General features: G+C 38.2%; 1 protein-coding gene across 2 annotated transcripts; it reads left to right on the top strand.

The window, feature by feature from the left end:
* The first annotated feature begins 36,474 nt into the window (after positions 1-36,474).
* On the top strand, positions 36,475-111,301 carry Abca5 (ATP binding cassette subfamily A member 5). 2 transcript variants are annotated; one of them, XR_009057390.1, is made up of 40 exons: positions 36,475-36,610; positions 43,404-43,519; positions 44,511-44,715; positions 45,962-46,123; positions 49,736-49,824; positions 51,451-51,680; positions 53,350-53,491; positions 54,547-54,735; positions 57,286-57,433; positions 58,294-58,462; positions 59,133-59,191; positions 63,056-63,166; positions 64,338-64,513; positions 65,083-65,202; positions 66,242-66,380; positions 67,561-67,651; positions 67,826-67,965; positions 69,634-69,753; positions 71,187-71,388; positions 74,053-74,222; positions 77,718-77,845; positions 78,249-78,386; positions 79,831-79,944; positions 85,317-85,487; positions 87,235-87,348; positions 87,659-87,793; positions 88,511-88,585; positions 89,961-90,052; positions 97,945-98,071; positions 98,286-98,403; positions 98,496-98,587; positions 99,384-99,559; positions 100,114-100,189; positions 100,305-100,399; positions 101,209-101,328; positions 102,368-102,517; positions 102,842-102,921; positions 104,122-104,177; positions 104,884-110,019; positions 110,928-111,301. XR_009057390.1 is itself a non-coding variant. In XM_057774266.1 (39 exons), exons 2-39 carry the CDS (start codon positions 43,418-43,420, stop codon positions 104,989-104,991), a joined length of 4,929 nt encoding a protein of 1,642 aa, XP_057630249.1. In that variant the 5' UTR covers positions 36,475-36,610; positions 43,404-43,417; the 3' UTR covers positions 104,992-110,522. The 2 variants fall into 2 exon arrangements, 1 of the variants encoding a protein (XP_057630249.1); XM_057774266.1 differs by lacking the exon at positions 110,928-111,301 and having other exon boundaries at positions 104,884-110,522.
* The last annotated feature ends 12,816 nt before the right edge of the window (positions 111,302-124,117 follow it).

The following is a 124,117-nucleotide window of genomic DNA, read 5'->3' as shown; positions in this document are numbered from 1 at the left end:
CTAACAGACAGTTGTCGACCAGCTGATAAGCATCCTGGGAACAGAACTTGGAGCCTCCACAGGAGCAGTCTATGCTCTTAGGCACTGAGCCGTCTCTCCAGCTCTTACATATTCACTTTGTTCTAGACAAGGTAGACAGAACAAAAGTGGATGCAAAATGGTATTTACCTTTAGGGAGCTTGTAATATCATCAAGACACACAAAAAATAAATGATGTAGAGCATGGAGGAAGAAAATGAAGAGATTTGTGTGTATGAGGGATGGCACTGGGCTGAAGGAGAAGTAGAGGTAGGGAAGGATGCTACTTGAGGTCCCTTCTTCTGACTCTTCATCTCCAACTGCTGTCTGCATAGCTTCTGCCATGCTAATGTTGACTAAGGGGTGACGTCAAGCCCTGCTTCAGAGCTTTTCATCCTCTCTGCCTCAAATCCTAACTTCCTGCCCAGACTCGCCCACTGCCATTCTCCTGCAAGGAGCCTTTCCTTCTGAATAGAATGATAGTAATATGGGGGTAAATGTGTCCATCGGGTATTTTTTTAATCTTAGATTTGTTAATATGCATGTGAATGTTTTGCCTACATATTTGTATATTCACCTCACACATGCCTAGTAACCTGGGAAGTCAGATGAGAGCTTTGAATGCTCAGGAACTGGAGCTACAGAGGGTTGTGAACCACTGTAGCACTAAGCTACATGGGAACCATGTGAGCACTAAGAACTAAACCCGAGGGCTGGAGAGATGGCTCGGAGGTTAAGAGCACTGTCTGCTCTTACAGAGGTCCTGAGTTCAATTCCCAGCAACCACATGATGGCTCACAACCATCTGTAATGAGGTCTGGTGCCCTCTTCTGGCCTGCAGGCAGACATGCAGGCAGAACACTATATACATAATAATTAAGTAAAATCGTAAAGAAAAGGTTAAAAAAAGGAACTAAACCTGAATCTTACAAGTGCTTTCTACCCATAAATAAGCCCCATTCAAGAGTTTTTAAAGGTGTCTAATAAAATCAAGTAGACAAAAATGATGTTATTACCAAAATTCAAGTAACCAGAATGGATGATACAGATTTGTAGCTCTCTATATGACTGTTTTTTATAATTCAAGAAATTAATGGTAACCAATATTAGGTAAACTATTCAAATTAGTATTCAACTGAATAATTCAGTAATTGCAACTCTAAGAGTCAAACATTGTCCTAGTCTTATGATCTGTTCATGAATTCTATAAAGTAAGTTCTGTTTTCTCCATTAAAGAAAGATGAGGGCTGGAGAGATGGCTCAGCGGTTAAGAGCATTGCCTGCTCTTCCAAAGGTCCTGAGTTCAATTCCCAGCAACCACATGGTGGCTCACAACCATCTGTAATGAGATCTGGTGCCCTCTTCTGGCCTTCAGGCATACATACAGAAAGAATATTGCATCCATAATAAATAAATAAATATTAAAAAAAAAAAAAGAAAGAAAGATGAGCTTGGCATGGTGGGGCATGCCTTTAATCCCAGTACCTGAGGCTGGCGGATCTCTGTGAGTTCTAAGTCAGAGTGGCCTACATAGTGAGTTCTGGGGCAGCCAGGGCTCCGTAGAGAGACTGTGTCTCAAACAAACGAAAAAGAAAGAAAGTAAAGGAAAGGAAAAAAATAAAAAACTAAAGCTGGAGTTTAGGACAGATTGCTTCACAAGGCAGAGTCGAGGGCTAAGTTTAGTTCTCTCCGAAGCCAAAGATACTTTTAAGTACATTATGGTAGTTTGGATATAACTGGTCCCCATAAGCTCACAGAGAGTGGCACTATTAGGACCTGTGACTTTATTCTACTGGGTGAGGCCTTGTTAGAGGAAGTGTGTCACCTTGGTGGTGGGCTTTGGGGTTTCCTATGCTCAGGATACTGCCCAGTCTTTCCATTGACTTCTTGTTTCCAGAAAGACGTAGAACTCTCAGCTCTTTCTCCAGTACCATGTCTGACTGCATGCTGCCATGCTTCCTACCATGATGATTGTGGGTTGAATCCCTGAAACTATAAGCTGTCAACTCAATTAAATGTTTTCCTATATAAGAGTTGCCATGGTCAGGCTGGAGAGATGGCTCAGTGGTTAAGAACACTGACTGCTCCTCCAGAGGACCTGGGTTCAATTTCCCAGCACCCACATGACAGCCAAAAACTCTGTTACTCCAAGATCTGGCACTCCCACACGGACTACACTCAGGCAAACATCAATGCACATAAAATAAAATAAAAAATAAATCATTAAAAAAAAAAAAGAGTTATCCTGGTCATGGTTGTTAGTACTCAGGCATCTTGTACTGGCTTGCTCTTGGAATCCTGACAGAATATATCTTCAGCGGCAGCCACTAGGAGTACTTCCTGTGCACATTCACTATGTTCCCCTTTAAAAGGTGGGCCTTGCCCACCTCCCATCTCTTTTTCTCTCTTCCTCCCTTCTCTCTCTCTCTCTCTCTCTCTCTCTCTCTCTCTCTCTCTTTTGTTTCTCTTCTGCCACTCTTGTACCAGGAACTGGTCTCTGCTCCCTCCTCTGTCCCCCTTTCTGCCCTTTCTCTCTCTTCTTCCAGTAAACCTCCCATGCGAGCCCTGTTGCACCTCATGACTTCTCTTCGTGGCATTTTTATTTTTTTTTAAATATTTATTTATTTATTATGTATACAATATTCTGTCTATGTGTATGCCTGAAGGCCAGAAAAGGGCACCAGACCCCATTACAGATGGTTGTGAGCCACCATGTGGTTGCTGGGAATTGAACTCAGGACCTTTGGAAGAGCAGACAATGCTCTTAACCACTGAGCTGCCTCTCCATCCCCTCATTCTCAACCCTAAGCGTTTCTGCCTGTGTGATTCTTTGTTTCAGGATTTCATTACAAAGACTCATGTCTCTGAATTGAAGCCACCCTTTTGCACAATATATAGATATTTTGATGGCAACCTACATACCAGGAATTATGGCTTGTCAGAGATACTTGTCTGATCAATCTGTAATTGTATTCTAAACTCATTGAAATTAATAAATCAGCTGCTAACAGTTTGAGTTCAGCACGTTGGCTTGGGCAGGTGCACAGCAGCAGGCATGGTATCTGACTGCGGAATGCGCTTTTGTAAAAACAGAATAGTTGAAAGACTGCTATTAGCAATTCCAGAATTCCAAGAAGCAGCTGACAGTCCTTTGAAAAATCCCCCTGGGTGTGATGGATTTCGTTTTGTAAGAAAATGCAAAGCAATTAAGTTTCTTGTAACTGAATTCCTTAATTTACACGATTTGTATTGCTTATCTTTTAAAGTTAATCTTGGTTTCTTGCAATTCCGTAGAAATATTAGCAAACATGGAAAAAGACTGGAAGATGATAGAGAAAGGAAAATACTTTTGGTCGAAAGGAAAATGCTTGGTCAAAAATTCATCTAAATCATATGAGTTGGCCTCCATTTTTGAAAATGTGTGATTTTTCCATTTTTTTATTTTTTAATTAATCCTTTTGAGAATATAATGGAATATGTTTTGATAATATTCACTACCCCTCCCTTCCTTCCTCCCGGATGCCCCCACAACTTTCTCACCCTTTAAACATTCTGTGCCCCTACCCCATTTTACCCAGAAAGTCCAATTGGTGCTGCCTAAATCCTCTTGGTTGTGGGGCCAGCTTTGGAGCATGGCTGGCCTACCAGGTTCATGCCCTTAAGCAAACTTACTCTCCCTCTTCCAGAAGCTGTCATTGTAGCATTGTCAGTAAGTCCTTAGATAGTGGCTGGGGGACTTCAAGCCTACCTTCTGCTTTCACAGGAATTCTCTCATCTGCTACATTGCTCTTCAATTATGTGCATTCATTTGAAGTAATTAAGACCAGGATAATATATTAAAAAAATAAGAACTATTTAAATGCTTCTGTTTTCAACATGAAACACCAGGGCAAGTACCACTAATGCATATTCAACCTTTTGGCATATGTTCAGATAAAGAATGGGTGCTGGACTGACTGCAAGAAAGATAAAATGCTCCTCCTTTTAATAAATAACTATAAACGCCACACTGGAACTAAAACACTAAGCTTTCTTGAATTCTGTATAAGACAAAAAAAAAAAAGAAAGAAAAAGAAAAAAAGAAAAGAAAAAAGAAAAAAAGGAAATGAAATTGAAGAAATTGGTGAACTTCACACGTTTCTTCGCCACAGAAGAACTCATTTCCTAAAATGTGTCTGTGAGGTTAACTTTGGAAAAGGAAAAAGCACAGATATAAAAGAAAACATTAGAGGTATTCTGCTATTTTGTTTGGCATTTTTGCTTTTCATTAGCTTGTTTGTGATGCTGGGGAGAAATCCATGACTTTATGCTTGTTAGGAAATTCTGTTTCAAAAATACAATGTACTTCAATTTTGGTATCCATGGACTACCTCTTGTGAAAGCCTGAAATGATCTTCCTCCCATTTCCCACTGGAAATTGGGGGATTTTTAGCATTATCTTGTCTGTTGCATTTGCATATTCCTTTCTTTGACTATCATCTTCATGGCTGTGTGGCTCTCTGCTCAGAAAGACTCAAAGTTAAGGCCACACTTTCACTTCTTGTTTCTTTCTTCCTAAATTCGTTTCTTTCTTTCTTTTTTTTTTTTTTTTTTTGAGACATCTGAATTTTGTTGTCTAACATTCAGAAGGGCTCATAATTGCTTCTCTTGAAGTAATTTCAAGTTTGAGTTTATGACCTGACAAACAGAATGCTCTAGCAAATACAATGGAATATTCTTTGGGGCATCTTCCCACTAGTGCTTGTAGATGCTTAGACTTCAGTGTGCACACAGATTACAGGCTGAGCCATCTCCTTTGTCTGTGTCTGCCTGTCTTTTTTTCTTTCTTTCTTTCTTTCTTTCTTTCTTTCTTTCTTTCTTTCTTTCTTTCTTTCGTTCTCCTTCCTTCCTTCCTTCCTTCCTTCCTTCCTTCCTTCCTTCCTTCCTTCCTTCCTTCCTTTCTTTTCTTTCTTTCTCAACTAGCAAGTAAATTGCTGATAACAGGTTTCCTTATGGTGTTTTCATACAAGCTTGGTTTTGATTGACACCTCCTCTTCCCCTCCTGCCCATCCCCCACTTATACTCTTCTCCCTTATTTTCACAGCACATGTCTTCGTCTCTTCCCCACCTTTTCTCTTCAAGCGTCTTTTTATCCCTGCCTCCTCTTGGGCCACTTTCTGATTCCTGACCTCTGTCAACACGGACTCCCACTTAATGACAAATATAACAAAACGCAGGCATTGGAAGAATGAAGGGAAGATCTCCTGAATTGGAACCCTACCAAAAATCCAAAAACTTGAAGAACAGTTGACTATACTAAAAGAAAGGAAGAGAGAGAGAGAGAGAGAGAGAGAGAGAGAGAGAGAGAGAGAGAGAGAGAAAGCAAACAAAGGCGGTTTCATCTGGATTCTTCTTAAACTCTAAGCTCTGTGTTTACCTGCCTCAAGGTCTTCCACAGGGAACTTTCCCCACCTCCCTCTGCCTCAGGGATGACTTCTTTACCTCAGTAACTCTCCCCTCCTCTCCAATCTTACTTTCTCTGACCCTCCTGACTTCCACCCTTTCTCTGCTTGTTGTTTTTGTTTTTCTCTAGAGCACCCATCTTTTCCTAGTTTACCCAATCATTACTGCTTCTTTTCACCTTCCCATCAGCCTCCCCTGCTCTACTCCTCACTCCCTACTGCGGGAAGTAAGCCTCAGGAAGAGAGCCTTTTCCGCCTAACACACAGCACCTGGCATGTGATATTTAACCTATGTGAGCTGAATTTATTTGTTTGCTTTTCTTGCTCTGCATGATGCAGGGGCTAGAAACCCTTTGTGGGCCTTCGTACTGCTTTCTTTGTTCTTCTCTGTCTCCTCAGCAACCCAGGCCATATATTTTGATGGAAACAATCTTGTACCTAAAAAAAACCCGTTCACCCAAACTACATCTCTCACTGTAGCCAGCTCAGAGTGCTTTGTTCAATGAGCAATATCAATATATATGTGAATATATAGTATATTATATAGAGAGAAACATACACTTAATAGATGTAAGAATACATACTATATATTCTTAATTTCTCTACATTATTTTGATGGTGAATTCAGCTAGAGGGAAAAAACTAAGGCAGTTAGGAATTTAAAAGGCTGGGGATATAGCTGGGCAGTAGAGGGCTTGGTTAGAGACCACAAAGGCTTGAGGTTCCTCCTTGGCACAGCATAAACCAAGTGTGGTGGCACACACCTGCAATCCCAGGGCTCTGGAGGCGGAAGCGGATGGAACAGTAATTCAAAGCTATCCTCAGCTGCATAGTGAGTTGAGCCTGCTAACCTCTACACAAAACCCTATTGCAAAAAGTTCAATTATTTTTAACTGATTTTTATTTATTTTTAATAAAATACGTGTTCTGTGCTGGGGATTAAAGCCGGGGCTGTGTGCACGCCATTCTTCGTTCTTTCACTCGCCTTTCTTCCTCCATGATGCAAAAGTTATTAGTACGAATTCATCTTCAGGAAGCAGGTGATTTCTGTAAGTGACAAAGCTACCCCATAAACATCAGGACCTCTCTTAGACAGTTTGATTGAACTTCGGAATCCTAGGCACTTTTGGTAGAATCTATAATAGTGCCAACAATCTCAAGGATCTCAGGACTACTTAGTCTAAAATCAAAACACATCTTACAATTGATAATTATCATAATTGTGTCTTAGACACTTTGCCAAGTTCTTAATACACTCCATGTTACTTTATCCTCAAAGTAGCTTAGTGATTTAGGCAAACTGAAGAACTTAATTTTTCTTGCTGGAGGCTGAATTCAAGGCTTCACACAAGCTAAGCAAGTGTCCTACCACGGAGCTTCACCTCCAGGCCAGAGGTAGGTTTTAAAAGACCGAAATGATGATTCTATGACAAGCTTAAACTAAACATGTGTCCCAGAGTTTACTAATCCATTATTTAATAAGGAAATCCAGAAGTTGTTGCAATTGATTGAGAGGAAAATGTTTTAAATCACCCTTGTGCAGCTGGAAGTGAGTTTACAAATACATGCGCAGAAAGGTAATATTAGCAACAGGGGGCAAACTTTAATACACCTTCAAAGTACTCTTTGGTTTTGTTTTACTGAAAACCTATTTTGGAAAAAATAAGTTGGTGGTGAGCAGAAATAATCCTGCCACATTTCTAACCAAAGGTGATAATCCCAGAAGAATTACAGTTGGCCACTTTAAACTTTTGAACACAAGCTCCACAACCTGGACTAAGTATCCTCAGTTACCTGTCTATTTTCTTTTTCCTTCTTGGCCAATTGAGAAAGAGTTGCTAGGCAGGAAATTCTGTCAGGGCCAATGGCCACCCCAGTCAATGTACTATTAGCGCCTTAATTTATACATCATGCAATAAATATCCTGTCCTCTCATCATAAAGATAAGGAAGTCAGTCCTCCCTAATGCTTACTTGGATTATTTATTTATTTATTTATTATGTATACAATATTCTTTCTACGTGTACACCTGCAGGCCAGAAGAGGACACCAGACCTCATTACAGATGGTTGTGAGCCATGTGGTTGCCGGGAATTGAACTCAGGACCTTTGGAAGAGCAGGCAATGCTCTTACCTGCTGAGCCATCTCTCCAGCCCCCTTACATGGATCTTTAAAGCCTTTGCCCCTGAGAGTCAGCAATTCCCTAAATCTCCCACAAGACGATGAGAGCACAACCTCCCGCTGAGGGCACTTGAGCAGTTATAAGGAGCTGCAGGGAAACTGACCTCACTGTACCATGTACCAACAGTCTAAAGTATGGATATTATAGCTTTAGGACCACAAAGATGATTGAACTGAGGGTTTTGTGAATACTCACAAGTGCCTCCCTGAAAGTGATCTTTAAATAAAGTGAAATAACCATGGAATATTGGCATGTGAATCAATATTTCAGACCAAGCTCACATTTTGTAGATAAGAGTTTGAGGTGAAGCAGTTTGCTCCAAATCAGAAAGCTGGTTATTAGCTGACCTGAGAGATGAACAGAGCAAATTAGGCTTTTCTCCTTAAGTGTTAATAAGTAGGAAGAAACAAAAAAATTAAAATCCATGTATTAAAACTACCTTGATATATTACCCTTAATGAGCTGCCCTTCTTAAATAAAAATAAATGGAAACAAACAGCAGTAAGGAAACCAACATCCCCGAGGTCCTAAATGTAGAGCAAGATCAGAGACTGTGTTGGTATTTGGAAGCCTGTTTTCTTCCGCCACACCCAATATCATGAATTCTCATTATTTAATTATGCAATTATAATCCTTTTAAATTATGAATATGTTCTCCAACTGTAAGTTTGCACTGAACAAATGATTTGATTTAATATATATGCAAGGAGACATTTTCTGGGAAGACACACTCATCAGCTGACATTCTCTTCTTAATTAAGTCAAAATATTCCTCTGCCTAAAGATACATTATCAAGGAAGTTCAATTATAGATGTGAAAGCTGGTTTTTGTATAATGAAGTGTGTGCCTGACGTCTAATCCAACAGAGTGCTGTAAAGCTGCTCTGGAAAGGCCAGGCCCAGTAGTGCCCCTTAAATCCCAGCACTCAGGCAGCAGAGGCAGGCAGATCTCTCACAGCTCAAAGTGAGCCAGCTAGGAAAACAAACAAGCAATTGCCATCATATTCAAATTGGACACTTGTGTAACGAGTTTATATTAGAGTTATGTCATTTTTCTCTCTTAAACTGCTGAACTGAAACACAGCTTATCAGTTCATATATAAATGTTCTAAGAGGGTGAACAGTCCTAGAGAATCTGACGTGCTCATTCAGTTTTATATCATGACTATAGCAAGGAAAATATACAAAGGACCCTGGGCCAGAGAGTTAAAGTTGCTCTGTTGTTCAAACTAATTCTGTCTATGACCTTTGTCCTTTTTGAGAAACATCCAATCTTATTTGGGGGACGGCATTTCTTCTTTGATTATAGTCAGTGATCAGTCAGCTACAGTACTGGAGAAAGGTCACTTAACTCTTCACTTGGTCTTAGCCCAAAGGCCCACAAGTGGTGGCTTTCTTAAATGACCCCAAGGCTGGTGCCCATCTGATGATGAACAGGGAAACCGGTGCTGCAGTCATTTTGGGACAGAGTGTCTGTCTTTGAGATAGTGTGTGCTTGGCTTAAAGAAATCCTTTGTGCTAGCAAAGGCATGGGTTTTATTTTCCAACATTAGGCAATTGTTTTTCCAGGTAGATCTTGCACTTGGAGAAAAAAAAAAAACAAAAAGAAAACACAAACAACAGCAACAACAAAAATGTGGGAGGATCTTTGTGCGTGTTCAATCTTGAACAGCTGCTTTCAAACCATTCTTGATGAGCTCTGGAGACTTCTCCTGAAAGAGAACACAGGCACCTGGTTGGATATGTCCAAGCCCGTCGACAGAGGTTTCTGTCCCACCTGGTCCTGCAGCCATTCAGTCCCAAAAAAACACACAGAGGTCTACATTAATTATAAACTGGTTGGCCTATTAGCTCAGGCTTCTTAATTAACTAATTTTTACATCTTAAATCAGCCCATAATTCTTGTCTGTATTAACCACATGGCTTGGTACCTTTTATCAGTGAAGCATTCTTATCTTGCGTCCTCTGCGTCTGGGTAAGGACTGCAGACTGAACCTTTCTTTTTTCCAGAATTCTCCTGTTCTTGTTACCCACCTCTACTTCCTGCCTGGTCACCCCAACTATACTTCCTGCCTGGTTACTGGCCAATCAGCATTTTATTAAAGCAGTACAACTGACAAACCTTTGCAGGGTATAATACCAATGTCCCAAAGCACAAGCTATTGTCTGTCATCTGTCACTAAAAAGGTGCCTGATAAAACAAGGCAAAGTGGGCTTTGGGCTATATTATAAAGTCTTAATCTGTTCATGCTTTAATATGAAAATTCCATAGGCTGGTTGGCTTACATTAGAAGCATTTACTTCTTTTTTTAAAGGTAGAGATGAAATGTTGGCTTTGAAGATTTTAAGAGCATATGTATGTGCCTGCATGTATGTACACATACCACATGTGTGCATGTGCCGCCAAAGCTAGAAAAAGGTGTTAGATCCCCTGGAACTGGAGTTTCAGGTGGTTGTGAAATACCTAATGTAGGTACTGAAAACTAAATGGGGATCCTCTGCAACAATAGAAAATACTTTTAACTATTGAGCTATCTCTCCAACTCCTACTTCATTTTTTTTAAGATTGATTTTTTAAAATTATTTTTATTATTTGTGTGTCTTTGTGTGTGTGTGTTTGTGTGTGTGTGTGTGTGTGTGTACCTGAGTGCAGTACCCAGAGAGGCCAAAAGGGGGGATTAGACATGATATCTTCTAGAGCTGGAACTACATACAGATGCTTATGAAACTCCAGATGTGGATCTTACAGGTCAAATGCTGGTCCTCTGCAAGAGCAGTATGCACTCTTATTCGCCGGGCCATTTCCAGCCCCTATATTTTTCATGTTATTTATTTCATCTCTCCATCATTATAGTTGCGTCTGTCTGCCTTTCTGCTACCTCCTATGGGGTGGCTTTGTATACAGTAGATACTAAGTAAAAATTTTGTTGAATAAATGAATGAATTAAATTAAAGTGAAGTGAATCAAGATGCCTCTGGGAAATCTTACATTCCTTGTCTTTGGTCCAACAGGGTAGAAATGGTACAGCCCAGTATGAAGCCATGATACTCTAGAGGGATATATTGGCTCAGAAACAGAAGAGGCATATTTACCTGGCCCTGGATTTAATAACTAAGAAGTATGGAATGTAGCTACTTTGGCCTCACTCTGAGAGCTGCTATGAAGGATATATCTTCGTTGCTTTTGTGTGAGACAAGATTTCTCCGTGTAGCCCTAGCTGCTAAAGGTGTATGCTGCCACCACCTGTCTTGAAGGCTAAATCTTTTGAAGACCTTCCTGTTAAAAGTAGGATTTTGTTTTGTATTGTTTTGTTTTTCTCCTGATACTCATAAGCAGTGTTGTTGTTTTCTGGTGCTTCGTTGTTCACAGTCACCTGCTGACAGGGGTTTCTGTCCCACCTAGTCCCACAGTCATTGAGTCCCAAAGAATCACACAGAGGTCTACATTAAATATAAACTTATTGACCTATTAGCTCAGGCTTCTTATTAACTCTTATTAGCCCATAATTCTTGTCTATGTTAGCCACAAGGCTTGGTACCTTTTTTGGAGAGGCAGTCACATCTTGCTTCCTCTGTGTCTGGATGACAACTACAGACTGACTCTTTCCTCTTCCCAGAATTCTCCTGTTTGCATTTCCTGGCCTCTACTTCCTGCCTGGTCGTCCTGCCTATACCCCCTGCCTGGCTACTGGCCAATCAGTATTTTATTAAACAAGTACAGAAAACAAACCTTTACAGGATAAAACCATTGTTCCACAGCACTCCCCTCCCCTTTTCTTAAAACAAGAACTCTGAATGGAATCTCTCTTGTTGAGTTTCTTCCTGACCATCATCCATAAAACTTGTAACTAATACTCTAAATAAAAACAAACATCCATAATCCATATTTTGGGAATGCAGGCATAGTTTTCCAGGTTATTTCCTGCTGATTTGGGGTATTAATAATCTTACAGAGACCTAAAGAAAAATTTTGAATTATGGTTAAGTCCTGAATGGAATATTCTGTGAGGCTTGACCATCTCAGCCAGCAGTTTTGAAACTGTTCTGGATGTAGAACTCAGACATCTGGGCCATCCACTTCTATCAGAGATTTCTCACGGGGTCTTCCTTAATCAAACCTGATTTTAATATCCAGACTCTCTATGTATTTTCCATCTTTTCGTGGCTTTATTTTAAACTCTATTTCTTTTATTTTTATTTTTTGTCTTTTTGAGACAGGGTTTTTCTGTGTATCTTTGGCTGACCTAGAATTCACTCTGTAGACCAAATTGTCCTTGAACTCACAGAGATCTGCCTTCCTCTGTCTCCCAAGTGTTGGGATTAAAGGTGTGTGCCACCACACCCAACTATTCTTTTTCTAATTTTATTTTAAGGACTTTATCTTTTTTCTTTTCTCTCCCAAGACTACATGTATTTTTAAACACAATGCAAACCATTTTGAGGTTTTCTTCCTCTGAATCTATCTTTACTGTATATCTCTTTTTATCTGAACACATGAGTCTTTAATTTGCTAAGTGATATGGCTAGGATTAAAGTCGTGGCTTTGAAGGCTGGGTCCAGCCCATTCCTACGCCTTCTGAGAGTCTAGCCTCAAGGCAGAGGTACTGGCTAGAGCCACGTTTATTGCCACAACTCTGTGGAGTTTCAAAGTCCCTGCCACCACCAAGAAGCATGCTTTCAGAAACAGCATTTAAGTGTTTGCTGGCAGGGCCTCTTAAAAGAACTGCAAGGTTTCACAACTAAAACTGAGTCAGGAAGCCTCTCTCAAATGAAAAGGGCTTGTCTCTAGCAAGCGGAGCCCACCAGAGAAAGTGCTGATATCAATAAACTGTGCTTAACTCAATTCTTTTCTGTCTAGATTACTTCTCAAGCTCTCTCAGGCTTTATGTGGATGCAGTTTTCCACGTGGGCACCATTCTGTTGACAAGGGTTTCAATGTCCTATCCAGTCGAAACCATCAGTGATGTTTCTGAAGAAACTCAGGAATGGCTTTCCCCTGAGCATTGCCTTGTTTCAGGTCCAACTAAGGGTCCCAGCAGAACTTATTTCAAAACAGATCCTAGTAAGCCAATGTGGCTAAATGATGGCTCCCTTTCAACTGCTGATACCGGGCACTCTTTTCACTCTTTTCAGATGAGTTCTCAGTGCTGGGGTTGTGGGGTGGGAGTAACAGCAAACACTTATTTTACAGGGAGAATATCCTTGTACTCCACATGCTCAACACACCCGGAGACTTTTACACATTCTCCAGTTCGGAAGATGGTCATGTGACTTGTCATAGGGCAGTTTAACTGGCAGAGGGTCCATACCTATGACCTGTAGGACTTTCTAGATTTAAACTTGGGCACGTAGCACTGACAGACCCCACGGTTCAGACAGGAATGACGTTGGACCTCATAGGTGTCCTTGTTCCTGAGGCAGACCGCAGATTACTCTAGCATGTCTTACGTTATCTCTTTCCCCTCCAGGGAGAAAACAAGACTTTCCATGCATCTGAGTTGCTCCTGGATCTCACAGACCACGGGACGGGTGATGAGACAGCCTTCATCAGAAAAGATGTGGGGTGCGGATCTCACATCGAAGTCTTCCTTCTGCTGAAAAATGCAGAGCAGTGTCTTCCTACCTGAGCCCTCCATGAAGAGGGCAGAGATAACTCCATGCATGCCCATGTGGCATGTAGCAGTGCAGGTATCTTGATGCAGTGCACCTTGACATGATTTTTGATATTTATCCGCAGATGGCACTGCTATTCTAGCAGTGTCCCGGGATAGTCTTGGTATGGCTAGTGCCGCCTCAATCTTGACTGAATTGTGGTTTCTGTTGTTGTTGCCATAGTGGAGAATGGCATGGCTAAGAATGAAATATCGTTTCTAAAAAACATTGTTCAAAAGGGGGTGGAGAGAGATGACTTAGCAGTTAAGGGCAATTAACAGTGCTCATGTAGAATACCTGGGCTTGGTTTTCAGTACCCACATGGAGGTTCACAACTACCTAAACTGTAACTCCAGTTTCACAGGCTCTGACACCATCTTCTGGCCTTCATGAGCATTTCATATATGTGGTACACATACACAGGCAGGCAAAACATACACATAAAATAAAAACAATAAATTATTTTTATTGTTAAAACAAATTTCTGATTTCATAAACTGTTTTTATATAGACATGATATAAAATTATAATCTACAAAAAGTGACAGAATTGAGTCAGCAGAGAACATTATTTATTTATAGAAGTAATATGGGCATGTGTTTACACAAAACAAATGCTTTTCAAAACAGCTATATAGCTGTCTGGTTATTTATGGAAATGAAAAATGTCAATCTATAGGTTTCTCTAAAGGTTTTACGTTTGTCGTAGGAAATGTATGTATGTTTGTGTAGGGTAAGCAATACCCATTTAATGAAGTTTCATATATACATATATTTTTATATCGTGTATATTAAACTAACATAGATCTAGTGCCTCATAATGTAAAGTATACATATTTATATACATATTTAAAACATAGGCTATTAGTTCTTCTATTATGTTTTGTTTTAATTTTTTCCTTTATTTTTATATTAGATATATATGCCTGCATGTATATTTGTGCACCATATACATGCCTGGTGCCCTCAGAGGCTAAAAGAAGGCATTGCATTCACCTAGGGGTGAAGTTACAGACAGTTGTGAGCGCTATGTGGGTACTGGGAATTGAACCTTGGTTCATTTGGAAGATAGTCAGTACTCTTAACTTCTGACCCATCTTTGCAGCCTGTATTATGCTGTTTTTGTTTGTTTTCTAAGATTTGTGTTTAATTTTCATTGCATATATGCATGTGTGGGGGAGAGTGCACATGTCAATGAAATAGCCATGCACTCCAGAAGAGGGTATAGGATACTCTGAAGCTAGAACTGTGACCTGTCCAACATGAGTGCTGGAAAACTGACTCAGGTCTTCTAGAAGAACAGTCTGTGCTCTTAGCCACTGGGAAATCACCCAGCCCTCTATTTATGGCTTCAGATTATGGTGATGTGACCACAGGGGGATGAAATGATACACTGAAGAGACATTCTGTCATTGGAAGGCAGGCAGTGTCTGGGAGGGTGATACTTTTTGGGTGGAACATAATGAGTTTGAAATGTTAAAACAATTAGAGGGCGTCCGGAGATTCCCAGAGATAGGATGCTTGCCTAGCATATGAAACACTCTGGAGTCAATCTACAGCACCACAAAATAAATAAAGCAACAAACAAACCAGCAGGAAGGGAGCAGGCAGCAAACACACGGGCCATATCATTAGTCTTTGGAAGATATGTCAGGGCCGTAATGGTACAGATGTGTAAATTGTCTTTATTGAGGACATGGTTGAGACACAGAAATAAATGAAAGAATTAAGTTAGCATAAACAGAAATAAATATATTTCAAACACTATATTGTTATTCTAACTACACATGGGTATTACTAATTTGTTCCTGAAAACATGCTGTTTATCAGTGTTTTGAAAGTGCAAAAGCCTAAAGAGGCCATCGCCATAGCATGCCCATGTTGAGATTCAGTACCACAATATAAGAAGGGCTTTGGTAGGGATTGGGAAAATAACTCAGTGGGTAAAATGCTTGCCTTGCAAATTGGAGGACCCGAGTTCAATCTCCTACATAAAAATGCCAGGCGTACTTGCCGGCCCTTGTAATCTCAGCTGTGGGGAAGGAGGTGGATACCAGAGGATCCCAGGGGTTCATAGCCCAGTCAGCTTAGCTCAACTGATGAGCTTTAGGCCAATAAAAACCCTGTCTGAAACAAAGATGATGGTGTTCCTGAGAGTGACACCAGACGTCATCCTCTGGCCTCCATGTAAGTGCTCACATATACATGAGCACGCACGCACCGCACACACAGAGACAAGCATACAAATAATTTTTTTTGTTTGTTTTTGTTTTTTCGAGATAAGGTTTCTCTGTAGCTTTGGTGCCTGTCCTGGAACTAGCTCTTGTAGACCAGGCTGGCCTCAAACTCACAGAGATCCGCCTGCTTCTGCCTCCTGAGTGCTGGGATTAAAGGCATGTGCCACAGCCGCCCAGCTGTCTACAAATAATTTTAACACTAGTTCTGGTGGATCCGTAAGAACAGACTCACAGGATTATGATAATCTCACTTTCCTTTGATGTGTTTCAAACTTTCTCAAGCATTAGACCGTAACTTCCTTGGATGTCTTTAGTTCATTGATCTTTTATTCCTTTAGTGCATTGACCTATTACTTCGCCTGACCTAGATGAATTTTCCTGAAAATGAAAATTCATGATTTACCTCGATGCACCAGATGCATTTTACTTCTGAAAATATGCTGAGTGAGAGTCTGCTTTTGCTTCTAGTGTATAGTTTTATACAGGAGGTATGTGTCCAACTCTCTTGTCTACGTCTGCAGAGTCCCACCACACACAGTGACTCAATATAGTACAACACACATCTAGGCCATCAGTAATTGTTTCATAAAACTTCAGGGAGTCCATACATTTTATAACATGTAAGAGCCGATTACATTCCTATATTTTGGCGTTTAAATATAGTATATAGGATAGAGCCTGACATGTATTAAGCTGTTCAGTGAATAAACGTAACAGGAATGGACAGAGATCTTGTACAAAGATGTTAACAGCCTGATTTATTCCACTGAGGCTATCTCCATCCCTGTAAGTATAAAATACGACCTAGTCCGTGGGCTGAGCATAGGAATAGAAAAAAACAGAGATTCATAGCATGTGAGTTCTAGGACAAGCTACCAAAACACTCAAACAACAGTTTGTGTTGGGGTGTGTAATACTAGGGATTTGTGGGGCCCCAGGACCTCATGTTATACTCTACCGCTGAGCCACACTCCCAGTACAAAGAATATTAGGACAAACCTAAGATTTTAGTTCTCTTCTCAGAGACGGTCTTTTCCAAAAGATAATCACAGCTGGCGTCTCAGGATTTGAAACTAAATAAATAACAAAAAGCAAAGAGACACCATATGAAGATTACTACTTTGTCCTTCAGCCTCATCTTCGTCAAGTTTGCCCTAACCATAAGATAGTTTGCCTGGACTTAAGGGAGTCTTGAAGGGTTCTTTGCCCTGCCCTCTATAATTTGCTACCAAGAAGTTGATAAGTGATCCAGCGCCGAGTCTGGAAACTACTACAGAAAGGATTCACGTGCCACCTCCCAGGTGAAGGCTAAGGAAGAAGTAAATCAATTACAGGAACTTACCCCACCCAGAACCGTGTAATAGTGTCCAAGAGTAATGCTATCGTAGTCTGCGCACCTTTAACTGTCGACTTGGCACAACCTAGATTTATCTAGGAAGAGAATCGCAATTAAGAAATTGCCTAGGTCGGGCTGGAGAGATGGCTCAGAGGTTAAGAGCACTGACTGCTCTTCTAAAGGTCCTGAGTTCAATTCCCAGCAACCACATGGGGACCCCCAACCATTTGTAGTGAGATCTGGGGCCCTCTTCTGGTGCCGCAAGCAGAATACTGTACACATAATAAATAAATATTTAAAAAAATAAAAAATAAAAAAAGAAATTGCCTAGGTCAAACAGGCCTGAGGGCATATGTAGGGGGGCATTGTCTAGACTGTGAATCTATGCAGGAGGGTGGGTGGCACCATTCCCTAAGCTGGTGATCCTGAACTGTATAAGCGAGCTATGTGGCAAGCAGCAACTTTAAGGTTCTTGCTTCTTTAAGTTCCTGACTTCTCTCACTGATGGACCTGGAATTGTAAGTCAAATGAACCCTTTCTCCCTAAAGTTTCTTTTGGTTAAGGTCTTTCATCACAGCCTTAGAAACGAAGCCAGGACAGTCCTCTCTTTAGTAACCATCCGTACTACGCTGACAGGAAAGACCGTCCCTGTACTTACTTGTTGTGTAAATGAACTTCATGGACTTGAAGTGTCAAAGCAATAGACACATCGGGGCTGGCCAGATGTTCAGTGATTAAGAGCTTTCGTTTCTCCTACAGAGGACCCGGATTCAGTTCCCAGAACCACATGGTAGCTCACAACCATTCTAACCTTACTTCCGAGGGATTCCATGCCCACTTCTGATCTCCATCGGCAACAGACATACATATGTACGTATGGGCAAAACCTTTTTTTTTTTAGTTTAGTTTGTTTGTTTGTTTTGTTTTCAAAACAGGGTTTCTCTGTAGCTTTGGAGCCTGTCCTGGAACTAGCTCTTGTAGACCAGGCTGGCTTCAAACTCACAGAGATCCACCTGCTTCTGCCTTCCAAGTGCTGGGATTAAAGTCGTGCACCACCACCGCCCAGCTGGGTAAAACACTCACACACATAAAATAAATAAATCTTTTTAAGAAAATGGTAGACATGACAAGCCAGTTTCAGAGGATAGTGGCAGAGGCATATTGCAAAATCAATGAAAGTGACAAATCTCTCAGTGATGCTGGTGGAAGGCAGAGGTTTAAAACAGGCCGGAAGGGCTGGAGAGATGCCTCAGAGACTGAGAGCACTGGCTGCTCTTCCAAAGGTCCTGATTTCAATTTCCAGTCCCCACATGGTGGCTCGTAACCATCTGTAATGAGATCTGGTGCCCTCTTCTGGCTTGCGGGCATACACGCAGTCTGAATACTGTATATATAATAAATAAATAAACAAATAAATAAATAAATCTGAAGAAAGGAAGGAAGGAGAGAGGGAGGAAGGGAGGGAGGGAAGGAAAGAAGGAAGGAAGAAAGGAAGGAAGAAAGGAAGGAAGGAAGGAAGGAAGGAAGGAAGGAAGGAAGGAAGGAAGAAAACGGACCTGAAATTGAAATCTTCCCAACGGTGACTCTGTGAGCATCCTCCTCTCAACCTTCCATCTCACTATAGCCTGAACTACAGATGTGCCCATCAACCTCTTGGCTACTGGGACAAACACCTGAAACCGGGTAGAGCAGTGTCTCTCAACCTGTGGGTTGTAACCCCTTTGGGGGTCACATATCTGGTATCTTGCGTATCAGATATTTACATTACAATCATGATAGCAGCAGACTTGCAGTTATGAGGTAGCAACGAAATAATGTTATGGTGTGTGTGGGGGGGAGGTCATCACAACATGAGAAACTGTATTAACGTGTCGCAGCATTAGGAAGGGTGAGAACAAGTGGTTTAGAGGAAGATTTATTTCAGCTCATGATCTCAGAAGCTCCACTGCCTGATAGGCTCTTAACTGGTGAGGCAGGGTTCCATGGCAAGAGAGGACGCAGTGGAGCAGATCTGCTACACTCACAGCATCTGAGAAGCAAAAAGAGGTAGGAAGGAAGACATAGTCCCCCAACCTGCTTCTCATGACCTACTTCTTCCAGGTTGGAAAGTTTTGCCTACCTCTCAACAAAGCCATCAAAGCCATGGATAAAGACTATGGTGGATACATCTAAGCTTCCATCTAGAGCTACAATCCAGTACCTTCCTTTAGTCTCCACCACAGCTTATACCACATACAAGGGATAAAGTGGTCAAAGTTGAATTACTAGGTCAGAATTTATGGACATTGCTCCGGACTGAACTGTGTTGCCCTTAAGTCTATATCTGGAGATCTAAGCCCCAACATGACTATAGCTGTTAATAAGGTTACCGATAGATAATGGTACCAGGCTTGGCCCCAACCAAAGAGGACTTTGTTTTTATTTTAAAAGGAATATATTTCTTGCTCTCCTCCTAAATTCTTCCCAGTCAGCTATCCACAAGTAAGAAGAGTCCTCACCAGAGAGTAAGTGACCCAGGAATTTGATGGAGGAATTCTAAGGCACCTAATCCTTCCTATCTCGTTGCAGCAGCAGCAGCAGCAGCAGCAGCAGCAGCAGCAGCAGCCACAACAATAACAACACCAACAGCAGCAGCAGCTGACTAATACTAGGATGTGTGACACATACTAATAAGTCAGGTTTAGAAGGGTATCACCAGTATACGCCATTCTAGGAGCTGGAGAGATGACTCGGAAATTAAGAATACACACCAATATCCCGGAGAACCTGAGACTTTCTGTTTGTTTTCTTCTCTCAAGATCCATGTTAGCTGGACTCAGAGTTGCCTGTAACTCCAGCTCCAAGGGATCTAACATCCTTTTCAGACTTCCCCAGGCCTCTCCCCCCCCCCGACTGTATTTATATAAATAAATGAAGAAACACCATTCCGTCAGCACACAAGGAAGCTCATTACCTTACACCCTCAACACTCATGGGATACAAATTATTAAAACATTTTTTCTTAAATTTCATTCTTCCAAAGGTCTAAACTGTATTTTTCTACCTAGGTTGATACTAACATTGTACTAGACTCTCCACAAGATGTGAATGCTCACAACATAGATTCTTTTGCTATTGAATCGGGACAGAATTTGCTAAACAGGGACCGTTGGCAGTCATCATGAGGACAAATGACAATGGCGTGAGTCAATGTGTGAGTCACTTTTCCCCTTCTGACTCCACTCCTGTCTCACCTGCTCTGTCTAGTGTTTCTCTTCTGTGAACCACACTCTGGTCCCCTAACTTTGCCCTGAGTTGGCACCAAGTCTGCAGAGATGAAAATATCTTTCACGTCAGTCCTCTTGCCTCATTTTAGCATTTCAAGGGCCATTCTTTCCCACTGTCTCCTCTGAAAGCCGTTTGGGTTTCTAGGGAACCCATGCCTGCTGAGTGGATAATAGAGCCAAGAAAATTACATCCACTTGGACCAGCCAAAGCGAACAAAAAGGGTGCACCAATGTCAAACAGAGGGAATTTCAAAAGTCAATTTAAAAAATAGACTTGCTTTTCAAATGTTTTTTTGGGTATTAGTGCTTTGGCTGCACCTATGTCTGTGCACCATCTTCATGCAGTTCTCAAAGAGGCCAGAAGAGGGCACTAGATTCCCCTTGAACTGGAATGAGAGATGATTCAGAGCCACTGTAAGGCAAGCCATTACAAGAGCAGTCAGTGCTCTTATCTGCTGAGCCATCTCTCCTGCCCCTCAGAAGTCATTCTTAAGGGTGTTCTTTTCTCATGGAAAAGCCAAGCAGGAATGTTCTCAGCCCAGAAATTTTTTCCTATGGTCTTTGAGTTGGCATCTTAATGTTATTTTTATACTCTGTATGCTGCTTTTCATCTACTATATAAATAGAAAAAAATCAAAACCAATGAGTAACTAAATTGAAGAATTAGAATAGAAATTTGGGCAGTGAGAAGTGGGGGAGAATACAAAACAGAAATACCATTTTCCCCCTCTTTGGTTCTTAAGAAAGCAATCATAGCCAGGAGTGGTGGTGCACACCTTTAATCCCAGCCCTTGGGAGGCAGAAGCAGAAGGATCTCTGAGTTCTTGGACAGCCTAGTGTACAGATAGAGTTCTAGAATAGCCAGGGCTACCCAGAGAAACCCTGTCTCAGAGGGGTTTTGATTGGGGGGTGTATGAGTGATTTTTGTCTAATGTGTTATTGGCAGAACAGAGATGATGTTATTCAGTATGTGTCATTTACCTGGAATTAAATTAGTTTCAAATTTAATACTTGGCTGTGGTCATTGTAGTGTGGAAAATGACATCTTTCAGTTCTACAGAGACTTATTTGACTTCATATTAGAAACTGATAAGTTGAATGCATCTGGGAAAATAGTTTCGTTTGCATTTTCATTGTAGATTTTAAAAAAAAATACTCAAGCCTAAATCAAAGAACAGGAGCTGGAGCGATGACTCAGTGGTTAAGGGCACTTGCAGTTCTTGCAGAGAACCCAGGTTCCATTCTCAGCATCCATATGGTGGTTCACAAACACCTGTAAATCCTGTTCCAGGAGATCTGTAACTCTTTTCTGGCCTCTGCCAGCATCAAGCACACAAGCTGTACATTTGTATGCAAGTGGGCAAACATTCATACACATAAAGTACATATAGATACATTTTAAATTAGAAAAACACATTGAGTCATATAGAATAGTAATCAGATGGTATTGCTTAAATATTTGGTGACGAAAATGTGTCGCCTTTGATAGATTGCAATTTCATGTCACAATACTTTAACCACAATGTAGGGAATTAAATCTATTGGTGTTTTCCCATCAAAACAAAGCTTCCTTTAAAATACGAAACTCAGATACAAGAATAGTAACTCAGCTTTATCAAAATTATCCAATATGGTAAGTATATTGAAAAATTTTCGACTAATTAGAGGTTAACAAGCTCTGGTATAAAAAACAAAATAGCAATATTATGTGATGAATCTGTGAAAGGGTGGGTGTCACAGCTCCAATCCTAATTGTCCCAGGCAGTTTTATTCTTGATTGTTAGAACCACCCTAAGCCTTCGAACCCCCACCCCCAGCATTTAAGGGGCAAAAAGGGGTAATAAAGACAATTCACCTCAAGTATCTCAAAATATAAAAACTACATATAAAGATATAATGAATGTAGCTTCTCATAGATCACCAGGAAATAGAACATGGCTATTACTGAAGATTTGCTATTTCCTGCCCCTGATTTGGGCTCTCTCTCTCTCTCTCTCTCTCTCTCTCTCTCTCATTATTTGCGTCTTTCTTTCTTTTCTTCTTTCCCTTTTTCCCTCCCTTCTTCTATCCTTTCCTCTTCTTTCCTTCCTCTCTTTCTTTCTTTTTTCTCTCTCTTTCTTCCATTGTCTCTTTGCAAAGTGTCTGCATAGCTAAAAACATTTCCCTAAGACCTAGGTGAAGCCACATAGCTATCGCTCATAAAACATACAGGCAGAAAGGTCTGCACCTTCATTATTCTGGTAGCATCACATGTTCTCACAGAGTCCTTTGGCATGCTAAGACTTTACCTATGTGTGAAGGTCAGTTTATAACGTCAACTTGATTGGAGCAAGAAACTTTAGGTGTGCATTAACGAGACCCATCTTTGGGTATGTATGTGAAGGCATTTCTAGAAAGGAAAGACCCACCCCTAACGTGGATGGCACCATCCCAAGGGATGGAATCTCAAAATGAATAAAAGGAGAAAAAGGAGAAAACCAGATGAACTTTGGCATCACCCCCCTCTCCTGCTTCCTGATCCGCCTGGATGTGAGCCAGCAACCTCACACTTCTGCTGCTTTGACTGACAACATCTCCTGTTACCACGCCTCTTCCACCATGATGAACTGTCTGTTACCATGCCTCTTCCACCATGATGAACTGTCATCCCAGACAACGAGCAAAAATCACTCCCCTTGGTTTTTGTTAATGATTTTGTCAAAGCAAGGAGGAAATTCACTAGATATACTATGTTGATATTCTATTTTCTTTTTCCCTTTGCTTTTTGAGACAGAGTCTCTATGTAGTCCTACCTGTCCTGGAACTTAGTATATAGAACAGCAGGCTGGCCTTGAACTCAAAGACAGCAGCCTGCCTCTGTCTCCTTTAGTGCATACCTGGTGGTATTCTATTTTGTAGGTTTATTTTTTTATAAATTTATGTTCTCAAAATGTATGTGCCTGAGTGTCCCCATAAGTACAGGTGCCCACAGAGGCCAGAAGAGGGCCTCAGATCTTCTGGAACTGGAATTACTGGTGATGAGAGCCACATGATGTGGGTGCTGGGAACGAAAACCAGTGCCTCTCTAAGAGCAGCAAATGCTGTCTCTCTAGCCCCTAGAATTGGTTTTTGAAAGATGAGAATTTTTTAAGTTTAGGAAACTTGACACAAGCCAGAGTCACCAGAGAGGAAGGAGCCTCGGCTGAGGAAATGCCTCCATGAGAGCCAGCTGTGTGGCATTTTATCAATTAGTAATTAATGGGGGGGGGAGGAGTCCAGCTCGTGGTGGGTGGTGCCGTCTCTGGGCTGGTGATCCTGGGTTCTATACAAGAGACAGAATGAGCAAGTCAGGGGGAGCAAGCCAGTAATCAGCACCCCTCCATGGCCTCTGCGTCACCTCCTGCCTCCAGGACCCTGCCCTGTTTGAGTTCCTCTCCTGACGTCCTTCAGTGATAAACAATAACGTGGAAGTGTAAATAAACTCTTGCCTCCCTGCCTTGATTTTTGGTCATGGTGTTTGATCTTAGCAATAGAAACCCTAACTAAGACATCAAATGTTCTTTCTTCTTGTTTCCAGTGTCTTTTGGCAGAGCTTGCTAATAGACAAAGATACTCTTTTTCGCAAAAGTAGTACTTGGCTTTGAAATTCCTATTCATCCAAGGCTCCATGGAATTAGTACTGAATTATGTGGAGAGACACGCCAACGAGGAAGCAATTGTTCATCCTTTCATTTTAAAAACTCATTTCCTAATTTCTTTTAATCATCGCTTGCCTGCCATTTGATGTCCTCCACTTCACCCCCAGCTCATTTTCCCTCCCCTTTTGCTTATTCATAAGTACTGTATCTCTATCTTTTAATTGGAGGTCAGTAAGAAACCATTTTGGTGCAAGGTACTAGCCAAGAGAGGCTCACAGATCAAACAAGATGCTGAAATCACTCTTGACAGAAGCATCTTAAAGGCAGGGAAAGACAGGTTATACTACTAAGAAGGGTAAAATTGGTATAGAAGGATCAAAATTATTAGAATTCTATAAGGTGTTCATATATCTTCTTTTCCATCCTTCTGCATCATTTTTTTTCTTTATACTAGCTTTGTGGCTACAAACACCAGAGTTTAGAGTGAGTTAAGAAGGCTCAGTAGGTAGAAAGTGCCTAGAGCCAGTTCTACCTTTTTAAAAGATGTTTTTATTTATTTTATGTGTACGAGTGCTCTATCTGCATGCACGCCTCCACACCAGAAAAGGGCATCCTATCTCACTACCAAAGGCTGTGAACCCCTCTGTGGTTGCTGGGAATTGAACTCAAGGCCTCTGGAAGAGCAACCAGTGCTCTTAACCTCTGAGACATCATCTTTCCAGTCCCAGAGCCAATTCTTGCTTGTCCTACCAGAAAGACTTAGGGGCTGGTATGCCTGGCCATGCTCAGACCTTGCTAATCAACCACACTGATGATGTAACCACTTTGAATAGAGGACACACGGAGCCCAGTGAGTCCGCATGGATATTTAGTGCACGTGTTTCAGTGCTCACCTGGTTCTGCCATTTCTTTCTGTCTAGACAGTCAGCACTCATGAGGTCTACTTAGTTCACATCTAATGCATTTATGCAACTCTTGTTGCCTTGTTTTATCGTTGTTTTCTTTCATTTCTACCCCAGACCTGATCCCTAACTCCCCAACCCCGTCCTGGCGGCAGGATGGAATTCAGGGCCTTGACCACGGCTCCACCACGGGAATCACAGACTCAGCTCAGAACCACAGATTCTGTTTCTGTTTTCTTTTGTGTGTCAATAGCTGTCGTCTAATTCAGTGGGTAGACCAGAGCGACCTGGAACTCACAGGGATCCCACCTGTGTCTGACCCCCAAGAGCTGGTATTAAAGACCCCTGTCACGTGCCCAGCCTCAGAATTCTTAATTCTCAGAATTAATTCTTTTTTTTTTTTTTTTTTTTTTTTTTTTTTTTTTTTGGTTTTTCGAGACAGGGTTTCTCTGTGGCTTTGGAGCCTGTCCTGGAACTAGCTCTGTAGACCAGGCTGGTCTCGAACTCACAGAGATCCGCCTGCCTCTGCCTCCCAAGTGCTGGGATTAAAGGCGTGCGCCACCACCGCCCGGCCTCAGAATTAATTCTTAATTCTCAGAATTTATTCTTAATTCTCAGAATTAATTCTTAATTCTCAGAATTAATTTTTAATTCTCAGAATTCTTAATTGCTGTTCTTAAGCGATACAGCAATCTACAAGTTAGTAGTCACGCTTGAACTTTTTCAGAAGCATATTGGATCTTGTAATATATGTAAAATTGATAACTATAGACATCAATCAGTAGAAAAATAGAGGAAACAGATTTCTAAACTGACTTTTTCTCATGTTACATTGTGTTAATTGTTTTGGGTTATAATATGGCAGTTACGTGTTGATATTTCTGTAGTTTTTCAAACATTTTAAACTAAATTTCCTTGTTTAATGTTTATTCTTAAATATCAAAATTTCACTAAATATATGTTGATTCTTCTTATAAAATTATAAAGAAAATTTATCTTCTATTTAAAATACCTTGGGAATATTTTTCTCAGATCTAGCCCCTGTTTAACCCATCAGTTGAGTTTTCTTTAATTTGAAATAGAATGCTCAATGATAATAGGGGATTTGTTTGTCTTATTTATTTATTTATTTATTTATTAAAGATTTCTGCCTCCTCCCCGCCACCGCCTCCCATTTCCCTCCCCCTCCCCCAATCAAGTCTCCCTCCCTTATCAGCCCAAAGAGCAGTCAGGGTTCCCTGCCCTGTGGAAAGTCCAAGGACCTCCCGCCTCCTTCCAGGTCTAGTAACTGCCTAGGTTCCCACAAAGCCAGTATGTGCAGTAGGATCAAAACCCAGTGCCATTGTTCTTGACTTCTCAGTTAAAGATTTATTTATTATGTATACAGTGTTCTGCCTGCATGTATGCCTGCAGGCCAGAAGAGGGCACCAGATCTCATTATAGATGGTTCTGAGCCACCATGTGGATACTGGAAATGAACTCAGGCCTCTGGAAGAGCTATCAGTGCTCTTAACCTCTGAGCCATCTCTCCAGCGCCATGATTTTTTTTTCTTTGATCGTCACTTTCGAGCTATTTTATTTGCTTAGTAAAACACAGTCTCATGGAACGCTGATATTTCTGTTTGTTGTGTCCACTCAGGCTGCTTCCTCATATAGCATTTCATTTTTGATTATTTATTCTTGTGTATGGCGAGGGACTCATTTGTGTCCTGGGTTATGCAGTTGTCTTTATCAAGGACTTTTTTATTCGCTTTTGTGGGTGCCAGTAATTTTTGTATGAGCTTGGGATTCTATTTTCACACATTATTATGAATTTTTATGGGAAGCATCACCCTACTGAGATGATTGGGTTTAAATATGGGATTCTCAGCAAGTGCCTTAGGCTTCAGAAAGCTAAAGCTTTCTCAGGCTCCCAGCCAATTTACACAAGAAAGCTAGTTCAAACTCCTCGTGTCTTTAGGGGCACTTCCTCTTGTACAAAATAACATTGAATGTTCAACTCCTGCCCTTTATTATAGTGGTTTTAAATTTCCTTGTTATGAGAGTCTGAAGCCTGTGAGCTTTCTATTTTGATTTCCATTTTATGTGTCAATACACTATGTTCTCTGTATTGATAAATCAGGGATGAAGCAAAAGTCTGTCAATTCTAGGTAGGAAGATAATCTGGTTTTGCTACTTTTACCAACATGTCATTCAAGATCATTTAAGATGCTATTGATTATCTCAATATTTTTTAAAGATTTATTTATTTGTTGTGTACACAGTGTTCAGCCTCCTTGTATGCCTGCAGGCCAGAAGAGGGCACCAGATCTCTTTACAGATGGTTGTGAGCCACCATGTGGTTGCTGGGAATTGAACTCAGGACCTCCGGAAGATCAGCCAGTGCCCTTAACCTCTGAGCCATCTCTCCAGCCCTCTCAATATTTTTTTATTCTTAAATTCTGGATAGTAGGGTTTGAAGAGATGGCTCAGTGGCTAAGTCACACTGTTCTTCCAGAGGACCAGAGTTCAGTTCCCAGCACCCTTGTCAGGTTCACAACAACCTATACCTTCTGTTGGGCTGGAACCTCCAGCTCGGTTCCACGTCTCTCTCTGCAAACCCTGCCCTCTCAGAAAAACCTCCAAAGTCCAGGCTCCTCCCTGAATGCTGCTTGCTGCTCTAGACTGTGCCTACAGGCCACGAGATTTCTCCTGCTCCCTCCCTCACCTCACCTCTGGGGGCTGGAAAGATCACCTGGGAGTGCTTTGCCCAATAATCCTGGTCTTTTAATTTGGCTTGATCTGGCTTACTGCATTGGTGAAGAAAATTAATATGGGAGTATGAACACCTTTCAACTTCAGGTCTGGGGGATCTGACACCCTCTTTTGGACTCTGCAAACACTGTACTCACACGCATGTGCAGGTACACACGAGTACGCATACGCAAGCGCGCGCACACACACATGCAATTAAAACTAAAGCAATTTTAAAAAGAAACTTGGAAGCCGGGAGGCAGAGGCAGGTGAATCTCTGTGAGTTCGAGACCAGCCTGGTCTACAAGAGCTAGTTCCAGGACAGGCTCCAAAGCCACAGAGAAACCCTGTCTCGAAAAACCAAAAAAAAGAAAGAAAGAAAGAAACTTGGATGGCAGCATTACGGATACTATTATTAAAATCAGTTCTATAACTAATAGTTATATTTAATAATTAAAGATATATTGATGGCTAAGATATTATCTACACATAAGAGGCAAGCATTATGCAGTGATTGAGAAAGACTCATAAATAAGCACAACACAGAAAGTCCTTAAGTGCCACAGAGATGCATATAGCTCTTCAGAATAATGCATCTTCCATCTATTATGGAACAAATGACTAAACTCTTTAAAGAGCAGAACAGACTCAGAATTGGAGTTTTCTGACTATTGTCGAGTAGCAGGGGCCACTTGCAGGTTAGCTATGTCAACTGAAATGCTCTTTGAAGAAGGATTGGCGTATCTAAGAGGTTAGGGGAGGGTTTGCGGAGAGGGGGTGCCTCTTCCAAGTAGAAGTGAAAAATATGCACTTAGATAAGGCACTGGGACATGGAGGAGCTCAACTAGGAAGGTCAGACTCCTTTCCCAGGCTCAGAGCTCAGAAGGAGATTAATCCTAGAATGTGCACTTGGAATAAAGCGTGGCTGGGGCCCCGGTGGTATAAGGCAGACAGGGACTCAAAGGTCATTTAACTCTCCATTTTCTTCAAGTTATATTGATCGGAAGAGAAAGGATATTGTTGGGTCAATATTTAAAGGGAAATTTGTGAAGCAGAGTCACTCAAAGTTTGGGGTGGTTAGTTTCTTCCCGACGTTCCAACCCTTTGGTTGGCTACTTTCCTTAGTTTTCTAGAAGGTAAACTGAATCAGCATTTTGTCTCTCAGGCATACAAGTACCACCTAGTGGTAAAAGAAAGGACCCACAAGAACAAGCTTATGAAAAGGAGTGAGAAAAAAAGAAAAAACCACTTAACTTATTTTTTATTTGTTATTTATGTGTTATTAACTTATAACAGAAGGCCATATTCTAATCAGATAGGAAAATAAAACAGTCTAACGCAACTACTTTGCTTGACTTTTGGACTAAGAGAACACAAGATAATGGGCTATAAGTAAAGGATTTGTAAATTCTAAAATATTTGAAAATTTCACCTGGGGAACTTCACAATCACATATTTTAGAAATAAACCTTGAGCCAGGTGATGGTGGCGCATGCCTTTAATCCCAGCACCCAGAGGGAGATCAGGTCGCTCGCCATGAGTTCAAGGCCAGCCTGGTCTACAAAGTGAGTTCCAGAACAGAAACCCTGTCTCAAAAAACACACACACACAAAAAGAAAGAAAGAAAGAAAGAAAGAAAGAAAGAAAGAAAGAAAGAAAGAAAGAAAGAAAGAAAGAAAGAAAGAAAGAGGATCTATATGAATTTGGAGAGAAAATTGAGAAAAAGGAAAGTCATTGTAAATAAAAACAAAGTCGAATAATGAAAACAAAATGTTCTTCAGAATATTCTCTTTCCCTGCTGTCTAACTCTTAGTTGGCCTTCAGATCTTGGGATAGGTGTTCCTCTGGACACAACCTCTCAGGTTTGGATTCAGTCAGTCTCTCAGGACCAATCGTCTTGTGATGCCAGTGACCATTTTCCATCGTTACCTCCTGTCTCAGAGCGCTCCTCACAGCCCACTGCTGAACAGTTGGTACCCAGCCTGTTTCTTTCCAAAGGGTGCTACCCGGCATCAAATATACCCTTCATAAATATTTACTGAAGGAGTGGGCAGCTTAATGGAGAAAGCAACCTTGATAGGAATGTGCAAGGCACAAATATGGGAAGCCACCATCAGCGAGAGGAGAAAGAGAACATATTTCCAGGAAATTATTAGCGGAAAATGTTTGTGTTCCCTGTGTATTGGTTTCCTGCCTGTTGTCCATTTGTGTGTAATCTCGAGTGCTTTTTCAGTTTTCAGGTACTTCTCTACTTCATTGTTGAAAGAAAAAAATACACAGGGATCATTTTGTCACCAGAGATGAAATAAAATGCTACACAGAAATACACAGAACAGAGTGTTGCACAGCTGTGCTGAACAACCGGGTTTTATTCCTTCACACAGCCCACTTCCCGAGATCTCTGAAGGAACCCAGATAGAGGTGGCAGCTGTTTTTAGTAATAATAATAATAGTAATAATAATAATGTGATTGGAGAAGTTAATATGAATGGTAGGTAATAATGAAGGCACATTATTACTAGGTTTCTGAATCCACGATATTTGAGTCGTAGGTTCATTGTTCTTTCTATGGCATCATGTTTCTTAGCTAAGGGAAGAACAACAAAGAAGTAGCATTTGATTCTAAAAGACCACAGTGTTACAGGGCCGAGGATGAAGAAGGCCTGATGATCTTACAGGAGATTTGAGTTGGAGTCCCAGTTGGTCAGCTCACAACTGTCTGTAACTCTAGGTCCAGGGAGGGTCTAACACTCTGCCTTGGCCTCTGTGGACACACACACACTCACATTCACACGCACACACACTTTGCGCACGCCTTTAATCCCAGCACTTGGGAGGCAGAGTTCGAGACCAGCCTGGTCTACAAGAGCTAGTTCCAGGACACGCTCCAAAGCCACAGAGAAACCCTGTCTCGAAAAACCAAAAAAAAAAAAAAAAAAAAAAAAAAAAAAAAAAAAAAAAGAGAGAGAGAAAGAATTATAAAGGATCTATTACTTTCCTACTTATTGCTGCAATTTGCCATAACTGTGTAGTGATTACAAACAGTACCACTCTATTGTTTAGCAACCCTAAATTTTGAAGTCTAACACCCGAGGCTCTCTGGATGAAATCAGATGATCATACGCTCTGCCAAAAGAGTCTGTTCCCTTGCTATTTCAGCTTCTAGGGCCACTTGCATCCCATCCTCCATCTTCACAGGCAATGGTGGTGGATGAAGTTCCCATACTGAACCTCTCTGGCCTCCCCTTCCATAAGGATATGTTTAAGAATCAGGACCACTTGAAGTTTAGGTCGGGTCGGGCAGTTTCCTTTTTTAAGGGTCCTGATCCTCTGTTTCATTAACTTCCCCTCTGTCTACATTTAGGGACCCTTTAATTGTATTGAGTTCACCAGGATAGTTGTGGACAACGCCCCTGTGTTAAGGCCAGCCAATTTACTAACCTTAATTCCATCTATAAGACTAACTCCACTGCCAGGCGGTGGTGGCACACGCCTTTAATCCCAGCACTCGGGAGGCAGAGGCAGGCGGATCTCTGTGAGTTCGAGGCCAGCCTGGTCTACAAGAGCTAGTTCCAGGACAGGCTCCAAAGCTGCAAAGAAACCCTGTCTTGAAAACAAAACCAAACCAAAGACTAAGTTCACACAAAATGACACCTTGCTCAGTTCCCAGGATTAGGGTGCAAACATTTTTGGTGATTTTTATTATGCCTTTTAAGTTTTATTTTTATGAATTTTCAGGAGCTAGTGGCCGAGGAAGAAATGAAGGGGGGGGGGGGATGATAGGAGTGGGAACTTCAGATGGAAGCAGTGCAGGTGTGATTGCTGATACCCCTGGATATTATTGATTAACACTAATCCTGTCAGGAAGCTGTGCCTGGTGGCTCGTGCCTGTCATTGTGACTTCACTTCTCCAGAGCTACCATAGTAAAGGGTTTTGGAGACTGATACCAACGGATGCTCTGAGGGTAAGCTATACAGTGAACTCTATCCTAGCTTAGGCTACAGCAGGAAACGTTGCTTCAAATAACAGCCACAACAACATATATTGGCGTACATTCATACAGTAAGACATCTGGCTGCTGTGAATATGATACACCAACATTCATACTATTTTGTACCTGTGTAGGCTTATTGTTCAACTTGAATATAGGCATTTTCATATATGTCAGTTAAATTTTGTCTTTAAGAGGACTACTGAGAACTCAAGAACAATGGCAATGGGTTTTTGATCCTACTGCACCTACTGGCTTTGTGGGAGCCTAGGCAGTTTGGATGCTCACCTTACTAGACCTGGATGGAGGTGGGTGGTCCTTGGACTTCCCACAGGGCAGGGAACCCAGATTACTCTTAGGGATGATGAGGGAGGGGGACTTGATAGGGGAGGGGAGGGAAATGGGAGGTGGTGGCGGGGAGAAGGCAGAAATATTTAATAAATAAATAAATAAATAAATAAATAAATAAATTGAAAAAAATTTTGTCTTTAAGGTTTTAGCTCAGAGTTCAACATTCAAAACAATTTCATTTTTCCATTTCTGCCTTTAATTATATGGTAGTTTTTGTTTCATTCTTGGATTTGATCAGAAAGAATTCTATGTTTTATTGTCTATGTAATTTATGAAACATAAAAAACAGATCACAAGTATTCAACTAGCTGAATTTGTCTAATTATATTAAACACTTAATTTGGGGTCTTTCCCATAAAAAGATCATGAAAGATAAATAAGTAAATATTTTGCTGAAATTAATCTATGTCATGCTTATAAATTTTCACACTAACTCAAGATCAAGCAAGCAAAGAAGTACAGCATGGCTTATGTTAGTTTCTCTTGTTTCTAGTGGCCACTGAAGTATTTAATCATCGATTCTGAAGTTGCACTTTTCCAATCAAAGTTTTTGGTGACCATCCTTTTTGGTTATGGTCTGTTGTCTTTCATGTTTTAGAGTCTTCCAGAACTTACCAGCCATGGGTCTTCGGTTACCTGTAAACATCTGTGGGATGTAATTTGTGCCTGGAAACATGAGCTTATTTGAAAGAGAGAGGTGTTTCCTTACTCCCTAGGTGAGGAGCTAGCTCACGTTTCAGTCATCTTTCTGCGTTTCAACTGCACCAATCTAAAGTCCATCGCCTTTCCCAATGTAGGAAAGAAAACTCAGATGGAGACAAGCCTGTCTTGACTTTATTCTCTTAAGTAAATTGCTAACCCTGTGCTTATAAATGGCGAGGGAGGCTGCCTCTTCTCTACTTCCTAGTATGTTCTCCTCATTAAACCAGTCTTTCCATCTTTTCTTTTTTGAGTTACCAGATAGTTTTAGCGCTTGATGATTTGTTCTTTATAACTTAAAACTAAAGCAAATATTATCTTTCCTGGCTCGCTGTTTTTTTTTTCTTTTTATTATTGTTTCTGTTGGTTTCTGAGGAGGTTTTTGCTACCTACCATACTAATTTCCCCCTCACAGACTCGAGAGAACTCCTTCCCCAGCTTTCCAAGGTCTGAAACTATATACATTCCTTTTGTTTCATTCTAAAAGGTTGGATTTATTTATTTAGAGGCAAGGTCTCTCTCTATAAACTCAGCTGACGTTGAATTTATGATCCTCTGTGCCTCAGCTTCTGGACTTGTGGGATCAACACACCTGTTTTTCTAATACCAGACATTGCCCAGCCTGGAGGAACAAACCTTTCACACTATCCTAGCCCTAGAAGCAGAAGAACCAGGAATTGAAGTCCAGGTTTGGTTACATAGGGTATATGAGATCAGCGTGAGGTACATGAGACCCTGGTTCAAAAAAAAAAAAAATCAAAACAAATCAACAAACAACCAAAACCCAGATACATGGCAAATATTTGTTGGGTGATCAAGTTTTAAACACTGCTCTGACTTTCCGGTCTTCAAGTAAGTTTCTCCCCCCCCCCCCCCCCGTTTTAGGGAACAAAAATGATGAAATACTTGCTTTTTCCTTGTGAAATAGGAACAATTGTGACAACAGTGACAGTATTCATAGCAAGAAAAAATCAAACTGAAATTACCATCAGAACTCGTTCCTGTGGCTGCCTCCCAACCACCCATAATCATTCATCTCTTCTTGAGCCATCTAACAATCATTTCAGCCACAGTTGCTATGACAGTCAAGAATTCTAGTGTTATAGGTTCATGATTCCCGTTCCACTTTGATAGCATAGTCTGAATTTCTTTGTCATGCTTTATGCTAAACCAAGGTTATCAAATTGAAATTCTATCGAATTATACCTATTTTAGAAACCACACTACTTCTCTTAGCACCTTTCTTAACTTCAGAAGTGGAAAATAATAATAATAATAATAATAATAATAATAATAATAATAATAATAATGATAGTAATAATGTTCAGTATGATTTAAAAATGCTACATATTGTTTCCAATACACTGACAATCAAGTTAAATACTATAAGAACAGTATTGGACAAAAGGTGGCTGCATGGTGACTTAGTTACTGTATATTGCTGTGAGAAGACACCATGAATAAGGCAATTTAAAAAAAGAAAGTATTTAATCAGAGGGTTCGCTTACAGTTTCAGAAGGTGAGTTCGTGATCATTATTGTCGGAAGCATGCATGGCAGCAGGCAGACAGGCATGGCGCTGGAGCAGTAGCTGATGGCTCGCATCTGATCTTCAAGTTGCGGGCAGAGAGAGAGGGAGAGAGAGAGAGAGAGAGAGAGAGAGAGAGAGAGACTGAAGCTACTGTGGACTTTTGAAACCTCAAAAGCCTATCTCAGTGACATACTCTACCTTACCTCCTAATCTTTCCCAATACAGTTCCATCAGCTGAGAACTAAACGTTTAATTATATGATCTTATAGGTGCCATTCTCATTCAAACCACCACAAATGATTCGGTAATCTTGTCATTCATTTTAGAAAAAGCGTCTAGAAAATTCATTTAAATTTGGTGTCTAGCAAGTGAGAAAAGTGCCACACTAGCCATGGTTCATCAGGTTGTAGGTTAGTATTCCAGATAACAAGATTTATTCTCTTTCTCCACATTAAATATTGCTAAGAATTGTGGCCCACTGTTATTTTCCTAGCTGGGTAGCTTCTTAAATAGCAAGCTGGAATCCCTGTGATGTATGAACTCCCATGTGGTTGATTTGTCTCTAAGGTCTATTAATGAGATGTGGGGATTTCAGTTGCCACCATGACAACCAAGGCGTGAGTGCTGCTTGTTTCTATTTCCTAGATACAGAAATGCAGAAAGGAATATCTTTCTCTCCAGTTGCTATTTTAATATTAAAAATCTGGTAGCCGTGGAAATTTAGATGGAGATCATGTGACCAATATCTTCACAAGATACAGTCTGAAAAATAGCTTGCTCAGAGGCAGTAAAATACGTCATAACCCACGTATTAATTTGTAGCAATCTTTTTATTAAAAAATCTTTCTTGTGTTCTGTGTTATTCTCACAAGCTTATAAGTTTGCTTTCCATTTTATAAGGTGTGTGTGTTTGTATATGTGTTTGTGTGTTCATGTGTATATATTTGTGCATGTATGTTTGTGTGTGTACGTATGTATATGAGTTTTTGTGTGTATGTATCTGTTTGTGTATGTGTTTGTGTGTGTATGTTTGTATGTATATGTATGTGTGTATGCTTGTGTATGTGTGTGGCTGGGAATTAAACCCATGACCTTGTGCATGCTAGGCAAGCAGTCTGTCACCAAATTACAGGTTCAGCCATCTAACATAATTTTAATATCTTCTGTTTGCAGGTGAGTGCGAATATTTTGTGGATGTAAAATATTTGCATTCTCCTTCTCGTATGTGTTTTCTCCCATCAGTTGTACTGTTAGCAAAAGTTGCCATGTACTGTATGGATCCACAAGACCTATAAATTTAAATTGGTGTAAAAATAAGCTCTTAATGTCAGACTATTTTTGATGTTTAAGATATTAGCACATAAGCAAGTGAAATGGACAATATGATGCAGCATGTGGTGTTGAGGGGAAAGAGAGATCATTTTCTCAGGATGAGGAGACTTGAAGTGCAAGTCTGTTTTAAGTCAGAGAACGCATACATGCAGGCACAACACCCATGTACAGAAAAAATGTTTGAGAAGTACACACACATACACAAACGAAAGGAGAAATATATATGAATCTACGGAGAGAGAGGTGATGAGGTGGCAGGGGATGGCGGGGGACACATTCACAGAATTAAAAAAGTCATCGAATCACAGCAACAGTGATTGCACGCACAAAGACCCATTCAAGATCAAGTCAGCTAAAGTCCCCTATGGTGTGTCTGTGTGTGTGTGATGAAGTCCCACCCCTAGCTGAGGAGTTATTAGCAGTTGGTGGGCTCTGGAGAAGAAAGGATCGGTTTTCTTCAGGGATGTGTAATTTTGGTATTGTGAACTTTACTTTGAAATGCTTTGACCACTGCTTGGGTCACTTTGGGTAAACAAAACTCCAAACATCAAATTGCCTGTTAAGAAAGAATTAAGCGTGGTATATTATATCTGCCAGAAGCCCAATCTTTGAACTTTTGAGTAATCCAAATTTTGTCACACTTGAAGATTTTAGCGAGGGTATTTGAAGGATCTCAAAGATCCTCAGTTCCAGGATGTGCAAGGTCCCTGGTCTGAGGCTGGGGAAGGGAAGGCAATAGTTACAGAAATGGGGATGCTGCAGCAGGTGGAAGAAGGAGCCACAGTGAGACTTTCATAAACTCTTTAAATGCCAGGAAACAGAGGCAGATGGGAGGGCGGAGGACCAAGGCCGTCCTCTAGGAGGCGCCTCCAACCTCTGCGGCCTCCACAGCGAGTGCAGCAAACCCTGCAGGAGGTTCGAGACCCCTGAACTTCAGTCAGCAGGCCAGGCCTCGCTCCTGGACTTCTGCCCGCAGCGCCGAAGCCTCAGAGCCCCGCCCAACCGTAGCTCCGCCCCCCCAAGCGCGCTCCCATCTTGAGTCCCAGGAGCACGCGCGCACGCGTTATGCTCGCGCGGCCCCGCAGGTGCGTTCCGAGGCGGACAGGGGGCGTGGCCGGGAGGCGGGCGCGAGCCCGCGCTCGCTCCCGCGGCCCCGCCTCTCTCCCCTGTATTTCTGAGCTCCGTCACTCCGGCGGTCTCCGCAGGGACGAGCTCGGCGTGGGCCTGACGGCGCTGCGGCTGCGACGCCGGGGTGAGGGGACGTCGAGGGCCCCTGGCGCTCGAGGCTTGCGGTCCGGCCACTCGCGTCTACGGAGAGAGAGGTGACGAGGTGGCGGGGGACTGCGGGGACGGCCGAGCAGCGGAGGGCCGAAGAGAGGGTGTGGTGGGTCGCCGGGGGCCGAAGGATGCTGGTCCGCCTGGGATGCTGGCGGGTGGCGGGCGCGGAGCGGGACCTCGGGCCATCGGGTCGGCGACATGGAGCGCTCCCACCTTCAGAGACAGAAGGAAAACAAGCTGGCAGGCAGGCAGGCAGGCAGACAAGAAATCCCCAAACCAAACCGGGGTTGTTTTCCCTCCTGAGGGCTAAGAAGCATCGTTCCGCTTGGGGTGCAGATTGGCTGGCGGATCTCGTGTGACTAGAGAGGACTTTGGGGTGAGAGGAAAATCTGCAGAGCTCGTGACATGGTTCTGGGGGCTGTACATATCAGATTTCCCCAAACATACCGAAGATTACGGATCTGGTTCAGGGAGGAAGAAAAAGCGAGCCGATGGATGCAGTAGCTCGGAGGCGATCAGAGTGGAGGGGTTCGCCCCAGCTCCCCTAGGCTTGGCTTTACGTTGTAAAAGAATCGAGTCTGAGGGCAGAAATGCAAGGCAGGCGCATCTAGTTTCTGCCGAGGACAGTCTAGGGCCCCCGAGACGAGATTGCATTCTGGCTCAGGGCCAGGGTCAGCATTACTGCATTTGACACTGCTCTGAGGTTGGAGATGGTCCTCTAGTTGAGTAGATGTGGGAAATGGGTCTTAAAGAGGTTAAATAACTTCATTAAGGTCCCAGCTGGGGAGAAAAAAAAATGAAGCGCTGAGATTCTACCGCAGGCATGCCGGACTCCTGGCGCTCTACCCAATATATTTTATTTGTTTTACTTATAATATATATATATTTGTTTGTCCAGAGAGCATTGTTATGTATTTTCAGAGAAGACTCAATAGATGGGAACATTATTAGAACACTTTGTGGATATTTACCCTGAAATCATACTTAAGAGACCTTGGTCTTTAAATGTAGGTCGTTTAATCGGATGTGATCTTGAAAATGCGAAACCTCAAATGATATTAAACATAGGGAAATCTTAAATTTAGTATAAATTTATTAATACTTTACGTTTATTGTCTTTTACGTTCCAGATAATAATTTTGTTTCTAGAGTACAAAGATAAATATAATTTTTAATGCCTGCCATTGAGTTTAATTGAAAAAGTAATTACATAAAAGCATTTCATAATAATAAAAATTGTAGTCTTTATTAGTGTGTGAATTAGATTGGCGATAGTTTAAAGTGCCAACTTTAAACTTTTATACAGAATTAATAGTATATATAAGCCAAGGTATTAGCAAACTTGCCATATGTGCTCTATTGCATCGTCTTCTGCAGCAAGACATGCTGTCATCAAATTGATTAAACTTTATTGGCATTATTATTTTATTTTGTCACCACTTTCAGTAAATTTTCAAATTTCAATGAAGAGAGCATTTATGATTGATCTCCTATTAAAATTTAAAGGTTTATTTTGTCCACTGAGAAGCCAGTAGTATAGTTGGGCAGGATTTTCTTTCAGTGCATTGTTGGATAGCTTAGTAGCTCTTTTCAAAAAAAAAAAAAAATTAAATCTTAACTTTAAAATCTAGCTAAATCCAGATTGCATTTAAGCTTTCATGGTTTAGAGTGCTTGGGGAAACGGAGTCTTGTCTAGGCTGTAATGGCTCATTGTTTACAACGTGCAGATGACAGGCACAGATGTGGATAAGTGGAGGGAATTCTGGAGAGATTACTTTCGGCTGCTTCTGTTTTCTCTCTGAAGCAGGAATCCAGATCACAGTTGGAAAGTGATGCTGGAGATGGGGTTGTAGGAGGCTTGAGGATTGGGAGCGTGAACGGGCTTGTAAAGTGGGATTGGCCGGCAGTGGAAGCATGCCCCCCTGGTGTAAAGGTCCAGAAGGGGATAGATGTGCTTCTGGGCTGTGCACAAAAGTAGTGTTTGGTTTTGCATAAAAGGTGTTTCACAATCTGTTTTCAGTTTCAGTCTTCATACTGATCACTAGGGTGTGCACCCATACTCTGTCCCATTTCAGTGTGCGTTCTGCCTCCACTCTCTGCTCTTTATTGTGCGCAAGTCAAGTCGTTTGGGAGTCCAGCTTTCCCATAGTTTTTCCTCTGCTTAGAAATTCCATTTGGCCCTTTCCCAAAGTCTTTCCCTCAACTGAGATGAGAACATCACGTGTCATTTTATTTACCTGAAGTCTGTTTGGGCAGGGATTCTTCAGAAAATGTTAGAAACGTGACCCACTTTTCCCACTTGCTCTTGTCTCCTGTAGCTGATTGAAGGAATTGTCAGTCTTTTTGGATAAAGTGTAAGGGAGTTGACTGAATAGAATCTGGCTCAGTTTCAATCTGCCCTCATTGCACAAAGCAGTCATGGACATTGCGCATATGAAACAGCATGGCTATATTACAATTAAACTTCATGTATAGCCCTGAAATTTGAATTTCATGTTTTGGCCCATCACAAGTTTGGTCTGTCTCCTCAAGCTGTTAAGAAATTTGGCTACATGCCAGGCAGGTGGATCTCAGAGGTAATGGCTATCCAGGGCTACATTTTGCCACTCTCCAAACCCCTCACACATTGTGAACTCTTAGATTGTGCAGAGCAAGGTGTGGGTGGGCTTAGACACCACTACCTCTTCCATCCTGGCTTGCAGACCCTTCATCTGTAAGGACTCTCAGAAAAAGGTCTGATGAAGGAGTCTGTATTAAGATAATTTTGGTATTACCAGTGGTGTGGTCAGAAAAGCAAGCAGAAGACTTTTTTTTTTATTAAGAGTGTCATGGTCGTTCTCAAGGTTAGGACGTAAAATGGAATGCAGTATGCTAGCTAATTGTACTTATAGGTACTTAGTAAAACGGGAGAATGGAACAGTGGTAATTAGCTTTGCTTGAGTTGGCCACAGATGACCTCAAACAGTTATCTTTTGGAAATTCAGAACATATTTTCAGCTGAGAGCTTTCCCAAGTGTCTTTCAAACATGCTAAGAAGGTCACTGACCTCATCTTACCAGTAAATAGCTCTGAATATAAAGGTTGCTCAGTTTCTTTATAAGTTATAATCTTACTTCATACATCATAGAAGTAAACATGAATTTAAAAATGGGCTCTACATAACACATTTTAATTTCAAGGTGATTTTGCCTCTTACAAAATTAAATGGTACCGTTTATTCCAAAATATTTCATGCATTACTAGCTAAAACGTTTGATAGAAGTAATGGTAACATTAGGTAAATTAGAGATTTTTTTTAAATGAAGAGTCTCTTAAGGAAAGCACATTTTTTAAAGAGGCAATTAGTAAAATAATAGGATTCTCTTACATTCAAAAATTATCTGTAACTTTCAAATTTTTCAGTTAATAAACAGTGGAGACTCAGTGAGATGGCATAGTGGAGGAATGCGTTTGCCACTATGCCTGAAAATCTTGAGTTCATTCCTCCAAACCAAATGTAACGACTTTTTCTGTCCCACCTGCCAGCTTCCAAATAATGACATGGACACGATAATTAATTATGAATGCTTGACCTATAGCTTAGACTTATTCCTAACTAGCTCTTATAACTTAAACTAACCCATTATATTAATCTGCATTTTTATCACGTGGCATTGCCTCTCTTTCATCTTGTAATTCCTGTTTCTGTGTCTCCTGGTGTTGCATGTGCACCTAGATTCTTCTCATCCCTTCTCTCCCTGGAAATCACATCTATACCTCCTGCCTAGGTATTGGCCGTTCAGCTTTTTATCACAACAATCAGGAGAAGACAAACTGCTTATAAAAGGTTGCTTGCCTGTTTATCTGAAGTGGAGGCGGTCAGAACTCGGAACAGACTGTCCTTGCTTTGGAGAAGACTCACATCAGTGGCCTCCATTAGGTAGTTTATAGAAAACAAGGCGGCACCAATTGCTTTGGAAGGTTTAACAAGACCTTTTTTTAAATTTTTATCATTCACAGTTGCAAAACTAGATATGATCTACTTTAATCACATTCTGCCTATCATCTTCTCTTAGTTCCTTGTTCTTTGTGTCCATCAAACAACTTCCTAACAAGACTCCCTCTTAGTTTTGTTTGTTTTTTTTTTAACGGAAACAAAAAACTTTTATTTTTGTGGCCAGTGCGATTAATTATAGAGTTGTTTGCATGCACATGGGTGGGTAGATGGGGGCTTAATGGCCACACCACTAAAGAATATGAAAGCCTCAATTAGCTGTTTATGGTTCCTCAGGGAGGTGTGCCACCCCTCCCCCCCAACGCTGATAGCTGCACTGGTTTAATGCGCATAAGCATAGTGATTTAGAAGGCAGTTTAAGATGCACATCATGTCCTTTTAGCAAAACAACAATACTGGTTTTCCCACTGGGGCTGGGTGATTTCCCTAGGCATGGACTTTTGATGGGTTTATAGTGTCAGGTGTGAACTGCCTCCCGTGGCTTGGATTTCAGGTCATTAGAAAGTGATAGGTTGCTTCTGAACAGGCTTGCTTGCCACTCTGCACCAGTTACACTGTAGAACCTCTTGTTCGGCTAGTTGTTAGTGCTGCATGCAGGATCTGTAGATGAGTGATTTTATTGTCAGTTACCCCACTGGAGAGCCAGCAATCAGGGAGGGACTCCTTCCTGGTTTCGCATGTATTTCTCTGTGACTCCCAGATGGCTAGCTACTTGGAAGTTTTTGTCAAATAATTCCAAAATTCGTGTGTAGGAACTTTAGTCCTCAGATCTTAGCCAGACTAACTTCTATGTTTCAACGCTGTTTGCTGTTCTTTGTGCCAGACTGACACTAGATAGAACATTCCTTCCTATGGTCTAAGAGTTTTCTGAGACCAGCAAACTCTACAGTAAGAGCAAGGATAGAGAACATGCAAACATGTAACTTTCTCAGAGTCTGGTTTTATCTTTGTCTTCTGTTATGTAGGCTTTAATTCCTGGTTTGATTTTGCCATTTTAGCATTGATTCTTAGTCCAGTTGTTATTTGAAATTAGTTCTATTGGTGAGAGGCCATTGTTCATTTCTGGTTGCCCAGATCACAAAATAATTATTCAGAAACTATATCATTTGCAATACTGTTTGGCTGATAGCGTAAGCATATTTCTGGTTGCTTCAACACTGCAGATGAGACTTTGGGTAGTAGCCAGTTGTCTCTATCATCTACTGCACATTTTGGAAGCTGCTTGATAGCACTTTCTTTCTATTCAAGTAATTATCTGCCTTCTCAGGCCTTCACTGTGGTTGAAGATTAGATAGTTGTAGTTACCATCCTCTTATGATCTAGCCAAGCCATTTCCAATACAAACTTAGACTCCTTAGAACAGAATTATTAAAACATTTAGCATATGCTCCTTGCTTAATATTGTTTATGCTAGTTGTAATTCTAATTTTATACTTGATTATCTATTCCTAGTATACATAGTTTTGTATTGGGTTTGGAACTCTCTTATTTAAACAAAAGGGGAAGGTGCTGTGGGAGCTTCTTCAGCCAATAGCCTTCAAGATACCAGCCCACTTGGGCGTGGTCTCTTATTCTATAAATGCCAAGGTAAAGCCTCTTCTGGTGTCTGGATTCGGTTGCTGTTCCCCGTTGGTGCAGAGGACTGTGATCTGCGAGGCTATCCCTAAATAAATAACCCTTTCTTATACATAATTCTGAGCTAGTGTGGGATTTCTTTATAGTGTCCATCTTCACAATTCTGCTGTACAAAATTATAGCTGTAAAATAAGAACTTAGGTGTGGATGGTGACTCTGGGCACTGAGAGTCACCTACCACTCCATAAATAACCTTTTATACATCTTTTGTTTCCTTCTTAGGTTGGGCTTGTTTGGCTCTTTGATCTGTCAGTGGCATGACAGTTTGAAGGCAGATGCTGCTTTTGTTGTTTCTGGTGAAATTCATGCAATACTGTCATTTTGACAGTGAGATATATTGGCCATTTGCCATGTAATTTGTGGTTGTTTGAGACATTGACCTTTTTCTTAATCTTGTGGAGATGTTGATACTTTCTTTTAGCAGGTTGTGAAGGTTTTTAGGTTTTGACTTTAAGTTTATTCCCACATTCTCTGAACTATTTGCATCTTCAGTTGAGTTTTCAAAAGGTTTGAGTTTGGATCTGTCATGTGAATTTCAGAACTCCCCCTTTTATTGGATCTCTCTATTTTCTCTTTCTCTCTGGCTGCTCTGTTGCTCCTCTAGTGAGAAAGTGTCACCGTGCCACTTCACTTTTGCAGCAATAACTAGTACTCAGGACCCAGTGGTAGGACAGTAATATACAAAGAACAGTGGATCGGCCCAGTCTTCTTGGAGAGAACGTTTCTCTTTCTCAGAGCTTTTGTTAGTATGGTCTGGTACTGCCACCAAGGGGATTTTTCAGGATAGGGACACAGAAAAGAACGTGATGAATAAAAACAAACTTGACATTTCCACATCTCTTTGAGTTTTAAGACTAACTTTCCCTCAAGTCAGAATTGTAAGTTAACTCCTAAAGCCCTTTCTGTCTTCGTGCTCAGTTCTCATGTGCTCGGTTTGAGTGACACCAAAGGAGAAAGCGTGGTGAGCTCGCTGCTTGTCTGGGGCTGTTTCAGATTTGATATTTTCCTGTTTCGCATGTTGTTATATGCTTTGTAGAGCTGTCAGATTGCTCTTTTCTGCATTCCATACAAGCAGGAGAGATAGCTTGCAGTATGCTTAGCTTTGTTTTACCTGGGAAATGAAAAAGAAATCTATATATTGTTGCCATTGAACATCACATGTGCTTTACTTTGTAGTTCAAGCTTTGTTTGTTTTTCCTTTTAATAAGCTGATCCAGAAAACATGGCTACTGCAATTAGGGATGTGGGAGTCTGGAGACAGACTAGAACACTTCTGCTGAAAAATTACTTAATTAAATGCAGGACTAAAAAAAGTAGCGTTCAGGTAAGTTAAAAATACTCATTATTTTGTGTTCAAATGGTTTGTTTTGCTTTGATGTGTTGTATTTTAAGGTAATTTTTCTGAATTCATCTTTATAATTTAATTATTTCAGTCTCTTTATAAAAGCATATTGTATTGTTTATAATAGCAAGAAAAAAAGAGAATGACCTAATGCTCCTAAATGTATCAGCGATGACTCAATTCAGTTAACGTCTCATATCAACATGTAATTTTGCATTTTCTCCCCATTGATGAAGTGATATCACAGATAACTTTTTGGAACGATATTGCACAATTTTATACCCCACATCTTCCCACTGTATGGTTTCTGAATTAAGTTGCCAAAGAATACTAAAATTATGTCACAAGAGTTGTACCCCAGCATGGGAATGCTTTTGGTAAAAGAATGAAGTCTAGCTGGCCAATTAGCAATAATTTCAAGTATGGGCTATCTCCTGAAACAAGCAGAACAAGGAACAAGATAAAATGATAGCTCATGCGTAGTAAAGCAGGCTATAAACTAGTTAAATGTAATTTTAATAGCATTTTAGGTATTATTAATAAGGTACTGTTTTAAGTTCAGAACCAAAGAGTTTTTCATTTACTTATTTGCTTGTTTTTCTTTTTTCCAAGTTCATTTCTTTTTAATGATAATCTTTGTAAGGATTTGTTTGCAGGTTACTTTAGGATTTTATGAGTAAATATATTGGGTATTAAATCAGGACTCTTAAGACATTTAAACATTATCTTTACGTCACTTTATTATATAACTTGAGTATTAAAACCTTTCAATTGAAAAGGATCAACTATGTTTTGGGGTTTGGTGGGATGCTCACCATAGAAATTCTTTTAGGATAGGGTTGCTTTTACCTTCTCTAGCTGTGTGAAGACCACACTTCCTTGCTAATTTCCTTAGTATTACCTATGTTATTTACATAGAAATCTTAATTTTTGCTACCATCCTTATACTTTGTAATTGTTTCTTTTATTGTAGGAAATTCTTTTTCCTCTATTTTTCTTATTTTGGCTAATATTAATTAGCATGATGCATCCAAATAAGAAATATGAAGAAGTATCTGATATAGAACTTAACCCCATGGACAAATCTAGCCTTTCTAACCTTATTCTTGGATATACTCCTGTGGATAATATTACAAGCAGCATCATGCAGAGAGTATCTTCTGATCATCTTCCCGATGGTATTGTAGTCTTTTTAAAGAAGATTGATTCTTATTTATGCATATGTTGTATATGTTCATGTGAGTGTATGTACATGTGTGTGCAGGTATCCACGGAGGCCAGAAGAGCCCTTAAGATTCCTTGGAGCTAGAGTTACAGCAGTCTAGTTAATCAGCTAGGTGTCATGTATGAGAACAGTAAAATTAGGAGAGTTACGTCACTAATGTGAACTTGCACAGCCAATGGATAATGAAGCTAAGTTCCAGTCCTAGGTTCTTTTACAACAAATCCTGGCCCTTCTGTAGTGAAGTTAACCTTTTGTAAACAATGAGAGGAAATTATTTTTAATTTTCTCAGGAGAAAATATTTCTAAAAATTGTTTAACATACCGGATCGAATAGTGACCGTGTTTTCTCCATTTAGCTTCTAAAGAGGAATAAACAATATTAGATATTAAAAAGGTTGATTTTGTTCAAAGAAGACTGCAGAATTTTAGCATAATTGCTAACACACATGTAGTGATGCTCAGCTATGGGTCCATGGGCTTCATGTAGTTGAGGTAGGGGATAGCTATGGATATGGTTCAACACAAAATTACTTAAAACATTAGATTTTTGTTTGTTTGTAAATTGGTCGGATGATTCTAAAGCATGAACCTTGTAGGTGATTATGTTGTATCACAGTGTCAAAGGGCTTGACATGCCTGGAAAAATTTTCTTCATAGGAACAAATATTTAAAAGTAAAACTTTAATTATTAGGAGTTATTTTACTTTGAGACAGGTAATTGAATTGCATTATTATTTTTATAATTTCATTTCTGTCTGAAATTTTACAGACTTTAAAAAGTATAGATGGCATGTTCAAGGACCTACGTTTATTTCAGTACCAAAAACCAAGCAGATTTAAAAGTGGAGATGATATAAAAACTAGCCAGCATTAGAATATATTACAACACATTGAAATTTTCAAATAATGTGTCCTGATGAAATGTTCTGAATGTTGTTTTATATTATACTTTGTCATAGACATAAATTATGTATTGTAATGACATAGTTTATGTAATCAGGTCACAGCTCACTAATACTGTTGATCATTTTGTATCATTGTTTTCTTTGCACTTATCTCCATTTTATAAGAAATTTGTAATTAAGAAAAAATACTGATGAAATATTTTATTCATAAAATATAATTGTAAAATGGCTCTACTCTATTTTAGTAAGCTGTTGCAATTGTGGAATTAATTACATTGTTCTAATATCTTGCAGTTATAACGACTGAAGAATATGCAAATGAGAGAGAAATGCTAGCATCTAGTCTTTCTAAGTCAAGCAACTTTGTAGGTGTGGTTTTCAGAGACACCATGTCCTATGAACTTCGTTTTTTTCCTGATATGATTCCAGTGTCTTCTATTTATATGGATTCAAGAGGTAAGTAACTATGTATAATCACTGAATTCTGTGTTAGGTACATTTTTTTATAATCAAAATAAGATGGTGTCCAGTATTGTCATTTCAACTGACGTATTTGTTCAGGTAGGTATGTGCCGCATAAAAAATTTAGGTATGAGGTCAGACATGGTGGCACCCACCTTTAATCTTGTGCAGCTTTTCAGCCTGATTTACATAGTGAGTTCCAGGTCAGCTGGGGTACACGATGAGACTGTGTATCCAGAAATAAAAATTGTATGTGCACATTCTCCAAATATCTATCTATACTAAATGTATCCTATATAAAATAACTATAACATTTATTTTAATTTTAATACTTATGCAAATGTCATTTACATTAAAAACAAAATTGTATCTTTCATTGTATGAGTTTCTAAATATATAATTTTTCCTCCATGTAATCGTTTTCACTGTGATATGATATAAAAGTTTAGAAGGTCAGGGTCTCCTACCAGTGAAATTTGAATTTGAAACATGGAGAACTACCTTCAGTTGTTTAAAAAACAACTGAAGATATAATATCAATTTTGTTTATTGTACAATATTGAAGTCACTGTATTAAGTACAGAAAGTTTTTTCTTTATCCTAAAAGCATGTTTAGAAAATTCTACTCACATGTCAGAGATAAATGTGCATTATAGAATGATTTACCTTAAAACATAAAAGGTGACCTATTTTTTATTTTGTATTTATAACTGTTTTGCCTATTAATATGTATCATGTGCATGCCTGGTGCTCACAGAGGTCAGGAGAGGGGTTTGGATCCCCTGGAACAGGAGTTTCGTGTGACTGTGAGCCATCTGCTGGGAACTGAACCTGGGTGCTCCGGAAGAGCACCCAGTGTCCATCTGCCCTCCCTACCTCTCTCCGTTCCTCCCTCCCTCCCTCCCTTCTATATTATTTACTTATTTATTACTTGAAACAAATATATATATATATGTATGTATGTATCATATTCTTTCCCTTTCCCGTTTGTCCAGATCCTTTCTTCCTCCCTACCCACCTAACTTCATTATTTCTCAAAAGACCAATATGTAGGTGGAGACCACTCATTTGTTTCCTGACTACCCAGACCCAAGTATTAACACAGAAACTATATTAATTACAAGACTGTTCAGCCTATTAGCTCAGACTTCCTATTAACTATCTCTTAATTCTTAAATTAACCCATTTCTGTTAATCTGTGTATCGCCATGAGGCTTACAGGGTAAAGTTCTGGCTGGTGACTGGCATCTTTCTCCTTCTACTTGGCATCTCCCTAACTCCACATAATCTCTCACTACATCTCTGTTCAGGTTTCCCTTCTGGCTTTATCCTGTCCTACCATATAGGTTGAAGCAGCTTTATTCATCAACCAGTAAAGCAGCACATACAGAAGGACATCCTACATCACCAATACAAACACAGAACGCTTATAGAAAACAGATTATATCCCCCAGGAGGTAAACAAAACTAAACACCAAAACTGTAACCAAATAAAAACACACAAACAAAAGCCCTGTGGAGTCTATTATTTGCTGGACAGCTACTCCTGACATGAGATCTTCCCTGGAACAGTTTTCATTCCATTGGAGGAAACTGGTTTTCTGTGTGCCAGCAGGTATAAAATGACAGTTCCGTTGTTAACCTATACTCTAGTGGCAAAGTTTATGTTCGTTCGTTCATTCATTCATTCATTCATTCATTCATTTCCTCTATTTTTAGAAATATGACAAAATAAAATGTAAGCTAAAACAAAAACTACCACATCAAAGACAGACCTTCAGAAAGAAAAGAGCCCAAGAGCAGGTACAATAATCAGAGGCCCATGCAGTTGTGCACTCAGGAATCCCATAAAAAACAGTAAACTGGAAACCATCATGAAAGTGCAGAGGGCCTAGTGCAGACCCCTGCAGTCCCTGTGCATGCTGCTTCAGTGTCAGTGAGTTCATATGAGCTTTGCTCATGTTGCTTTAGAGGGCCTTGTTTGTTTTTGGTGTGTGTGTGTTCTCCATCTCCTCTGGCTCTTAAAGTCTTTCCCCTCTCTTCTTTGGAGTTCCCTGAAGGGAGGGAATTTGATGGAGACATTAGGGCTGAGTGTTTCAATATCTCTCACTCTCTTTGTAATGTCTGAATGTGGGTCTCTATATTCATTCCCATATGCTGCAGGAGGGGGCTTCTCTGGTGAAGGTTGAATAATGCACAGATCTGTGAGTAGAGCAGAATATCATTAATAGTCATTTTATGACTACACTTTTTTCTTTTTTTCTTTTTTTTTAGATTTGTATTATTTGGTTTTGCCCTAGGTCTCTGAGCTAGCTAGTCTCTGGTTGTTGATCTGGTTGTTGATTATGTAGTGGGCTTTAAGTCAGAACAACAATTGGTTGGTTGGTTACTCTCACAGACTTTGTGCCAACATTTCCCTGGCATATCTTGTAGTAGTACACCAGGTAGACAAAGGGTGTGTGACTGCTTGGTGTTTATGTTTCTCTTTTGATAGCATATAGAGTACATTCCTGTAAAAAACACCTTGAAACATAGGTGTGAATGCTCTGTGTAGGTACCAGTTTGGCATCTCCATGTTCAATGAGTTGTGTAGGTGTTGTCTTCAGTAATGGGGCCTTGCTGTCAGTTGGCTTTTCTGAAGAGCACAGCAATGAACATGATTGAACAAGTGTCTCTGTCATAGGATAAAACATCCTTTGGGCGTATGCCCAAGAGTAATACATTGGAACTTTGAGTTAGATTGATTCCCAGCTTCCTGAGGAACAGCCACACTGATTTCCATAGTGTCAGCCAGTGTTCTTAATAGGTAAGCCATCTTCAGCTCTGGGAAAGTGACTTTTTTTTTTTTTTTTTGGTTTTTCGAGACAGGGTTTCTCTGTGGTTTTGGAGCCTGTCCTGGAACTAGCTCTTGTAGACCAGGCTGGTCTCGAACTCACAGAGATCCGCCTGCCTCTGCCTCCCGAGTCCTGGGATTAAAGGCGTGCGCCACCACCGCCCGGCTGGGAAAGTGACTTTTAAATAGTTCTGTTTATAATGAGTTTACATCTTTATTCATTTACCATCTAGTATCCTATCACATCTATTTTTGTTTTATTTCTTATGGTATGTGTGATATGTGTTACGTGTGTGACTGTATGTAAATTCCACTGTGTCTGCATTGGAGGCCAGAGAGCAACTTTGGGAAGTTGGTTGTCTCCTTCTATCTTGTTGAGGCACGGTCTTTCTACTGCTTTGTGCCCCAGGCCACCGGCCCGTGACCTTGGGTTGTTCTCCCATCTCTGTCTATCCTCTCACTGTAGGAATGCTTGGCTTCTACGTACAAACCACCACATCTGACTTTTTGTGGCTTTCGTGGATAGAACTTGTGTTTGTGGGTTAGGTAGTTTTACCCACTGGCCCATCTTGCTAGCCTCTAATGTGTGATTAGTCCGAGCATTCAAATAAATAGGAATCTCACAGATAATTGTCTTTGAAGAGTAGTGGCATGTTTTCTTTGGTCTTATAGAGAGTGATTGTGCTACTTTGGTAACCTTTCATGTGCTGTTTTCAGAAGAAAGCACTTACAGTATTGTACAGAATCTTAAATCTATATTTTCCTCCCTGTAGCTGGTTGTTCAAAATCGTGTGATGCTGCTCAATACTGGTCCTCAGGGTTCACAGCTTTACAGGCATCAATAGATGCTGCCATTATACAGGTACTGTAACAAAGGAAGAAAATCAAACCACATTTCCTTAATTCTTTAAAGTTGGCTTTAGTTAAGTTAGGTAAAAATATATATAATACATGATACAATTATTTGAGAAAAAGATAAAATGGAAATATTTTCTAATTTAATACTTTTTGAAGCCTATTTTTATTGTATAGTTTTATGAATATAATTTATATTATATATTTATTGATTATAGGTAATATTTTTGAAATATTCCTATATTATGAAGTATGTGAACCTTTAGACCTTTCCCTTGAATACAAATAAGTTAAAGAAGGTGACTACCTTCCTTATCTTAATCGTACTGCTAGATTTTATTTTCTATTCAACATTTATCCCTTATTTACAATGTTTCTAAGCTATGTTCCCATATAAACTTACTTAATGTTTAATAACCTTCTGAGACTGAAACTGAAATATATTACTTTATATAAGTAGCTTTAGAACTCTGAATTCCTGGCAGAGGATCAGATTATGGTCTTTTGACTCCTAAATCTGTGCTTTAGTACAACTCTGCCTCTACGGTGGTGTGTACATTCTTAAATTATGTTCTAAAGTTATAGCCTGATTCCACACTTCACAGTGTAGAGAAACTAGCCTTAAATTTTGTGCCTTAAGCTAGAACTCTAGAATTGTATATTACATTTCTCCGTTTCCCCTAGGATCTGTGGGCTTTTTCCTGTTTGCTTTTTCAAGTTGAAATTTACTATAAAATATTTTAATATAAAGTGCATATAAGCAGTCTTCTCTACCAAACTACATTTCGAGTATATATGAATGGTAATGGAATTAGGGTTTGTAAGCAAGAGTCCTGTCTCTTCTCGCTGTTAAAGTGCTAGGTAGAACACCGACTGTAATAGTCATGCTTTTTTATGACGGGAGTCTTGTGGAGAACTAAATAAGATGATGTGCCTAGAATTGTCTTAAAAAGTTGCAGCTTGCATGATATGACTGTATTCGGGTTTTTAATACTGTGTTACTTCAGTTGTGCTGTTCGGATAAAGAATGAAACATTAGATGTGTCTCTATGAAGATAATACAGAACTTAATTGTGTTTTAGTGAGACATTAGCCATCACAAGTGCAGACACTGTGGGTAGTACAGAGTTGTAGTTTAGGCATTCATGTGACTAGTAGAAGTATCAATTGATGAGTATTTTTATTACATCATTCTATAAATATGTCCGTGTGTACCAATTTTAACTCAGGAAGAAAGCATGTTCTTTACATGAAAGAGCCTTTTTGTATATAGTTATAGGAATGGTGCTTGTTAATCATGCCTACAAGCCTCAGCTCTGAAGAAGCAAGCATATTTTTATTATGACTTTAATCTTCTTAATGTGTTAATAGAATCATATGCTTTTATTTTATTGGATGAATTAAATCAAAATTTATTCATTCCAATCTTCAAACTTTTAATTTCCAGAATGAATTAAGAGCAGATTTCTGCTTTTTATAATGATATTGTGGTTACTCACTTTATTTCAAGAGTGTGGCTTTCTGAGTATTTTATTTGCATGAGGTTACTTACTAATTTTAGGTAGTAATAAGCACATTTTATTAGGAGCTATTGTCAGAACTAAATTAATGTATTTACATTTTCTAATTATAGTGGAAGACCAATGTTTCCCTATGGAAGGAGCTGGAGTCAACCAAAGCTGTTATCATGGGAGAAGCTGCCGTTGTAGAAATAGACACTTTTCCCCGAGGAGTCATTTTAATCTATCTAGTCATAGCGTTTTCACCTTTTGGGTACTTTTTGGCAATTCACATTGTAGCAGAAAAAGAAAAAAAGCTAAAGGAATTTTTAAAGATAATGGGACTTCATGACACTGCTTTTTGGTATGTTTAACGGTTTATTATTTAGTATAGCTAACAGTTGTTTTAAATATGCAGATCTTGAGCAGTATACTTTAATTTACATAGTTTAATACTTTGCTGATCCTGATTCCTTATAATGTTTCCGTTTTACTTAGAGTTTGTGACCAGCCAATTAGTTGCTTCTTTTACTATAAGGAAAGAGCAATGTGGGAAGTTTGTGTTGATAATACATTTAAATATTATTTTACATTCTGTTTGAACCTACGAAGCATGTACCACGAATTCCATCATATCATTTCACTGAAGATCTGAAATCTCCAAAAACTAAAAGTTGTCTATTAATGTCCTTCCCTGATGTCACAGCACATACATAACACTGAAAATGTAGTTAAAAAGATCAGGGTCTGCACGTGTGGCTTCTGAACTCTTTTTCCCTCTTGGAAACTTGAGTAGAGTAAGGTGAGGAACACACAGGTACTTTATAGAGATACAGTTGAGAAAACAATCTCCACAGGTGAGCACTAGTATATCAGAGTTTTGGTACAGTGCTGATTTTATGGAGCCATGAATATTTTAAATAGCTAAGTAATTTTTCTTTCTACTGTGTAATAAGATACTTTGTTTATAAACTGACTGGCTTGTGCATGCCTATAATGCTACTGCTCAAGAAATCGAGTCAGGAGGGTCTTGAGTCTGAGGCCAGCCTAGGCTACATTGCCAGATGCTGTTTCAAACAAAAATTGGTTTCTTTTAGCTCATTTAGGAGGAAGGTTAGTACTGTGTAAGTTGCTATTAAAAGATGCATTTACAATTTTTTATTTGGCCTATTGTAACAATTATAAAACTTTTATTAGGTTTTTACCAATTTATTGGTGTTTTAAATTTTACTTTTATTTCCTATGTATGGGTGTTTTGCCTGCATATTTGTGCACCATGTGCATGCATTGTCTGCAGAAGCCAAAAGAGAGAATTAGATTTTCTGGAACTGGAGTTACAGATGGTTCTTACCTCTATGTCAGTTCTAGGAATCAAACCCAGGTCACCTGTAAGAGCAACAAGCAGTCTTAACCACTGAGCAGTCTCTCTAGCTCCACACTGTTTTTTTGAGAGAGGATCTCCCCAAGTAATTCTGGCTGCTTTGGAGCTTCCTAGGTAGACCAGGCTGGCCTCGAACTCACAGGGATATGAGGGAAAATCTTGAGTAAAAATAGTGACTCTTGTTGATCTTATTAATCAGCAGCTTACATTGGTGTGAGTATGGTAATTTATGTCATTAATTGGTAAGAACTTTTGTGTTTTTGATAATCAGGGGATTAATTATAGTTCATTTTACAAATAAAATAATTATATTGACTTATGAAACTGTCACAGTTTAAGAGAATCAGAGATGCTGCTGCTCTCTTGGATTTTTGAGTGTTTTAGCTTTAACCATGAATTACTATTGCAGTTTAAAACTTTTTGGTGCTGAGAGATAGTATTTTATCTCCATATCAATCACATCCACCTGTGACTTGACTAATACTTTATTCTGGGTTACTTAACAATATTAATTTCAGTACATGAACACATGCAGATAAATTCATTTAAAGAACAAAATGGCTAAAACTAATTTTAAGTTTAGTTTAAAGTAATTTTTTCCCTGCTAAAGTGTGTTTGTTTGACTATAAATGTGTTCGTGCTTTTATTGTAGGCTTTCCTGGGTTCTTCTGTATACAAGTTTAATTTTCCTCATGTCACTTCTTATGGCAGTCATTGCTACAGCTTCTTCCTTATTTCCTCAGAGTAGCAGCCTTGTGATTTTTCTGCTGTTCTTCTTATATGGATTATCATCTGTGAGTATTTAACTCGAAATATCAAAGTACCTTGGTAATGTAGTCATGGCCTTTTTCTTTGGTTAATTTAGTCAATTTTCCATTAAAGATATTTTTACTAAGTTGCAGATAAATAACTAGATAGTACATGATGTAGTATTGTGTTACAAAGTTTTTAGAAAAATTATAACCTCATATTTAAATCTAACTTGTTTTGGTGTATTGTATTTTACATAGTTCTTCTGCTGTTGTCTTTAGATAGTTGGTGTAAGATTGCACACTGCTGTATTTTTCCCCCTTTCATGAGGCCTTGACTTTTTCAAGTTAGTTTATGTTACAGGACAATAAGTTTTAAAGTTTTTTTTTTTTTTAATGTAGTTCTTTAGTAGTCTTGATATTCATTTGGTATACTGACTGATGAATGTAGTGACTGGCATTATTTAAATGATTCCAGTTTTCATTATGATTGATTTATATGCCCATTTGTATATTGTTAAATAATTTTACTATCATTTCCATTCTTTAAATAATAAATTATAAATAACTCATATTTCCAGTATAATGATCTAATATATCATTTTCAGCACTCAGTTTAAAACATAGGTTCCTTGTTTAAAAGCTTGCTGGGGACTTGGGGTGATGACCCAGTAGGTAAAATGCTTGTCTGACAAAGATAAGGGCCTGAGTTAAGATCTCTAGCTCCCATATAAAGTCTGGGTGCATCAGTGTGTGTCTGAAACACCAGTGTAGGTGTGAGGATTGGGAAGATGAGGGGATAGACACAGGTGGGTCCCTGAAACTAACTAGCCATTACATTGTTCCTTATGGTCTCTACTGTATAAATGTGGTTATGTTCCTATTATACAGATAAAATGTAGGCATCAATATTTGCCAATTTAAAATTTTTAAATGTGTGTCTCTGTGTGAAAACAAAGTATCTTCCCCTAACATTTAGAAATTGTGTTTTAACAGCTGTGGTTTCTCATGAATAGACCTTTCTTTCACAAAAAAGTTAATTTTGCTTTTGTGTCAGTGTATATGAGTTATACATTAACCTTAACATTTATGTTTTTTAGGTGTTTTTTGCTTTAATGCTGACACCTCTTTTTAAAAAGTCGAAACACGTGGGAGTAGCTGAGTTTTTCTTCACTGTGGCGTTTGGATTTGTTGGCCTTTTGATAGTCCTCATGGAAAGCTTCCCCAAATCTCTAGTGTGGCTCTTCAGTCCTTTCTGTCAGTGTACCTTTCTGATCGGTATTGCCCAGGTAGGTGATAATGCATCTTCCATCCACCGCTGTTTTCTCTTCTTCCGGTTCAGTGCAGTGTCTTGTCCTGTCACTGACATCTAAACAAACAACACTAACATTTCATGAGAAAGCAATGCAGGAAAACTGTTATATCCCATCAGAAAGAAATGTACTGCAGTCTATATTATATCTGCTCTCACTTAGAATGTTTCCAATTTTAAGTTCTCATTAAGTATCTTGCTTACAAGTTCTGCAGGTTTTGCTTAGTGTGTTTCATAACTCTAGTTCAGTGTAATAATTCAGTTTATTAGGAGTCACTCGTTTGAGTTACAAATAATCTTCATTGCTCTATCGTAAACACTTATACGTTTATTTCAGAAGAATGCTGAGCAGAAAGTTGTGTATGACACAGAGCAAAGTTTCATGAGTAAAATAATTAAATACGTGTGTGTAATAGGTTTCATTAGTTTAGGAACCGTGGAATAGTCATTCATCTAAATAATATTTAGAATTCAGGCAGCAGAAATGTCTTTTTCATTATTTATTAATTAGATTTAAAAAAAATACCAATCCAAGTTCCCACTCTCTCCCCTCCTCCCATTCCCCCCCCCCACCTCACCCCTATCTAATCCTCAGAGAGGGTAAGGCACATTGCTTTGTGGAAGGTCCAAGGCCCTCCCTACTATATCTAGACTGAGCAAGGTGTGCACCCAAAGAGAATAGATCCCAAAAAGCCAGTACATGCAGTAGAGATAGATCCTGGTGCCACTGCCAGTGGCCCCTCAGTCTGCCCCAGCAATGCAACTGTCAGGCACATTCAGTGGGACTAGTTTGGTCCTATGCTTGTTCCTTCCCAGTCCGGCTGGAGTTGATGCACTCCTATTAGCTCAGGTAAACTGTTTCAGTGGGTGGTCCCATCATAGTCTTGACCTCTTTGCTCATATTCTCACTCCTCCCACTCTTCCACTGGACTTTGGGAGCTCAGTTCAGTGCTCTGATGTGGGTCTCTGCCTCCATCAGTTGCTGGTGATATTTAAGATATTCATCAGTCTGACTACAGAGCAAGTCAAGATTGGGCCCCATCTCCTCTATTGCTTAGGGTCTTAGGCAGGGTCATCCTTGTGGATTCCTGGGAATTTCTCTAGAGCCAGGTTTCTGCTAACCCTATAATGGCTCCCTCAATCAAGATATCTCTTTCATTGTTCTCATCTCTGTCCTTTGTCCATCTCAACTATCCTATTCCCTCAGGTTCTCCTCAGTCCTCCCCTTCTCCCGCCTCTTCCCCTTCTACCTTCCTTCTCCCCCTACCCCCTGCTCCCAGTTTTATCAGGCGATCTTCTCTGTTTCCAATTTCCAGGTGGATCTATATATGTTTTTCTGTGGGTTATTACTTAGCTTTTCTAGGATCATGAACTATAGGCTTAATGTCCTTTGTTTATAGCTAGTATCCGCTTATGAGTGCGAACATACCATATTCATCTTTCTGGGTCTGGGTTACCTCACTCAGGATAGTGTTTTCTAATTCCATCCATTTGCATGCAAAATTCAAGATGTCCTTGTTTATTACCCCTGAGTAGTACTCAAATGTGTAAATGTGCCACATTTTCTTTATCCATTCTTCAGTTGAGGGGCATCTAGGTTGTTTCCAGGTTCTGGCTATTACAAATAATGCTGCTATGAACATAGTTGAACAAATGCTTTTGTAGTATGATTGCAGAAGAAATGTCTTAGTGGTTAAGTGAATTAGTTACTTTTCCAGAGGTTCAAAGTCCATTTGCTAGTACCTAGATGGTGGCTTTCAAGTGGTTTTAATTCTAGTTATAGGAATCTGATGCTCCTTTTTCTTCCATGGGTACCAGGTACACACATGGTGCCCAGACATATATGCAGATAAAACACTTGTATACATAAAATAAAAAACCAAAATTTAAAATTAAGAATATTCATATTATAAATTTGGTTTTTTATTTGTCTTACATGTATAGTTAGAATCAAATGAAAAAAGTCTCATAAGGACCTATTTATAGAGTAGAACATAAACTCAATTATTATATGTGGTTTATATTTGATGTTTTGTAGGTGTTTTATGAGATAACGTAACAGTAGATTATTTATAAATATATTAATTACTTGTAACTCAAGCATTGTTATACGCTTTGAGACTGTACTGTTGCACACAAACTTAAGAAGCACAGAGTGGGAAAAAAGAAAAGGTGGACATGATGGTACATTCCTTTACTCTCAGCACGCCTTTAAATCCTATAATCAGGAAGCAGAGGCAAGCAGACATCTGTGAGTTCAAGGCCAGCCTGGTCTACACAGAGAGAGACTCTGTCTCAAAAAGCAAAACAAACATGCAAAACTTCACACAGAATAGAAACCATGATTAAATGAATCATTTAGATAACCTTTTTAAAAATATTAAAAAAATTGTTTCCCTTATAAGAGCATGTTACTAATTACTTTTAAATAGCTCTCCTAATGTCACTCTGGATATAGAGTTGTGCTTAGCAGTGTCAGCTTTGTCGTAATCACTTCTATGGAGTGAAGCTGGTGTTTTGTTTTCAGGTCATGCATCTAGAAGATTTCAACGAAGGCGCCTTATTTTCTAACCTGTGTGAAGGCCCCTATCCTCTCATCATTACTGTTATCATGCTTGCTCTGGACAGTGTGTTCTATGTCCTCCTGGCTGTGTATCTTGATCAAGTCATTCCAGGTATGTGCTTGGTTACTGTGGAGATTCTAAAGTAATACTGCTCTTATAGGATCAGTTTAACTTTTTTTTTATGTCCTAGTCAGAGTATTTTAAGTCGTTGATGGTTTAATTTGCTTTTAAGTAATATATATGCATATATTCACAGTAGTGGACAGATTATATAATAGGAGAGAAACTTCACCACTCACTCCTTTATTATCTTCAACTCTTCTGTTTTATCCTCTAAGATCCAAACCTGGGAAGCAGCCTTGTAACTCCACACACTTTCCTTCGCCTTTTGAAAACTGAAATGCAATCACACTGTGTCCCTTTCACTTTACTTCCTTCAGTTCTTTTCATCCCCCCCCCATTCATGGCCCCTTTTTTTGTTGTAGTTACATCTGTGTCTTTCTTTCTGTCTGTCTAAATATCTGTCTGAATGTGTAAGTATGTAAATGCAGCCTGCTGAGTCCCTGTAGTGTTGTGTGTGTGATTTCCAGGCTCACCGTGTCACCCTTCATCTTCACCATGTGTTGTTCTTGAGTTCCTCATTACATCTTTCTGTATTCAAGGTCTGTCTAATATGGTCAGTACTACTTAATATGATGTTATATAATTAATCATTACTATTTTTTTTAGACAAGATCTTACTCTATAATCTTTTCTGATCTGGAACTCGCTGTGTAGTTTCTGCTGGTTTTAAACTCGGAATCTGTCTGCCTCTGTTTCCTAAATGTTAGGATTCGATGTGTGTGCTACCACACCCATCTAATAATGACTTTTAAAATTAAAATTAAGTAAAATAAGGTTATTTAATATGATTTTAAAAATGCTTTCAGAAATAATTTCTTATAACTCAGTTTTTAATTTCTATTTTTTAGGGGAATTTGGCTTAAGGAGATCATCTTTATACTTTCTAAAACCATCATATTGGTCAAAAACCAAAAGAAATTATAAGGAGCTATCAGAGGGCAACATTAATGGGAATATTAGTCTTAGTGAAATTGTTGAGCCTGTTTCTTCAGAATTCATAGGAAAAGAAGCTATAAGGTATGATTCATTTTTGGAAGTGTAGGTAATTGGTTGATGGAAATTGTGACTTTTAAATTCTATAATATACTATCATAAGATTTGTAAGCAGTTTGATAATGCTGACATGAAACAACACCGAGTTTCTATCCCCTTTATGAATATAAAAGCTTTTAATTAATGAAAGATGAAAATAATCTGTAAATTCCTTGAAACAAGTGCTTCCCTTAGAAGTTGTCTGGCGTGAGAATGAGCGAGCAATACACGAATAGAGACCAGCAGTGCAGCCATGGCTTCTTAGGAAGCGGGGTCCTTAATGTCAGTTTTCTATGGTTTTTGTTTTAGTAGGAAAGTGGTTTATTATTTTTTCCTATTAAATATTTCCGCCTTTTATTTCCTCTACTTTTTCTACGAGAATGCAAATTTATTTGTGTTTTAAACATGTGTGATTACAAAATATCCTTCTAGTTTCACCCATCCATTTCCCCCTCAAATTTAATATCTGTTACCCAAGTATGTGCTTACATCACTGTCTTAATAATGTGGAGAGTGTCTTATATTGCTAGAGATGCAAATCTAGTTCAAAATTTAACAGGTACAGCAATTAAGACAGCTTGGATAAAAATATACATGTAAGCATGTATAATCATAAATTTTGTGTATACATTTAGTGTAAATCTGTGTTTTTCAGAATAAGTGGTATTCAGAAGGCCTATAGAAAAAAAAACGAAAACGTGGAAGCTTTGAGAAGTAAGTAGCCTGCCAAGAATTTAGTTCATAACATCATAATACGCTGGAGAAGTTTAAACCTACCGTCGTGATTTTCTGTCTTGCCATTATAGATACTTTATGTGACTAATGTTGATAATAAAATTTAAAACATGGAAACTGATAAAGCCAGAAAGTGGTGTCTGTTAACATGAAAATACCCAATGGTTTGAACCAACTTATGTTCTGTTCTTTTACACTTTACTCTTGTGCACAGGGATGCATATTAGTTATCTGTTTTTCAGATTCCTTTTTGTTGTGATGAACTGTCTTAAGAATTGGGGTACATGAGTATGTGTCAGTATTGGATCAGTAAAATACACATACCCTGCCATTTCTAATCTATGTGACTTTACTCTGGTAGGGTACAATGGTATTTTAGTTTGGCTTTATTTTACTTTGGCCCAAATGCTCTCGATCATTCCTTCATTGGGCATTTGAGCGTTCTTTTTTCTAATGTACCTATTTAAAGTTTTTATTTTTTAGTATATTAGGTTCATGGCATTTGTTAGATAAAGGTATTCAAATATCTTATTCTAATCTGAAGCATGCCTTTTGGTTCTAAACAGTGTGTTTTGATGAGCATAAGCAAATTCTTAATTTAAATTAGGCCCCAAATATGAGTCTATCATTTGCAGCTGCAGTACTATTAATGATAAATGATTCTTTAATTCTTTTACTTAACATTAAAGGTTAGCTATAGCCTCCAATGTGAGTTATTCAACTGAAAGTTATTGCCAGTGCCAAAAAACAAGAGAAGGAAATAAATGATACCCAGGTTGTAAAGGAATCAGTGAAATGAACATATTTGCAGATGAAATGATCAATCTCTGTGATAAATACAGTAAAACTAAACATGTGTTCAGAAAGGTGACAGGATTAAGATAAGTATATAAACAAATCAATTGTGTGTCTGCATTCCAACTTAAAATACGTTAAAAAGGTAAAATAAAGACCACTATTCACTCTATTCACATAAAAAATACGATCCACTTCATAGATAAATCGACAAGAATGTAGAAGCCTTGCATCCTAAGACGCGCAGAGCTTTCTGACAGAAGTGCAAGGACAGGCGGACACGCCACGTTTAAGGACTGGAAGGATGGATGTGCGGATGTGGATTTTATCCAGAGCTTATAGATTCACACTCAAAGTTATATTAGACTTTTTTGTTCATTTTGAGAAAAATTGATTCTAAAATTATATATAAATTAAATGACTTAGATTTCCCCAAACAGATGTGAATAATCACAACAGTAAATTTGGAGTTTAGTATTAATTTGTTTCAAGATTACAGTCATCAAGACTTTTTTTTTAACGTAAAAGAAATAGAAAGATCAGTGAAACAGAGAATATAGAAATATTACTTATATTTTTACGCACAATTAAAATTTCAATAAAGTTTAAAACAAAATTAGAAAAATATGAACTGTGACCCATGTGGAGTACTGTATATAAAGCCTAGTGGAAAATGGGTCATACAGCCAGATACAGAACTTATGACAATAAAAGTTAAAGAATTAAAACTAGGAGAAATATTTTGAGTTTTGGTTAAACAAAAGTTTTATATGTATGGCTCCAAAAGCACAATCTATAACTGATTGAAAATTAAAGTCTTATGCTCCTTGTAAGATACTGCTAAGGAAATGAAAAAGTAATGGACTGGAAGAAAGGTTTGTAAATCCTATGTCCAACAAAGCACTTGTATCTAGAATATTAAAAAGTGCTTCAAAATTCAAAAATAAGAAAACAACAGCCTATGTGTTCTAGTTCCACAGTTGTTGCTGTAATAAACACATTGAGCAAAAGCAACTTGGGGAAGAAAGGTTTTCTCTCATCTTACACTTCAGGCCATCACTGAAGGAAGTCAGGGCAGGAATACAACCAGGAGCTGAAGCCGAAACCATGGAGCAACACTGCATGCAGGCTTGCTTTCCCTGGCTCAGCTTTCTTATCTGAACCAGGACTATCTCCCCAGAGGTGGCACTGCCTACCTCTGGTGGTGGTGTGTGTGCCCTTCCATACCAGTCAACAAGAACAGGTCCCACAGACATGCCCACAGGCCAATCTGAGCGAAGTAATCTACCAGTTGAAACTCCCTCAAAAACTTGGGACTGTGTCAAGTTGACAGCTACCTGATGCTAAGGAGATCATATATTAAATGGACAAAGTTTAGATATTTTACCAGTGAAGAAAAATGGATAGCATATCAGCACATGAAATTATGTTAAATGTTATTACTCATTAAGGCAATACAAATTAAAATCACCACGAGATAATTAAAATTGCAAATACTCATGATGTATATTAATGAGCATATAGGAAATGTATATTCTATTGAACTGTTTTAGTTGGCATAGGTTTTGTGCACATTATGTGTGCACAGAATATTGGTACATTACTTAAAGCTCATCTGAGGTAAATATATTCATGATCTTGTTAGAAGTTTCTTAATGAATCATTTTCTACATTATGCTTTTAAGATCCTACAATATTAATTGTTTGGTTTTTAAGAAACAAAGTTTTGCTATATAGCCTAGCATAGTCTTGAATCCGTGATTCCTCCTCTCTCTGCCTCCTCCCTCACTTCCATCACTAACCTGGGTTACTGACTTGGGATATGAGACTTCCCTCCCCCTCCTCTTTTGTATTTCAGCTGTGGATGCAGAAGCACAGCTCTCACTCAAAGGACTAGGAGAGTTTATTTGGAGCCAAATATAAGTGATTATGGCCCAGGAACACAGATTTAGATTCCCTCAAATTTCATGTTTTAGAGTAGTAACAAAACACAGAAACTCAAAAGTGAAGGGACTTTTCAAATATAAAGCAGGGTGATGGGCTGCTAACGGCCTCAGGTGCTATCTGATGTACTCTTAGCTTGTTGGTTGGTAGAAGCTAGTGGTCTGTTAATACATTTCAAAGGATTTTACCTGTCAGTCACAGGAATGTTGGGTTAACACAAAAGTGGGAAAGGAATGACTATTCCAGGGGCTCACGGCGGCCCGCGATAAATTATAATTAGGCTTTGGAGCTGTAACATTTCAGCTTCTCTGGATCATGAAGTTCTAAGCAATTGGTCAGCCTCGCATGGTTGAGTGAAGAGTGAGGCTTCCTACCAGGCTGCCATGAGCATTCTTCAGCCTTAGGGTTGTTTCTTGACAGCTCATTCCTGCCCTGTCATTTTAGTTGTTCATCTCTGTCCTCCTTCGATTGTTTATATGTCCATCTAGTTACACATAGTTCATTGAATTGAATCCTTAGGGGCTGGAGAGATAGATGGCTTAGTAGTTTAGGAACACTGGCTTTGTTTCCAGAGGACCTAGGTTCAATTCGCAGCATCTGCATGGCAGTTCACAGATGTCTGTAATTACGCTTCCAAGGGATCTGATACCCATGCAGGCAGAACACCTTTGCACATAAAATGAAAATTAAAAAATTTACAAATTGAACCTTTTAAGCATTCTCTTAGCCATTCCTGTGCTTCTGATATCAATTCCTTGTTATGTTCTTTTTTGTTTCCACCATATTTAATTTATCTTCAGATACCTTTGTGAGATAAAGTTTTGTTTTAATTTTATTGACAATTTTTAAAAGTCAGTATTCAGAAAACCTTCAAATATTTTGTGTATATCTTAAATCTTAGTGTTGGAACAAATCAGTAACAGTTTATTTACATTTCCTGCCCTTCATACCACGACTATGTTGAGTCTTTTTAGTATGCTTAAACTATCTTGTTAACTTTATGTATTGAAACTTGTCTTCCTTAATGCTTGGAATTATGAATTGCCTTATACAGCTGAACAAAATAAAAACCACATCTGAGCCTTCTTTTTCCCCCTGAACTAGATTTGTCATTTGACATATATGAAGGTCAAATTACTGCATTACTGGGTCATAGTGGAACAGGAAAAAGTACATTGATGAATATTCTTTGTGGATTGTGCCCGCCTTCTGATGGTAAGAATTTTCTCACTTACAAAAAACTCTTAAATTTTTTTAAGTACTATTAATGAAGGAGTCACAGTTGTAGTGATTATTTGTCCTCTACACGTGTGCTAGAAGATTTGGATGAGTGATTGGGGATAGCTATTTCAATGTCGATGAAGAAATTTTTTCTTAATTATATATATACTCATTTCTTAAATAAAAAATTGGCCCCATATTTAATAAAGTAAAAAATAAAATTTTTAATCATTTATTTTTATTTTATTATTTATTTATTTTATATACCTTTTCCATCACATATTTATATGTGTACATATGTTTAGTCCTTATCTTTATGGGAAAACAAGTCAGTAAGTAACTAATTGGAAATTAAATTGCCATTATAAAAAACAGAAGTATCTCAATATGCATCTGAAGGAAAGAATGATAAATAGCAACAGTATCTACTAAAATAAAACTTTAGGAGCAATACCTCAAGGTACTAAATCTAAATCTGGGGCTATTTCATAGTTGTAAACTCTGCAGAATCCTCATGTTTCTGCAATTACCAAATAGTAAATCAGTGAAATAAATTTTATCATAGAGGGGCCAGATTTTATTGAATCTGCATTTCAGCTTTGTAAAAGAGACTTGACCTTCAAAATTAGTGTGACTTTTTTTTGAAATGTTCTCTGACATTAGTCCTAACATCTTACACTTTATACATATGACTTTTTTAAGAGTTCTCCACACGTTTTCACATGATTTAACGTTTTGTTAAGTAGAACATATTACATTCAGCTGAGATAATAAGAAAGCTGGAATTCAAGACATTATTTTGTTCAAGACCATACAATCAGCTTGTGTAAAATCTGTAGATCTTATTTTATTGTCTCATAGTATCTGGAGGTGAAAGAAATCTTAGCTGGGTCTTAAACAGTGTCAGCGTAGAAGTTTCTGTTAAGCTTGTAGTTCGATGTTCTCCCTGCCATGTAATATGGCCTGGAAAGGAAGGAAAATGAGTTTGAAATATGAGTGAAAACTTAACACCAATGCTATGTAAATGAGAATATGTTGTATCTTCCAAATTTATATTAATTCTGGCTTGCATATATGTTATAGGAAACTAAGTTATTAGGTACATCAAAACATGCATTTTTAACACTCAATGTCTTTAATGTAAATATAAATATTTTGCTTTTAGGGTTTGCTTCTATATATGGACACAGAGTCTCTGAAATAGATGAAATGTTTGAAGCAAGAAAAATGATTGGCATTTGTCCACAGTTAGATATAAACTTTGATGTTTTGACAGTAGAAGAAAATTTATCAATTTTGGCTTCAATCAAAGGAATCCCAGCCAACAATATAATTCAAGAAGTATGTTATCCATATATAAACCATCACTGTATTTCCTATAAATTAATATTCTTTGTAATAATTGTACATTAAATATGCTTGAAAATCTAAACATATAAAACCTATCTGGGACAGTAAGTAGAAAATGTGAAGAATTAGATGCCTTTGGAGTCCATATCTTAGCACATGTGAATAATCCATTTTTCATCTGGAGGGCACTTGCTCTCCTCTCCCTTTCCCCCATCTGCGCTGCCCTCTCCTGTCTTCTGCCCATCACTCTCCCTGGCCTCTGTACACACAGAACTTTCAGACTCATCCTTTTCCTTCTCCATTATCGAGCAAGGCACAAAATTTAAACAGACTTCCCCCAAGAACCTTGTTACTATTATTTTCAAAATTATATATGATATTTGTAAAAGTTAAGCACATCCTATCATTTTAAAGTTGATATTAAAGTTAATTTTAAAATTATACTGCTTTAATGATGCTTAAAACACTACTTCAAGACTTAAGATATATAAAAAATAATTTGATGGTTATTGAAATGATACGATCATTAAAATAACATTGTTCATACTTTACTTTTACAGGTGCAAAAGGTTTTACTGGATTTGGATATGCAAGCCATCAAAGATAACCAGGCAAAAAAACTAAGTGGTGGCCAAAAAAGAAAACTATCTTTAGGAATTGCAGTTCTTGGGAATCCAAAGGTAATAGAATGTTAATTTCACTGATGAGATCATTTTAAATTATATTAGGTAGGAAAGAAGGTAATGGGGTTGGAAATAAGGCTCACTGGTTAAGAGCACTGGCTGCTCTTCCAGGGGACCTGTGTTGGATCTATTCCCAGCATCCATATAGCTACTTAGCTGTTTCTCTCTCCAGTTCCAGGGGGATCTGATACACTTTTCTGGCTTCTGAGGTACCAGGCATACATGCAGTACACATATGTACATGCATGCATAGTACTCATATTTATAAAATAATGAATATAATTTTTACAAAATTAAAACAAGAAAAAATTAAAGGGCTAATTAAGATAGTCACTACCCGGGTGCACTGATTTTACATGTGTTTATTTTATGCTTTCTCTAGTTGGTAGAAACAGAGAAGCAACTTTTCCTGCACATAGTTAAAAAACTCATGTGTGCTTACAGCAGAGAGCCTATGGAAACCTCCATCCTCCTTTGTTCCTCTGTTCTAATATAGCATGGGATCAGGATGGATTCTGAATTTTTATTATCTGGGCTTTGTTCTAGCATCCACTATCGTGCTTTTTAAATTAAAAACAACTTGAAGCAAGACGAGGTGGCACATCCCTGTAATCCAGCACTCAAGAAGCTGAGTCAGAAAGATCATGAGTTCAAGGCCACTCTAGGCTACCTAGTAAGGGTCTATTTTAATAAAAAGTTCCCCTCATAAAATAGAAAGAAAAAGTGTCATCACCCCAAAATGCTTTCCTTGAAATGATATAGAACAATCTCTAAATAATCAATTTCTCTATATACATATTCAATTACATATGACAATACACTTAATATTTGCCACCTTGTATGATTGTCATTATCAATGTCTTACATATAAGTAACCAAGGAAAAGATTCACTTACAATTTTAAACATTTATACAGCTTTACGTAACTGTGAAAAACAGTTTTGGGTGAGAATGCTAACTTGAAATAGAGAAAATGTCCAGTATCCACCTGAGTTTTATTTGTTTTCTTTCTTTTTTCATATCCATGTTCACTCAGATACTATTGCTAGACGAACCAACAGCGGGGATGGACCCCTGCTCTCGTCATATTGTTTGGAATCTCCTTAAGTACAGGAAGGCTAACAGAGTGACAGTATTCAGTACTCATTTTATGGATGAAGCTGACATTCTTGCTGGTGAGAATTTTGCTTTTAAAAGATAAGGTCACAAGCCCGAAGTGAGGTAAACGTGAAAATGCTAAATCCCAAGAAATAAATGTTTATCTAATAGTGTATATGATAAACAAAAAAGATTTTTTAAAACTAAAAATTATATATTTCTGTGTTCAGTGTTTCCCAAATCATCCTCAGTTTCAGTGAGTTCAAAAAAGAACTCACATAAGAGTTTCCATATTTTCATACTCATTATATAATTAATTTATTATAGCAAAAGGCTATGAAGCAAGCTTAGCAAATTGCTGAATCACATGAGGCACAATCTGGAGGAAGCCAGGCACAGATTCCCAGAGTCTCTTAATTTCTTCATGCTTTTCTTATAACCATATTTATGAAATAGTGTCTTCTAGTTTCTTAGAGACTCAGTGTCCATGGTCATAGAGCTACTCTTCCTAACACAGAACATTTCTAGACACCCTAAAAGAAAAAAAGCGTTTGGCATAAACTATATATGTGTGTGTGTGTGTGTGTGTGTGTGTGTGTGTGTGTGTGTGTGTGTGTAGAGTTTTTGACACTAATAGGAATCTTTCTCTATCCATACCCCCAGATACTAGTTAAGGGCCGGCTTTGTAAGCAGGTTGTTCTAAGGCAGGTTCCCCTGGCCTGTGAACCATTTATGTGCAGTTTTGTATATACACATATACACACATACAATCTAGGTTTAAGCTGGAATTGGTTTCTAACACCTAGAAGAGAGGCGTGAGAGTTGGAACTACTGTACCGTAGTGTAGTGCAATAGATGGCTAAGCTCATTCATCTCTGCAGTATCTCAACCAAAAAGAATCCAGTGAACTAACCTTTTTATTTTTGTTTCTATGTTTCCTTTTTTGTACATATGGTTACACAGGAATCATGAAAAGTTTATTATAAGTTTCTTTAGGAAGATTCTGAGCTATATGGGGTATGCACTCTGGAGTCAGGCTGCCTGAGTACGGTTCCTGGCTTTATTATGTTAGTAGCTCTGTGAATCATGTCTAAACAGTGTATATTTTTCTTCTCTCAATATTCTTATCTGAAAAATAGGTGATGATTGTTTAGCGTCTTTCTCATAAGGTTGTTGTGATGATTTAGTGTGATGATATAATACTTGGATGTATGCCATAATTAACATAGCAATTGAAATGTGAATTCCACTTTGTAGATAGGAAAGCTGTCATATCACAAGGAATGCTGAAATGTGTTGGTTCTTCAATTTTCCTAAAAAGTAAATGGGGAATCGGCTACCGCCTGAGGTAACACCTTTCTTCTGTGACTTTATTCTCATTGTGTTTTTGCTTGACCCACTGTTAGTATTTTTAAGGCTTGCTATTATTGTGTCTTAAATGTGTTTAGTGATATAATTTAAAGCGTTGAGAATTTTGTTGTTTGTGGAGCAATCCTAACATGGTGAATTTGGCTTTCTCTAGCATACACATTGACAGATACTGCGCCACGGAGTCGCTGTCCTCCCTGGTTAGGCAGCACATTCCTGCAGCCACTGTGCTGCAGCAGAATGACCAGCAGCTGGTGTACAGCTTGCCTTTCAAAGACATGGACAAATTTTCAGGTATGTTTTTCAATGTCTTGATTGACTGGTGCTTTTGTTTTTTAAAGATTTTATTTATTATGTATACAGTGTTCTGTCTGCATGTACACCTGCAGGTCAGAAGAGGGCACCAGATCTCATTACAGATGGTTGTGAGCCATCATGTGGTTGCTGGGTCTTGAACTCAGGACCTCTGGAAGAGCAGACAGTGCTCTTAACCTCTGAGCCATCTCTCCAGCCCCCATACTTTTGTTTTTTGAAATGCACTTTCCTGATTGCCTTTTTTGATTATTTTTCTATGTAATATTTCTAAGTGGCTGGAGCTTGTAGTTTTTCTACTTTATCTTGTCTTTGAACCTGAAATATTGCATACTAATGTGTGTACTTTTTGTTTTATAAATTAAGTCTGGTTCTGTTGGTGCCCATATGTAATCATAGCACTTGGGAGACAGAGGCAGCCGGAAGATGGCTATGGGGGGAGGCCAGTCTAGTCTGCATAGCAAGTCCCAGGCAAACCCAACCAGTTCTACAGTGGCAGACCCTGCTTTTAAAAAAGCCAGAATTTGTTGTAGGCTTCCTGAGGACAAGAAGTGTATGTGCGTGTTTTTTTTTGTTTGTTTTTTGTTTTGTTTTGTTTTCTAGACAGGGTTTCTCTGTGGTTTTGGAGCCTGTCCTGGAACTAGCTCTTGTAGACCAGGCTGGTCTCGAACTCACAGAGATCTGCCTGCCTCTGCCTCCCAAGTGCTGGGATTAAAGGCTTAAAGGCGTGCGCCACCACCGCCCGGCTTACGTGCGTGTTCTTTTGTTGTTGTTTGGCTTTGGTGTATAAGTGTGTAGGGAGACTTTGTACATGTTTTCAAATAATTTCTAATTTCAGAATAAAATATAAATTATTTTAATTTAGAGTTATTATCATTATTTTACATATTTAAGTGATATAAAATATTTATTAATTTTAATTTATAACATGCTGAAGTTCTAATTGATATTTTTCTGCAAATAAAATTTCCTTGGCATTCCTCGGAATTTATAATAATGTTGAAAACATCCCGAGACCAAAGTCTTTACCACTATGCTAAGTAAATTTAATCATATTCTAATTTTTTCTTTCTTTTCTTTCTTTCCTTCCTTCCTTTCTTTTTTCTTCCTTCCTTTTTTCTTTTTTCTCTGCCTTTCTCCCCCCCCCTTCCTCCCTTCCTCCTCTCTCCTCTCTCACTCCTTTCTCCTGTCACATTGTAGTCCAGGCTGTCTTGGAACTCACCAACACCATGTAGTGCTGCGTGGTCTTAATTTCATGATAGTCCTCTTGCCTCAGTTTATAGCGTGCCGAGGTCACAGACATGAATAACTATGCTTGACTTATACCCATTTTGGAATTTATTTTAGACTATTTGTATTATTTTGAATGGTATTATAGGTCAGTTTTTATTACTCTTATTTTATATTATGTGTGTGTGTGTGGGGGGAGTATTTGCATGTGAGTATACGTGCCTGTGGAGTCTTTTCAGAGGTGTTAGATTCCCGTGAGCTGGAGTTAGAGGCAGGTGTGAGCTACTCTAACATTGGAGCAGGAAACTGAACTTATGTCCTCTGTAAGAGCATATTTGCTTTTAACTATTGAGCCATCTCTCCAGCCCTCTACATGACTTATGAGAGCTCTATACTATTTGACCTGTTTTTTTCTTTTAGGCTTGTTTTCTGCTCTAGACATTCATTCAAATCTGGGCATTATTTCATATGGTGTTTCCATGACGACATTGGAAGATGTATTCTTAAAGCTAGAAGTTGAAGCAGAAATTGACCAAGCAGGTAAAAATATCACCCAGTGAACTGGATAGGACAAATAATTATATAAGCAAATAAACTATGCAAGCATATGAAGTTTGTGTTGCTTTGTGGGACCAAGGACAGAAGTAAATAAATAGCTTAAGTATTTGTTAACTGTGATAGAAATTATGAAGGAAATGATATTATATTCTTGAAAGGTTTTATTGAGAATGAAGTGAGATGTCAATTACCAGAAAAATCCAGACATTCAAACATTCTAGAGCAAAATATAGCAGATAAAGAAAATTTCTACTTACATGTGTTGAGACATTAGTTAGATGTCTTTGAGGTAAAAACACACAGGTCACCATGGCAGGAACCATGAGGAAAGTTAGACACATTGATGTCAGAGAGGAGACCAATGGCTGGGTCATGTTTTGCTTCTGAACATCTGAGAAGAACTTTAAGTTTTTAGTACAATGTCAAAGGGTTTTGAGCAAAGGAATAACTTAGTCATTCCTTATTTGTGTTTTACTGAACACATTCTTGGCTTGGAAGGTAGCTCTGTTATAGAGCACTTGTCTGGTATCTTGAAGATTCTGGGTTTCAAGTCCAGCATTGAAAAAGTGTTTCTAATTATTGAATGATAACTGTAGTATGAAAGAAGATCCGAAGATGAGTGAGGAAACTTGTAAGTTTTAGTTTGAATTAGAGTGGCAAGGAATGGATTTGTGTTGTATTGATCTCAGCAGTAATGATTTGCTGAGGAGTGTTAGGGAGGGATCAAGAAATCGTAAGTTTTTCCTTTGAAAACCTGGTATAGGATTGCTGCTTCCTGAGAGTAGAGGAACAGGGTTATGTAAGGACAGAATGCATTTGTGGTTTCACTGTTGGAGATGTGTTTGAAACTTAAGTGGAGATGTGAGGGCTAGAGATGTATATCTTGAAGTCACAACTATTCTATGGACATAGGGAAGAACACTGGGATAGGGAGGATAGAAATGTATAAAGGGGCAACCTCCAATGGTGAGCATCAGGAAGCAAGAGAAGGGCTGACAATTAGAATTTTTCACTAAAGAACAGAGAAGCAAAATTTTAGAAAAACTACCTTTGGGGAAGAGAAAGTGGACATTTAATTGTCAAATAGCATACAGACAAAGTGAGGGAAGAAAATAGTTTTGGAAACAGGATAATGAGGCACTTGGTAGTGAGGAAGATAGTAGTGGCCTTGCCAAGAGCATGTTGGGTGCTGTGGCAAAGAGTGAAGCTGGACCTATGTAGTGTAAAATAGCAATGTGAGCTGAGAATTTTATGATTGAAACTTAACATGTGTTCAACTTTAGTAGATGCTGACAAAATGTGTAAAGAGTTCAATTTTTGTTCCACATCACTTCCAGATTCATCCTGTAAAGTTGACATGTCTTAGTTTTTTTATTTTTGAACTTTCTGTGTTTGTTTACTTTTATTGGCATTAGATTATAGCGTGTTTACACAGCAGCCGCTGGAAGAAGAAATAGATTCAAAATCTTTCGATGAAATGGAACAGAGTTTACTTATTCTTTCTGAAACCAAAGCTTCTCTAGTGAGCACCATGAGCCTTTGGAAACAGCAAGTGTCTACAATAGCAAAGTTTCATGTCCTCACATTGAAGCGGGAAAGCAAGTCAGTGCGCTCAGTGTAAGTGTAGTTAGCATTCTTCTGAACGCTTGTCTTTTTGAGGTTGCTGATTGGATTTGCTGTCCGGAGTTATAAATAATGACATGTACACAGCTTTGTAGTTTTGAAATATTAAAATGACAATTTCACAGTATCAAAGGTACAGTAGTTTTATCACAGACCCGTTGTACTTTATTTTTTATTTATATTGATTGGTTGGTTGATTGATTGATTGATTGATTGATTAATTAATTGGTTGATTGATTGGTTGACTGAGACCAGAGTCTCACTGTGTAGCACATGGCTAGCATGGAACTCACTTAGTAGAGCAGGTAGGCCTCAACATAACAGAAATTTACCTGTTTACTTCCTAAGTGCTGGGATTAAAGGTGTGCACTACTGTGTCAAGCTCTATATTCTTATTTTCTAAACTGGGATTTGTTCTCTCATCTTTAAAATGATGAAGTGACATCTAATACTATCTTATGTCTTACTTTTGAATTATTGTCATTATATTTACATTTCTCTTTTTCACTCATATCTTTTCATAATTTTTCCATTTATTAATTTTTATAATTGTTTTTAGTAAATAGCAGGAAAAACACATTTTATCCCTTTTATCAGATGAAGAAGGCTGAAACATAAAGAAATCTATATAGCTAATAGCTAGGATTGAAAAAATTCTCTACGTAATTTTATTCTCTCTCAGTTAGTACTCCCTTTCTCCCCAGTCTGAGAATGACTTATGGAAAATTAAATCATATATCTATCTTATTAGAGCCAAAATGATTGTAGGAATAAAATTTAATAAGAACATTCATAAATGTATGAAATATTCTGGAGTTATTTGAGGTTTTGACCAAATTTATTTAGTATCAAACAAATGTTAGTCAAGTATCTGATTTGTTTCTTTATCAATTGCCCTGAAAAAACTTTTTTTTTTAGTCAACATGTTTTAGTTTATTTAGTTTAACATCACTTTGATAATACATTCTCTGGCAAACAATTAAAGTGACTTAATTCAGATTGCTGTTATAAAATACCAGAGCTGGGTGCTTTTGGAGGTTGGAAGTCAAGGATCCCAAGTGTCAGCACAGTAAAGGCTCTTTTCTTTCCTTGAAGAACGTTACCATTTAGTTGCATGTGGTAGTGATTTCTTTTTGTGTTTTGAAAGAACGTGCAAACCAGCACACTAACATGTACTTAATGGTGTCACTTTAATAGGGGCGCTAATCCCATTATAAGGGCCTTATCTAGTTTGCATTACTTTCCAGAGTTCCTGTCTTCAGATATCATCAGATTAAAGATTAGGGCTTCATAATGTAAATTTGAGAGACACAAACATTGAGTTTAAGACAAAAAAAGTTATATAGTCAAATATACTAGGAACTGTTTCTTCTGATATTCTCTCAAAGAATAGTTAGCAGGTATGAATACCATGGAAATTTTTTTTGGTTTTGTAATGTAAAATTTTAATATTAATCTGAAGTTTCCATATATTCTTCAGTCATGATTTTTTTTCTTAAAACATCTACTAACTTACAGATTTTGATTTAAATACAGCATGTTTTGAGGGATGCTGATTTCAGAATATTTAAAATGGTGTAATCATTTTGTTTTGTTTATTTGTTTTTTGAAATAGCGTTTCTCACACAGGCTGCTCTCCAATTCTCAGCCTCCTGCTTCAGCTCCCCAAGGTCTGGGTTTATACAAGTACATTAACATGCCCAGCAAAAATGGTTTTTAAGAATACAAGTAGTTTAAATGGAAGTTGTAAATTATTAAATTAAGTGTGATGGCCTAAACACTCTAGTATCCGAGATACATTATATAATATGTAGATACTTTATAGGCAAGAACTGCTTCTCTATGGCATTACAATGTCCTTTTGTAGTTCTCTATATTCATGGTACTGCAGTACGATAATGTGCAGGTATGTATGGCATACTATGCATCTTATAATACAGTTTGACAGTATCTCACTGGAGCAGTAGCAGTTAATGTAATTAAATTGTGATAAGTAGCCAGGCAGTGGTGGCGCACGCCTTTAATCCCAGCACTCGGGAGGCAGAGGCAGGTGGAGCTCTGAGTTTGAGGCCAACCTGGTCTACAAGAGCAAGAGCTAGTTCCAGGACAGGATCTAGAACTACAGAGAAACTCTGTCTCGAAAAAAAAAATGTGATAAGTATGAAAATTTTAAATTGCAGGTTTTTCACTATTTTAATTTTCTTTCCTGTACTTACAATATTTTTGTCAGTGTATGAAAAGTAAATGACTAGAATAGAGTCTGAGCAAGAAGCAGTTCCTTCAGAAATATAGAAACATTTATAGAAAATATAGAAACATTTATGATAATACTTATTTCTTTAACAGTTTTATGTTTATATGTCCTATAATTTAAGAGAGAATCTTATCTAAATATACTTTTAAAACTTTTTCTTCTCTTTACCTAAAATTTATTACTCTATAATCTTGATATTCCCACTTTGCTTTTTCTCCAATATTCGTATCAGGTCAGTTTTGGTAACAGGTTTTTAGTAAGTTTTTACTTGTCTTTGTTTTTTGTTCATTTTCTTTGTTTACTTTTGTAATTGAGTATTGAATTTATACTAATATGAAGAAAGATCTCTGATCAATTTGTATGCTAATGTATCTTAAGCTATATTATTATTTTTTTTCTTGCAGGTTGCTTCTGCTTTTAATTTTTTTTGCAGTTCAGATTTTTATGTTTTTGGTACATCATTCTTTTAAAAATGCTGTGGTTCCCATCAAACTTGTTCCAGATTTGTATTTCCTAAAACCTGGAGATAAACCTCATAAATATAAAACAAGCCTGCTGCTTCAAAATTCTACTGGTGAGAGGGTGTGAAGGTCTGTGAATGTGTGTTGGCTGGGGCTAGGGATGAAGGGTTGATGAAGTTCAGAGTAAAGTGAGCATGATCTAGTATTGTAAAATCTAAATTAAATACTTACTGATACTGACTAATAACAGAAATAATGTTTTAGTTTAAGTGTAATTGGCAGTTTTAAAAATACTCTAATATTCTGCTTATAATTATTAAATTCTTTTTAAAGATAGTAGTAAGTTCTTACAGGCGTATTTTACCTCAGAATTTAACGATGGTCTTTGAGGCCTAGCCTTAATGCACCCTCAGGGTTCAGAGAGGATGCTATAGCAATCGAAGGCTAGGGATCTGAGGGCGAGGAATGAATCCCTCATTCTGTGCTTCTTCGTGCTAGTTCCTTTGTATTGTCTTGCTTTTATCCTAATTCTCCTGCCCTACTTCTTACTTCTCCTAGCTTCTTCCACTATTCTAAAAACTCTTCTCCTTGGGAGCCTTGAAGCAATAAATTACAGGAGTTACCTCCTCACTGGAGCATATTCCTAGGGTAGGTGAAAAGGGAGCTGAGCCATTGCCATGGCAACATAAGGTCCCAAGGCCGTAGGAGCAAGAGCGTGACCAGGGGGGCACAGGGTCCAATGACAACTTTGAGACACAGGTCCATTGTTAACAGACTGGCAAGTGAAGAACTGGGATGCCCTTCCTAGGGTGCTCTGCACAGCAACCTGTCCATATATCTGTGACTCTGATCTTGTGCAAGCTGTAAAGTTTTAAATTTATGATATATTTATGAAAAGCCTTTAGTTCAGTTTGAAATTGCTCTGAGGTGAAAGTGAGCTAATTGTGTGTGCAGTTAGTCTGAGCCAGATAACAAAGTAGTCTTTTAAGTGTCCCTAGTCCTTGTGGGGCAGATAGATCCAGTTATGGAGCACATCCCAGTATGTATTCTATATATCAAGATTATACAGCCAAATGAAAAGTCATCTTTTTTTTTTTTTTTTGGACTTTTTCGAGACAAGGTTTCTCCGTAGCTTTTGGTTCCTGTCCTGGAACTAGCTCTTGTAGACCAGGCTGGCCTCGAACTCACAGAGATCCGCCCGCCTCTGCCTCCCGAGTGCTGGGATTAAAGGCGTGCGCCACCGCCGCCCGGCTAAAAGTCGTCTTCTTGACAACACTAAGATGTATGTGCCCAGGAGATGAAATATTTTCATGAGATAAACACACAAGCAGTGGGAAAACACCTGAAGCTATTCTTAGGGAAGAAATGATTGAATTCAGGAGAGAAAGTGCAGACAGGAGCAACTGGTTTCCACAGCCAGTAACTCCACAGCCTTTCCAGGTGGGACTCCCTCTCAGAGAATCACTCAAAGGTCAGCCTGTTGAACACTAGGTGTCACTGCTGTATTCTATCTTTAATGGCCTAACAGAAGTTCATGATATTCTTAATGAACTTCAGGTTGTAAAGTTCTCCTTAGCAAGAGCTATCTATATTGATATTGATATCGATAGATAGTATATCGATGGATAGATAGTATTTCCACATATTTATTGAGATTTAAAGATTCACCAAAAACTATGTGAAGAATTGGTTGTAAGTAAGAAATAAGTCTTACTTACATGTAAGTATTTATACCTGAATATCTTGTTTGCAGTTGATAATTTTGCATTTACTATTTTTATTCTAACTATATAATTGATGAAAAGTTTTTTCATACTTTTATTGACTTGAGATAATTTTAAATTAGGATTCTAAGTTTTCAAAATATTAGAACTTAGTAAAGAACTTCATTTATTCATGTTCAGCTTTTTTATAACATCTTAGGTAAATAACCCATAATCTGAAGACTTGCAGAAACTATGTTACTATGGAATTCATTATGGTTAAAATACGATGTTAAGTATGATACATAACCTTGATCTTTTCTGAAAAAGATGCATTTAGCATGGAGAATCTCTTCAATTAGAAAATATTTTACAGTTTACCTTTTTCACTTAGAAATCGTGTCTTCAATATGTATTTTATGTAGCTAGAATACAATACTTTGTGAAATCTCTTAATTTTGATTTTTATGCATACCTAAAAATTATATATCTCAAATATATCTGTTCTTTCATTTTTACTGCATTATAGAAATTCTAGTATTTTCAGTGTTTGTCTCTTCATTACTTTCTGTAGCATTTCTTTTGAATCTGTACTCTATTGCTGTCCAAAATGAAACTTGCATGTGTGTATATATAAAATGTATATGTAAGCGTATACATACATACACACATATACATGTATATGCATACATATGTAGTATATGTATATACAGTACACATAAACACATGCATACACACATTAGATACTTTCTTATCCTTTGAGAGCATAAGTTACATAGTTACATCACTTGTGGTCTAGCTCTTTTCTATAGTGATATTTTATTCATATTTTCATAAGTAAAGCTTGCCTGAATATCAAAAGGGCAAAGCTAAGCCATTAGAGGTCAGACAGTCTTGGCTGTTTTGCTTTTCTGACTTTTAGGCAAGTTTAACATAAAAAAAGAAATCCATATACTTTTCTTGATTATGTAGCCACTCTCTAGTGTCCAGAGATCAGTTAAGGTCCTTGGTAAGGAGAAAATTTTGTGTTGTGAAGCTGAAAAGTACCGCTTCTTATGGTATTCATACTGCACTCAGTCTGCCCTGTCATTCATTCAGTTACTGAGAGTGCCTGGTTTGTGAGATTGGGGTTTCTCTGTAAGTCACATCTGTTCTGCTTTGGTTCCTGGCTTCTCTGTGGTGCAGCAGGACTGTTTCCACCCTTTGGACATATCGTAACACAAACCGGATTCAGCTTTTTTTTTAATTTTTTTTTGGTTTTGAGTTGGTTAGGTAGAAGACTAATTTTTGTGGTTTGTTATTTTTACATAATTAAAATTATCAAATAGATAGTTTTTACTCTTTATTCAGATTTCATGATAACTTTTTTTACTGTTATTAATATTTCTGTAGGCAGCAGATAAAATTTTCGCAGTCACCAGGTTCTGTTGAAAGCCTTGCATGTGTGTTCTGTCATCTAGTTGTCAAGCCACTGTTGCGTTAAGTAGTTATACTTCTTTCTTTTGACAGAGGAGGAAACAAGATCTAGACTATCACTGTAACTTGCTTGAAGGATGTTTAGTGTAAGTGGTACAACTTGGGTTTGAATCTTGGCCTACCAGCTACAGAGCCAATGCTCTTACCAATATGTAGCCCAAAGATAAAAGATCTTCTTGAAAGAGCACTCTCTCCTAATGTAGTTAAAAGTCAGGCTGGGTCATATGGCACACACCTTTAATCCCAGCATTTGGGAGGCAGAGGCAGGAGGATCTCTGTGAGTTCGAGGCCAGCCTGCACTACAGAGCAAGTTTCAGGACAGGTCCAAAAGCTACAGAGAAATCCTGTTTCGAAAAAATTGAAAAAAAAAAAAGTAAATTACGTTTCTTATTTGAACTGATTCTTTATTATTCTCATTTTCTAATCCAGACTCAGATATCAATGATCTTATTAACTTTTTCACACACCAGAACATAATGGTGACAATGTTTAATGACAGTGACTATGTGTCTGCTGCTCCCCATAGTGCAGCTTTAAATGTGGTGCTTGCAGAAAAGGTAAGAGTGTTAGACGTGAGTACTCATTTACAAGTTATAAAGTACTAAAGTGGTTACTTATCCATTAATCATGAATCACAGTCTATTTTTAGAAATGATTAAAAATAATCAGTTTTGTTTGTGGTAGATTTTATGCCCTGGTAAGTGACCAGTAAAATCTTTTTATTTTATTTTCATGTTATATTTTTGCTTAAAATACCTGCATATTTCAAGCTAGGATATCTTAGTTGTCATCACTTTTCCTGTCCCTTGTTGAAGCTGTTTTTTCACAGTGCCTAATAAAATTTAATTAATTAAAAGATTTAATTAATCTAATGAAGTTAGTTAGCAAGAACAGTTTGGGCTTTAGTGATATCAGTATTCTTATATAAAGAATGTGATAAGTCTTCTCTTTAAATTGCAGGACTATGTTTTTACAGCTGTTTTCAACAGTACTATGGTTTATTCTTTACCAGTAATGATGAACATCATTAGTAACTACTATCTTTATCATTTAAATGTGACTGAAGCTATCCAGATCTGGAGTACCCCATTCATTCAAGTAAGCAAATATACACAAAGATGAATTCAACTGTGGAAATGTCGTAACGTTAAAAGTTGAAGTGGGGAATTTAGGGGTCTCCAGGAGTAGTATGCCTTAAATCCAGAGCAGCTCTTTTTGATGCTGGTAGGTTTGTGAAACCCTGATATTTTAGTTGTAGACAAGAATGAACATTGTTTAGTATTGGGGGGGATGGGTTTTGGGATCTAGCCACTGAGATATTGAAAGAAATCTTGAGAAGTCCACGGGCAACCATTTTTACTTTAAGTAGCTGTCTTACACTTTTTTTATTGCTGCAAAGAGACACTATGTGTGCAGTTAGTCTGAGCAACTAACTCATGGCAACTGTTACAAAGAAAACATTTAATTGAACTGGCAGCTTACAGTTTCAGTTATTTAGTCAATTATCATCATGACAGGGAACATGGCAGTGTGCAGGCAGACTTAGAACTGGCTACATCTTGACCAGAAAGTGGCAGGAAGTTGATTAACTTTCATACTGAGCGAAGCTTGAGAAAAGAGACTTTAAAGCCCACCCCCACAGTGACACACTTACTCCAACCAAACCACACCTACTCCAGCAAGGCCACACCTCCCAAGAGTGCCTTTCTTTTTGGGGTGCCATTTTCTTTCAAATCACCGCTGTAGCAAAATGTTGAAGGTCAAGAACAACAAGACAGTGATGTACTGTTTCTACATCATCTATGAAAAAGTGGGCCAGGACCATGATGCTTGTTAGAATGTGGATTATGTTCTAATGCAGAGTACCTTTTCTGTTCATGAGTGTATCACCTTACATAAAAATGGTAGAGATGAGTCCAGGATTTACTCTTAGAATGCTCCACTAGCAGGTGCAAGAAACTGGGTTTGGTCTCTAACACAAAGATTAGGGTGAGAAAGGATAGAGAAATGAACTTGTTGAGGGTAGTATAACACCCAAAGCAACCTAAGTCTCAGGTAATCTGCATTTGGATGTCAGTTACTTTTTGACCTGCCTGGAAGAGTTAGCTGACTCCTTAGGGTAACAAGGGACATGGAGATAGAGGAGTTAAAGTCACCCTTGTTTGGGAGATGTTCTTGATTCTTTAGGAAAATAAGCTTGGATATAGCTTTTTCCGATGGGAAAAAAGGAAGGATCAAGATCCTATTTGACGCAGTCATAAAAGAATTCACACAATAAGTGAAACATACCAAAAATTGTTTTTAGGTCTTTTTTGTCACTGCATCTGGCCACTGGTAGATATGCTAATTGTTTATTACACATACTAATTAGTGGCAGAGTTGGCAGTGTAGCCCGGCACTTCTTGGTAATAAACCTGTTATTCGTCCATACCCTGTGGTAGATATCTTAATGTCTTTCTTTAGAAATTTTAATGCTCTTTCAGGATATTCTAAGGCATTCTAAAGTGGTTCACATTCATTTTCTGTTGTGTTTGCCTTTCAGGAAATTACTGATATAGTCTTTAAAGTTGAACTATATTTTCAAGCAGCTTTGCTTGGCATTATCGTTACTGCAATGCCACCTTACTTTGCCATGGAAAATGCGGAGAATCATAAGGTAATTGTTCAGACAAAACAAATTACAGGTATCATGTTCTGTCAATCCTGAGGACCTGAGTTAGATCCCTAGAATCCACATGGTAGAAGGAAAGAACCAATTCCTCCAAATTGCCCTCTGATACCTACATGTACCACACATGTGTACACATAAGTCAATTTAAAACATGTTTTATTATGTTAGTTAAAAAAATAAATAGGGGCTGGAGAAATGCCTCAGCTGTTAAGAGCACTTGCTTTCCTTGCAGAGGACCCTGGATCAGCTCTGAGTATTCACATGTCAGCTCACAACTGCCCGTTACTCTTGTTCCAGGGAATTCTGTATCCTCATTTGCCCTCCATGGGCCCCTGCATGCATGTGGTACTATAACCTCACACAGACACACACAGACACACATGATTAAATATCTTAAATAAGATAAAAATAGCAGGTTTCTATTGCTGCTAGTAAGAAGGATTATATATATATTTGCCTCATAGTAAACTTTAAGAGTATTTAATTTGGAAATGTCTTAGTTATGTTTCTGTTGCTAAGATAAAACAACATTACCGAGAGCAACTTACAGGGAAGGAGTTTATTTAACTTACACTTCCAGGTCTATTACTGAATGAAGTCAGGGCCAGGAACTCAAGCAAAGCAAAGGAACCCAAAGGCAGGAACTGAAGCAGAGGTCATGGAGGAAAGCTGCTTATTCGCCTGCCATGGCTTACTCCCCCTGCTTTCTTACACCATTAACCTATTCTCTGGTTTGTGATTTATGTATTTCAAAAGCATATAAATGGATATACAGTGTGTATTCGACATTATTATTTATTATTATTATTATTATTATTTGTTGTTGTTGTAGGAGCTGCGGGCTGCATTCCTGCCACCCATCTCCCGGCCGCCTGACTAGCTTACACACCAAAATAACAACACATAAACTGTATTCTTTTAAACACTGCTTGGCCCATTTCTATTAATGTGTGTAGCACCACAAGGTGTGCTTACCAGGAACATTCTAGCCTACATCCATCCTGGGTCGGAGCTTCATCACGTCTGCCCTGGTGATGAGCTGCATTGCGTCTGTCCCTGAGAGGAGCTGCCCTGTATCTGAGCTCACTTCCTCTTCCTCCCAGCATTCTGTTCTGTTACTCCACCCACCTAAGGGATGGCCTACCAAATGGGCCAAGGCAGTTTGTTTATTAACCAATGACCTTCCTCCATCATTTCCCCTTTTTCTGTTTAAACAAAAAAAGGGAAGGCTTTAACTTTAACATAGCAAAATTACACATAACAAAACAGTTATCAAGTAAGAATTACAGTTACAATATTTATATCTATTTTATCTTTTACCATAAAAAGGAAAACTATAACTATAACTAACCATTCTTCTACTCCATCAAAGACTCCAGAAGGATATAATATTACCTAAGTAAACAAGAAGTAAGAAACTTCCAAAACTCTAGAAGTGACAGAGACATTTCGCTGCCTGGACAGTCACCCAAAGTTCCTCTGTACCATTGGGGCATCCATCTTCGGCCTCCAGGCCCATAGTTTCCAGTAGACATTTCCATAAAGCAGGAAATTTCAAAGGCAGTTCAGTCACTATCTGCTGTGTCCTGCAGAATGTCTCACAGACTGTCTCATGAATCAGGAACCCTGAAAGGTCATCTCACCTTTAGGCAAGTTCAGCAGTCCTCTTTCTGCGGGTTCTTTGTGTCCAGATCATGCATCAGTCCAGGCAAGAGCAGTTTCTTGCCCAAACGGCTAACCAACTCTATAAGGAGCCTCTTCGATGCCCATCTTCCTTTTGAAGTAGATTGGTGCTGTCAGGAGCAGACATATCTCATTTTCATGAAAAAAACCTAAATTAGTAAGACATTTAAAATATTCTGTAGTCTTTGAAAGATAAGAAGAATGTCTATCTAAAATATATCTATGTACATCTAGAAAATCTAACTAACATGACTACAAGCTTGATTATTATTAATGATTATACATTAACAACCTATATACATTATATTTTTACATGAACTACATAATCACAATACCTTAGTCAAGGTCTGAAATACATATACATATAACAAGATTGACCTTAAATTTATATCAATAAAGTCAAATCCATTCCAATACAAATTATTCATATCTCTATCATATCCCCCTTTAAATGTGAAAGAACATTTATAAACAATATTTGGGAATATGGGTGCAGTTATTTCTCTCCAAACTGCTTCATTCTGAATGGGGGCGCTGTTAATCAGGTCTTTCATGGTATAACCTGTGTGCTAGATTCATCTCAGTCGGCAGTTGAGTGAAGTGATTTTTTTGAAGGTGTTCACAGCAACCCTTCAGGAGGACGTGGTCCATCATACCATATTGGAATAGAAGCAATCCACAGGGTCTCATCCTCCGTGAAAACAAAAGAAACTCCTTTCCAAAGCATCATGTCCTTAGATCCAAATTTTAAAGTCAAGGTATTTTCAAAATATCTGTCTTGGATTAGTTCAGCAGCATTTATAAACAAATATCTTTTAGCAGCTGTTGCTCCTTCCTCAGCATTCAAACAATTCAAAGAGAGCATAATAGCATACAGTATCAAGATTCTCTGTGTATTTTCCATCTTTGTGTGGCTTTATTTTAACCTCTATTTCATTTATTTTTACTTTTATTTTATATTCTCTATATATATATTCGTCCTGGAATAACTCTGTAGACCAGGCTGTCCTTGAACTCTCAGAGATCCAACTGTCTCTGCCTCCCAGGTGTTGGGATTAAAGGTGTGTCCTGCCACACCTTGAAGTCACAGAGGTCAATCTACCTCTGCTTCCCAAGTGTTGGGATTAAAGGTGTGTACTACCACACCCAATTACTCTCTTTCTTTTTTTTTGTCTTTTACTTTAAGAACTTTAACTTTTAGCCTGCATATATTTTTAACATACTGTAAATCATTTAAAGTTTTTTTTGTTTTGTTTTGTTTTTGAATCTCTCTTTACTGTATCTCTCTCTCTTTCTGACCACATGAGCCTTTAAATTACTGAGCAATATGGGTAGGATTAAAGTTGTGGATTTGCCGGCTAGATCCAGCCCACTCCTTAGCTTTCCAGCCTCATGGCAAAGGTACCGGCTGTAGCCATGTTTATCGCCACAACTCTGTGGTGTTTCAAGGTCCTTGCCAGCAAACAAGTTGAGTGTTGTTTAACACTCAAGAGCTCCGTAGTCAGGACCGCCTGCTTGAAAGAGTCAGAGTTTGCCCTGGCAGGATGACCCAGAAAGCTGGCATTTTAAAACAGCACAACTTTTTTCCTTCTACAGCTGAAAACAAAAAAGCATGCATTCAGCTTTTCATCAACACCGTTTAAGTATTTCGTGGCAGGACCTCTTAAAGAGAGCTGCAAGGTTTTGCAGCTAAAGCTAAATCAGGAAGCCTCTCTTAGATGAGAGTGTTTGCTTGCCTCTAGCAAGCAGAGTAGACCCGAGAAATTGTTGCTACCAAGAAAACATGCTTTACTCTATTCTTTCCCAAGCTTTCTCAGGCTTTCTGTGGACTAAGTTATCCACGTCTGGGCGCCATTCTTTTGTAGGAGCTGCGGGCTGCATTCCTGCCACCCAGCTCCCGGCTGCCTGACTAGCTTTCGCCCCAAAATAACAACACACAAACTGTATTCTTTTAAACACTGCTTGGCCCATTTCTATTAATGTGTGTAGCACCACGAGGTGTGCTTACCAGGAACATTCTAGCCTACATCCATTCTGGGTCGGAGCTTCATCGAGTCTGCCTCAGAGAGAAGAGCTCTGGTGTTCTCTGAGCTCACTTCCTCTTCTCCCAGCATTCTGTTCTGTTTACTCCACCCACCTAAGGGATGGCCTATCAAATGGGCCAAGGCAGTTTGTTTATTAACCAATGACCTTCCTCCATCAATTATTATTATTATTTACTACCGTAGCTTCCTAGTGCTTTCTTGAAATCCATGAAGTTTGTGTCAGGAGTCTCTGTTGTCCATTTCTTTTTATTACTGAGAACTATCTCAAGATGTGGGTGTATTATAGTTTGTGTAACTACTGCTTGTTAAAAAACATCTGAAATGTTTCTGGGTTTCACTAGGTGTTTGTATGAACACCAGTTTTTGCTTGATGTGTATCTACGCATTGTATGCCTGAAGGACCCACAGAGGCCCAAAGAAGGCATCCGATTTTCTGGGATTAGAGTTCCATGTGGTTGTGAGCCACATATGAGTGCTAGGAATCAAACCTTGAACCTCTGGATCCAAGTGATCTTAACCTGTGAGCCATCTCTCCAGTGTGCCACTTCCTCCTCCTCACACATTTTTTATTTCTTGTTTCCATTTCCTTTTTTTTTTTTTTTTTTTTTTTTTTTTGGTTTTTCGAGACAGGGTTTCTCTGTAGCTTTGGTGCCTGTCCTGGAACTAGCTCTTGTAGACCAAGTTGGCCTCGAACTCCCAGAGATCCGCCTGCCTCTGCCTCCCGAGTGCTGGGATTAAAGGCGTGCGCCACCACCGCCCGGCATCTTGTTTCCATTTCTTACTCTGTTGTCTGCTATTTGATTTAATACTCTTAGTTATTATGAATTGATAGTTTTAGAAGTGTACAAATCAAAGGAATAGTATTTTTTTTGTTTCGTTTTTTGGTTTTTTGAGACAAGGTTTTTCTGTAGCTTTGGTTCCTGTCCTGGAACTAGCTCTTATAGACCAGGCTGGCCTCAAACTACAGAGATTCGCCTGCCTCTGCCTCCCGAGTGTTGGGATTAAAGGTGTGTGCCACTACCGCCCGGTTTAGGAATAGTATTTTTAGGCATCAGAATTTGGGAAAGACTTTTACAAAAAAAAAAAAAATAGTGAGAGCATGAGAAGAAAAACTGACTTCAGTATTAATATACAGGAAAATACTAGTATGAAAACCGTGCATTTATGTACTATGCAATTTTTTAAAAAGTATTTAAAATGTTTTTAAATGTATTTTCTTTGCACAAAATTTCACACATAATCTGAAGTTCTGTAAAGGTCCAGAAGATATTAGGCAGGTTATATGTTCTTATTAAAAATAGATTTTGAACACGAGAATCCTTTTCCATTTAAATATATCCTCATTTATTTCTGCATAGTTTCATATGAACATATTTGGCTGTCATTGATCATATACCCATCATTTCTATGTTACCTTTTGTTTTATCTTATTAAATTCTGATTCTTAAACATTTTGTTGAAATTGATAAATCTTATAAATGAACCTAACTAAGGGCTAAAATGAATGCATGTAAAGTCACTTTTTTTTGTTTTGTTGATTAGAATGAAAAGTTCTGCAATAATTTTCTTGCTTTTTATTTGTAAATTGCTTAAGATTTTAATAACTTTTCTTTCTTTCTCTTTTTTTAGATCAAAGCTTATACTCAACTTAAACTTTCAGGTCTTTTGCCATCAGCCTATTGGGTTGGACAAGCTGTTGTGGATTTTCCCTTTTTCTTTGTTGTTCTGACTTTGATGCTGGGAAGTTTATTTGCATTTCGTCATGGATTATATTTTTATCCTGTAAAATTTCTTGCTGTGGTAAGTTAGCATCAGTTGTGCTCATGATATTTGCAGTTAAATATTTTTTAAAATCTATTTATGTGTGAATACATGACAGTTGTTAGGTAGAATAGCATGTATATATTTTAAAACAAAACGAAACAAATATTTGCTATTGTATAGGGTACATTTAATTCAATTTTTATTGCAAGTGATTTAAAAAGTGCAGGCTACCATTTAAAACTAATCCCTTGAAGCTTGTTGTGGTCTTTCAAGTAGACTGTCTACTTTCTTACATCAGGCACCTAAATACAGTCTTCCTTCCTCATCGGCACACTCAAACATTTTACAAGAAAGTGATTAGTTTCTTAAAAAGACTTGATTCAATTAATGCGCATATGGGTGTGGGTGTGTATGTGCGTGTGCGTGCGTGCGTGTGTGTTTGTGTAAGTGTAAGCCAGTAGCCATGTCGGATCCCTCAGAATTGGTGCATCGACTGGTTTGTCACAAAGGCACTAGAATCTGAACTCTAGTTTTCACAGTTGGCCTAGCTCTTAAGCGGTGCACCATCTCTTGAGCTCTGGGAAAGAAACTCTTCCTAATTTTTAAATTTGTCTGAAAATGTGAAAAAAAAATGTGTAACTGGCATTCATGATCTGTGGAAATGTCTCGTTAAGAGTTCCTTTTGCTAAATGGTTTATAGTAGAAAAAAGCAAACCAATATAAAGCTATGTATGAGGATGTTGGATGCAAACCTTCGTTTTGCTAGAGAACATTTGGACTTGACATATTAACTTCTGCCCTGTAAAATAATCTTAGAAGTTATATTAAAGCCGGACATCGTAATATTCACCTTTAATCCCAGCACTTGGGAAGCAGAAGCAGAAAGATCTCTGTGAGTTTGAGGCTAGCCTGGTCTACTTGGTGAGTTTCAGGTCAGCCAGGACTTCATTGTGAGACCCCATCTAAAAATAAAACAAAAATATCTTACTTAAACCAACCAACAAACAAACAAGTTATATTGAGTGGGATGCATCTGGATGCTAAGTGCTGGAGAACTGGCTCAGCAATTGAAGGAACTTTGTTATTGCAGAGGACCTGGACTCAGTTCCCAACACCCACACGGTGGCTCCCAGCCGTCTGTAACTCCAGTTCAAAGAAATCTGTTGCCCTCTTGTGACCTCCAAGGACACCTGTCATGCACATGGTACATACACATATAAGCAGGCTAAGCACTTCATATGTTAAAATAAATACACCTAAAAATTTTAAAAAATGGTTCCAAATATTTGAAACTAGCTTCAATTGATTTTAATAATAAAATAATGAGAAGGTTTTTTTTTTGTTGTTGTTGTTTTGTTTTGGTCGTTCAAGGCAGGGTTTCTTTGTGTAGCCCTGGCTGTCCCAGAACTCACTTTGTAAACCATGCTGGCCTTGTACTCACAGAAATCCACCTGTCTCTGTCTTCTAAGTGCTAGGATTAAAGGTGAGTTCTATCACCACGTGGCATGAGAGAACATTTTACTTGGTATTAAAAAATTACAAATAATGCTGATATTAAATCACTTGGAGTTATATAAAACAATAATTTAAAGCATGATTTTTATTGGCTAAATAGTGTTATAGATTTGTAACTGTTCAAATAAGTACAAAGACAGTTGTGGTAGTGATTTCTTGAAGGGTGAAATTAGAGAAATAAAAAATTCTTAATATTTTAATATGACTGATTTTTATATGTGTTATAAACTATTCATATTCTTATGGGACGTGCTCTTCTGATTTGCAGGTTTTCTGTCTTATTGGTTATGTGCCATCAGTTATTCTCTTCACCTATGTTGCTTCTTTCACCTTTAAGAAAATTTTAAATACCAAGGAATTTTGGTCATTTATCTATTCTGTGGTAAGTCACGCTTTTATTTATTTCAATTTTCTGAATCAGTTTTTCACGCATGCTTTGGTGATGGTGCTGAGGGTGTAATGTATGTTTTCTAAGCAGAGAGTGCATGGAGAGAACTGGCAGTTTCTTCCAATGGGTGTATTGCTCTTCCACCATCTACTCCAAGGGTTATTGCTCACAGTATTTAACAGCTAACAATCGATGCCAACATACTGATATTTCCTAGCTTAGTATCGTTTCTGGATTATGTTTTATTTGAGTTTATATGACATTTTCAACTACTCTGTCACTTACTCTCTTGTTTCCTCTTTAGACAGCATTGGTGTGTATTGCAATCACTGAAATAACTTTCATTTTGGGATATTCAGTGTCAACTGTTTTTCATTACACCTTTTGCATAGCCATTCCAATCTACCCACTCCTGGGCTGCCTAATCTCTTTCATAAAGGTATGTCTAGGAGATGTTTCAGAAACTTTAAAGTCTAAATATTAATTCTTTAGTCTTTGATATCTTGGTTCTTGTACTGGAAATAGTAACAAATATAAGATTTACTGTTACTGCTTGATTACATAATCAATAAAGGAATTTAAAATGACAGATATTTTCAAGTATGACTTCAGGTTGTCAAAAGAGAAAAGCTATGTTCACTACATGGTTTCTGATGCTTAATTTGATATGCATAATTAGATATATGATTTTATTTTTCATTTTTAGAAATTTATCAAGGATTAAGTAATATACTATAAAATGGTGAGAAAAATTAAGTATAAATGATTCCCCCCTCCCCAGGAAAACATTAAGGAAAATCATCAGCTTAATTTTGATCATGGTTAAGTTGAAGATATTATCATTTGATTAAAAAAAATCAATAGTTGAGAGTAGAGGTGACTATGATCAAATTATAATGTATGCAATTCACAAAGAAATAATAGAAATGTTATATTAATTAAGTAGTAAACTCATAGTTTGATTTCTGGAAATTTTCTTTTTCCACCCTAGTTTAATGTTTGACTATACTTGATTCTAGAAATACTGTGTAGCAGGAATATTTTAAGTTAGACACAACACAGCTTATTTATAGAGATTACATGTTTATGCCCAAATTATATTAACCATTTAAACCAAATACTTCTGTCTATGTGTTATAAAAATGTTTTGTTTTAGGGTTCTTGGAAGAATATATCAAAAACCGAGGAAACCTACAACCCATGGGATAGGCTTTTAGTTGCTGTTATAATGGTAAGAAATAGCAAAAGCTATTTTTGTGTGTCTGTGTGCTCTTAAGAGTATTTGTGTGGATAGAGATGTAACTCAGTGGTTAAGAGCACTGGCTGCTCTTCCAGAGGACCTGGATTCAATTCCCAGCAACCACACGGTGCCTCACAACTGTAACTTCTGTTCCAGGGAATCTGATGCTCTCTTCTGGCCTCCACAGGCACCAAGCATTCATGTGGTGCACAGACATTAAAAACAACAGAACAAAACAAAAGCCCAATTCATACACATAAAATATAAAATTTAAAAAAGGAAAAAACTGGGGCTGGAGAGATGGCTCAGAGGTTGGGAGCATTGCCTGCTCTTCCAGAGGTCCTGAGTTCAATTCCCAGCAACCACATGGTGGCTTACAACCATCTGTAATGGGGTCTGGTGCCTACTTCTGGCCTGCAGTCATACACATAGACAGAATATTGTATACATAATAAATAAGTAAATATTTTTTTAAAAAAAGTAAAAAACTAAAAATGGAACTGTTTATGGGCTTAGGACATGACTCAGCTGTCAGGAATGCTGGTCTAGCATGAATGGAGTTCTTGTTTTGATCCCTAGCACAGGAATAACTAGATGTAGGGATGCACTCCTGTCATCCCAACACTTCGTAGCTTGAGCATAGGGCCATCAGAAGCCTGAGGTCATCGTTGGGCTACATAGTCAGTTAGAAATGAACGACTTGTTTGTGTTTTATTTTTAGTTTTTGTCCTGTTGCGTAATGAACGAGCCTGTAAATTGTGTTAATGATAGTGAATCTGCGTTTTTGTAGAAATACCTTTTTCGTTGGCCAGTTATCTCCAATTCAATACGCTTGACTTTTTCGTGATGCTGATTCTATTTTAATAAAAACTGGCTTCCTCAGAGGAAGAACAAAGTCTTCTGTTGTTTGTGAGACACGGTCTTAGATAGCCCAGCCCGGCTCGGATTTTATGGTCTTTCTGTCTGAGCTCCCTTAGTGCTGAGATTACAAGTCGGTGACACAGTTCCTAGCTAAGCTTGATTATATTTTGTTAAACGGACAGTAAATGAATTTATAGGGGCAGAAAATATATGAAGAATTAATTTATAAAACATAACATTGCTTTCTTAGCACTAAAACAAATGACTGGAGGTTCAGTTAGTGGACTAGCATAAGCGCTGCATCTGTGAAGCCCTTGAGTTCAGTCTCCATCACCAAGAAACTAAACAGGACAAGTTATTTTTAATTATCTTTATTACAACAAACACATAGCAGTTGGATTCTCCCCTCTGGGTATGGTAAAGAACCTGATCTTTGAAGTCTTCCACTGTGGAAAAGCAAAGAAACGATGATTCAGTCATAAGCTGTTACTTACTCTTCTCTTAGCCCTACCTGCACTGTATACTGTGGATTTTCCTCTTACAACACTATGAGAAAAAACATGGAGGCAGATCAATAAGAAAGGATCCCTTTTTCAGGTTAGTTATTTTTTTTACCTAAGTTTTAAAGTTTTGGTAAATTTACAGAATTGTACAACCATCACCATAATTTTAAATACCAATGTAATTTTAAAACATTTCCAGCATTCCAAGTAATTGTATCCAGTACTAGTCACTTTCCTGTATTCCTTCCCATGCCTCTAGCCCTATGCAACCACTAACCTATTATATTCAGAATGTTTGCCTGCCTGTTGTACACTACACATTACAATAACAACATGGAGTTATAGATAGCATTTAGTCATTTCTTGGTTTTGTTGTTTTTTTTCAGAATATACATTAATGTGTAGTGTCCCTCACACATTTACTGCATGTTCATTCTGGATATTTCTATAAGGCATATAAAACATTTTTAAGAAAATAAATAAATATGTTTTAAAATTTTAAGCCACTAAAGACCGTGGTTCTATTAAGTACTTTAAGTATATTTAAATTATAATAGTTACCTGCTTTTTACTGTTGAAAAAAAATCAAATTGTTAGAATTTGAATTATTTATTTTTATTATACATGTATTTATTTTGTGTGCATATGTGTGTTTGTTTGTTTGTGATTATGCATAAGTCACAGAATACATGTGGGTCCCAGGGGACAGCTAGAAAAACCTGTTCTTGCCTTCTGCCATGTGGGTCCCAGGGATTCAATTTAGGCCATCAGCTTTGGCAGTAGACACCTTTTCCAGCTAAGCCATCTCTCTGGCCCAATAGTTATGATTTGAATAGCAAATTATATCTATTACATAGAGTTTTACAGTGAGAATGATTTTGGAAAGTTTCTCATTTATACTGTAGTGGTGATTCATTAACTTTTTAAATTTAATTTTGCTAAGTAACATTGTAATCTTCTTTTCGTATGCTTGTTGTCCACTTTGATGTCTTCTGAAAGGATTATTTGTATTAAAAATGTGTATTAAATTTTAAATATTGGTTCCATTGTGTTTATATTGAGTTCTAAAATTTTTTAATGTATTTTATATATAGTTATATGAAATGCAAGTATTTTCTCCAAACTTCAGTACTTTTACTAGGTAATGTTAAACTGAAAGAATTATTGTTTAGTGAAACGTGGGTGTTGGTGATAAACTAGTGTGCACCTGCCCTTTTATACCTGTCATGTTTGTGTATTAGCAGAGTATTATTGTATACAAACACTGGACAGCCAAATGTGTGGTGCTTATTAGCTTTTGTAGCTCTCATATTTGTGTGTCCTTGCAGAGTATTAATGTATATAAACACTGGATGCTTTAGATAGTAAGTGTGTAATGCTTGTTAGCTTATAATTCTAACATCAGAATGTTAATGTATGTAAACATTGGGAAGTTTAGATGAGTGTGTGATGTTTAGTAAGCATTGGACTCTCCCTCTGCACTGAGAAACTTAGGTCTGGCTCTCCTTATTCCACCTCTCACTACTTCTGCTGATATTTGTGGGAAAGATTCCTATATTCACAGAGATAGTCTTTCTAATACCTCACCCCCTTTGTTTTCTGATTCTCCAAACCAGTCAGGGATTCTCTACTGTGTATCACCCACTTCACTTTGTCAGAGCCATGCCACTGGCATTCTTTTCATTTTTTTAATGCTTTAAAAATTTATTAATCAATTAATTAATTTTTTCCAACCCAATTAGAGTTTCTACTGTCCCCCTCCTCTCCCCCAGTCCCTCCCCCAACATTCCCCTCTCCTCTTCTTACTCGCTCTCCCTTCCCTTCAGAATATGCAGGCCTTCCCTGTATATCAGTCAGCCGTGGGATGTCAAGTTGCAGTAAGACTAGGCACTTTCCCTCCTATTAAGACTGGATGGGGCAACCCAGCAGGAGGAAAGAGTCCCAGAAGCAGGCAGCAGAGTCAGAGACAGCCCCCACTCTCTCTGCCAGGAGTCCCACAAGAAGACCAAGCCACACAACTGCAACACATGGGCAGAGGGCACTGGTTAGTCCCATGCAAATTCTCTGGTTCACTGTTCAGTCTCCGGGAGCCCCCATGAGCCCAGGCCAGTTGACTCTGTGTGTTTTTCCGTGATGTCCTTGATCCCTCTGACCTCCATAATCCTTCCTCTTCCACAGGATTTCCTGAGGTCTGCCTAATGTTTGGCTGTGGTTCTCAGCATCAGTTTTCATTAGTTCCTGGGTGAAGCCTCTCTGATGACATTTAGGCTGGGCAATGATCTATGAGTATAACAGAATATCATTAGGGATCATTTCATTGATTTTTTTTTCTTTTTTTGCTAGTCATATTTGGTCTATCCTAGGTCTCTGGGCTGTCTAACCTCTGGGTTCTGGCCCTCCAGGCATTGTCAGGGGTGGGCTCCCTCTCAGGGTATGGGTGTCAAGGTGGACCAGTTATTGGTTGCCCACTCCATAATTTCTGTGCTGCCTTTGTCCCAGCATATCTTGTAGTCAGGACAGATGGTGGGCCAGAGGTTATGTGGTTGGGTCTCCTATTGTTATAGTCTTAACCAGGGTCATCCCCATAGATTCCTTGGTGTTTCCATTGCACTAGATTTCTAGCTCATCCCAGAGATGCCCCTGATTCCAGTTATCTTTTCTATCCTCCCCTTACCTGATCTCTTCCATTCCCAACCCTGAACCAGACCTCTCCCCTATTTACCTGTGCAGTCTATTCTATTTTCCCTTCACTGGGAGATCCATGTGTCCCAAACCTTAAGCCTTCCTTTGTTGGAGAGGGCTGCTTTTTTGTTCCCAGCTGCTTAACCCTGAAATAATCACACAGATAACTGTGTTAATTAAATCACTGCTTGGCCGATTAGCTCTAGCATCTTATTGGCTAATACTTACATCTTAATTTAACCCATCTCCATTAATCTGTGTTTCGCCATGAGGCTGTGGCCTCCCAGCAAAGTTTCAGCGTGTCTGCCTCCAGAGGCTCCATGGCTTCTTCCTGATCTGCCCTTTTTTCTTCCAGCATTCAGTTTAGTTTTCCCCACCTACCTCTATTCCCTGCACAGGCCCAAGACAGTTTCTTTATTAACCTGTGGTATTCATAGCATACAGAGGGAATCCCACATCATTCCTTGTTATTTAGCTTCTTTGGGTATGGATTGAAGCGTGGTTATCCTTTACTTGTAGCCACCTATAAGTGAGTACATACATAATATGTTTGTCTCTCTGGGTCTGAATTACCTCACCCAGAATGATCTCTCCTAGTTCCATTCATTTGCTGGCAAATGTTCTGCTGTTTTTAACAGATGAGTAATACTCCATTGTGTAAATGTACCACATTTTCTTTCTTTTTTACTGTTATTGATTCTTTGTGGATTTCACATCATGCATTCTGATCTCATCTCCCTATCTCCTTGCCTTCTGTCCTTACTACCTTACCTACCAAATCAAAACCAAATTTCAAAGGAAAACCAACCAAACAAACAAACAAACAAAGGAAGAATCTTGTCATGGAAGCTGTAGTGTAGCCCACTGAGCCACACAGTTTACCCTTTAGTCCATTCATCTTTACTTGTAAGAGTTCATCGCCATGAGTCTGATGTGGCTTTAGGCCTCTGCTTCCTGCTACCCCACCGATAATGAGCTCTCACTGGAAGAACTCCTCTTGGATGCCCTGCTGTGCTGTGTCATGAAGATCCTGCTGTTTTTGATCTGTAGATTTATCCTCTTCACATGCTCCAAAGTTCATAGATTTGATAGGTGTTGGAGGGGGCCAGCTCACAGCCCTGGTTCTGGGCCTGGGTGGCAGCTGAGTTGGCCAGCTTGATAGCTTTGCCTCATCATCACTATCCAGACAAGCTCTCCAGCACTGACTCAGCGAGCGAGCTCAGTGCATCCTACAGCAAGGATCAGGGCCAGTTCTGTTCTTGGGCCCACAGACCCAGGTCCCCCTCACTCACATCACCAGGGTCAGCTCTACTGTTTTGCCCAGGCAAGGTACAGGGCCCTCTCTCATGATTACTGTAGGTAGAATAAGAACAAGAGAGCAGGGGCAGTTCTGTTGTTATGCTCTCAGGGCTGGCTTACCTCTTCCTTGTCTGCCATGTGGTGACATGGGTGAGGGAAAGATGCTCTCTACCCTCCGCTCCCTGCTGCCTGTGTCAGGAGAGAGAGAGAGAGAGGGAGAGGGAGAGGGAACGAGTGAGCACTGGTTTCAGGTCATGAGAGTGACCTGTCCCACATCGACTGCAGCACCTAGGAGAGTGGGCCCCACATCCTGTCTGATCAGCACACTAGAGCTGATCCTGTTGTCAGGTTCCACATTTTCTTGATCCCGTCTTTGGTTGATGGACATCTGGGTTGTTCCGCTGTCTGGCTGTTATGAATAAAGCTGCTATGAACGTAGCTGAGCAAGTGTCCTTGTGGTATGGCCGAGTGTCCTTTGGGTGTATGCCCAGGAGTGACATAGCTAGGTCTTAAGGTAGACTGATTCCCAGTTGTCTGAGAAACTGCCATATTGATTTCCAAAGTAGCTGTACAAGTTTGCACTCCCACCGGAAATGAAGCAGTGTTCCTCTTGATCTGTATCTCACTAGTGTGAGCTGTCTCTTGTGTTTTTGATCTTAGCCATTCTGACAAGTGTAAGGGGGAATCTCAGAGTCCTTTTGATTTGCATTTCCTTGATGGCTAAGGATGTTGAACATTTTAAGTGTTTCTTTGCCATTTGAGAATTTTGTTGAGAATTCTCTGTTTAGATTTGTGCCCTATTTTTTAATTGGATGATTTTATTTGTTGATGTATAGTTTCTTGAATTCTTTCAATTATATCTATTTCTTCTATTGTTATCGTCAAAATCTGAGATTCTCTTCCATCTCTTGTATTCTGTTGGTGATCCTTGTATCTGTAGTTCCTGTTTGCTTACAAAGATTTTCCATTTCCAGAATCCCCCCATTTGTGTTTTTTATTATTATTAAATTAATTTTTAAAAAAATAGTCTTTTTTTCATTTTACATACCTGTCTCAGTTCCCACTCCCCCCTCCTCCCATTCTTTCCACCTACACCCCACCCTAGCCCCCCTTCCACTCTCCAGCAAAGGCTATCGTTGGTGTTTTTGATTTTAGCCATTCTGACAGGTGTAAGATGGTATCTTAAAGTTGTCTTGATTTGCATTTCCCTAATCACTAAGGAAGTTGAGCATGACCTTAAGTGTCTTTTGGCCATTTGAACTTCTTCTGTTGAGAATTCTCTGTTCAGCTCAGTGCCCCATTTTATAATTGGGTTGATTAGCCTTTTACAGTCTAGTTTCTTGAGTTCTTTATATATTTTGGAGATCAGACCTTTGTCAGTTGCAGGGTTGGTGAAGATCTTCTCCCAGTCAGTGGGTTACCTTTTTGTCTTAGTGACAGTGTCCTTTGCTTTACAGAAGCTTCTCAATCTCAGGAGGTCCCATTTATTCAATGATGCCCTTAATGTCTGTGCTGCTGGGGTTATACATAGGAAGTGGTCTCCTGTGCCCATGTGTTGTAGAGTACTTCCCACTTCCCACTTTTCTACTGAGAACTCAAAAACAATGGCAATGGGTTTTTGATCCTACTGCACGTACTGGCTTTGTGGGAGCCTAGGCAGTTTGGATGCTCACCTTACTAGACCGGGATGGAGGTGGGTGGTCCTTGGACTTCCCACAGGGCAGGGAACCCTGATTGCTCTTAGGGCTGACGAGGGAGGGGGATGGGGAGGGAAATGGGAGGCGGTGGTGGGGAGGAGGCAGAAATCTTAAATAAATAAATAAATTTAAAAAAAAAAGAATTTTGCTCTATCAGTCCTCTTTTCTCTTTCTGTATTACCCTTCTGAACCATGTATGTGTATTTGTGTGCTGTAGCATATAAATATTGTGTGTATATTCAAGTGCGTGTGCAGTGTATGTGTATGTGAAGGCCTGAGGGTTGACATCTTCCTCAATCTCTCTTCCCCTAGGATCCTTCTACTCCTTCTTCCCCAGCACTGAAATTACAGAATTGTGCTGCCAGATCCAGCTTTTTAAATACATGCTGAAAATCCAAACTTGGGTCCTCATGCTTATATAGCAAATACTACCAAAATAAGTCATATCTCCAGCCCCTTCCTTCAGAATCTAAACTTAGGAAAGAGGAATTACACTTTCTTCCATACATAAAAGGACCTAAAAATCTTTTTCAAATATAAATTCATTTCTGGCTCTTTATAACTCTGTTTGTTTTCATATTTCAAACACCTTATATCTTTAATTTCATAAAATTTTGGGTTCCTCTTAACTCGCCGTGTCTTTAGTTTCTTTGCCATGTCCAGTATTCTTAGCTTGCTTAATTACATAATTGACTTCCTCTTCCTTTTTCTTTTCTTGTTCTTTTGTTTCTTATAATGTCCCCTTTACTTATCTCTTTTTCTTTTCTTTTGCTTTTTTCAAGACCGGGTTTCTCTGTGTAGCTTTGGAGCCTGTCCTGGAACTCACTCTGTAAACCAGACTGACCTCAAACTCACAAAGATCCACCTGCCTCTGCCTACCCAAGTGCTAGAATTAAACGTATACACCACCACCATCATTTACCTCTTTAGCTCTCTTCTTATTCAAAAATTTCTTTGCAAGTAACTTGTTCTCTGTCTGCCATTAAAGAAAGTATTCCTTTAGATTTTGGTTTCAGCCTTATCTACTCTTCATAGACAGTTTCATATGTACTCAGACTACAATTTCTTTGGAGAAAATATTTATTTTTTAAATTAAAGATTATACTTTTAAAATTTATGTGTATGTGTGTATGTTTGTGTGTGTGTGTGTGTGTGTGTGAGAGAGAGAGAGAGAGAGAGAGAGAGAGAGAGAGAGAGACTGAGAGAGAGAGAGAGAGAGAGAGAGAGAGAGAGAGAGAGAGAGAGACTGAGAGAGAGAGAGAGAGCGAGCCAAGGCCAAGGAGAGCACAGGTCCTGTTGAGCTGGAGTTATAGAGCGTTTTGAGCCTCCTGATGTGGGTTCTGGGAACCAAACTCATGGCCTCTGGCAGAGCAGTACATGCTCTTAGCTGCTGAACCATCTCTTGAGCCTGTTTGTTTTTCCTGTGGGATTCCTTAAACATACTAGTTGTGTACTGTAATATCGAATATAGGGTGGTTTGGGTGATGTCATTTAGGCACTAACAGTCAGTGAAAAATTACCATTTGGAGTTTTACTCTTCAGGGCTAACGTTAGGAGTCATGTTGATGTTCTTTTAAAACCTTTTCCCCTATGTAGTGCCTAAATTTCTTAATATTTTAATTATGTAACCATCTACTTTTATAATTTTTTTAAAAAATGCTTCAAGATTCCCAGGGGCAGTAGGCAGCAGAAATGCTGTACGTCCCAAATGGTGGTAGAGGGCTATGTGGCAGCAGACAGCGGGCCCTGGGAGCAGCCAGTCCCAGGCAGTGACAGCTGCTGGTCCCAGAGTGGTGTCCCAAGCTGTAGTGGCAGGCCATGTGGCGGCAGGCAGCGGGCCCTGAGAGCACCCAGTCCCAGGCAGAGATGCTGCTAGTCCCTGAGCAATGGCTGGTCCCGGGCAGGGAGACACTTGGCGGGCGGGCAGAAGACAGAAACATGGATAGACGCGACTTGCAGAGTGAGGTTGAATATTTATTCAGGGGGTTATGGAGGGGCAAGGGGGAATGGGGGGCAGGGAGAGAGAGAGAGAGAGAGACAGAGACAGAGAGAGACAGAGAGAGACAGAGAGAGACAGAGAGACAGAGAAAGAAAGAAGAGGAGAGACAGAGAAGGGGGGAAGCGGAGAAGTGGGGAGAGAGGCAGAAGCGAAGCTGCCTCTCCGAGAGGAAGATGGAAAAGAGAGCGAGCTCAGGCCGGAAACTGAAGATCAGCCTGCCTCAGTGGATGGGGGAGGGAGTGGGCGTGGCTTTTCTCTTAAAGGGACCAGGGACTGAAACCATAACATCTACTATATGTATGTATCTAGGACCCTCTCACAAAAGTCCAAAAATAAGAAGTTTCCAGAACCACCAATCAATGCGGATGAAGATGAAGATGTCAAAGCTGAAAGACTGAAGGTTAAAGAGCTGATAAGCTGCCAGTGTTGTGAGGAGGTAACTTGCTTATTATTGCTGAGTCATATTAAGTCTGAAATGGTAAATTACCAAAGGCATAGGAATTAATAAGAAATAATTTTCATTACACATTAATTTGAAATTTATTTGTACACTTCCCTATTAAAAGTGAATATAGTTCTTAGGATACATATGTGAGACATGAAATGATAGGCATCTAATTTATAACTGTAAAACCTATTTTGCTTATTAGAAGCCAGCCATTATGGTATGCAATTTGCATAAAGAATATGATGATAAGAAAGATTTTCTTCATTCAAGAAAAACAAAGAAAGTAGCAACAAAATACATCTCATTCTCTGTGAGAAAAGGTTGGTATTTATTTTTCTCAAGTTTTTTCAGAAAAGTAATTTTTATTTTTAGTTTGTCTTTTAATATATAATTTTTCTCTCAATTTCTATAGGAGAGATCTTGGGACTGTTGGGTCCAAATGGTGCTGGCAAAAGCACAATCATTAATATTCTGGTTGGGGATATTGAACCAACTTCAGGCCAGGTATGATGTGTAAGTTGAGGATTGTATCTAATATAACTTATATTTTAATCAAGATAAGTCTACTATTGATGAATTGTGAATTTGATGGTTCAGCTTCATGTGTTTTCGTATTTTTTTGTATAGACTTATGAGATTAAAATATTTTGGTCATCTGTGAAAGTAAGACAAATTGTGAAATTTTCACACACGTACAGTTCTGTTTTTAATAATTATTTACATTCAAGATTGATTTATCTACCCTACCCATTTACCAAGACAGTTATAGTAATTTCTGGAGATAGGTAAATTAGTCTTGATCCTGTCAATTAGTTTTCAATTATAATCATGTCACTTACCAGTTGGTAACCCCCCCACGTCTGTGCTGCTCTCCTTTCCTGTTTGCTTCCCCCTTGTTCTCTTCACACTAGATAGACAGACTCACTGTTCTGTGAGTAACAAGGAATACTCTTTTGAGATTTTTCCTGAGCTGTTCCTTATGTCAACTATAGCCTATATCCAAGAAATACAAAGGATTTGTTTATTTTCTTCAACTCGTTGGTTTAAATATTTTCAGGGAAGCTTCACGATGGCAGTACTTGTGGCGTGATTCCCACTCAGCAGTGTAGAACTACCACGTTTTCTGGCCGTTATCTCTAAACTCTAACTTAGCTATGCAAGTCCTGGCGCCTTTGAAAAGCAATAAAACACTGGCTAGGTAGTACTGTTTCTGAGGGAAGGAGTTTAAGGGAATCTACTTACTGTCTCCTTTGCAATACAAATTAAGCAAAGATACTAAAATTTGGTTTGATTTTTGTAGATATTTCTAGGTGATTATATTTCACATTCAAGTGAAGATGATGAATCCACTAAGTGCATGGGTTACTGCCCTCAAACAAACCCACTGTGGCCAGATGTTACTCTGCAAGAGCATTTTGAAATTTATGGAGCTGTGAAAGGAATGAGTGCAAGCGACATGAAAGAAGTAATAAGTCGGTAAATTGATCGTCTTCAGGTTGCTTTTGCTATGTGGGTCAGGAAATGTATATTTTAGTTTTTTAAAAGTTTAAAACAATCATTTTTTGTAGATTATAATTTACTTAGAAAATTATAATTTTCACATTCTTTACAGAATTAGGATACCTATGAAAAAGGACAACTCTTTATTTGTATTTTTTCTGATTCTTTGTTATATTTTGAGACAGTCTTACCATGTAGCCCCAGCCAACCTTGAACTCAGAGATCTATCTGCCTTTGTTCTTAAGTGCTGGGATTAAAGACAGGTGCCAGCACTGCCTGGCTTCATTTTCCTATTTCTAATTATAGGAGGAAGGTACCCATAAATGATGTGAAAATTAAGTGAATCATTTATTAAGACAATAGTTTGTTTAAAATGATATAAATTGGAGCTTTTTTTTCTTACCTAATTATACCAAACATTACCTAAGTGACTCTTTTACAGAGAACAATGTTAGTGATCATGCCTAATTTATATTTGTATTAATTAATACAGATCCAGGTACATTAATTTTATATTGACCATTTTGCAGAATAACAAATGCCCTTGATTTGAAAGAACATCTTCAGAAAACTATAAAGAAACTGCCTGCAGGGATCAAGAGAAAGGTACTTTTCACGAGATAACAAATGCATCTGTTTTACTAGTTCAGTGCTTTTCACTCTCTGGACAGACATCCTCAGAGTAAAGTCTTAGTGCGGTCTCCCTCTTTCTTCCATCTAGCTGTGTTTTGCTCTCAGTATGCTGGGGAACCCACAGGTTACTCTCTTGGACGAGCCGTCCACAGGTATGGACCCCAGAGCCAAACAGCACATGTGGTGAGTATGAGACTAAAGACTTTTGCCACAGGGCATGACATCATCATGGTTTACAGTACTGTAACTGATAGCTTCCTGTCAGCAATGTATACATCTTGATTTTATAAAATAGTAATTAAACATTTAGCCTTTTAAAGCTTTTATCATATCTTTGTTAAAATTTTAATGATATTTTATATACTACAGAACAGTGGTTATTAAAATAAATAGTTCTACTTTCTGAATTGAGTTTTGGAAGATTTTCCCTAGTCATTTAATGGTAGATTATGTTTTTCATAATACTGTTTTGAATTTCAATGTTATAATTTATTGTAGTAGTTTAAAGAACTAGTTGGTCAAATAATTTTTGATCCTTAATTTCCATGTTTATAAAGTTTAAGGTTTAACTTAGATGTATATTAATTTTATGAATATGTAGCTTTTTTATAACACAAATCACATTTTATCATACATTGATTCATTCCTTCATGCTTTTGTTTTCTCTCTCTCCCTTTTTCTTATTCCTGGGGATTGAGACCAAGCTACTGTCAATTGTAAGCGAGTGCTGTACCTCTGAGCTGTACATTAGCCTGGTTATTGTACTTTAAACCCATGTATATCTTTGAAGTAATGAAATTTCTTTGCATTTGTCAAGTTTTCAAACTAAAGAAAAGTAAGTTATAATAGAAAAATCATAGTTTGGTAGGATATAATAACTTATAGCAATTGATATTGGGTAAGTTTTAGTCAAATAGTTGGATTTTGAAAAACTACTTATCTCTATTAGCAAACAGGTTTATTCCTCTTATTTTTTTTTAAATATTTTGTAGGAGAGCTATTCGAACTGCATTTAAAAACAAAACGCGGGCTGCTCTTCTGACGACTCATTACATGGAAGAGGCGGAGGCCGTCTGTGACAGAGTGGCAATTATGGTGTCTGGACAGTTAAGGTAGGTGTCTAAACAGCATACCTTTCAGAGAAGGAATTTAGAAAGCTGCATTAATTTGAAATGTCAAAACACAATTCTTATAGTTTTTAAAATCTGATTTCTATGTAATTTCTTGGAAACACATAATTTTTTTATAAACTGTGTCAAACTACCTGTATTAGTATATTTTCAGCCCTTTGTTTGTTATTTAAAAAATATTAGACTATTTTAAAGTAATAGGAATTATTTTGAATTATAATACAAAGTATAAGATAAATATTTGAGTTTATATCTACATAAATAAATGATTGACTGGATAAATAAATGTGGGCAAAGAGACAAATTTACCTTACACAATGATTTCAAATAAAATATGTCTCTATGGTTCCCTCAAAGGAAGCTTACCCTTTCCTGTTCCAGGTTATACTGGATATAATCAGTTTCTCCTAGAAAATTGAGTAAGGAAAAGGGGAAGTAAAACATTCACAGTTGAAAAACTTACAGATATCTTAACTAAGCAGTGTGTACAGATACTGCACATCCCTGAACATGACATCGAGTAATGAGAAGCATGCTTCAGAGTGCGGTTTTCTGTCCAGAAGTCATAACCTAGCTTAACATGAGGAAAATAACGAGCAAACACAAACTGAAGGGCATTCCAATAAAACATCTGATCAGTCATGGAAAAGGGATGAGTTAGAAGTGTCATTAACTTTGGAAACTAAAGAGTCATAACAACTAAATGTAAAACAACAATGTGAAACAGAATCCTGGAACAGAAAAGACACTACTGGAAATCTAACAAAAGCAAATAAACCCAGCTCTAACCTCAGCTAGATCTGCATAATGGAGATTGCTTGATTTCGACAATAGAAGAAGAAAATGTTAGGTAACATGAGACTAGATATAGTGTGTGCGATGCGTGATGTTTGCAAGTGCTATTCATGTAAATGATTCCCAGAGCCATGTTCTCCAAAAAAATGTGGTAGAGATTTAAGTGAGAAATGATTCTGTGAAACTATCAAGAAACTTTAACTTTCTCTTTTAAAAATTACTTCAGATGTATTGGAACAGTACAACATCTAAAGAGTAAGTTTGGCAAAGGCTATTTTTTGGAAATTAAATTAAAAGACTGGATAGAAAACCTGGAAATAGACCGCCTTCAAAGAGAAATTCAATATATTTTCCCAAATGCAAGCCGCCAAGAGAGGTAACAACTTTTAAATATATTTAATATGTTTTATAGAGTAGAAATAATTAAAGGTTATCTTTTCCGTTTTATTTCTGCCTGTCTTTGAGTATTTTATTCATGTACTTTATTGTCACCAGTACTGGACTGTGCTGTCAGAACAGAGGTTTGTATATACTTCACAGTTACAATTGCATGGTATTACCCTATCATTTTACACAAAGTTTTAGGAAAATGAATAACAAAGTATAGTTTTAGAATTTGAATCTAAAAATTAAACTTCAGCTTTCAAACATACACAGTAGTTGAGTTTTGTTTTTTTCTGTATTTATCTTTGTTTTTCAGCTTTTCTTCTATTTTGGCCTTTAAGATTCCTAAAGAAGATGTTCAGTCCCTCTCGCAATCCTTTGCTAAGTTGGAAGAAGGCGAGTAGCATTTGAGAATATTGTAAGATAGTTTTCGAACAATGGAAGGATTCTATTTAGAACTGGGAGCCAGATTGTTGTTGTAGTTGTAGCAAATAATATCATCTTTCAGTATTTTATTCTAAGATAAGTAAACATGAATGTGTGTATAGATACGTACGTATATGTAACAATAGTTAAAAAAGAATTAAGTGGTCAGGAATTTGAGAGGGGATGTGGGAGACACAGGAGGACTTGAGGGGAGAGAAGGGAGTATAATAATACAACTCCAGTACTCGTGTGTGTAATTCTCAGAAACATAAAAAATTGAAACATATGTACAATTTTTTTATCATTCTCTGGGAATTCTAAATAGGACAAAATCTTTTATCTTACATATCACCATGATAGCTCTAGACTAAGTATTAATTCTGAAAATTTTACTTTCCTTGTAATGCCTTTATGATTAAAGGAATAAATTTACTAACAGAATTTGGTATTAGATTGGATTGCAGAGGGATTTGAAGTGAGTGTAGGAAAGCTTACAATGGCCAATGGTGAGAATCTAATTTAAGAATCAAGGACAGGCTATATAGTAGAGGTTGGAGAATGGGGGGTGGGGGTAGAGATCTGACACCATAATAAAACAAAAAATAATGAGGAAGGAGATACAGGAACGAAAGTGGAGGTAAGTTAGAAATTGTGAATTAGGTCAAGTAACATTAATCCTGACTGTTTAGGGCTGAGAATCAGTAGTGGGCATGGGAGAGAGAAAAAGAGTGAGACTGAGGGAAATAATGTTAGGCAGCTTGTTTTATTTATTAAAAAAAAAGTGGCACGTGAGAGAAAAGAGATGAGACAGACCTCAGGTGGAGGGGTTGTTTATTGGGGAAAAGTGAATGGGAAAAAGGGAGAGGGGAGACTGGCCTCTGGGGTCAAGAGTAGCAGAAGAGAAGAGGAGAGGAGGGGAGGGGACGGAAAGGAAGGCGGGAAGGAGAGGAGAGAGAGAGATGGGAGGTGGACAGGCTCCTTCTAAGGGGACTGCAGTGAATGTGCACAGAGATGCTCTTAGTAGTCAGGCCAGTGCAGATGTCTGAACAACTTCAGTTTTGAATGACTTGTTGACACAGTTTTTAAAAAACATTAGATACCTTGCAAGTTATTGCCATTTCATTCCTTAAAAATATCACTGAGTAAAATGCTATTTTTATGTTTTAACAGCAAAGCACACTTTTGCCATAGAAGAATATAGCTTTTCTCAAGCAACACTGGAACAGGTACTGTAAAGTTAAATTAGAGAAGATCACTACATAGTTAGGTGTATCTATTAGCAATTGCTTAGGGTTATATTTTGGAGTAATAGTATAGACATTTAAAATTATGTAATTAAAAAATGTACTTATTTCATGTGTGGGTGTGAGTCTACAAGGGCCACAGCATTTTTGTGAGACCAGAGGACAATTTGTAAAAATCAGTTCTCAACCATGTGGGGCTTGGTAATTGAACTGAGGTCTTCGGACTTGGCAAAGCTGAGCCTTCTCACCACTCAATTTATAAGTACAATTATATTTACAACTTTAGCATCCTCTTTGCTTCTTGTTCAATTTTATTTTTAAATACCTTTAATTGAAAACTCACATTATTTACATTTATTGAGTGAGTACAGTGTGATGGTTTGATATATACATACAATATTGAATAATTAATTCAAGTGAATTTTATCTTGTTAATTTTGAATAGGTTTTTACTCATCTTTGTAAATACTTGAAAAGACTCATGGTAGCATTTCATATTAAAATACTTGATATATTAATAAGATAATTTGTTAACCCTTTGTCTTTGTATCTAATGGATGTAATTTGATTTGCTCAAATAGTATTAATATCAATAAATTTCTTGATACTTTTTAATAGTTATGGCATTGTGTCATGTCTAACAGTTAAAAGTTTTTTGAATTATAGAATTTTTTTCCCTCTTATCTAGGTTTTTGTTGAACTTACCAAAGAACAAGAAGAAGAAGAAAATAGTTGGGGGACTTTGAGCAGCACACTTTGGTGGGAAAGAACACAGGAAGACAGAGTAGTGTTTTGAATGTTTATTGTTCACTGCTTACTGACACTGAATTTATTTATTCTTTTAAAACTGATTTTAAAAGTGTATTACTTGAATAGTAGTTGAAGAAACATGAAAGCACTTGGAAGTTTCTTAAACTCCTTAATTTATATGCTATTGCTGTTTTGCTTTCCTTCAAATAAATTTGTGTGTAATTGTCAAGCAGCAGCATGTTTATGTCTGAAGTATATTGAATGTAGTCAATATGCCATCTTTTCACTTTTCACAAAACTATTTCTTAGCAGCTTAAAGAAATTATGAAAAAATTATTCTGAATAATATGTAAGCTTATATTATCTTACATAATTTTATATTTCTCCAGTGCTAATTTAGAAAGACTGATATGTGACTAATCAATAGAAATGAGAATTAAGACAAAGAAGAAACTTGGCTTTTCCTTTAAAATTTATTTGTAAAAGAAACTCTTGAGGAAGTTGGCATCTGTAAAAGTTCAGGTATGAGGAGTACATCCGCTGGGTGGCAGTCCTTAATCATAGTAAATAAAACAAAGTGATTTCCAATATGGCCAATTATATGTTTCAAGTTACATTTCTTTTGCCCGCATTACAATTCAATATGTTTTGGTGATCGTAATTCACGAAAAGATTATGACTAGAGTCTTAGTGTGTAATAGTCTGGTTCTCTGAAATGACGGTGACAGACACCTGCAGAGGGAGGAGAATTGTCTGTATCTTCCCCCAGACTCCCGATGAAGATTAAAAACAAAAAGCTTGTTGCCTTCCTCACAAGGGGCATGCTCAATTTTATTCTTTAATAAGAAATTTATTGGATGACCACTTCTATTGCTAAGTTTTATTACTTGATTTTTTCTTAAGTTTTAAGTAAATCAATGTATCAGTGTATCTATTTCTTTAAAAAGTCATCTTCTAATCACCTTACAACATGATAGAATATAGTAACTACTTTAGGGATTAAATTAAGATATAAAAATCAGAGTTTCACCCTTATGACAGATTTTAAATATATGATACTATAATCTTAGAAATATTATATGACTCATATGACAGGTATGCTAATATAAATGATGGTAGTTGATACTACATTTTAATCTGTTAAAGTGTTAACTTTGCAAAAGACAAGTATATTGTGGTGTGACTTTTGCATTACAGAGACATAAAGAACAATGTCATAAAGAACAGAGGACTTGCTACTAACTTTAAATAGTCAAGCTTTCAATGAAGTTATTAATTATTTTGTGTTGGGAAGACTTAGTGAACTTTTATCCTGTTGGTTAATGAAACACCTGTGGTTTTAGGCTAATTTAAGTGTTCCTTTCTCAGTACAAGGTACATGGCCAACACTTCCTTCCATTGCTTTGACAATTCCTGTCCATCTTCTCAAAGGTATCTGGTTAGTCTTATATCTCAGAGGTACTCTACTCTAAATGAGCCATCCGACAAGTCCGCTTAAATTTTATGGCCCATAGCTAAGTTCTCTTAAGATTTCGTTGGCAGTAGCTTGCCTCATGAGACCAAATTATAGTTTTAGATTCTTTAGAATCTTACATTTAGCTAATGATTACTACATGACAAATATAGTCAAGACATATTTAAGAGGAAGTGTTTATCTTTGCTGATAAAGTATAAATAGCACTTTGTATTTTCTAAGCAAGTCACTGCTAAATGGTGCCGTAAAAGAGTTATCTTTTAGTATTTAAGTACTTTGGACCTTTCTTTGGGGATGTGATTTTTGTAACTCTGTAACCTAGAACATATACCCTTAAAACAAACAAACATAAAAACCAAACAAACTGTATTTACAGTTTCCTAGGGCAGTTACTGAAAAGGTCAGTTTTTTTTTTTTTTGAAGCATTTGACCATTCTAAGAAAGAGTTATTCCATAAAGATGGTGACCCACTGTCACCCGCTTTTCCGTATAGACGTGTCACCGTCTGTTACCGTGTCTGAATACGCAATGATGTAAAGTACAGTTCTTCTTAGGGGTGGAAGTTGGGATTCTATTGTCTAATCATTTTCTTGTCTGTTGTGTTCATCCAGTTATTTTATTTTTCTGTACATAGCACAAAGTTTTGTAAAATTTTAGATAAGACCCTTGAATAGAGCTTTTAGTGTTCACACATTGGGGAAATGTGTTTTGGTCATGAATTAAGTTTTTCTTTTGGAAGCTTATATCCACCCTCCCCTTTAACTTTTTAAAGTAGTAACTGACCCAAGAAGTACAATTTAAACAATTTAACATTTAAACAATTGTTAAAGCAAGGGTAAATGAACTGGGACAAAAGTAGACGGAAAGTCACATAGAAGTTTGTCATATTGCAGTGTATAGTTTGTTTTGTGCATATATTTATTTTAAAATACGTTAAATTATTGCTCTCAGAACTTCGTTCCACATCAATACAAGTAAACAGATAACTATATTTGTTAGGCAAAAGATGAATACAAACAGCAGCATCACCTTCCTGCCTTATCTTTTCCATCTGCGATCAAATATTAGAAGTAGAATCAAGGCGAAGCTCTACTGAGTGGCTGAACGTTGAAGGCGGTGCTGTCTTCAGCGGAGGAACCAGTTGGCGGCAATGGGAAGCATTCTCAGTGCTCTCAGTTTACTTTGTGTGGCTTCTTCCCACTCTCACCTTATTTTTAGTAAAAAGCAGTGGGTTTTTATTTCAAAAATTATTTTATATTTAATTGGCAAAAAATTATTTTTAGTCAGTTTTGGATTTCACCATTAAAAGATTTTTTTCCAGTAATTTATTTCAGCACACCTTTCAGTGACTGTTTTTAGAATGAGTTTAGGTAGAATGATGAAGTGATTTTTTTCTCTGTGAGATCTTGTGTTCTATTAGAAGAAGGATAGATACTTAAATAATGGTAAGGAAATGCTCTGCTGTTAGTACTAAAGTATCTTCTAGGCGCACAATTAATTTTACTAGGGTAGTGTTACTGTTTTCATGTTTCTTTGTTGGCCACTCAACATCTCATTCTGATTTCGCTTTTTGCTTTTGTTAAAATGCCATCATATGTTTTCATGTATATATTAGTAGGCATTGATTTTTTTAAGATAGTGAAAACTTTTTCTTAATATATTTTTAATACTGTTAACATTGGTTTTTCCATCTTTTTCCTTGAAAATAGCATATTACATAAAATGAAAATGTATTCTCAGGTGAATTATTTTTGTATCAGCTATTCTTATAAGGTAAAAATTTACTTATTTTCTATTCATAATGTATTATATGTAAGCAATTCTCAATGCTGCCCTTTAAAAATGAATGTGCTTATATTATTAATAATAAACTTTAAGAGCTAAAACTCTATGACAAACTTTATTTTCTCTACTGAAATGGATTCTTTGTTACTTAGTGTTCATAATTATATGCGCGACTTAAATTAACAGTTGAAGCTACACTCTGTAACTAAAATAGTATTATCTCTTAAGGACCTGTATTAAGTAAGGGATAATGAAATGTTGGCAAGAATTGTGATTTAACCATGTTTGTACTTTAAAGTTAAATTTAGGTTTTTTTAATGTTAAATGTATTTTATACAAACAGCAGTTATTCATTTATAGTGAATACATATTTATCTATTTCCTTAAAATTTAAAGTTAATCTGATTGTTTTACTTACGCAGCATTCTTCCCAAAACTCAACAAATTGAGGGCTTTTTTTTTTAATGTTAAGAGGTCAAGTTCTGAAGAATTCAAAACATCTTAAAACTAGGCTACATGTGCTTGCTGTTGTAATTACACAAATGTGGACTCCTGTGCCCTCGTAGACACACCGAGAGGCATGTTTCCATGGTGATTCTAAATGCCATGAGCCTGACAGTCACGGTCTTATCACAGCTGCTTATTTAATTTAATAACTGGGGTGATGAAAGGCCCCGTGATGAGCTAGCATCAGCAGTTACAGGTGTACCACCTAGCTTTACAGCCGCCACGGCGGCCTTTCTCAAAGTTCAGACTTGTAGTTGCGAGCTAGTACAATTTAGGTTTCATGTTTGTACAACTCAATATTTTCTACTAAACTAAGATAATACATAATTTTACTATTATATTTTATCTAATAACCACATAATAATAGAGCCTTCTAAGATCTCTCAGACTCTCTTACCTTTGATCTTAAAGCCTGGCTGAAAACCCTTCTAACTGAGCTGCAGTTTTACTTTGCTGTTTTAAAATGAATATATAATAATTTTTCCTCTTTATGAGATGCAATATGATAAATTCTTTTCTTTTTTATGTTTGGGATTGAGCCAGGAGCTTGTGTATGGTAAGCATACAGTCTATTCCTGAGCTGAGTACCTGCTACTTTGAGTTAGTCTAAATGTTATAGACTACGAGGTGTTTTACTAACAGAATGGCACCATTATTGTTTTGGAACATTGCACCAGCCATTATTTATTAAAATCTCTTTGACATACAATTGTAGGAAAAGGTATTGAGTGATAATTTTCACTGGTTGCTGGATAGGAATTTCTTTAATGCATTGTACGAGAAGATGACTCTGGGGCCTCATGCGTCCTAGGCAAGTGCTCTGCAGAAAATGGCCACACCAGTGTGATTAATATTGTTTTACAGTAATAAATACATGCTTGATATTTGTTTTCTACTGATTATATTTAAATTCTCACACATTAATGTATATGAAATCACAGTTGTAACTGTGTTCAAAATTATTTGTCACGTCTTATAAATTGGGTGCAATTTTATAAGATATATTGTGATTCTGGAGAACAAAGTAGGTTATTAAATTTAAAGCAGGAATGTATGCAATGGGGATGATAAAAATCTGAATTATCAAAGTAATGTCTTGTTTTGTTTTTTTCTTTATTCGAGACAGGGTTTCTCTGTGTATCCCTGGCTGGCCTATGGAACTCGAGCTGTAGACCAGGCTGGCCTTTAACTTAGAGATCCACCTGCCTCTGCCTCTTGAATGCTGGGATTAATGAATGGCATGTGCCACTACCGTTCGGCAAGGTAATCTATTTTATAACTATTTATTACGGTAGATATTAAAAGTAGGTATAAGAGGGTTTTTTTTAAATATTTATTTATTATGTATACAATATTTTGTCTACATGTAGTCCTGCAGGCCAGAAGAGGGCACCAGACCTCATTACAGATGGTTGTGAGCCACCATGTGGTAGCTGGGAATTGAACTCAGGACCTTTGGAAGAGCAGGCAATGCTCTTAACCACTGAGCCATCTCTCCAACCACTGAGACAGGGGGGCCGATCTATTGGGAGCTCACCAAGGCCAGCTGGACTGCTACTGAAAAAAACATGGGACAAAACTGGACTCTCTGAATGTGGTGGACAATGAGAGCTGACGAGAGGCCAAGGAGAATGGCACAGGAACTTTCATCTGGCGATGGATCGAGAGAGAGACAGAGACCCAATTTGGATCAACCATCTGAGCTCTTAAGGTCCAAATGAGGAGCAGAAGGAGGGAGAACATGAGCAAGGAAATCAGGACCACGAGGCGTGCACCCACCCACTGTGACAGTGGAACTGATCTATTGGGAGCTCTCCAAGGCCAGCTGGACTGGGACTGAATAAGCATGGGTTGAAACTGGACTCTCTGAACAAGGAGGACAATGAAGGCTGATGAGAAGCCAAGGACAATGGCACTAGGTTTCGATCCTAATACATGAACTGGCTTTGTGGGAGCGTAGCCTGTTTGGATGCTCACCTTCCTGGACCTAGATAGAAGTGGGAGGACCTTGGTCTTCCTGTAGAGCAGGGAATTTGGACTGCTCTTCAGTATCGAGAGGGAGGGGGAGTGGACTAGGGGGAGGAGAAGTGGAGTGGGGATAGGGGGAGGGGAGTGGGGGGAGGGGGCAATATGTGGGAGGAGGGGGAGGAAAATGGGAAACGGGGAGCAGTTGGAAATTTTAATTAAAAAAGAATAAAAAAAGAAAAAAAAAGTAGGTATAGGAAAGGAACATAAACTACTTACAAAGAATGTGTTCAATGCTTGTATGGTATAGTTTGAAGTTTAGACCTCAAAAATTCTTCCTGGTTGTGGGTGTTTGAAAGAAAATGGCCCAAAAAGGATGCGGCACTATTAGGTGTGGCCTTGTTGGAGCAAGTCTGAAGGTGAGCTTTGAGGTCTCATATATGCTCAAGTCATGCCCAGTATCTCAGTTCATTTCATGTTGCCTGGGAGATATAGAACTCTCAGCTTCTTCTCTATCACTATATCTGCCTGCGTGCCAGCATGTCACCATGATGATAATGAACTAAACCTCTGAAAATGTAAGCCACCCCAATTAAATGTTTTTCCTTTATAAGAGTTTCTGAGGTCGTGGTGTCTCTTCACAAAAAATAGAAATCCTAACTAAGACACTGGTGTTAATTGACCTCTAGTCATTAAAATAAACGTAAGTATGCATTATTTTAAGAAGCAGACCCAGAATCTTGTCTTGGTCCTTACAGACTTTACCATGCATCTAAAAATTACAAAATATCTATAGTACACAACTGAGAAAAAACAGAATTTTGTTGCTCAGAGAGCCACTGGACATATTTTAGTCATTTTGATTTGTTGAAGTCAAAAGAACTTACATTCTCAATTTACAACTTAAATGCCGAACTCTGTGCTGGAGAGAATGACTCTCACTAGCAATGTAGAAATTCCAAAGTTATTTATTTGAAGTTATTTATTACAATTAAAGTTTTCATTTAAAAAAATCTCATTAGTCATAAGGAATTAATCCTGTCTAATGGAAGAAGCCCCAGTCTTAAAAACTACTGTGATAAAGGTAGAGAAAATGGATAAATCCTCTGAACACTAGGAGGCAGCAGAGGGCTGCAAAAATGGATAAATCCTCTGAACACTAGGAGGCAGCAGAGGGCTGCAAAAATGGATAAATCCTCTGACCACTAGGAGGCAGCAGAGGGCTGCAAAAATGGATAAATCCTCTGAACACTAGGAGGCAGCAGAGAGCTGCGACGAAGGGATTCTCACTGCCTAAACCTAGAAGGGAATGGATAAGGCTTCTTGAGCAGAGCCAGCAAGGCAATCTTGGAGACCAGAGGCTGAGATCTACTGAGACAGATGATTGTGTAAGTGCTAGTCTATTTGGGAAATCGTGACAGGACTCGGGAGATAACACAAAGGACAAGAAATACGAAGTGAGCCAATATACAGCCCCACGCGTTTGTCAAACTGAAAGCAGAGAAGCCATTACAAATACAATTGTGATGGTATTTGTAGGCTCAAGGCAAGGATTAAATCACTCGGTTTCAGTCACTCCTTTGATTCCTTTAAGTCACAAAACCTGGAAAATTTCAGATATTCTACAAATAATCATGGGTTTTTTTTAATGTGTATGAGTGTCTTGCCAAGCATGCATGTCTGTGCGTCACATGCATGTGGTGCCTGCAGAGGCCAGAAGATGTCAGAATCTCCAGAACTAAAGTTCCAGGCAGACAGTGGTGAGCTTCCATGGGGATGCTGGGAATCAAACTCTTCTTCTGGAAGAGCAGTTTGCACTCTTAACCTCTGAGCCACCTCTTCAGCCCCCAAATCAGGGAAGCTTATTTCTTATTTCAAAAGCAGATTGTACTGATAAGTTGAAAAACTGAGAAGGAGATGAGCAAAGATGGGGAAAGAAAACCCTTAAAAAGGAATTGTTTGGTGTCATCTTTGTTAATAGAGAGTTTCCTACAGTCTCCAATTTGTTTCCATATCTCTCAACTCTATTACTTTCAGTAGTAAAACCAGTATTATTCATGCATTTGAAACACATTTATTGTTTCTCTTACAGAGTCATTTAAGGATTTAGTTGGTAATTCCCACAGCGAGAGTATCAAGATAACATAGGAAAATGTCATTTTTTGGAGTATTTGAAAACTAATTTCTAACCATCAGAAGACAATTGAGTTCATTAAAGTTACATGCTAGGGACAGGGACAGGGAGAGGATTAGAAGCTTTTTTGGTGTGACTCTGAGTAAGAAAGACTGGGTAGCAAAACAGTCTTTATTTGAAAGATACAGAAAAGAGCATAGGGAATCATGAAAGGGGTATGACTCGTGATAAGCAGGTTATATAGGGAAACAAAAAAGTGGAAATATCTCTTCGCCTTAGCTACAGGTGGGGGTTCAGGGGAAGGGAGGGCTCAGGGTAAGACCCATACTCACACGGAAGAGAAGTTTGACATCTCTGGTGAAAGACTGGCAGTCCTAGCAAAAGGGCAAGTTCGCAGTTTTGGTAATTCATAAGTCCAGCGAGAGGATATGATATTGCAGTGACTCCTGCATGGTATTTCAGCACTAGAAAAGAAATTCACTACGCTGCTTCTGTCATCCAGTGGTATGCCAAGGTGCCATCTTGAGAAGAGTGCCTGTGGTTTGAAACAGACATTTTGGAGATCTGAGTACAACAGCTGCGATCCAAGGAGTCTGGAGATAGCCTCCCACAGTGTATAGGTCGGCAGTGTCCACAAGAGGCAGGGTAGAGCAGGGGAAAGTCAGACATCAACAAGCTGAGTTTAATCTGGGGACTAAACTATGGAAGGCACAGTAGCCTGCCCTACTGTAGTGCAGAGGCTGAGCCCTATCATCTCAGAATATATGGAGAACAACACCGAGACTATGGGGGGGGGGGACAAACTGGCCTTTGGATCTGCCTTCCTGCCATGTGTGGTTTGCTCCCAAGTAGCCGAAATGGAACTCCGTTGAACATATGGACTGATTTCAGTAATATAACCACTTACATACTATTAATTCTACCATCCCTTGAACATGGAATATTTTTCCAAATCCTCATATCTTCTCCAATTCTTTTTTTATATTTTAAATTTTAGATGTTTCTCCCTCCTAGGTTTGGTTTATTCCTAGGTATTTCATTTTTGAGGCTATTGTGAGACTGTTCTGATTTCTTTCTCAAAATGTTCATTTTGGAATATATGAAAGCCACTCAATTTTTATATATTGATTTTGTATCTTATTTTTCTAAGTACCACAGCATCATGCTCCATAATTTACACTGTAAGACTATAATGTAAAGCTGCAGTCAACATTTCTAATAATAACATTCTAGAGTATATATTCATATTCACAAATGGTTGTTTTGTCTGCAAAAAGTTTTAGTGGTATGTTATAGTTACCTAAGGATGGAAGTTCATTCTTACTAAAGAAGAAGAATCTGAGAGTAAACTTGTTATCATTCCAATTTGCTGATTTGTTGGGGAGACTGCTTGTTTGTTCCCGGCTGCCCAGAACCAAAATAGTCACACAGAAACGATATTCTTTAAAACACTGCTGGCCAGTAGCTTAAATGTATTGCTAGCTAACTCTTATAGCCTAAACTAACCCATCTCCATTAATCTCTTTGCATCACCATGAGGTTGTGGCCTGCCAGCAGTTTCAGCAGGCTCCTGCAGGGGCAGCTACATGGCTTCTCACTGACTCCACCTACTCTCTCTCTATCTCTTCCAGCCTGGCTATATTCTGTTAAGCCATTGGCTGAAAGCAGCTTCTTTATTAACCAGTAAAACCAACACATATACAGAAGGACTTCCCACACCGCTAATTGACATTAAAAAGTTAGTTTTTGGAATCTTCCTCAAAGGTCTTAAAAAATGAAATTTTCTGTCCCCCCAAAGGACACCATTTTCTATTCCCTTCATAGCATTTTCAACCAGAAAAGCTCGTTATTCAGGAATGGAGAGGCCGACAGTTTATACTTGATACTTATTGAAATAATCATGTTAGAATATCCACAGAGTGGTTTTCTTTGACCATGGTTAGTGCGTCTTATAAGATGTGTATGAATATCAACAGTTCACGAAAGTGAGAGATACATAAAGGACTCTTGAGCCCACTCAGATTATTATTATTTTTGGGAACATGGAAGTTAGCAGAAAGTAGCACCAGTGGATAGGGAAATGGTGATTAGTATGTAGCCCTAGGTCCATGAAATAGATCCTAGACAGAGATACCTGGCAGAAAGAGTAGATTACTATAGAGTCACCTGAACACCCTGGAATACCTGTAGATGAAAACTACTTTAGAAATTATACTTTCAAACACCAGTCCAATTTAAGACATAATAAAATGTTTTAGGGGGAGTTTTTTTGGTCATTTTTTTAAAATAATTTTTTAAAACAATCTTTTCTCATTTTACACTTCCCACTCCCTCCCCACCTCTTGCTCCCTCCACCTTTCCCTCACCCCGGCCCCCAATTCACTTTTTAAAGAGGGTAAGGCTTCCCAAGGGGAGTCAACAAAGTCTGACACATCACTTTGAGGCAGGACCAAGGCCATTCCCCCTGTATCTAGCCCAAGCAATGTATCCCTCCAAAAAGAATGGGCTCCAAAATGCCAATTCAAGCACAAGGTATAAATCCTGGTTCCACTGCCAGTGGCTCCACAGACTGCCCAAGCCACACAACTGTCACCCACACTGAGTGGGTCTACTTTGGCCCTACGCAGGTTCCCCCGCTAGCAGTTCAGTCAGTGAGCTCTCACTAGCTCAGGTCAGCTGTTTCTCTGGGTATCCCCATTATAGTCACGAATCTATTCCTTGTATTATTGCTCCCTCTCGTGACCTCCAAAAACTCAATTCAGTACTTAGCTATGGATCTCTGCATCTGCTTCCGTCAGTTGCTGGATAAGGGTTCTATGATGGCAATTAAGGTAGTCATCAATCTGATTACAGGGGAAGGCCACTTCAGGAACCCTCATAAGAGGAACTCTTCAGTAATGTCACCATTTCAGTTTAAGACTATAAGGATCATTCTTATCCAAATCACCACATTCCACATTCCCTGTCACCCACATCATAATGAATGCAAAATGCATTTAGTCTTAACTTCAGAAGTCCCCACTGTTTTTCACAGTCTCAACAGTTTAAAATTCCAAACTCCAAGTATCTTCTGAGATTCAAAACAATTTCTTTATGTATAAACCCCTGTGAAATAAAATGTACATACTTCCAATATAGAATGCCACAAATATGTATATTACTATCCTAAAAGGGAGGAATGGGGCATAGTGAGCTGAAACAAGACTGAAGCCCATCAGGGCAAATTTCAAATCCTGTAACTCCCTGTTTGATGCTAAACGCTTAGATGGCCCCACTTTTCCAGTTTTGCTGACTACAGCACCCTTATCTCTTGAACTGGTTTCACTCTCTGTCCGTTTGATGCTTTATTTCACAGCTAAACCTAAAGGTTTAATTGTAGTTATTGGCTTCATCCCATAATGACCAATATGTCGTCTTTTTTTTTTTTTAAAGACAACTATTGAGCTAGATATGAAAAAGCTGACCACTATAAAATCACCAGAAGATCTTGGAACATCTGTAGATGAAAACTAGAAACTTTCAACAACTTTTGTGTTACTTAATGTAGAGTTAAAAGGGCTGGTGAAAGGATACCCTGGTCTTGGACCAGAGCCAAGGAAACACATCCTGCCACTAACCAACTCAGGAATTGAAATTCAATCCCTGAACATAAAAACCAGCCAACCTCTGTGCTTGTCTCAAGCCCTGGGGTTGAAATTCTACCAATCCCTACCCTGAAAATCTCCACCTTGGAAAGCTCCACCCCTAAGAAACCGTATATAAGCCTTGTACCTGTTCAGTTTGGGACTGCCTTTTTTTCCATCCCGGCAGAGGCAGTCACTCCCCTGAATTCCTCCCTCCCAATAAATATCTTGATTGAGGTCAGTTGTAACGATTTTCCTTTCCTGGAATGGAGCACAGATGTAACAACTTGTGCTGAAACGGAGCAGAATCTATTCTGCAGGGAAATTCCCTTAACAGCAGAGCTGTAATACCTCTCCCTGGAGCAGAGCAGAGCTGTAACACGTTGGCTGGGGAAACTTTCCCTTGCTGGAGCAGAATTGTTACACTCCAGGGAAGCTGAGCAGAGCTGTAACAGCCTTGCTGAGGAAACCCTCCACTGCTGGATGGAGCAGAATTGTTACACTTGTTTTAGGAAAAGCATTTTCAGAGCAAGGACTATAACACTTTGCTGGGAAAACCTTTCCCCATTGTAACAGAACTTTAACACTTCTATTGGGATACCTTTTCTTCAAGCCTATAGGTATTCCTTGGCTGTCAGCTACCAAGATACCTTTCCCTTCCAAGCCATAGGTATTCATTCCTTGGCCTCTGATTACCAGGACACCGTTCCTTTCAGAGCTGTAGGTATTCCTTGGCCAACGACTACCAGGATACCTTTCTCTTCAGAGATGTAACACATTTAGCAGACACAAAAAAGAAACTTTTCAGATTTCCATCAATGCTATAATGAAGTGTCTAAATTCAAAGATTTATGTGTTTTTTTTCTCCTTTTGTAGCTGCTACAGAACATGTAGAGAACACATTCTGTCTTTTAACAAAAATAGAAACTCTAAGACAACACATCTATTCTTTAAGGTTATCTTCATAGAAAAGGAAACATTGGTTAAAAATGAAAAGACAACCCAGGGAATCGGAGATATTATAATAAGTTTATAATATATTTACCTGGCCAAAGAATTAATATCCAGATTATATAGGAAAATACAAATCAAAATCACACTGTAATATCATTATACTATTAAATAATGGGTATTGAGGAAAAATAAAAATGCACAAATGCAGAGATGAGGCTGTGGAATAAAGAGAACTAAAGCAATGTTATTAGGAATATATCCAATCACCTTATCTTCATTCTTATATGTATTGTAGTGATAACTATTGCAGTCTAGATATGGATGCAGCTTGGGTATCTATTAGTGGATGAATGGATAAAGAAAATGTGGTATATACACCATATTTTAATATATCATTGAACCAGAATGGAACATTATTTTTATTATTACCTTCATCATTATTGTTCTATTATTACAGAATGTTATTTAGTCATAAAGGAAAATGCTGCCAAAAATGGAATGAACTAGAGAACATTAGGTCAACGAAAATCAATCATATCCAGAAAGACAAATACTTCATGTTCTTTCTCATATATAGAAGCTTAAAACAAAACAAAGCTAGTGATCTGAATGTAGAATGTTATTACTAGAGGCTGAGAGAGTGTTTTAGTAATCTCTATCCTGGGACTGCCCTGCCACATGACGGACCTCAGTTGCTTTCCTTAACTGCAGAGGAAGACGCTACAACTCCTTTCTTGTATCCTTCTTTAAACTAAAAAAAAAAAAAAAAAAAAAAAAAAAAAAAAAAAAAAAAAAAAAAAAAAAAAACCTGCCAAGTTCTGTTGCCTCCTATGACTGGAACCTGGCCCCCTCCAAGATTTACATTTGCAAAATCTTTAACTTGCCAGTTTCCTTTGCTACATAAGCTTTTCTTTAATTCTCTTTCACATGTTGGAAGCTTAGCTGGGTGAGGTCTTGCTCTAAGGGTACCACCCCCCCTTTTTTTTTCTATTTCAAATCTGTTTCTTTAAATTTCTCATTTAGTGGAGCATAAGAGTTGGCTTCAGCATTTAGTCTCCTCAAATTGTACATTTTGTATATTTTTTGCTCTGCTTGCTCTTTTTTCCTGGTAGATTTGCATAAGAGAATGATCACTAATAATTAATGTGGCATAGTCAATACCAGGCAGTCTAAAATCTCCTTTGCCAATGAACTTAATCCAAAACTCTTAAATTTAGCCTCTGGCAGAGATTTGGACAAGGACAAAAGAAAAGCCACGTTATTTGCCAAATATCACACCAAAAAATGTCTCTGAAACGTTTTGAGCTGGGTTGCTACTGGCCACATTGCTCTCAGTACTATTTTCCATGCTCCTACTAGAGTGGCCCACTAAGCCACACTTACAGTGTTCAACTGCTTTTCTAATCCAAAGTACCTAAGTCTCACATTTCTCCAACAAAAATCATGGTCAGGTCTATCTCAGTAATACCCCAGATCTGGTACCAGTTTTTGTCATAGTTACCTGTTTTATTGCTATGAAGAAACACCATGATCAAGGCAACTATTATAAAAGAAATCTTACCATTTTTGAGGGTTAGTCCATGATCATCATGGTGGGAAACAGGCAGGCATGGCTGGAGCAGTAACTGGGAGTTTAGTATCCTTATCTGTGGACAGGAAGCAGAGAGATACTGATTGGGCCCTAATATGGGCTTTTGAAACCTCAAAACCCACACCCCAGTGACCTACTTCTTCAGCAAGAACATACTCACTCCAAGAAAACTATACCCACTCTAGTGGGTACACACCTCCTAATCCTTCTCAAACAGTTCCACTAACTGGGAAGCAAGAATTCAAATATATAAGCGTATGGGAATCATTCTCATTCAAACCACCACAGAGAGAGAGAGAGAGAGAGAGAGAGAGAGAGAGAGAGAGGGTGAGAGAAGAAAGAAGGAAGACGATAATGGGTACTAAAATGGAAGGAGTAAATCTAGTGTTCTACAACATGATCTGGTGGCTATAATTTACAATAAAATGTTCAATACTTTGAAGAACTAAAAGAACTCTAGCTGTGCATAGTATGTTGTAAGTGTATTCACTAAGTTTTAATCTTAACTATTATTGTTATTTTTACATTTTATATATACTAATGGGTTAGCTTCTTTCTTTCCTAATTTAGTTAATTTGCATAAATTAGTTTATTAACTTTAGTTCTTAACTTACTAGTAATCTACCCCCTTTTCCCTCCTCAAATGCATGTTGGATTTTGATAATGAAGTTCTCTTCTAGGAGTAATGTGGTTTTAATCTATACTCCATTCCCTGCATTCATATCCCTGTGAATTTTTGGTGCCTTTTTTGTAAGATTCCAGGTAGTGTTAATGTTAGCAAGAGGAAGAAGGCAATCAAAAGCAATAGACTTTTTTTTTTTTTTTGGTGGGGGCACTTACAATTTTCTAGCCATTAGAAAAGATACATAAATTTAACACCCACAATAATCATATATATGGCATGTTCTATATGTATGTCAACATTTATATTTCTTGGTTTCAATAGCTGAAAAATATTGAGAGCGAAACGTTTAAAGAAATGGTGCAAGATCAGAGAATAAATACTAACTGCTTTGATATTGTCCCTATTATTTAGGAGATCTCCCTCCTGTCTACTGTACCTGAAATCTGACAAATAAAACACATATGCACACACCCACTCTTTAAGTTTTCATTTTATTTTCCTTTTAAATACAGAGCCTTCAAGGGTATATATAAGGTCCTTTGCATATATATGTTATGGCTAGTAGCTTGGTGGTTTTGTGGCCATCCTAACAGTGGGAGTAGGTGTTCTCTGACTCTTTTGTCTGCTCTTGGGACTCTTTTTTTTCCTATTGGGTCCCTTTGTCCAATCTTAATATGAGAGTGTTTGCCTTATCTTATTGTATTTCATTTTGTTTATTTGGTTATTGTCCCTTGGAGGCCTGCTCTTTTCTGAATGGAAATGGAGGAGGGTGAATCTGGGGAGAAGGGAGGTGAGGGAACTGGAGGAGTGGAGAGAGAGGTAACTGTGGCTGGAGTATATTTTATGGGAGGAAAATCAATTAAAAATGTGTCATAATGACAATTAATGAAAAAGAGGTCATGAATCAGAAAGCAAGCAAGTAGAGGTGGATGGGAATGTTTGGAGGGAGAAAAGAGAAGAGAAAGATGATGTAATATTATCATCTCAAAAAAAGAGATAATAAAATGTATGTTATATGCATGAATGTGATGTATGCACATGTGTGTGTGTGTGGATATTAGAGGAGGTCAGAGTAGAACACTGGGTGTCCTGCTTTATTATCCTCTACCTTACTTCTGTAAGATAGAGTCTCTCTCTGGATTTGGTGAGCTGTTGACCAGTGAACACCAGTAATCCCTCTGTCTTCACCCTACATCACACTGTTGCAGTAGGGCGCTTGTTGGTTCCTGGGTCCTGACTAGCTTAGACCTAAAATAATCACTCAGAAACTGTATTAACTAAATCACTGCTTGGCCCATTAGCTCTAGCTTCTTATTGGCTAACTCTTAAATCTTAATTTAACCCATCTCCATTAATTTCCACATGGCAGTGACTTACCGGCAGTGTTTCAGTATGTATGACTCTGGCAGCGTCTCCATGGTGTCTCCCTAATTCCACTTTCCTCTTCCCATGCCATAAGTCAAGACAGTGGCTTACCGGCAGTGTTTCAATATGTCTGACTCTGGCGGCAGCTCCATGGCGTCTCCCTAACTCTACCTTCCTCCTCCCATGCTATAGGCCAAGCCAGTTCTTTATTCACTAACCAATAAAAGCAACACATAAACGAAAGGACCTTCCACACCATTTGCACTATGCTCACATGCATGTGCATGGCTACATTCAGCTTTTCCGTATTAATGTAGGGATCTGAGATCATACTCTAACCTTTTAGGCCACCTTTCCAACCCTGGGTTTTCATTTTCTATATATCACAGTGATTGGACAGAAACTTTATATCCTACTTTCTCCTCGGGTAGATGTGAGATCTTTCTCTAGTCTCTGTTTAGCACTGAATAGTTGTGCAAAGCATCTAGATTCATGCAGGCAAATGAATTTTAGATTATTTACCTGTCAGTGATAAAGTCTAGGTCACAGAAACACTAGGACACCAAGAGGCCTAGTTCTTAATCCAACATATTCCTTATCTATATAATTGTGTGAAATGCTACTTACAATAAAAAGGAAATTTGGATTTCTCATTTTGGTTTTAGCATGTACACGCACGCGCACGCACACACACACACACTTGTCCCATTGTTTAGTACTTTTCATTATCTTTTATTCCCTATTTTTAAAGTTTAGTTATACATATCAACTTCTAATTTGAAATGTATTTTCCTGATATTTCATTGTCCTACCTGGAAGTTTCATCTTCCTCATCATGTTAGGTCACTATATTTATGGGACTATTTTCACATGCAAATTTAAAATACAATTAACCATAATAAAGAGAACAGTCTAGATCCAAGTTCATTGAGAGACTCTGTGTCAAACAAATATGACAAAAGAAAAGGCCAACAAAGGATGTATAAGAAACAGTGAGAAAACAGTAAATTGATGGAGGAGTTAATTTTAATGGTTAAATAAAGAAACTGCCTTAGCCCTTTAATAGGACAGAAAATTAGATAGGCGGAGTAAACAGAACAGAATGCTGGGAGAAAGAAGCCGAATCAGTGAGTTGCCATGATTCTCCCACTCCAGACAGATGCAGGTTAAGATCTTTCCTGGTAAGCCAGCTCACGGTGCTACCCAGAATATTAGAAATGGGTTAGATCAATATATAAAAACTAGCCAATAAGAGGCTGGAACTAATGGGCTAGACAGTGTTCAAAAGAATACAGTTTCCATGTAATTATTTTGGGGCATAAGCCATGCAGGCAGCCAGGTGCCAGGGACGCAGCCCCACCGCTCATATTACAACAGAGTGGCGCCCAATGTGGGGCTCGAACCCACGACCCTGGGATTAAGAGTCCCATGCTCTACCGACTGAGTTATAGTTTTCCATTGTTATGATAAAAGATACAATAGATATAAATATTGTAACTGTAATTCTTGCTTTATAACTGTTTTGTTATATGTAATCTTACTATGTTAAAGTAAAAGCCTTTCTTTTTTGTTTAAACAGAAAAAGGGGAAATGATGGAGGAGTTAATTTCATTGGTTAAATAAAGAAACTGCCTTAGCCCTTTAATAGGACAGAAAATTAGATAGGCTGAGTAAACAGAACAGAATGCTGGGTGAAAGAAGCCGAGTCAGTGAGTCGCCATGATTCTCCCACTCCAGACAGATGCAGGTTAAGATCTTTCCTGGTAAGCCAGCTCATGGTGCTACCCAGAATATTAGAAATGGGTTAGATCAATATATAAAAACTAGCCAATAAGAGGCTGGAACTAATGGGCTAGACAGTGTTCAAAAGAATATAGTTTCCATGTAATTATTTTGGGGCATAAGCCATGCGGGCGGCCAGGTGCCGGGGACACAGCCCCGCCGCTCATATTACAACAGTAAATATATTTAATAAATCGTTGGTATTAAAGCTCTGAGTTTTAATATAATTTTAAGAAAGGCAGAGTGAAAATGATTTCAAAAATAAAATATACCTGGGCAGTGGTGGCTCACACCTTTTTTTTTTTTTTTTAAATATTTATTTATTATGTATACAATATTCTGTCTGTGTGTATGCCTGATGGCCAGAAGAGGGCACCAGACCCCATTATAGATGGTTGCGAGCCACCATGTGGTTGCTGGGAACTGAACTCAGAACCTTTGGAAGAGCAGGCAATACTCTTAACCTCTGAGCCATCTCTCCAGCCCCCCCCCTTTTTTTTAATCACTTATTTATTTATTTATTTATTAAAGATTTCTGCCTTCTCCCTGCCACCACCTCCCATTTCCCTCCCCCACCCCCATCAAGTTCCCCTCCCTCATCATCTCTAAGAGTAATCCGGGTTCCCTGCCCTGTGGGAAGTCCAAGGACCACCCACCTCCATCCAGGTCTAGTAAGGTGAGCATCCAAACTGCCTAGGCTCCCACAAAGCCAGTACGTGCAGTAGGATCAAAAACCCATTGCCATTGTTCTTGAGTTCTCAGTAGTCCTCATTGTCCATTATGTTCAGCAAGTCCAGTTTTATCCCATGCTTTCTCACACCTTTAATGCCAGCACTTGGTAGCCAGAGGCAGGGGGATCTCTGTGAATTCGAGGTCAGCCTGATCTACAGAGTGAGTTCAAGGATGGCCAAGGATACAGAGAAACCCTGCTTGTAGAAACCAAAAATGAATTAAATAAATAAATGGAATATAAAGAATATAAAACAACTATAGTAACAAAATTAATAGAAATCTTAATTATATTTTAAGTGACTTCAAAAGATTTGTTCTACTATTGAAACAAATTTTTAAGTATTTGAGAGCTTTATTTCATAGTTCTGGGACCTTTAGAACACCTCTGTTAACTTGTTTGTTTTTTACAATTTTCAATGTAAAAGATATGTTATTTTGCTTTTGTCTACTTTTAAAAGTAGAATTAGTTGCCTAGTATATCATCATGGCTGTAACTGTTATTGTCCTAAAATTGTCTCCTATACTCTGGAACATTTCTCTGATTTATGATTATTAACACATGTGGAATCAGGAGCCATGTCAAATATTTGAGATTTCCCAACTCATGGACTTTGCTTGCCTGTTTTGCCGTTTGC

The sequence above is a fragment of the Chionomys nivalis genome, chromosome 7 (genome assembly GCF_950005125.1).
Source record: "Chionomys nivalis chromosome 7, mChiNiv1.1, whole genome shotgun sequence".
Lineage (NCBI taxonomy): Eukaryota > Metazoa > Chordata > Mammalia > Rodentia > Cricetidae > Chionomys > Chionomys nivalis.
The sequence above is the reverse complement of the archived record's forward strand: the minus strand, read 5'-3'. Positions and strand labels throughout refer to the sequence as shown.

Excerpts from the sequence above, each read along its gene's own strand:
- Abca5 (XM_057774266.1), top strand. The coding sequence starts at position 43,418 with ATGGCTACTGCAATTAGGGATGTGGGAGTCTGGAGACAGACTAGAACA. Across the intron at positions 98,404-98,495 it reads CTCATTCTCTGTGAGAAAAG|GAGAGATCTTGGGACTGTTG; the intron begins GTTGGTATTTAT and ends CAATTTCTATAG. Across the intron at positions 99,560-100,113 it reads ATGAAAGAAGTAATAAGTCG|AATAACAAATGCCCTTGATT; the intron begins GTAAATTGATCG and ends ACCATTTTGCAG.